Genomic DNA, 135,340 nt, shown 5'->3' with positions numbered 1-135,340 from the left:
CTTTTGAAAACAAACTTATGGAATTAGGCATGACCTGCAGAGTCCATTTTCCTATGAGCTTCTCGAAGTTTCTTAGGATGTGCTTTTCCTATATTATAAACAACATAAAAAGCAAAACTTAACAAAGTCTTTCTGGCGGGTGAAATTGCACGGAAGACAGCGTCTGCAGGAGTTCCTGGAGACACCAAGGAATGTTCTGGAACTGAGTTAAGACTGCAGAGGTTTTTTTTCTTCTTCTTTTCTTTTCTTTCTGTATGGGAATGGAACATGGGTGAGAAAGCCTAAGAATTAAAAAAGGTTCTACCACTGGTTTCAAGTTTCGCTTCTAGAGGGTTGTAGCTTGCAAATCCCTGGGCAGTGGGGCTGGCGATGGTGGCAGGACTGGACCTGCACAGGACCTCACCTGCAGTCCTGCCTCCTTCTTACCTCATGGAGGAGGAAGGGGCCAGAGGTTTTAGGGGGTAAGCCTGGGGTTATTGCCTCTTCAGGCAAGCTAGTGACTTTTCTGGGTCTGCTGACCCTTCACTCTGGGCCGTCTTCCTGCTTAGTTGCTGTTTTAGGAGTTTCCTGAATGGAACCCATCTTCCTTGATCCCACTTGGCAACCTCTGCTATAAATTGGTTTTCCTTCATGCAGCTGTGCTGCGCAGGCCCTGGAGGATAATTAAGAGGGTCGTTTTACGGTACTTGGTACTGGTGTCACTCCTGAGGGTCAGGGTCTGCTATCCAAGCCCTGCTGCTTGCCCACGCTTTCCAACCTCCTACCCAAACCCTGGGGAAGGATGCTGAGTGAGAGATTTCTGCTTATATACCACTGGCAGACAAAGAACAGAGCGTTTTTGTGTCATTTTGTAAGTTTAAAATAGTTTGGCTTCCAAACATATAATTCTTTGGTGTCTTAAATGTGGGATGTTCCTTTTTTGCTTTGTTCTCTAGGTTTGGTCTATTGTTACGGTTCAAGTTTGGCCCGAAGTAGAGTTATTGGCTGCAGGTTTTGCAGATCCCAGGCTAAAATGGTGCACATGTCGTGTAGCTAAGTTAGGGAAGCAATGGCCCCATGATTAGAAAGAGACAGTGGAAGTGCCAGTGCCTCAGCTGTGGAGACAGTGGCCACGTCTGGTCCCTGGTCATGCTCTAAGCAGGCCCGCTCTTGGTGTGGGTGCCACGCTGTGTCTTGGGCCAGCAGCTCCGGTGTCTTGATTCGGTAATAAATCACCTCTCCACCCTGAGAGGGCTGGGGTTTGAAGGACAGTCCTTGAATGTGTTCTGATGGGATCCGGGTGTGCGGTTCAGGTTCTGCCTTCTGATGGTTTGCACAGGAAGCAGCAGGCGTAATCACACCATAAAACCTCTCTCTCGAGGGGGAGTGTGCATTTCAGCCCCAGACAAGCAGATAACAGACGGCTATTCACTCCTCAGCCAGATAAGGGAATGAGTTTGATTCCTCATTAAAAGCTTCATGGTTTAAGCCTTAAAAAAAAAAAAAAGAGCCCTGGTCTTTGCTTATTAAGTTACGTAAACAAGAGAGAGTGCCATGGGGGAGAATGGAAACTCTTGGTGTGACCTATAATTAGAAAATTTCCATACAGATAATCAAAACAGAGGCTGTGGGCCACTTCCTGACACCCTCACCAGGGAGGTGGTGCCCTTGGTGGGCAGATAAGCAAACACCAAGGAAGTGCAACCCGAGCCAAACAGCCTGGGCTCAGGATAATAAGCTATATATATATCCAATATATATATATATGTCCAATATATATATATATCTCACACATATAGATATATTTTAAATTTTATTTCTATTTGAAAGTCAGAACCACCTTTTTCCCAGTCCATAAGCAGGGAGCTGGATTGGAAGTGGAGCAGCTGGGACTTGAACCAGTGCCCGTGTGGGAATGAGGCCAGCTTTATAGCTTTAATATCTGCAAGGTATCTGGAGAAGGTAGGGTGCGGCCTTCGTGAGCTGCCATGAACACAGTTGTTTTCAAAAACCAAGTGAACACACAAAGCAACCCCCATGGCCTTTAGTCTATGTGCTTCAGCCGAAGGCTGGCTTCAGGCCGTTGGTCTGAGAACGAAAAGCAGTAACCCTCCATGTTTCAGCAAGAGCTTATCTATTTATTTGAGAGGCAGAGAGATGGATGAGAGAGAGAATTCTCACTCACTTTCCAAACGCCAACAAGATTCAGGGCTGGGTCAGGCTGAGGCTGGGAGTCAGGACCCCAATCCGGCTCCCCCACACTGACAGCAGAAGCCCAGCGACCAGACTCACCATAGGCAGCCTCCCAGGAGCTGGAGTCAGGAGCTGGCACTGGGCATCCAACTCTGGTACTTTGGGGTGGGATATAGGTGTGTCTATAAACGACATTTTAACTGCTAAGCCAATTGCCCATCTGTGCAGTTCAACTTTTGCACAAACTACACTGCATGTCACCCTGCGTCCAGTCTTCTCTGGGGCTCATCTAGGTGGTGTCTTTCCTACCTCCAAAGTGTCCAGGTTTAGAATAGAAGTGACACTGTCAGCCAGCTGTGAATGACAAGGGAGCCTGGCTCCTTGCCAGTGGTATCCAAGGCCCTGTGGTTGGAAGGGTGGCTCAGCCTCCTGTGTGTTGACTATGGGGCTCTGTGGACCCAGACGAGGTCCAACATAAGTGGAACCATATAGAACCACATCACACAAGGCAAGGTGATGTTGAACTTGGGGGAAATCTGCGTAGAGTCATAACTGACTTTCAATGTTGGCATACCTTTAAGACTCTTCTAAGTGGCACCCGAATGCCATCCCAGGGCTAAGGAGACCCACTGATGGGCCACCTGCCAGATAAATGCCTATCCATGCAACACTGCCAATTATGTGCCAGGATATGGGATTGTATCCACAATATGATAGCTATACCTTTACAATTCTATCTATCTATCTGTCTATCTATCTATCTGTCTATCTATCTACCTATCTATCTATCTATCATCTATTTATCTATCTAATCATCTATCTATCTAAGGTGAGAGTGACACAAAGAGAGAGAGAGAACTTCGGTTTGCTTTCATCTGCTGGTTCACTTCCAAAGGGTTGGGCCAGGTTAAAATCAGGAGCAAAAATCTCCATCCGGTCTCCCACATAGATGAGGGACCAGACTGCCTGAGCCACCCCCTGCTCCCTCCCAGGGTGGGAACTAGCAAGAAGCTGAACTGGAAAGAGAGGTAGGACGCAAATGTTGGCACTCTGATACGGGACACAAGATCTCAAATGACGGCTTAAGTTGTGTCTTCAGCACGCAGCTCCTACAGTGTAGTCTAGTATTTTAAAAATCCTTTGTTGTCAGAAGTATATGTATTCATGTATGTATATTTAGATATATGGATGTTGTATATTAAAAGAAAGTGTCTGGGCATAGAACGGAGAAAAACAGCATTATAAGGAATTATCTCTGGGGAGTAGAACTTGGTGGGGTGTCCTCATGGGGAGGGTGCTTTAACTTTTAATAACACCTGATCGACCTCTGGTTTTGATTCATCATGAAAACCTACTAGGAAAGAATAAATGGAAATGCGTTGCCAAGAGTGAAAGCAAGGAGTGTGTGAGGAGCAGAGTCAGAACCGCCCACGGCACGAGACTGTCCCCTCCAGCGACACCCATGCTGGGGCTGCAGCGCGGCCCGACCTTGCGGTCAGCACAGAAGGGCTTGGCAGGGCCTGGTGAGTGATAGGCAAGCTTTCCGTCTCCCGTGATCCTGCCATGTGGTGAGGCTGTACACGATGATACTTAGAACCCTGTTGAACCAGAGCGAAAGTTAGGAGATTTCTAAACGCTGAGAATTCTGTATCTGAGATGTTTGGGGCCAAGATTACTTTGGATTTCAGACTATTTCAGATTCTGGAATATTCGCTCATTCAGGACGCAGCGTCTTATGAATGGGACTGTGTATGTTTCATAATACACTGAAGATGGTTCTATGCAGTGTGTCCGGGTGCTTGTGTTTGGGAGTTCCCCACGATGTGAACTCAGGGGCAACTTTCTAGAATTCACAGCCTTACTGTCATCTTCCACTCAGGACTGTCTCTGTTTCATGCTGTTGTAATAAGTAGGAGGGCCCTGCATGGTGGCCTGGTGGCTGAGGTCCTTGGCTTGCATGTGCTTACTAGCACCGGTTCTAATCCTGGTGGTTCTGCTTCCCATTCAGCTCCCTGCCTGTGACCTGGGAGGGCAGTGGAGAACGGTTCAAAGCCTTGGGACCCTGCACCTGTGTGGCAGACCCAGAAGAGGCTCCTGGCTACTGGCTTTGGATTGGCTCAACTCTGGCCCTTGTTGTGGCCCTTGGGGAGTGGGCCAGCAGATGGAAGATCTTTCTCTCTGTCCGTCCTTCTCTCTGTGGATCTGACTTTCCGATAAAAAAGAATCTTTCAAAGAGAATGATAGTAGGAGGAGGACAGTAAAACAGCAGAGCATTCCTAACTTGGAAATATGAAATGTTGCAGGATCCAGTCTGTGGAGCACTGACATAACGCCATGATGGCAATTCCACAGGTGACCTCGTGGGTTGGGCCACAGCCCAGTCACAGGTGCACAGCATGTGGTTTGTTCAGCATGACCTTCCCAGCTCCTCCGACTGCTAGTCTTGTTTCATACACACAATTGTTTCAAGTGTTGCAGAGAATGCCCTTCAGCTGGTGTGTATAAGGCACTATGAAACAGAGACACATTGTGTCTGCACTTGGGCCCCACCCCAAGCCTAGATCTCAGCGTCTACATCAGCCCCAAGGCCGCAGCAGTTCCGTGTCCAGGTGGCAGGCAAGCTTAAGCTGAAGGCTCAGCACCGACTTCTTCCAGGAAATCGGGCCTTACAGGTGCATTACCATTTACATTTCACAATGGATGTGACAGACCTTGCTATTTTTTCCTATTTTAGGGATTAGAAAACGGAGGCAAGGAAAGGTAGAGCCATTTGCCTTTGGTAGCGTGGGGAAGCTTTTGGATGCCAACCGCTTAATATGCGTTGGACACAAACTCAGTTATAATAAGCAATGTGCCTTTGGAAAGCAGTTTTGAAAGATGGTTTTTGATGAGTCCGAGCCTGGACAGAGGTGAAGGTGTTGAAGATACACACGTTTCTCTTCTTTGTTCTAACTGGAGTGACTGTTGGCAACTTGACCTTGAATTTTTTTCTATTCCCCTGGCTGAGATTTGGTGGGCCCAGAACCCCCGCCTGCGTGGGTGGGGTGGGAACACGGAGGGCAGGGTGTGGAGGTTGACACCTTCGCAAGGAATGAGAAGGGCAGGAGCAATCCCCTACTGGGGGAGACACAATTGCCTTCTGCCTGAGACAATGGCCTTGAAAGCCAGCTATTGTTCAGGGGTAGGATTTTCTAAATTCCTTGATTTCCCCCTAAATACACAAAGGAAAGGGCCTTGCTTTCCTAACTGGGGCTGAGAAAGCCTGGTAACCAGACTCAGGCCCTGCATGCAACCGGGAGTCGCCGGATATCCCACCCCTCGCAGTCCCAGGGCAGGGGGAAGACCAGGTGGGGTAGGGGAGAAGCGGGTCTCTCTGCCTGGCCACCTCCACGTTGCCACTTCCGCAGGAAAATTTACAAGAGCTCTTCAAAAACTGTGTGGAAAGATGAAATGAAGAGGTGTGACGATTTAGGCGGAAACAATTTTGAAATCCATGCATAGCTTTTTCCTAATACGAATTTGCCATTAACTTATTTTTCAAATTTGTGTACTGTTTAAGGGGCAGACACACATAGACACAGAAAGAGAGAAACCAGAGAGAGAGAGAGAGAGAGAGAGCATGCACTGATTCAGTACACAGATGCCTTCAGTGACTGGTTCTGGGCCTGGGGGAGAGAGAGAGAGAGAGAGAGAGAGAGAGAGAGAGAATGCACTGATTTAGTACATAGATGCCTTCAGTGACTGGTTCTGGGCCTGGCCTGCAGCTGAGAGCTGAGAACGCGAGGCATGCTTCTCCGTGCGTGGCTGGAGCCCACGGGGGCCCTCGCGTGCAGCCTTTCAGGGTCTGTTTTAGCAGCAAGCTGGGATCAGGAGCTGAACAGGGAATGGAACTCTGGCACAATGTGTGGATACAAGGTTCTTAACAGACTTCTTTAGCACCAGGCTAAATGCCCAGCCCTCTGTGGCCTTTCTGAAGACCCTTCGCATGCATGGATTTCCAACTTGATTGTACAAAGTCATCTTTTCATTTACTTCTCTGTGAATTTGGGAAGCAGCCACGAAGGACCAGGGAGTCTTACCTGCCCTCACTGGTACCACCTAGAGACCTAAGGTTAGGGAGTAGAGGGAGGGACGCTCAGCTGGACTCACCCTGAGGGCACCCAGGTGGAGACAGGTGGATCCCCTACAGATTTGCCCTGGACCCCGAGGTTCTTGCCTGCCAACATATGGAGGAAAAGCTGCTGCACTGCTTTCTCTGCACATCCGGGCCTCGTCCAGACCTGCAATAGGATGGTTGGGGAACTGACACCATGCTTTTCCTGGAGCAGCAACAGTCCCATCGAACGCCCTGCAAAGATGCCAACATTCAGGAGATCCCGTGAGGCAGCCGCGCTCGCTCCAGGTCCCTGGTTTTGGCCTGGCTCAGCTGTGGCTACTGCAGGCATTTGGGGAGTGAATCCAGGCAAGGGACATCTCTGTAATGTCTTTTCATTGCCTTTCAAATAACACAAATAAGCAAAAGGCTGAATCAACTTTCAGTGATTTTGCTTCCAAGAATTACCGGGAAGACAGTGGAAATGTTTCTGGGTAAAGAGCAGGGAAAATAAACGTTCATGCTTTCTTCTAAGGAGACAGACAAAGGGAAACCAAATGGGATGGATGTGTAGGGGATTCAAAGTGTTCACTAATTAACATCGGAAGTGAAACAGGTGTGAGAGCTTCCGAGCTGGCGAGAGCGCATCCTGCAGCGACCATGTCATGGAGAGGATTGAACAATATCTTAAAGCAGATGGAACGAAAAGTCATTGTGTCTAACCGAAGGGATGGGTGAAGAAAAACAGGCTAGCTACACATCAAACCAGGTCGGCACCTCTTCTCTGGGTGGCCGGTGGCTGCGAGGGAATCTGTGAGCCCTTGGAGGGAAGGCAACTGAGCATGCGCCACGTTGAAACATGTGGAAAACACAGGTGTGTTACAAGCGAACATTTGCCAACGTCTCTCGTCCCACCATTACCCTTGCGATGTGACAACACTATCGGTTGTGTGTGTCTGTGATTATTTCTAACAGCGGAATGACCACATCCTGCTGTTTACAACTTGCCTTTTCCCCCTCTGAATTCTAGCACAAACCATCCTCAAAGGAAAATCAGAGCAACGGTGAGAAATGTCCCCATGGCAGACGGCTGGTCCGCACCGGTCCAGCCGAAGGCTTCCTGCAGGGAGCGGAACTGAGAGAAGGCAGTGCTCTGGGTGGGTGGGGTCTGGCGTGGGCACCGGCATGGGCACCGGGGTCCCTGGCTTATCTCCACTGCAGATCCAAGAAGTTCAGAGGCCACGGGTCATTTCCTGTTTAGGGAAGCCTCATCTTTCCTCGCCTGTCCTTCCTGTGCCCTGCTTCCTGTCTTTGCCTGTGTGGGCGCCCTGGGTTTCCTGTTCTGGGAGACCCTCCCCCAACCCCCAGCCGCTGCTTTCAGGGCAGGGGGAGGGTGCTGGGGGCTCGCCACCAGCCGGGAGCGGTCTGCACTCAGCTGCTCAGCCGCACACCAGTTACAAAGGCCAGTTTCTGATGTGATGCCTGGCCGTACTTTGGGGGTATTTCTGATAGCCTGTCCCGTTCTCCTGAATGCAAATGATTGCTTGAGAGAAGATTTCCAGCAATTACAAAACAATGACCAGGACCACAGGAGTAGGAAAAAGTCAGTGGAGGCTGATCCCTGCCCTCCCCCGGGGTTGAGTCACAGGCTCCTGTGGGCGCCAGCGTGAATCAGAGGTTACCAGAAGTGTGCCTGTGCAAGGGACTGGGATCCCGGGCACTAGCAGCGGCAGAAGGTCTCCTGGGTGTGGCTTCTGTGATATCCTGCAAAGCAGTTGCTGGCGCGCCCATGTGATGAGCCGTGCCTAAGGCCCGGGATGCGGCCACCATGCCCTCTGCCAGGGAGACCAGGCAAGACTCCCCACTTTGCCATGGACTCCATGCTGACGATGCTATCCAGTTCTGCATAACCTTCCATGGATTTCCTCTTCTCTCTTTTGTGGCTGCTAGAAGATGTTAAGCCCCCACACAAGTGGCTTCCGTTTGTTGCTGGCACTGCATTTCTGTTGCCGGGGCTGGTCCCTGCAGGAGGACGTGTACGTGTGGATGTCATTGTGAGCTGGGCACACAGGTGTGTGCAGGGGCGTATTATAAATGCTGTCTGCATCTTTCTTTCCCCACCTGGCTGTGAGTCTTGGAAATCATTTTGCATCACTCTATAAAAAGATTAAAAGAAGATGCTTGTGTGGGGTTGGCACGGTAAAGTAAGTTCAGCCTCTCTGCCTGTGGTATTGATGACACCTCATACGGCTCCGGCTTGTAGCCCAGCTGCTCCGGCTTCCTGCTTCCTGCCTGAGAAAGCAGCACATGATTGGCTCAAATCTTTGGGCCCCTGCACCCCGTGGGAGACCTGGAAGAGGCTCCTGGCTTTGGGTTGGCTCAGCTTTGGCTTTTGGGACACTTTGAGGGAGTGAATCAGCGGACAGGAGGTCTCTGTCTCTCTGTGCCTCTTTCTCTCTGTAACTCTGTCTACCCTATAAAAAAAATAAACCTTTAAAAAATTATGTCTGTTTTTCTGTTGTAATAAAACTCCATTTAAACAACCAGATCTTTTGGATAAACTTCTAGGCAATTTTCAGCTTTCCCCTTTCCCCCTAATTCTTACAGACCGCGCTGTAATAAAGAACCTTGCAGAGTTCACGTGTTTGCAAGGAGGAAAATAGCCGGGTAAGGAGAACATATTATTTACATGCTTTATTTTGACAAATGTTGTGTAGTCTATCTCACGTACAGGACGTGGGATTTAGCACAAGTGTAAACACTGTGTCAGCAAACACACTTCCCCCAGTCTCCCAGCACCAAGCAGCCCGGTCACGGCCACTGTGCTAACCAGCAGACCACATGGCCATGTCAGACTGCTTGGTCTCAGAATTTCATCCAAGACACAGTACTAACTAGTGATGCTTCAAAGTTCTGGATCGGCTTGAGAGCTAGAGACACAGGGCCAGAGGGAAGAGGCAGAAAGACCTGCGTGCTGGTTCAGTCCACCAGAGTTTGCAACGCTGGAGCTGAGTTGGGCTGAGGCCTGAAGCTGGGAACGACACCCAGGTCTCCTGCTGGAGCCTTCCTTGGAGCTTCTGAGCTGGCATTAATCAAATGCTACAGTTACGAGTGGGAGACAGGTGCTGGGCGCAGGCACCCTGAGGTGACCTGTATTGCTGACCAAATGCCCTCCCCAATAAGAATTCATTTCAAGGACCTGGCACAGTATCCTAGCGGCTAAAGTCCTCATTTTGAATGAGGCGATCCCATATGGGCGCCGGTTCTAATCCCAGCAGCCCTGCTTTACCGTCCAGCTCCCTGCTTGTGGCCTGGGAAAGCAGTCGAGGATGGCCCAAAGCCTTGGGACCCTGCACCCACATGGGAGACCCGGAGGACACTCAGGCTCTTGGCTATGGATCAGCGCAGCACCGGCCATTGTGGCCGCTTGGGGAGTGAATCATTGGATGGAAGATCTTCATCTCTGTCGCTCCTCCTCACTCTATATCTGACTTTGCAATAAAAATAAAAGAAATCTTTAAAAAAAGAATTCATTTTAAACAGTAAATTTCCAAACCATTTCCCCCCAGTTTCTTGTAGAAATCTTACAGCATCCCCTGATGGTAAACGTTTTTACCCAGAAGCAAACCAATGCTGAAGAACAGAAAAGAATCTGTGTGTGGTGGATACATACATGGCTGCTTTTCATTCTCAACGCTGTGGAAGTGGATGCACAGGCTTTAATCCCCATTTTACAGATGAAAACTCTGGTGTTTAGAAGAGTTGAGTGATTCCTCTAAAACCACTCAGCTGGCTCAGAGCAGGCTCAATGGTGCCGCATTTGGGCAAGTATGTTAACTGGGGGTCAGCTGTTTCACTAGGGTGCATGTGGGCAGCTGCGTTAACATGTAATGTGCATGAATTAATAGGTAAAACACAGAGAATTAAAGTGCTACCCCATGGGGATGTGTCAAAGTAATCAGGACAGTGTGTAACTGGTACAATGCTTGGCATAAGGCAAGCCTGCAACGTGTATGATGTGTGTGCACAGTGGAGGTGCATGTGTGTGCGCACGTGGGTGTCAGCAACAGGCGGCCACATCCATGTGTATATGCACCATGCGAGAGTGTGGCGTGCACGAAGCACGCTGTTGGTTTTCCCATCTGCTACTCTGTCAGTCGTTCCCGGATTGAGCAGGGATTCCGCTCGTCTGCCCAGTTCTCACATGTGTGTGGACTGAAGGGAGAGCCAGAGTGTCAAGGGAATCTCCCCGAGCCTGGACTCCCTCAGTGTGGGCAGACACGCACCCTCTCTCCTAGCATCTTTTCCACACATGGGCCATGGCCACAGCGTCATGGTCATGGGCACATCTCTCAGTTTCTGTGAGGTCTTGGAGCAAAGTCAGTCTCAGCTGTGCGGCTGTGAGAGCTACAGACAAGGCAGCACAGAGACCCCGGCCACCGTGCCCGGGATCGGGCACAGGAGCCGGCGTGGTGTGTTAAGGTCTGCCTCTGAAGCTCCAGGCTCCCCGTAAGAAGCCACGGCCGGGAGATGGTGCATTCTCTCCCGTGTGATTGTGGAATGGTTTTTATTCTTTCCCTTTTGGGAAAAATGACAGGAAGTAAGTGATGAGGAAATGGAGTAACAATAGCCTTTTCCTGGAAGAGCGGCTCTGAGGCCATGACTAAGCGCTGAAACGCGCTGGCCAGTGCCCGCAGGAGCCGTGGCGGGAAGACCAAGAGACACGGACAAGGCCGCCGGGGCCTTATTTAATCCTCTGTACCTGGTAAAAATAAAAGCAAGATTCCCGTAAGGTCACCTTGGAGCCCCAAGGCGTTTCTTGGCAAAAGTTGATACCAGACCTTGACACCTTGAAAATGGGTTTGGCATCCGGTAGGAGCGGCCCCGGTAGTGTAATGGTGGTGGAAAAGGGTGGGGTAGGGGGCTCACTTGACTTAAGGAGGGAACTTTCTGGAGTTTTTTTTTTTTTTTTCTTTTATTTATTTTTATTGGAAAGTCAGATATACAGAGAAGATATTTAAAGATCTTCCATCCACTGATTCACTCCCTAAGTGGTCACAACAGCTGGAGCTGAGCCGATCCAAAGCCAGGAGCTTCTTCCAAGTCTCCCACATGGGTGCAGGGTCCCAAGGCTCTGGGCTATCATCATTTGCTTTCCCAGTTTATAAGCAGGGAGCTGCAAGGGAAGTGGAGCAGCTGGTTCATGAGTGGGTACCCATATGGAATTCCGGTGCATGCAAGGTGAGCATTTAGCCATTAGGCTATATAGCTCTGGGCCCTTTCTGGAAGTTTTGTGAGCTTAAAAATGATGGCACCACTGTCAGACAACAGTAGTTTATTAGCTGGTTGGTCCCTATCTTCTAACGCCCTGAACTCTGTTGGTGTGGAAGGCTTCTGTCTGCCACACTGTATTACTGAGCCAGGAGTTGTCTTTCCCCTTACAAAGAATAAACTAGAGGCTCGCATTGTGGTGTAGAGGGTAAAGCCAGGCTTGGGATGCAGCTTTTCATACAGGCACCATGTGAGTCCAGCTACTCCACTTCCGATCCAGTTTCCTGCTAATGTGCCTGGGAAGGCAGTGGAGGATGGCCCTAGGTTTGGCTCTGGACCCACATGGGAGACCTGGAAGAGGCTCTTGACTCCTGACCCTAGCTTGGCCCAGCCCTGGATATCTTGTCCACCCATCTGGGGGGTAAACCAGTGGATGGAAGACCTCTCTCTCTCCCTCTATCTCCTCTCAGTAACTCTGAGTTTCAAAATAAGTATATGCAAACATAAATGATTAGTAGGGAGTTGTGAAAGTGTAGGCACCGTGGGGATGCCTGAGCTGCTGCTGCAGGATAGAGCGTCTATCCCTCTGTCTCCCCCAGCACCGCGGTGGGCCCTGTTCCTGATCCTTCCTGTAACCCTGTTCCCCTCTTTCTCCCGGACTCTGTGCGGTGCTGGAAGCCTCTCCTCAGAGCTGCAAGGAGCCAGGGGCCTCAGCATCTCCCAGCAGGGCTCCGGACGAAGGCAGCCCCTTCCCAGTGGGTACCAGGTCTAAGCGCAGTTGAGGTTGGAGACATACTGAGAGCTCAGTGATTCCCCTACATCCTTCACACCACACTCCAGGGGGCATGGGTGAAAAAAAACAGTCTGTGCTTCTTCCATGTCTTGTCTTAAAAGAGCTATTTGTTTTTATCGGAAAGGCAGAGTTATCTCCTGGTTCACTCCCCAAATAGTCACAATGGCTGGAGCTGAGCCAATCTGGAGCCAGGTGCGTCTTCCAGGTCTCCCACATGGGTGCAGGATTTTAAGATTTTGGGCCATCCTCTGCTGTTTTCTCAGGTCATAAGCAGGGAGCTGGGTGGGAAGTGGAGTCAATGGGACATGAATTGACACCCACATGGAATCTCAGTGCTTGCAGAAGGATTAGCCAATTGAGCCATTGTGTTGGATTCTCTATGTCTTGTCTTAACTGTGCCATGCAATGACATTTATGGCCATTTTCTTAACAAAATGGAATACAATGTGCTGATTTTTTTTTAAGCCTGGCTTTCACCTTAGTACTTAGAGTCCTTTGCTTTTAAATGTTTGCCATGAAATATAAACAACTGTAAAATGGTACAGCCACTTTGGAAAACAACAGCAGCTTACTATGGAGTTAAACCTAAGCTTAACGTATAACATGCTAGAACAGCTTCTGCTGTCCACCCTGGAGGAGGAGAATAGGGTCTTGGGCAGAATTCAGAGCATCTTATTCATGGTAGCCCAAAACAAGGAAGCAGCTCAAGTGTCCTTCATGTCGGTGGAGGCAGAACAAATGACCAAATGTCTGCACTGAGACACACTATTCAGCAATGAAAAAAGAACCAATGAAACACACAGACACACACACACGCACACACCCTGATGCTCAAAAGCCATGTGCTAGAAGAGCAGTCCAACATGGCACCTGCTGCACTTTCATCACGCCACGTTCTAGAAAGGTCAGATCCCTGACAGCCTGACAGAGGACGAGGAGGCATCCCACAAGATGGAGCTTTTCAAGATAATCAGAACATTCTTGATTATGTTGGTGATTATGCCACTGCACATAATTGCCAGAATTCATCAAACTGTACACCAAGAGTTGATGAATATGTAAATGATGCTCCAACAAAATTAAAAATGAAAAAGAATTTAAAATGATTGCAAACCAGTGTCATTGTATGCTACTTATTCTCCCATGGGCTTTGTAAGTGTTAACTCATGTTAGTTTGCACGATGGTTTGTGTGTCACCACCTCCGTCAGCCCCGTTTTGCAGGGTAAGGCACAGAGGCCCTGAGAAACTCAATAAGGTGCTCAGCATCACAACACACTCATTTAAACAAAACTCCAATTCAGATAATTTGGATCCACTGGGGTGAGCATTTTGGTGCAGTGGGTTAAGCTGCATGTTGGAGTGCTGGTTTGAGTCCTGGTTACTCTGTGTTTGGTCCGGCTTCATGCTAATGTGCTCAGCTGAGAAGGCAGCAGAGGATGGGCTCCAGTAGTTGGGTCCCTGCTACCCACGTGGTAGACCGGCATGTAGTTGTTGGCTCCTGGCTTTAGGCTGGTCCGGCCCTGGCTGCTGTGGTTATTTGGAAAGTGAGCCCATGGACAGTGCGCAGTCTGCCTGTCTTCCTCTCGCTGTGCCTTTCACACGACACATCTCTGCCCAAGGTGCCTATGGTGGTGTCCCCCATAGCGAGAGCCACAGTGCCACGGATGGACCACAGTCAGTTACCCTAGTTTCCCTGGTTCCTTTGGTGTTCAGTGCTAAGTGGGTATCTTCACACTTACCTCTTCATTTACCTGAGCCTTTCCTGAGAGTTATTTCCTAGAAGCTGGTCAAAGTCTAAATGAGTGGGGCTGATGCCATGGTGTAACAGGCTAAGCTTCTGCTGTGGCATGGGCATCCCATATGAGCGCCAATTCGAGTCCCGGCTGCTCCACTTCCCACCCAGCTCCCTGCTTATAGGTTGGGAAAGCAGTGGAGGACGACTGAAGGTCCTGGGTCTCTAAATCCATGTGGAAAACCTGGAAGAGGCTCTTGACTTTGGGTTGGCTCAGCTCTAACCTTTGTGGCCATCTGGGGATGAAAGATCTTTCACTCTTTGTCTTTCTCTTTGTAACTCTGCTTTTCAAATGACAATAATTTTTTTGTTTTTAGAGAAGACTAGGTGAGTTTGCATTTTCCAATAAAGTTCACAGTTTTCTGTCCTTTCAAAGATTTATTAAGTTGTCTGAAAAATCATAGTTACAGAGAGAGAGAAGCACAGAGAGAGAGGCAGTGGGGAGGTCTTCCATCACTGGCTCAGGCTCTAAATGGCTACAATGGCTGAAACTGGGCCAGACCAAAGCCAGGAGCTAGGAGTTTCATCTGAGTCTCCTGCATGGGTGGCAGGGATCCAGACACTAGCGGCATCTCTTGCTATTTGCCCAGGGCCTTAGTAGGGAACTAGATCAGAAGTGGAGCAGCTGGGACGTGAACCAGTGCCCATATGGGATGCAGGTGACATGGAGGGTGGCTGTACCTGCTGCACCACAGTACTGGTCCCAGACTTCCTGTTTTCCTCCCCACCCTTGTGATGAACTTGAGGAGTCGTGACCCTCCTCCTGAGCCCAGGTCCTGTGTGGATTCGACTGTCATGTACGCTGTTGGTCATCCCAATGAGCTGTGGCAGGTAGGGCTATGATGAAATCTTGGGAAGCCAAAAGTGAGCCTGGATCATCAGATTGATTCTCTGCCATTGAATCTGCGTCCTCTCTCAGTTAGGAGAGGAACCTGGGCTCCTGGGGTAAGCCATACCTGTCCTGGAGCCCAGCGTGGCCCGAAGGTGTTATTCCTGAGCTGTCTCTGGTAGCTTTACTTCCTCCTCCTGTTTGGCATGTTCCACATAGCAGATACCTTCCAAGCCTTTTCCTGGTGTTGACTGAGTAGATATTCTACAGAGTTGCAAAGCTTTACTTTATATCTGAGTGTTCTGCGTCCTCCGCTGAGTTGTTTGTGTGTGAGCTGCAGGATGAGTGTGTGGGAGCTGGGGTAAGGTTTTGGTGCTGTGTGTTACCTGGGGTTCCTAAAGACCAGTCAGGGAAGCTCAGCAAGAGAAAGGGTTGGTTGATCCCTGGGGTCCTGTTTGATTGTATAGGGAGCTGTGATCAACAAAAATAATTCCTACGTCTCTGGTTTGCTAGAGGACTGGACCCAGAAGCTAATGAACTCGATACTGAAAAAGGATCAGCGGAGAATGAAGGCACGAAGGTTCCGCACTCTGTGCCCCACCCCTACGCGGCGAGGGGAGACTGCTAGTCACCTTCATAGCTTGGCTTTTCTCTACTGGAAGATTCTAGCCCAGGCTTTTGAGAATCCTGGCTCTCCAATGTGGATCTCACACCGAGGATAGAGATGGTGCCGTGCTGAGGCTCTTGTGGGCACACAGATCCCCGCTGTGACAACTCCACATCTCTCCAGCGCTGTTGCTGCTTGTGGGGACAGACCTTTGACCAATCCCAGAACCGTCAGAGAGCTTCTGCTGCACACCTGGCTGGGGGGAGAGATGGCTTCATGTGAAGAGGGCAGAGGTGGACCTAGAACTTCTGGGGGTCCTTTTGCCAATAGAGGAGAAACTTCTGGAGAACTGAGGCATCAGGCATCAGGCATCAGAACTGTGTCTTGTGGCACAGCAGTTGAAGCTACTGCCTGCCATGCCGACATTCCATATTGTGGAGCATTGGATTAAGTCCTGGCTCCTCCGCCTCCAATCCAGCTCTCAGATGATGCATCCGAGCAGGCAGTGAATGCTGGCCCTGGGCCCCTGCCATGCGTGTAGGAGACTCAGGTGGGGTTCCGGGCTCCTGGCCTCAGCCTGGACCAGCACCAGAAGCTTGGGGCGTGAACCAGTGGATGGTTTAAATACATATGCTAATAAATAAAAGACTTAACAAAAAAGGAAGAGTCAGGAGATGGAAATCAATTTCAAATAATGCTACACGAGTGGGGCATCCTGCCATCTGAGCTTGAATGGCTTGGCTATTATGTGAACAAATAAGTTAGTTTTTTTGTTTGTTTGTTTTGCTTTAAGCTGATTTGAGCATTTAAAAAATAGTAATAATAAAAAGCTCTCATAATCTAAAATCTAACTATCCTATACCCGGAAAAGCAGATTCCATCAAAATACAAATTTATAACCTAGAAAAATGCGATGTTACAATATTCTGTGGGGTGTTTTCATAGCGAAGGAGATACACAGCTCTGCCGGTGACTGCCCTGTGTCTCCACTGGCCGTTCTCCAGAGTGTGTCCAGATGACAAATCCCTTGCTTGCTTCTCTTCACTCCCCAGTGTGTTCCTGACAACTCCACAATGTGCCAGTGTAAATCCTCTGCCTGGCCCAGTTTATCAGAAGTACTCGGCTGTGTCTCTGGTTTGCAGACTTCGTCTCCCCACTCCCTCTTCTGTCTGGGACTCAACACACCCCATTCCTTATCTGGGGCTCTGGGCCCCCACGTGGAGACATGAATCACCCTGACGTTGCTGACTGTCCTTACCCGGCCAGCACCCTCCAGGTCCCGGAGGGATGGTGAGTGGAGAGGCATGTAGGGCCGTGTGGGGAGAAATGACATTGCTGAGCACAGGATGGCAGATGCAGGCAACTTCAGCCCCACGTGGGAAGGATCCCTGACCCCATGGGGCGTGCTAGTGCTGCCCGTCCATCACCTTGAGCCAAATTGGGGCCCCTGGATGTGGGCTGGAAGACACACTTGGTCCACTGCCAAGAGGGCCTTGGCGTCAGAGGCCTGGCTCAGCACTGCAGAAGAAGTCTACTCCCTGCTGGAATTTGTTTTTCCAGGTCACGATGAGACCACCCCTAGATTAGACACTGAAGCTCAAATGCCTGCACAGATTGGGCAGCTGGCAGTGAGGTGGTTGTGCTGGGAAGTCTGGGTGGGCCAAGTTGCCCCACCCCAGGTCCCTGCACATGTGGGTGCTGGGCTGCTGGATCGCCAGAGCTTCCCAGAGATGTTGCATACCTGGAAGTCTCGAGGTGGCAGCTTCTGAAACGAGGAAACCCAGGTGAGTGTGGACCGGGCTGTGTTCACTCTTCCTTTAGTTCATGTTGAAGAGAACCCAACACTTGCCTTACAGCCCACACTTTGGTATCAGGCAGACCTTGGATTTGTGGCCTGGCTTTACCACTTCATAATGTCATGACCTTGTCCAATGAACTTGAGGTTTTTGAGTGGCAGTTTCTGCACCTGCCTCAGAGGTGGGACTAGATGGGACAGCCACTGAGGTTAAGTGAGAGCTTTCCACAGTGATCATGAAAAGGTGTAAGCTTTTTTTTTATTAAGATTTTTTTAAAATCAGCTATACAGAGAGGAACATCTTTGTCCATTGATTCACTCCCCAAGTGGCTGCAATGGCTGGATCTGTGCCAATCCAAAGCCAGGAGCCAGGAGCTTCTTCCAGGTCTCCCACAGGATCCCGAGGCTTTGGGCCCTCCTTGACTGCTTTAGCAGGCCAGAAGCAGGGAGCTGGATGGGAAGTGGGGCTGCCCATATGGGATCTGGGTGCATGCAAGGTGAGGACTTTAGCCGTTAGGGTATGTGCCAGGTGCAAGCTTTTTTTAAAAAAAAATTTTTTTGTTAAAGATCTATGTATTTAGTTGAAAATCAGAGTTTTGGAAAGAAAGGGAGAGACACCAAGAGACAGATGTTCCATCTTCTGGTCCCCTCCTGAGGGAGCTGCCACTGCCAGAGCTGGGCTGAAACCAGGAGCCGGGGCTTCAACTGCTTATTCCACTGCTTCTTCCATGCCATTAGCATGGAATAGGAGTCTGAGCAGCTGGAACATAAATTGGTGCCAAACAGAATGCCAGCATTGCAGGCAGTGGCTTTAATTGCTGTGCCAGAACTCTGCCCTGTGAAAGTGCAAGCCTTTAAAATATGCTGGTCATTCTATAAATAGAACTGACAGAGATTCATGGGACATGCAGTTTGGGTTCCCCAGACCCAGAAACACAGTGGGAGAGGGTAGGATTGTAGAGTGCAACAGGGCAGGGACCGGGAGCCTTCTGGTTGTTTAGTCATGAGCCTTTGTGTTGGCTTTCTAATCCATCAAGTGGGGATTTAAGGCTACCTGCCCCAGAGGATCATAAGAAGGGTTAAAGGAGACATTTTGTAATCATGTTTGTATTCTGATAGTATTTACAACAGAATCTGGTATATAGGAACGATCATGGGAATGAAAGGTTATAACACTATTGTTGCCAAAAAAGTGGTAGCAGGTTTTTTGTTGTTTGAACAAAACTGTATGAAGATACTGCAGAACATTCATACAGGATACATAGGATGAACAAACTATTCAAAACTTTTCAGTGTTCTCTATGATCGCACCATAGAGTCTATTGGTTTCTGTTATTCTAACTTCAGTTGACGTGTGTGTGTGTGTGTGTGTGTGTGTGTGTGCACGTTGGGAGAGGAAATGTTTGGCTTAGCTGTTAAGCGGCTGGCTGAGGTTTCCTCATCCCATCCTGAGTGCACCTCGGTTTGAGCTCCAGCTCTGTCCACTCCTGCATCCTGCACCCTGGGAGCAAGCAGGTAATGGCTCAAGTAGGCAGGCTCCTGTCCACCCCTTGCAAGTCCTGCATTGAGCTCCTGATCCTGACTTAGGCCTGGCCCAGCCTAGGCTATTGTGAGTATCTGGGCAGAGTTCACTCCTCAGACCGAAGCTTGCATTGCCTGTCTCTAATCCTCCTTCTCTCTGCTTTTCAATAAAATGAACTTGATGCAATTATTTCTTAGCTTAGAAAGTTGAAAAAAATTGAGCCTATTGTTATAAGGGATGCTTCACATTCACACTGAAAGGTGTAAAAATTATAGAATAAAAAGGAAAAAAAAACATGTGGGGCAGAGATGTGATATGGTGGGCTAAGCCACCATCTGCATTAGTGGTATCCCAGATGGACCCAGTTCAAAAGTAATGACCGGGAGTGGGGAGGGAACGCTGTGGCAGAGTGGGTTAATTGAGGTTTGAGTTTTGGGGGGCCTGCACCCCCTGTCTGAGTACCTGAGCTACTCAGCTTCCAGTTTCGGCTGCTAGCACATGGTGATGAATCAACTACTTGAGCCCTTGCTACTCTGGTGGGAAACCCGGATGAGTTCCTGGCTCATTTCTTTAGCCTGGCCCAATCTTGGCTGTTGGGGACACTTGAGGGAGTGAACCAGCAGCAGCCAGGGCTGGACCATGAACAAGCAGAGACCCTGGCACTGCATCCAGGGCTCCTACGTGTCTGGCGGGGACCCAAGCACTTGGGTAGTCACTGCAGCCTCCTAGGTAAATGTGAAATGAGACCCAGTGAACAAAGTCAGGCAGTAGCCTGACCAGGGTTATGGGCCTTTTCCAGTGGGGGGAGGCTTGGTCTCAGGCTGTCGTGGCTGCTGATGGGAAACTAAAAGTGTCCAGTGTCTGCTCCTTAGGGGATTGAGATTCTGCATTCCACCGTAACCATGGACAAGAGCGTTCAGCCTATGGGGCGGTGTAAGCATAATAGGTACAGTTCTGGGGAGAGAGAGAAAGTGCTCTGCCATCCATTGGTTCATTCCCCAAATGGCCACAGCAGTCAGGGGCTGGGCTGGGCCGGGCTGAAGCCAGAGCCAGGAGTTCCATCTCAGTCTCCCGCATGGTGCCAGGAGCACTTGAGTCACCCTCCCCTGCCTTTCCACTATCAGCAGGAAGCCGAAACCCAAGCGGAGCGATCAGGACTCCAGCTGGCTTTTTGACGAGGGATGCCCATGTCACAGGCAGAATCCGTCGCAGTGTGATGCTGACCCATGGTTTGTTCCTCTTCAAAATGAGGATTACAGTAACCCCTTGGCTACCCTCCAGGAATGTGTTAGGTGCAAATAAGGCCAGTTCTGTGATTGAAAATTCCTGACCATGATCGGGAATGGTAGAGCAGATATTACTATAGGAACTTCAAGTTTATTCTTCCACCTGCTGATTCATCCTGTTATGTAGGGCTGACAGCTGTTCAGAGTGGAGAGTTGAATGAGTGAGTGTGTAGTCTAATTCAGTAAATATGTATTGAGACTTGTGTCATCAGAGGTAGTTGGCAGCATTTCATCAGCGTGGACAGCTGAGCTGCGAGCCATGGGTCTCCTATGTCATTTTATCAATGGCCTTGGGAGTTTTTTAGAAACGCTGGGGTTTCTTCAGTTGTTCATTTTCTACAAGGTTTTCTGTCAACCTTCCTTTTTTTTTTTCTTTCATCTGTGTTACAATGATTTGGCTTTGTTTCCATGTTATTTTCTGTACCTGGCTTATTTTTATTTAGAATTGCAATTAAACGTTATAATTGATTTAATGGGGGTGGTTTGTAGTTGAAGCTAAGATGAACTTAATAGGCAAAAAGATAATTTTATGGAGCCAGTGTGGTCGCCTAGCAGGCAAAGATTCCACCTATGGCCCCGAGATCCCATAGGGCACAGGTTTGAGTCCTAGATACTCTACTTTCAATCCATCTCTCTGTTTATGGCTTGGTAAAGCAGCAGAGGATGTCCCAAGTCTTTGACCCCTGTACTCACATGGAAGACCTGGAAGAAGCTCCTGGCTCCTGGCTGCTGACTGGCCCCAGTGCTGGCTGTTGCAGCCATTTGCGGAGTGAACCAGAGGGTGGAAGATCTGTCTCTCCTTCTACGTAATTCTGACTTTCCAAGTAAAAGAAATAAACCTCTTAAAAATATGCTTTTATTATTTGCTGTATTTGAGGTCAGATTACTTTGTGTAAGTTTTATTCATTTCTTTGAGAGGCAGAGTTGCTGAAAGAGGAAGACACACACACACACGCACACACACACGCGCGCACACACACATGCACACACACACACACACAAAGAGTGATTTTCCACTAGCTGATTAATGTCCCAATGGCTGCAACAGCTAGGTCTGGGCCAGACCAGCGCCAGGAGCCGGGAGCTTCTTCCAGGTCTCCCATGTGGGCACAGAAGCCCAAGCACCTGGGCCATACTCTCCTGCTTTCCCAGGAGCATTCACTGGGAGCTGGATCAGCAGTGGAGCAGCCTGTACTGGAATCAGCGCCAGTACAGGACGCTGGCACAGTAAATGGTGGCTTAACTTGCTATGTCACAATGCCAGCCCCAGATTATCTTCTAAATAGTCGAGGTTAACTATGTTCAGCTTGCACAGAAACATGCAAACTCTATGAGGAGAAAAGCATACCCCTTCCCCCAAATAACAAAAACAGATTGCAAGAAGAAAAAGCCAAAGCTCTATTCTCACACCAGGGTAGTTGATGGAATTGCAGAACTGGCCACTAGCTCGGATCATAATCTCCTTTGAAGTGGGATCCAGGGAACCGGGGTCCCCTGGATGCTAACTGTGCAGGCGGGCTCTGCCTCCAGCCAGGGAACACTGCCCAGGGGCGGGGGTCCTGTGGCTCAGCCTTTGGCCCTCCAGCCAGCTTCTCCTGGAACTGAGTTGAAGCAAGTTCACGATGGACACTTTCGATGACCTGGTTTGGCCGAGGCTCTGTAGGAGGTTCTGTGATGTGGAGGCCTGCCACACCCTCTGCCGTCAAGCTGATAGTCTTGAATATCCGAGCTTCTCAGACGTGGTTCTGGACTGCTAGATTTCTGGAATCGTTGCCACGGAGTTGTCACTTGGGCCTGTTCAGTCTCCTCCAGAGATCTCAGCCTGGCCCTTATGGCCTGTGACTCGGAAGAAGGGAAGCTGCACAAACGTTTGGCAATCATGCCCTGCCAACCTAGCCACTTCCACTCACTCTGGTTTGTTTGACTGGGAGCCCCCATCCCTCCTCGGCAAAGGAGCCATCTTGCTGATATGGAGCCTCGGATCGCGCAGGGCGGCAGGAGCAAAGGCAGAATACTGCTTCTTTAATCACCGTTCACTTTGGTAACATCAAAGGATGAAGGGAAACGTGTTTGCCTGGGCCTCTCACCTACTTCTTTTGCCCCCTTGCTCTTCCCGCTCCATAAAGCTTATCTTGGAAGCAGGCACCATTTGCCGTGTCACCGCTTTAGGTGTGTGTAATGTGGGCTCTGATAGGCTTGCAAGTTTATAGCGTGAACGCATGGCCCTGTCACAGAGGTGGAACTGCTGGCCATCAGGAGGAGCGACCTGCAGGGTGTTCCCAGGGCTGGCCTGTGGATGTGTAATCTCCTTCCCCACACTTCTCTTGCCTGTGATATCGATGCCTTTGTTTATAAAGATCTACCCCACCCCAAGCCCCCGTTTGGGTTGCTGTTGTCACTCATTCTCTTTGCTCATCCCAGCATCCTGCGGTCAAACTTGGGTTTCACACTGAGCAACAGCTCTGGAGATGTCGGTGGGGAGAGGGAAAAAAACAAAACGGATGGAACAGGCGGAAAGCTGCCCTGATAACCCGGGGGGGTTGTAAGACCCCTTTGTTAGAAGAATCCTTTTATGTTTGAAATATTTATTGGGCTCCTTCCTGGTCACGATCGGGAGGGAAGCCTGGAATTGGTGCCCTCTTGAGCTGCTTGGGCCAACAGAAAGAGCATGTTTACAAGGCAAGATGGGCTTGAGCTGGAAACGACAGGAAATGAGCTTGCAACTCCAGATAAACTATTTTATCCTAGAAAGTGCATGTGCCCAGCAGAGTCTGGAGTAAACACCACGCGAATCCTATGCTGTGCCCCTTGGGGAGAGTCCTGAGGGGGTGCAGGGAGGTTCACACCTCTGCAGACGAAGGACAACCTGGCATAAGAGGGAGTGAGTCTTCTCACAGGTGCAAGCTTTTAGATCTCCACCATGGAGCAGGGCATAGCAAATTGGTAGGACCTGCTGGAGTGAAGGGATGAGGCAGTGAATGGGATAGCCAGCGTTGCTAGCCCGAGCTCCCGGAAATCACATCCTCAGTCCAAAAGCTGGGAGTGGTTCTGAGTGGGTCCTGTGCCGTCCTCCTCCATTCTAGTTCTGTCCTACTTTGATGCTGGCTGCCTTGGAGGGGGCAGAGCTGCCATTTCCCTTCCGTCTCTCTGTGCTGAGCGATGTTTGGAGTATGCCAAGTTTGCAGAGAGAGATAGGGCGGGGTTAGGATTCCTTAAAAATTTATGTAGATGAATGCTATGAGCAAAAATTTAAGTTTGTGGAAGAATAGAATTAAAAGAAGTTTATTTTCGGGCAAAAATATTTGGAACTCCTTTCCCACCCTTTCCTGTGATATATATTCCTCATGAACTTCACAACACCTCTTTATGCACGACTTTACTTTTTTTTTTTAATCTTAATATCAACCGATCTCTTAATTAATAAGACCTTTAATTCTACTGTCCTGCCGGCCAGGTGCTGTTCTAAGAACTCTTCATGTGTTGATCCCCCCCGGCCCTAATCCTGGAAAAAGCTAGTATCACTTGGACTTGCAGAAGACAGAAAGGAAACCCAGGGAGGTGCAGTCGCTGGTCCCAGTCACACGGCCAGGGAGTGACAGCATCCAGCAAACCCTAGCTTATTTGCTCTCACCTGAAATTCCAGCTGAAGTTTGGAAGAACCTACATGTCTAGAAGAATGCCTTTATGAAATAATCAGAGGGTAATTTCAAGGAACAGTTACACAATCTTGAAATTTTAGAGACTTAAACAAGCTAGAAATTCCAGAAGAAAACCACCAGCCCACTGGCATTGAGTCCAAGTTCTCTGCTAACCGGAAACTGTCAAAATCAAAAGCACAATGGTTAATTTAGAAGAATTGCATTTGCAACCCTTTGGATAGAACAACTTAGCCCTGTAATCTACAACGAATGCTTATAAAGTGACATTGAAGAGCCCAGTTGAAAATAGAGAAAGACTTGAGCTGACGATTTGCAGCAAAAGCACCTTGCCAAGAAATATGCCACAAGGGCAGTGGTTCCATGCTAAGGGTTTCCTCTAAGTGTTTTTCTTCTCTCCCTCCTCCTCGTTCTCCCTCCTCTATCCCAGCTCTCTCTGCCACCTCCTCCCGTCTATTAACCTCCTCCCACCACCTCTACCTTCTCCTATATAAAATTCCTTGTCCTCTCTCCACAGGGCTCTTACAAATGCTCAGGACACATGGGTGGGGTTGTTAGCAGGGGAGGGACATCCTTCAGAATCTCAGTTGCTTGCTGATCTGTTTCCCAGCCCCTTGTAGGAAGGCAATTTTGCCTCCCCCGTTGTGGTGTACTCAGTCCACTGCTTGCTCAGTCCTCGCTCAGAGCGGCTTTCCTGCCCCCCAGTTTCCAGCACTTCCACCTTCCAGCTGTTGTCCTTGGGAGAGGAAGAGTATGAATTAAAAGCTGACTTGAGCTTGAGATTTGTTTGAGTCATTGCAGAATGGGGACAGCGTAGGATGACAAGAAGTGCTATTGGTGTCTTGGCCATGGACAACACACGGATGGACATTGTGGCATCTTACCCTGCTGCAGGTCAAAACTTCTATGTTTTTAGTGCTCAGGAAATGCACACAACTAAAACAACTGCCCCTGCCATTCGTCGGGCAGAAGCTGAAAACGTGAATAACACCTGATGCGGGCAAGGGTTGGGAGGGGCGTGGAGCGTTGAGGACAGATCCCCTAGACAGTGCTGTTGGGAATGGGGTGCTTGAAACTTTCCAGAAAGTGTTAATGCCCACTTAACAATTAAAATTGTTAAATAAAACTCTTAATTCATATATCGGGAACAAATCTCGGGAAATGGAAGTCAGTTGCTCTTTCACATTAAGCCAGGCATTCTCAGTGTCCCACGTTGTGGTGCAGTAGATTAGGCTGTTGCTGGCGTGGCTGGTCTGTCATAGCACAGTCTGGCGTCATCACTTCTGATCCAGCTTCCTGTCCATGTGCCTGGGAAGGTAGCTGAAGAAGGACCTGGTTCTGGGGCTCCTGCCACCCACACTGGAAACACAGCTGGAGTTGCCACAGGGAAAATGCCTGTCAAAGTTGATGAATTGAAAAGTAAAGTCCACAGTGTGGGGCTTCTAGTATGTTCCCATAGAATATGTGTTAGTACTTTTTCATTTCCCTCCAAAGCAACACTGCAGACTGAGCCGTCACCTTCTCCCCCGGCCTCCCGTCTCTGCCCTGCCTCACTCCAGCTCTAGCCACTGAGCCATCACCTTCTCTCCCGGCCTCCCGTCTCTGCCCTGCCTCACCCCAGCTCTAGCCACAGATTTGTCTACTCTGGACATTACACAGGAATGCAATCCTACACTGTGGTCCCCTGCGGCTGGCTTCTTCCACTTAGCATGACTCCTTCTTGGTTTCCTGTAGCAACAGTCAGTACTCCACTCCTTGCTGCTACGAAATGCTTTGTCATATGGATGAGTCAGCTTGTACTGATCCACTGCCCGTAGCTGGGATGGTGCCACATGTTGGTGTCGTGGGTAACGTGGGCAAGAACACATTGTTGTGCAGATAAATGTTGGCAGTCCTCTGGGCTGTCTTCCGGGCAGTGGAATGATGGTATCTGGGAACTTGACCCTTCCCTGTGAAGCTGCTGCTGGACTGTCCACCCGAGCAGCAGCAGGCAGACTTTTGGATCTGTGTTGGAATGTTGGAACCTGGATGCTGTCAGGCATGTTTAATCCAGTGAGAAGCAGCTCATGAGTGGGAGATGAGAACATTGATGTCGATCTTTTGGATGTATTGTGTCATATCCACTTTGTTTCCTTAACTTTTTGTCTTCAACATTTTATATTTTCTATATGCATACACACACCCATGTCCACTGGACATATACTATTTTTAGCATATACATTTTTACATTTTTCTTTCCTTTTTTTGTGCTTTTTTTTTTTCTTATTCACCACATTTCCTTCATCTCCCTGCAGGGGACTAGGAAGCTAATTAACATCCTCCCATTGTTTCTGTACAAAATACCCCATGCCCAGTCTGCCCTGGCTTTGGGATTTTCAGGGCCTGCACAGCTTTCTGCAGCACTTGCATTATGCTTGACTGAGCCTCCTGGTAGAGCAATACACGTTTCTGATGGTTCGTGTCGTGGGTTCTGGAAGCACACTGCAGTGACCATGCCAGATGCGCTCTGCTGGGGTTACTGCCATTCCCACCCCACCTGCCAAGTTAGATAAGAGACTCCCACGCAGACGGAGTCCTGGCACACTAGCCTGTGTGAGATCTTGGATGGCGAGCTGTCTTTGCTGCAGCTGGATCCCACCGAGTGACCCGAGCAGACAATGACATTCACAGACGGCCGCCTCCCAGGACTGTGGCCCCGGGGTTTCTCTGGGCAGGCAGGAGCCCTTCACCTCAGCCCCACCAGCAGCGAGCATTCCCATGGTGAGCTTTGAGGAAGCTCACGGTGTGCAGGGCAGTCAGTTCTGTCTGATTTCTGTGTAACTGAGCACATCTTTCAGGAGACAGCATTGTGACGGAGTTCCAACGGCAGGTTTTCAGTTCCTATCAGATGACTGACAGACTAGCTGTTGTGGGGTGTGAGAAAGATCATTCAGGCAAATCTAGAAAGTATTAAGGAGCCTTTATTAACCAAGCTTGGTGATAACAGGACCCACTTGAAATTAGCAAATGACTAGCCCATATAGCAATCCAGTCGATCGTGGCCCTGAGAGGAACAAATGGTCACTACCATGAAATCCGTCCATGAAGTTGAAGGCCTATGTTGCTGCTTCCCTAGTAATTTAATTATCCTCAGACATGTAATGAACACCTGGGCACACAAAGCTGCAGACATTCACCTTTCCCTGGCTTCTCTGCCCACATTCCATCACTGCTAGGCCTCACCCCTCCTGGAACTGCTGATAGTACACACATTAGAAATACAAAGCATCTTAGCATTGCTGTCTTCACTGTCCCGCCCAAGCAGTGAACAGAGGGTGAGGAATACAGACAGGGGCCATGCTCAGGGGACACCTGTCCTCAGTCTGTCCACGGGAAGCCAGAGAGCAAGCAGGTCCTGGGAAGGCCAAGAGTCAGAGTGCCAGAGTGCCACAGGAATGTGACCAAGAGAGAGAGTGTGTCCTTCCTTTCTGGGCCTTTTGGGAGTTGTGTGTGTGTGTGTGTGGGGGGGGGTGGTTGCACAACAATGCAGTACTGCCCCCTCTCAGGTTCCAGGTGAGGACAGGTGAGCATCCGAGGCGGGCAGAAAGGATTAGCAGATGGGGAAGGCATGGCTTCCAAGCTGGCGACCCTGAACTAGCTGCATAAGGCCACAGCACCACAAAGAAACAAAGAGGAGGAACATGGGGCCGCTGACTGGAGAACGTCCCTGCTCTGCTGCAGCCTTCTCAGCAGTGACACGCGCACAGGAGTCCCCAGAGAGGGGTGAATTTATCAGTCTTGCTCTTAAGTTTGACAAGTTTCAGGGCAGTGTCTTGGGGAGGAGGGGTAAAGCATAGTGAAAATACACATAAAACCTTCCATCTCCAAAGTGGTCGAGACCTATAAATGAAATGAAATTTCATAGGACCGGTAGACGTCTAAATACTAGCACTGTACAGAAGAGCATGCTGAGGTAGCTGCTGGAGGTACAAACGGGCAGTGTGTTGCTCGGGCCCGGTGCGGCTGGATGAGGGCGCCTCAGGAAATTTGTGGTCAATGTTTATTACTTAAAAGCTATGAATGCATTTCAAAAAAAAAAAAACTTCTATCAAAATAGCCTTTTAATTAATCGTTTTCTCTACATTTTGAACAGCATATCTATCATCTATTTATGTATTTATCTATTTATGTATTTATCTATTTATGTATGTATCTATCTCAATGCATATTGTATGATCCAGCAAGATAGGAATCCATTTACAGAAACAAACACATATGAGGAAATGATGTTTGAAGATGCCCATTGACAAATTGGAAATCACTGAAGTGTTAGTATCTATCAAGAGAGACTTTTTTTTTTTTCAGAGAGAGAGAGAGAAAACAAGCTTGTATGTATACTTCCCTTCCCAAATGGCCATGATGGTCCGAGCTGGGCTGTTGGAAGCCAGAAGTCTGAGCTTCTTCCAGATCCTGTCCGTGAGTGCAGGGACCCGAGCACTTCGACCGTCCACGGCTACGTCCACAGCACGTTAGCAGGCAGCTAGAGTTAGGTGGGACAGTTGGAACTTGAACCAGCGTCCATTGGTAGGCCACAGTACCGATCCCCAAAGGGACATTCAGTGGTATTTGGATGATATCTACACAACCCACTGTCAAGCAAAAACCAAAATCATAAAAGATCACCTCAGAACGAAATATTTAAACTTAATGTGTGGATACCTCAAAAAGCACTCACTTGCATTTCTTGTGCCATACTGAAGTTCTCAGGACTCTAAGGAAAAAGTGAGCCAGAATTCCGTTTATGGCATTGAGATGCGAAGTGGCTTCTGCAAAGCCTGAGGTTTTCAGGGAGCACACTGCAGTGTGATTGCTTTGGGCTTTTTCCTGAGGGACGTGGGGAGGTTTGCCTCCTTCCAGGATACTTGGCAGTGGTGATTCTCAATCTTCAGCTGGAGCAGAAAATTCCGCCGTGGGTACCAGGTGTCTGACACTTGCCAGTCACCCACAGTCGCAGAGGGTCTCCCAGCAGCAAGAAGACCACAGCTGGCCTGAGGAACAGCAGGCTCCAGAGCATGGCAGGAGCAGTAGGTATTACAGTGAAGCCACGTGCTGTTCACTGTCTCATGATTTGGAGTGTGTCATTTATGACACACATTTGCTTCCTGTTGAATGTCATCAGACAGAGGGACATGGAGTGTTGACCCCTTCCTGTCTGCGGGGTTCCCCACATTTGCACATCTTCGTCCAGCCGGGAAGAAAGACTCAGCAGCCAGCACTGAGCTCGTATTCCATCATCAACTGCAACGCGCTGGCCACTCATTATATCCGCTGTAACTGCAATCAGGGAAGAAAATTATGGAGGCCAAATATGTTTCCCAAGAATTAGGTGGAACCGTGGGAATTTGCAAGCTGACCTTCAACTGCTGCATTTCAAAAGTCTATCCCTGCTAGGCAGGAGCCTGCAGCCTGGCAGCCGGGGGCCCCCAGACGAAGGCTCAACACGAACTGACTTGTCTCCACAATTCTGGGCAGACCCTCAAAGTGCCCCAGTGGTGGGTCCAGGTCGTGGAGGAAGGCAGGATGCTGCTGTCAGCTCAGCTTAGGAGCAGGTGACTGCCGCTGGACAGACAAAAGGGGTCCAGGGTCAGGTAACACGTGGGCCCCGCGGAGGGCAGGGCAAGCCCCGAATGGAACCCCCTTTTCCTGATGTTGTTGGAGCCAAGCGGAAAGCAGAGGGCTGTGTCAACGAACTCAGCCTGAACTGGCACATCAGCAGAACGGGCTGAGCCGCGCCCACTTATCTGCAGGTCCCAAACACAGAGTTCATGGCCGGCCAGCAGCTCTGTTCCCAGGCCGGCAGGCAAAGAAGAAGACGGCCACTTCCACATCCGGCCGCTCAGAACGCCAAGGTCTTGCTCTGGGCCGGGAAGCAACTGGCAGGCACTTCTGTCTTCTGCCAGCAGCCTCCCGCTGTGTCTCCCATCAGTGAGTCAGGTTTGCAGCTTAAGGTCCTCACACTCCGAGCTATCTGTTAGCATCAAAAAGTCAAAATATTCATCCATCTATGGTTCAACAAAAATTCAGTTTTCTGTTAGGAAATGATCAGCCCTCTTAGGTACCAAAAAGAAAAAATGAATCAGTGTGTAGTGTCACTCCTTTATGCTTACTGGTTGATTTTGTGAGCTTTTGGTGGCTTTATTTGGAGTCTCTGGTTCATGCTTTGGTAGGAGAGCAGAAAGAAAAAAAATATGATGACGCCAGTGTAGTGGTGTAGCAAGCTAATCTTCCACCCGTGGTGCCAGTATCCCATATGGGCACTGCTTCAAGTCCCAGATACTCCACTTCTGATCCGGCTCCCTGCTTATGGCCCGGAGAGCAGGGGGAGTGGGCCCAAAGCCTTGGACATCAACCCCAAGATGAGAGACCAGGCAGAAGCTCCTAGTCCCTGGCTTCTGATTGGCTTGGCTGCAGCAGTCACAGCCATTTGGGGAAAGAACTAGCGAGTAGGAAGTCTGTCTCTCTGTAAATCTGCCATTTAAAAAAATAAACAAGTCTTTAAAAAAAAAAAGAGGGACATATGCACACAGATGTGTGCTTAGTAAGATGTTTGGAAGATTACAGATGGGGTCCGAGTACGCACTGCAGAATCTCCACGCACAGCACATCATGACACCGACGCTGAGTGTGCATCCCACGGGCAGCAGGGTTGTGGAGGACTTCCCACTTGCTTCCTGGAACTGCTCTGTGCCCGAGGTCCACGCATGTGACACAGTTGGGGAGGGGGCATCGAATCAATGGGACCATAGAAAATTGTTTTGCTTTGCAGCCTGCTTTTTATAATTAGCAGTCTATTAGATTGGCAAGCATTCAGTTGATAGATATTACGGTTGTTTTCATTTTTTGAAATCTTTTAGTCATCGGGTTGTGCAGGGATGTGCTTGTTACAGGCTGTTTTGTAAACTTCCCATCAGGGCATTCTGGCACTGTTCGCAAGCTCCAAGCAGCCTTTTGAAAGAAAGCATGCCATTTGTGGCAAGATTGGTTATGTTTTTCTTTTCCAAGTCTTACCTGCTCTCAGGTTTTCCTCCCACCCAGCCTGCGGTTGCTCCTTCTACGTTCCTCCTATAATACTTTGTGCTTGTCTTGTAAGCTTGACACAGGGCATAGTCAGCCTCACATATTTATTTTCCAGGCCTCTCTAGGGCAGTTTATGCCACTGCAACCCCGCTGCCCCTCTCTCCTGTAGCAATGTGCGATGTTTTGGAAGCCAGAGTGAATCATTAATCTCTTTATGGGTCGATTCTCTTCCCTCTACAGCCCTACCTTATTTTCTAGTTAACACTAACAGACGCATGAAGGAAACATGCTCTCCCCACGCCCCCTTTCAAAAGTAGTCCAATGCCTGGCACCCCCGCTGAGTTTCCCAATCTGTGTTCCCGGTGTCTGGGTGGACCGCAACATGCCGTTTCAGTTGACAATAGCCATGAACCTCCATTTGTTTCCTTTCATAGTTCAGGTGGCCTTAGCTGGCACACAAGTAGAAACAGATGTGAAGAATGGCAGAGGTACGTGGTGCCCGGGTCTCTGTTCTGGGAAAAGGAAACACTTCAGAGAGAATGGGTGCCACCTGTGGAGGGGTGCTGGCTGCCAAGTGAAACCAGTTTGGCTAAAGGTAGCTAAAAATAATCCCCCAGGGGCAGAGGGCAATGCTTGTTTACCCATGATTTTGAATGATGGTGTGTGTGTGTGTGTGTGTGTGTGTGTGTGCATTTCTGCCCTATTCATGCACCCAGAATCAACTTAATAGTCAAATCCATCTGGTGAGAAGAACAGACCTGATTAAACAAGATTTTAACAGGCTCAGAAACAAACACAGCCACACTTACACTGTCCTTCTGTTCAGCGAGCACACTGGATATTTGCTAAGTTCCTAAGCCAGAACCAGGGGTCCTTGAGATCTGTGCTGCATGGTGACCCGTGACTGGTTCTACTCACCTCTCCCTCTCACGCAAGTTAGCTACCTTTGTAAGCATCATTACATGCAAATCCTTCCAGTGCTTTGGGCGAGGAATGAAGTGTTGTAGGCTCCTAATACTCATGTTTAAAATGGATCTCATCATGGAACAGCATTAAAAAAAGATTATTATTATTATTGTTTTTTACTTGAAAGAGTTACAGAGAGAGAGAGAGGGAGAGAGAGAGAGTGAATCTTCCACCGGTTGGTTTACTCCCCAGGTGCCCTCAATGACTGGAGCTGAGCTGATATGAAGTTGGGAGCCAGGAGCTTCTTCCAGGTCTCACAGGGGCCCAGGGACTTGGATCATCTTCCTAGGCTTTCCTAAGTCACAAGCAGGAAGTTGGATTGGAAGTGGGGGCATCCAGGATATGAACCAGGACCCAAATGAGATGCCAATGCCAGAGGCAGAAGCTTAGCATACTATGCCACTGTGCTGGCCCAACACAGCATTTGAGGAGTTACTGAGCAGAGCACATGCTCTAAGAAAATCCTGGGATACAGCAAGTCCTTTATTCCTGTGGCAGGCTCTTGAATAGTTTAGTCATGAAAGACCATGGGTACTGGTAAAATCCTGCCCAATTATGGCAACCCATGGTTTCTCTTGATGCTGGGGCTTCAGCTGTGAGGCACGATGATGCCGGGAAGGCACTTTGTTGGGAGTTCTGTGATTCAGACTTGGTTAACACTCCATGACTGGTTGAGTGGCCTGGGAAAGGCTATCTAGTTTTCCTGGACGCTTCTTTCCTAGGAGACAAATCAGGTGACATTTGGGAGGTACTGGATTCTGTTATGCATCAGCACGCCCACTCAAGAGCATGCCCACATTCCCTCTTGAGTGTGGATCTTGGCTTTGCTTCTAAATCTTTGAGTTTGTTTATATGTCAAAGACAAGAACCTGAACCCCTGACCCCTCCCTGACATCTGTGGCAAGTCAGCTAGAAGGGGGAAAACCCATGGACACCAACACCCCCAGCATCACCCTGCCTGCTCTTGTGAGCCAACTGAAGATACAAGTTTATCTTCAAAAGACCTAAAGATAAGTAAAACTTGCATTAATGTGGCATTTCCCTACTGGCATCCTCCTCCTATCTTTCTCAGGAAACTGTCATTGGCAAGGAAACTCTGGTAAACATTTGCACCATTTGTTTCATAGCAAAAGGAGAAAAGTCTCCCCACATATCACAAAGTCACTTAGAAAAAACTGTCTACTGCTTTGCGAAACTTATCCCAGGCCACTGGACTGATGGATGATCAGATTACAAGATTCTTGAGGTTTCTTAGCTAATGTGGTTTTAGGTTGTTGCCTGGAAAGGAGTTCAGCCCTGACCTAGGTCATCCACTGGCAGGACTGGGTGGTGCATGTGTAGTGCTGAATAAAACATGCCACTCTCATGCTAACAAGGGTGAGCTGGTGGAGGAAGACACAGAAAGGAGCTGTGGTCAGGCCAAGCATTCCCACAGCTTCGGTGGTGGACAGCGCCAAGCTTCCATCAACTGGGAAGCAGTTACAGGGCTCCTCATTGGCTGGCAGGCCGTTCTCCCTCTTTGTTGGTTCAAGTATACATATCCTAATTATCCAATCTGACTCTGCTGAAGTCCAGCACTTTCAGTTACAGGTAAGGGTTATTCAGGGGTTTCAGTTGTTAACAACAGCCAAAGTCAAGCTCTGGCTCCTCCCGTGGAACTTCTAGATCAAGCACAAGGGATTTCCATTCCTTGGCTAGACAGAAATGTTGACCTGACAGCACAAAGAAGTTACAGAAAATGGACCCTACTTTGACCTTCTAAAGATTTAAAGGGTGAACATCTCTGAAGGAGAGAAAGATGCTGGAGATACCAAGATAGTTAGGGAGCAGAGAAAGAACCGGAGGAAATAGGTTAGCCTATACTCCCGTCAGGGTTAGCTTCAAAGCCTCCCATGGTTGACTACTCCAAATCAGCGTTACAGCAAAGCTGCTGCCCAGAACCAACCACAGCTGAGAAGACCCAGCATTGGCTGCTGACCACATCCTTGTCTATCATGATATCTTTAGGATAAAAGCACCATAGCTGATATTCCCGCTTCCACCTTAAGCTTTGCTAATAGGGGGCTGGCATTATGCCAGAGCATGTAAAACCACTGCGTGTGACAGTGCCATCCCATAGGGTGCTGGTCTGGGCCCCAGCTGCTGTACTTCCAATGAGCCATCTGCTAATGGGTTGGGGGAAGCAGGGGAAGAGCCCAGGTCCTTGCACCCAGGCTACTCATATGGGAGACCCAGTTAAAGCACTCAGCTCCTGGTTTTGGCCTGGCTCCATGCTGGCCTGTTGTGGCCACCTGGGCAGTGACTCAGAGATGGAAGATTACTCTGTGTGTCAATAACTCTGATTAATCTTTTAAAAATAAAATCCATTTTTAATAAAAAGGATTTGCAAATAGTCCAACCTTAACAAAAAAAGCCTTGTATTTTTATATAATAAAAGGAACAATTAAAAAATGAAATTTTGGGCATGATGACTCAACTGGCTAATCTTCCATGTGCAAGTGGTTGCATCCCATATGAGAGCTGATTCTTGTCCTGGCTGCTCCACTTCCCATCCATCATCTTTCTATGGACTGGGAAAGCAATGGAGGATGCCCCCGGCCTGGGACTTTGCATCTGCACAGGGGACCTAGAAGAAGTTCCTGGTGTTCGGCTTCAGATTGGCTTGGCTCCAGCCATTGTGTCCATTTGGGGAGTGAATTAGCAGATGGAAGATCTTTCTCTCTGTTTCTCCTTCTTTACAAATCTACATTTCCAATAAAAACAAACAAATCTTTAAAAAAGAAATTAATCTTAACTGTAAAGCCATTTACAGTGGCATCAGAGAACATGAGATTCTTTGGAATAAACCTATCAGAACATAGTCAAGATTTGGATAATGGAAACCATGAAACACTGATGATGGAAACTTTTATCAACTCCAAGATGACCTTCGCTAACCTCTGCTTCCTGCTATTCAAGCTCTGTTGTTATTGCTCTACTGCACTGATTAGGGCTTGTGAACAGCAGGATACCTGGCAGTGCTTGCCATGGCATTCACCTTGCTCTCTTTGGACATATGTCATGAGGACATTAAATTCACTTATAAGAATAGCCAACTACCCAACGGAATTCCCAACAGTGAGTAAGGATCTGTGTCATTATGCCATCAGTGTGAGAATGACACACACCAGCAATGGACTCCTCAGGCCAAGCTCTCACATGACTGCATCCTTGGTGCGAGTCTTGGTTGCAAACTGATGGGAGACCCCAATTGGCACAGCCAGTGAATCTGCTCCAACATTGCTGTCCCACAGAGATGCTAAGATAAGACCTTCCACCGGGCTTGAGCAGCCTTAGTGATGCAGGAATCATGGAAAGCTAGCCAGATTTTGACACCTGAAAATGTAACATTGCCAGAACAGATCTTTAAAAATGTAGGACTTTGCAAAGGGTGAAGAGAACCCTCCAAAATATGGTAGAGATTAGTTGTACTAGCCTGATTGCTTTTGACAAGTTCCTAGTGAGGGCTTGGAAAAAAGTGGAGATAGTGTTATTGGCCACTGGGGGCTGGACAGTTTAGCATTGTTTCAGGAGATTATTCAGGTAAACAGTAGAGCTTCTAAGAGACTTCTTTCCTTTGTATCCCAGCAGTGTTGGTGGAACCCCAAGGCCGGGAAACAGATCACCAGGGGTCTGTGATTGTGGGTTTTGATGAAGGAGACTCTCAAAAAGAGTTTGAGGAGACCCAGAGAATTTTTAAAAGAACCACATTGGCAGAGACACCACTGACTTGGAGACTGGTTACCATTAGCATCTGCTGATGGCTTCACAATTTAGGACACTGGCTCTGAAGCCAGCTCCAGATCTGGTAAAAGGAGACAATGAGATCATGTGTACTGACTTGGGACAGTGTACATCAGGCATTTGTATGCATTAGGGTTGGTTCTTAGGGCTCCTTGAAGGCCATGATTTGGTACCTGCTGTAAAGCACATGAGGAAGCTGGCAGTATCAGGGGAGAGTGAGGCTGTGCCCTCTGAGCAGAAGAAATGTGAGCTCTCTGTCCACCTTCTGGGAGGGCAAAGATGTTAACCAGATCATCTCCAAGAGAGAGAATGAGATGTCCTTCAATGGCTTTTTAAACGCTCAAATGTTAACGCATTAATTTGTTATTTAAGTTTTGTCATATTTTAGGAAGTATTTATTTATTTGAAAGGCGGACCAATACAAAGAAAGGGAGAGCACGTGAGAGAGGGTAAAAGCAAGGCAGAAGAAACGGACACAGAGAGACGGGTGGCGTGGGGAGGAAATAACAGGCATTTACCAACTCATCCCGATTCACTCCCCAAACGCTTGTAACAGCCAAGCCTGGGTCAGGCCAAAGGCGAGAACCAGGAGCTCCATCTCAGTCTCCACACGGGTGGCAAGGATCCAACCCTTTTGGGCCACCACCCACTGTCCTCCCAGTGCACAAGCGGGAAGCTCGATTAGAAGTGGGGTAGCCAGCACTTGAACTAGAGTTCTGTTACAGGGTGGCTTAGGTCTCTGTGTATATCATCAGCCACGAAACTATGTTTTAAAATTCTAAACTGTCAATGTTTTGAAATAGTAAATACATAAGAAAATGTGGAGTAACAAATGGAATTCCTCTTATCTTCCCACCTCTCTACCAGGTCCTTGGAGTACGATGTTCAAGCTACATGTGCCCCTACAAGACCTTTTGTCTGTGCACGTGTGCATGCAAAGCATTATGTGATCCTCAAAGAAAACGTAAGTCACTTCCTGATTGGTGACTGAGAGTAATCACTGTTTAACTGCTGATAACCAAGCACATGTACACAGATGCTTATAGGTCTTGAAACTCAAGCTCGTAAGACATTTGAATAGTGCTTGTCCTCATGTTGGAACTTAAATTCTTTTTAACTCAATGTAAGGACGGGCTCCACATCTTAGTGTAATTGGAATTTGGCTCCTGACTTGAGAAACTGGGGGTGGTGACGGCTGATGTCACACACTGCACAGTCTCCAGCAACGGTTCTGGACCAGAGAAGTGGATTTAGTGGACTTATCTTTCTTGGAACTCAGCTTCAGTGTCTTCCTCCCACCCCATCTTCCCCAGGCAGTTCTGCTGTCATTTGTGGTCGTATGTTAGCAAGGCGTAACTCAGGAAGAGCAGTGTTAGCTGTCTTCAGGTCTGCATACAAGACACTTATCTTCTGTTAGAGCTAAACACGCGAAGTTTAATTCTTTCCTTCAGAATGAACTGTTATTTCCAGACTTTTGCTTCAAACACTTCTACTTCCTTGGAATTCTCTTCACTGGTAGACAGAAGCATTTCATGCTGTCAAATGTTGTATCCCGATTTGAAGCCCTCAAGGATCCTGGAAATGTTGTTATACGGGTTGGGTCGTGACATAGTGCTTTGGGCAACATCCCCGCTACCACCTGCGATGCCATCATCTTACGTTGGAGTCTTGGTTGCTCTGCTTTCATTGTAACTCCATTAGGGAATTTCTGGGAAAGCAGCAGAAGACTCCAGTGCTTCAGCCCTTGCCACATGTGTGGGAGACCTGGATGGAGTTCCAGGTTCCAGACTCTGGTTTGACGCAGTACTGGCCATTGTGGCTATTTGGGGAGAAAGCCAGTGGATGGACTCTTGCTCTTTCTCTTGCAACTCTTTTGCTCCCACTCTTTGTCACTCTTGCAAAGTGAATACATTTTTAAAAAGACATCAGCTATTGATGATTGAGATCATGTCTGAAAGAGGAGTACAGAAGCTGAGAGAATAACGTGGAATGAAGATTATAAGACCTTGGTTCTCAAGTAGATTATTTTAGAATTCTAGCCTGGAGATGATCAAATTTTAGATAACCAACTTACATAAGAAGAGATAAAAAAAGAACAATTATGTCAGGGAACAAGAATTGGCAAGATTAAGTGATATAGGGGCTGGCAATTTTGGGTAAAGTTTCTACCTGTGACACAGGCATCTCCTCTGGGGATAAGTTTTGAGTCCTGGCTATACCGCTTCTTATCCAGCTCCCTGCTAATGAGCCTGAGAAAGCAGAGGAAGATGGCCCAAGTACTTGGGTCTCTGTACCCACTTGGGAGACCTGGAAGAAGGCCTACTACTGGCTGTTGTGGCTATTCGAGAGATGAACTAACAGATGGAAGATCTCTCTCTCTCTCTTTGTCTCTCTTCCTATTTCTTCTTTCTATAATTCTGCCGTTCAACTAACTAACTAACAAGTATTGTATTAAGATTGAGTGAAACAGCACAAGAGAAGGCAGAAAGACAAGCAAAGCTTTTCAGGGATGGTTTCAGCAGATGTATTTTATGGAGAAAAGCGATATCTACAAGCCAGTGTAAATTGCTTGGGTGTAGACTTTGGATTCACACTGCTTGGCTCCTACCCTGGCCCTGCCACGTGCAAAGTGCTTGCAACAGAGCCTGCCATATGGGAGCTTGATGCATGCTAATTATTGCATGATGACACCACTGGGGGAAAGGCGGAAGATGTTTTTGTATTCAATGATTTGTAAGCTTAATGAAGCGTCCAAGCTGTGCTGTTGTGTCCTCTACCTCAAAAGGCAGCAAGGAAGACAAGTGCATGTATTCCAATCATCTCATCTAAGGCATTTTCTACTAAAGCCTCAGACCTTCTCTCCAACCAACAGTCCCTTCTCCATTTTGTCATCCATTTTAGTGTTGACTTCATCTCAAAGGTGGACTCTGGTGGACCTGAGCCTATCAGATCCTTCATGGCCTTAGTAGTTGGTTTAGACATACGGAAACGGAATGCACAATGTTTAGCTAGGGCAAAATGCTTCCGTTTTTTTCAAGATGTTTTCTGTTGTTGTGGACGGTATGGAATGAGGATGTGAAGTCTGTTTTGCTGTTGTTTGAACTGAGGGCAGTAGTGACAAGCCATGGAGACACATTGCTAACACAGTGAGAGTGGGTCAAATCGAGTCAGAAGCCATTTCATGATGACGTCAACACAGCCTCTATGTTTAAGTCAGCGTGAGTTGGTTTTCCTATGGTTTCTAACCTAGGGAATACTGACTTAACACTGCAGTAGTAAGTCAGATGCGGGCATGGGAAGGGCTGTGGAGATCTCTTGGGGCCTGATTTTGAAGAAAAAAAGGACAGTCCAGATAGGTCGATCCTGGCAGAAAGCACTAAGCAGAGAAGACACACTGGCAAGAGACGAGAGAGCATGAAGCGTCTTCTGCAAGATGCAATGGCTCCTTCGTGGTGCAAGTGTAGAGGAAGTTTATGGTATTACAGGAAGCTGCATTGGTAAGCAGGAAGCAGGAAAGAATGAAGTCCTTTGACACCAAGCTGAAGACTGTTTTTCTGTATGTACAATGAACAATTATCAAATGTGAAGGGCAAATGAGCCCAGTGTTTTAGGAAGATTGTGTGAATAGCAGCGAGATGGCTGAACTGAAAGAGCCCAGGGAAAGGTAAGGGAGTTATGAATCAGGGTCGTCTGATGGACAGAAATAAGATGACAGGACAGATGCACAGTTATGGAGGAGGTTGGGTTCGGGTGGTGAGAAAAGATGAGGAAATAATGTGGTCTTGTAATATGGAACCCAAGCATCTGGAAAGGTCTAGATGAGCAGGCTGAAGCAGACAGTGAATGGATGAAGACGCAGAGTCCAGCTCTGGACACTGTGAGGCTAAGGAACAGGTGCAATGTGTCCACAAGATGTCCGAGGGCTGGAGGCTGCAGCCTAATGCTAAGGTGGGAAGTCAGAGTGGGAGAGTGCTGGTTAGTAAGTTGTCTCCCTAATAAAGACAGCTGAATGAGGAAGCCACGGAGGAGCACACGTGGTGGGGAGAATCCTGGAGGAGCACACGTGGTGGGGGGAATCCCTGTGCTCAGGGTCAAGCCGAAGGGGCTAAGCCAGGGGCAAGCATTGACAGCGTCAATGTCGGTGTCAAGTGTCAGGTGAGGGTCAGGCCTTGGGGTGGGGTTCGTGGAGGGACTGGGCAGGGTCACGACTGAGAAGAAGTGTCCATCCCACGTTTGGACTCTGCTGTTTCAAGAACTTTCCTGAAGGAAGAGTAAAAGCATGAGAGAGCAGCTTAGCTTTAGGGAGAAGCAAGGTTGAGGTTTCTGAGCATTGGGAAGCATCAGTGCTGCAGCTGCAGGTCCACACACAGCGTGAGTGTGTCCTGTCCTTGTCAGGGTGCCTGGTGACAGCACATCTGGAGCTGGGGCCTGCCTTACGGCGTCAGACATGTGAGCCCACTCGTCAACGGCCTGTCACCGGCCCACACCAGCCTGGCCAACTTTCAGAGGCTTATTAATCAGATCAGAAGTCAGACTTTCATTTCATTTTAAAATTCCCCTCTCTGTGAGGTGTTGCTTGCTGAGTGGTTTTATTTTATTATGTGCACCCAGGCATGGTAGTTTGGAATAAAAGGTCAGAAACATTGCTTTCAGAGAGAATTTTTATTTGTGCCTCTAGGGGCTATTCACAATGTTTTGGAAACTTTGGATTCCTGAATTTATGTACAAAGAACATGTAACTTCTCTGCTGTCATTGACTAGTTCTCAGTGTTGGGGAAGGATGCCATTGGGAAACATTGTCTTTACCATGCAAAACCAGGTTAAATCCTGCGAGCTTGGAGAGGATTTAACCTGGAAGTGGGTATGCACTTCCTGCGGGGGGCTAGGGATTTGTAACTCTTCTCTGGGAAATGGAAAGAGTTTCCTTCTCTCTCTCTCTGCATCATTCAGTTCAAGAGAGAGAAGATCAATCTTCTATCGTGGGTTCACTCCTCAAATGGTCCCCAAAGCTACTGCTGGGCCAGGCTCAAGCCAGGAGCCTGGAGTTTCATTCACATCTCCCACGAGGCTGGACGGGCCCAAACACTTGGGCTGTCTTTGGTTGCTTTCTTAGGCGTGTTAGCAGGGAGCTGGATTGGGAAGGGAACAGGTGGGACACAGACAGGTGTCCATGTGACATGCTGGCATTTCAGGCTGTGCCACAATTCCGGTACATGCAGTTCTACTTAATACACAAACTTGCTGTTCACAAGGAGAGTTATGACAGAGCTCTAGGGGCCAGAGATTCAGGAGAGAAAAACCGAAAAAGAAACAACTACCAAGAAGTGAAAATGACAGTGAGAATCTGTTATCTTCACAGAGCTGAGCGGTGATTACGCACAAACGCTATTTTAAGCATTGGGATACCAATGAGATTCACCTAATCCCCACTTTGCAGGGAGAAACATTCTCAGTAAGTATGGCTTCTTATTGTATGCCATGGAAATTCTGTGAATATTTAGGAAAAGGAAAGTAATTTCCTAGTTCCGGGAATACTAGAACAGTCCATGTTATGTTGTTTACAATGAAGTTTCAATTCAGTGGAAGTTTGGGCTTATTACATGTGTGACTACTATATTTAAACGTGGCTTGGTAGAGAGAGCCTGGTCATATGATTTCAAGCCTGTAAGCATCTTGACAGTAGCTCTATCACGAGTATAGAAAGTTGATTTTATGAGAGAAGCGTCAACATCACCCCCTGAACAATCTTTACGACACTCTTTTAACCATCCTCTACACTTAACTACTTGTCTTTATTTCTCAGCTGAAGAAGACAGCTGGATGAAAACCAAAGCATCATGTTGGCAGGGCATTTGATCTGGGCATAGAAGAATGTCCAGGAAGACAGAGGTTAAAAAAAGTCCAGAAAAGAAACTTCCTATGAGTAACAATTGCATGGAAGCAATTGCTTTTTTTGGAAGGGAAGACCCAGTATGGCTGGGCAGTCTGCTGCATGCTTCTCGTTCTCCCTTGGTCAACCCCCGCAGGTGCCTCTCCTGAGTAATCCACAGCTTCCCATCTCCCTGGAAACTAGGAGTGAGCAGACCAAGCCAGGGGCATCAGCTTCCCCAGGCTTCAATAAGAGACTGTGTATTCGCAAGGCTCTCACAGAAACTTAACCCCACTGCCCTGCGAATTCCACCCCTTTCATGCTGTGGCATGATGGGCACATTACTTAAAAGCTCCTGAACATCCCCTGGCTCTTATGGTATACGGGAATACTTAAAGCGTCTCTATTGGGTAATTATGAGAATTAACTAAGACAACCCAAGAAGTCCCAGCCGTCTAGCCGTCTGTCCCTTCTTCATTGTCCTCATTTGAAAAACTGGGACCTGTGTTCACTTTTAGCACACTGTTAAATAATGGTGGAAAATGACATTGATTTTTGTGTTTTTTTGCAAATGTACAGCAACTTTTTTTTTTTAAAGAAAGACTTTTATGAAGACAAAGGGGGGGGAAAAAGCCCTATTTACTTAAGAATAACCGTTTTCCCTTGTCCCTCTCCTTTCCTGAGCACACTAACCATGACTGCAGCTCTCATGGTGTAAAAGCAGCGACACAGGAAAGCAGGGGCCACCCCACAAGTGCTGGCTTTCCAGCATCCTTCCAGGGCAGAGGGGTGGATTTTCAGTTATTTAATTTTTCTATATCATCTATTTATTTTGCAATTATTTATCTTTATACAACACATTTCAGGAAACTATGAGGGAGAGTTTGAGGAGGGAACATATGCAGACATGTTTATAGAAATTAAGATTTTTTTTTCCTTTGTAAATAGCAAGATACAAAGTTTGGCTTAACCTCGAACTTTTAATCATAAAACAAGGGGAAATTTATTTTCGGTTTTTTACAACCTAAGACTTCATGAACAAAACTGGACATGGATAAAAAATAATCCAAGAATTATTGGATTACTGACTTTGCGGTAACACAATACTTTTCCCCTTACATTAAAATATATTTTAGGTGAGAAACATAATTAAACAATATGCAATTGATCTCCCAAGGCACAACAGTGATGAGCAGAGATGGGCTGTGGAGTTTAATCCTCATCAGACCAGGCTTGTGTGAAAGAAAACAAACAAATGTGGGAATCCAACTAAAGGACGCCAACAAGAGAAACATCATATGGATATGTGATCAAAAAATACTTGGACAAACTCCTAGAATAGCCACTATACGGGAGAATAGCTTCTGATTTCTATTTCTTTTTTAACTTATAAAAGTAAGGCTTCTTGTATGAAAAAAAAAAATCACAGATATTGGTGAAGGCCAGGATGTAGATTTCCACCCACTGTCTTTCTGCTGCAACCAAAAGCACACACTTGCTTGGTGTGCATTCCAGATGTTTTCTGTAGAATTTCCCCATGTGAGTCTGCATCTCTCTGTGTATGCATTCCACTATCGGTATTCCAAAGGAAGAGAGGAGATACTGTCGTCTTCACGTCCGACGCAGTCCTCAGGGGAGAAGAGTGGGAGACATGGACCTTAGCCACTCGCATGGGCAACCCTGGGAAAGAACCTGTGCTGTGACCTTCACCGTGGCCGAGACACTTCCAAGGCATGGTCTCATTTGAGTCTCACAGCAGTTCTGCCTGCTGGCCTGGTCAAGAACGATTATTCTCATTTACGAAACGAATGCCTACAGTTGCAGAAAGGCACACCCAAGGTCACACGCATCCTGCTTCTCACTGTGTCAAGTCACTGACATATAGGGGACATCTCATAAAGGCGCTGGTTCTAATTCTGGTGGCCCTGCTTCCCCTCCAGCCCCCTGCTTGTGACCTGGGAAAGCAGTTGAGAATGGCCCAAAGCCTTGGATTTCTGCACCCGCGTGGGAGACCCAGAAGAGGCTCCAGGCTCCTGGCTATGCATTGGCACAGTTACGGCCATTGCAGCTCCTTGGGGAGTGAATCATCAGATAGAAGATCTTCTTCTCTGTCTCTCCTCCTCTCTGTATATCTGCCTTTCCAATAAAAATAAACAAATCTTCCAAAGAAAAGTAGGTAGAACAGTAATGTGAACGCTTATGCAACTCCCACATTTAACCTTCCTTCTCCATATTTACTTGTTAACATGTGAAGCCCAACAAACTGGTGGTGATGTAACCAACTTTGGGGCGTGTAGAGCATAATTCATGTAGCCTGCTCCAAATCAGAGCAATGTATATTCTGTGTGCAGACATCTCAAGGAGTAGCTGGAGACAGAGAGTACTCTGTGACTAAGTTAAATTTGCCAGGGTGAGGTTGCGGTGGTGACCGCCCTTTGGTGCTCCTAACGCCGTGGTTTTCTACATACGAGCTCCAGTTTCTGGTACAGTGCCTCGTGCATTCTGGCTTCTTAAAAGTTGATGCCCAATGAGTGAGTCTCATTTGCACCAGCAAGCGGGAGTCAATGGGTTGTAGCAGGCAGTCTTTGCAAAATGCTGAAGGTGCACCTGCTTACCTGTGCTGGATCCTAATCCAGGGACCTTCCGTGCAGTCACTCATTGAACTCTTGCAAAAACTGTGCTATGATCTGAAGTTGGTCCAGACCACACTATAGAACTGATGGACTCGGGAGTCCAACTCGTGCAGGGTTTCTGTGAAGAATCCGTGCACTTAGCCGTCACTGCCGCTTCTTCAGGGGCGGCGGGCGAGCACCATCCGCCGAACCTCGGACACATTTTGCTATGGAGTGACCATATCTACCCGCTTTGCAGGGCCAGGCAATGGCAATGCACTCAGAACAGACCTTTAAAAAAATAGGCTTTGCTATTTCTGCATGAACGGACTAAGTGCTGCGTGGGAGGGAATGGGAATAGACTGATTTCATTGAGACTCTGCCAAAATCTGGTCTCGTGTTCATCAAAGACGCAGCGTTTCCTCTAAGACTTCTGAAGGGGGCTATTACCGCGAGGGTCTGCAGGTTCTGGTTTGCGTTTGGAGGAGACGCTATCTTAAGGGAGCCGTGTGTCATGAATTGTAAATAAGGCTGAGGGAGAGGCGGAGGTTGGGGGGAGGGACTGCCCGCTTCCAACCCTGTTTCACCTCCTTTCCCTTTAACCAGGTCTGCTGGCGCCCACATCAGGAAGAGACAAAAGTCTCCCAAACACCTTTAAGATAGATACGAGTACATCCCGTGCAGTGAGAAGAGGTGTCACTGTGGAAGAGATGGGAGCTTGAGGTAAGCTGTGCTGTGGTATGCTCTCCAAGGTACATTTCAAAGTGGAGGGAAAAAAAAAAAAAAAGCAAAAGCTTGAACCTGCGCTTATATCAAACACCATGTGTGGAACGGGCAGGAAAAAACTACATCCACGCGTGCGCAGAATTGACCAGGAGATAAGGAAACTTTAACCTATTTGTTTCTGCAGAAGGAAAGAGCTTTTTCTAAAGAATTTTAAGTTTTTGTCTCCATTAGGACTTCAGTGTTAAAATATTCCAAGAGTCAACCAGGAAGCTTGGAAGCACACAGTAGATGTTGCCATAGCGAGGCAGAAAAGTCATATTTGCCGCCCAAAGAAACGAGTTTGCGACGCAGGAAATAGTAATCTTACGTCTTCATTTCAGAGCACCTGGACGCAACCGGGACCAGAGACACGATGCGGAAGGCGCACGTTCTCCAGGGGAGAAATGGAGGGACGCAAGAAGCAAGGGTGGCGATCAGAGCACTCAGACCCGCAAGCCGCCCAAGGGAGGCCCACGCGCGCGTGAGGCTTGGCCCCTTCGGGCGCGCCCGGGTGAAGTCCGCCGCAATCTGGCTTCCCTCCAGGGGTGCCTGAGGCCGACGGGGCTGTAGGCGCTGCCCGGATAGGCTTGGAGCTCTTAGTCCGGCAAGCGCCGTCTCTTGGAGGGGCGAGCCGTGGGTAGCTCCCGCTCCCGGATTCCTGTGGTCGGGTTCTGGCCAGAGGCAGGCAGGGAAACGCCTTCCGGGGTGCGCAGGATAAATCCACGCAATCCGAGGTCGCCCGGACGCCGCGAAATGCGCGTAGGCAACTACCGCCGCGGGCGCTAACCCAGGCAGAACTGCCAACCGATAGAAAACCCCAAATCATGGTCGAATCCGCTGCCAAGGTGAGCCAGCAGCCCTATTCAGGATCCCCGCTGGAGCGGGGCCCCGCGCTCCGACGCGCCTGGCGAGGGCGCAGTGTCCCTCGCTGCGCTCTGAGTGATGCTTCCCCAAACTAGGGCACCAGCAACCGCCCGAACCTCGCGCTGGCTCGGAGCCCGGCGCGAACTGTTTACATCCAGCGAGCTGCTTCGCCTGGTGTCTCTCTTCCAAGTGGGGTACTGTGCAGGGTTGGGCAGGTGGGAGAAGGGGCGCTGGAGCAGGCGTGGGGAACCCGGGATCTCAGCCCAGTCCGTGGCAAAGGGCGGAGCCAGCTGCTCAGGGAGCCCCGCCTAGACCCGGTCCCGCCCTCGGTCCCGCCCCGCGCTCTAAGTTTTGGGCCCTGCTCCCACCCGGACAACACTGAGTGTCCGGACCCCGGGAGCGCAGGTTGAGTGCGGACTCTTGTGCCCACGCGGGGCATCCCTGGGGCACGCTCCACAAGAAACCCCCAGAGCTCGTCCTGCAACCGGGATAGACTTTCCTGCAGCCGCCTCTCCGGGGCAGGGTACCCTTTGCCCTCCTGGGTCCTGCACCAAGGCTCTTGAGTCAGACAGGGGGAGTCAGCGTTGGCGCCTGAGTGGTGGGCACTGCGCCTCGCGCGAGGTGCGGGATGGCGAGCAAGGCGCTGCTAGCCGTCGCTCTGTGGCTCTGCGTGGAGACCCGGGCCGCCACTGTGGGTAAGGAGACCCCTTTCCAGGAGCCCAGGTGGATAGTCGGGGTGGGGGTGGCAGCGGTGGAGAGAAGGGGGATGCCCGGAGGACTGGGAGACTCGAATCAACTCGGAGTCACTGGGAGTTGGAGAGTTGGAAGGGGCTCAGCATCTTGTATTCTTTCATTTCTTAATGGGGAAACTGAGGCTCCAGCGAGCCCTCGCCCAGGTCTGTTCCCACTTTGTTGCTCTCCGACCGGGGCCTCTGCTGGAGCGTGTCCTGTACACACCTTCTGACGCTGGGGGACGCAGGAATGGACCTGTGCCGCCGGGCGAGAGCTGGTGGCCAGACGCGGTCCAACTGCGGGGATCACCCTGTCCCAAGGTGCACGGTGCACTCGGGCTTCCCCTCTGGCAGAGTGGAACCGGCCTGAGTCCACTGTCCACCTCCGGCTCCAACGCAGGTGCACGCCCATTCATTGTAGGCGCTGAGGTCCGACGTGGAGGAAAGTTCAGTTTTTTCTTTGGTGCAGGTCCGCCTGTCTCCTAGCAGCGAGGTGGGAGAGAAATTGGGGCTGATGTCTCCGTTGTGACAGCTTCCCCAAGTCTCTTAGCAACAGCGTCCTGCATGAAACAATTTGACTTCAGATTGTTCAGTGTTTGGGATTAGAGCATGGACAGAAGTTGAAGTGCCGGCTCCACTCACCACTCTTGCCATCTAAGTTCCAGCTTCCGAAAGATGGGAAGCACACCAGTTTTGATGTGATGGCTGTCCGTCGGAACTCCTCTCACCCCACAACTCCTCTCTCTCTTCCTCCTCATCACCCTCCTCCCTCCCTCCTCCCCTCACAGTTTGCTGATTTCCATGTTTCTGCTCTTTGGAGGACAAGAAAGGGAAGGGACATCAGAAAAAGCAAAAACCCAACCCAAACCAAACCAAACAAACCAAAACAAAAAAACCAAAAACGAGCCATCCCAGGAAAAAGTTTCTAAACTTGGATGGGAAGAAACGGCTCCAATGTCTTCCAAGATACTCATCATACACAGCGCCAAGATCATCTGTCAGCAGTTACTGAATTTTCTTAATAATGCTTTGGTTCATCAGGGTCGACTCCAGCAAGGACACAGGTTTCTCTCTCTCTCTCTCTTTCTCTCTCTTCCCCTTTCGCTCCCTCCCTCTCCCTCTTTTCTGGGAGGAAAAGCACAGGGGCATCTCCGTACTCTACATCCCACAAAGAAGCGAGTCGCCTGGGAGGGCTGAGTATTTCTTAGCACTGCCAAGTGGGATGAGGGGTTGCCCTTTGGGAGTGAGTGACTCACCTGATTGGACTGGGCTGTCATCAGTGCCACCAATATTTGCAGACAGGGGCACTGTTGTTTTCCTCCCTGGCTTTGAGCCGGAAGGTACAGTGCAAAAATGGAATTCATGTTGGCGCTGGGGCTGGCCCATTAGCGGGCTTCTTAATGAGTGGTGGTGTATGTTGCTCTTCAAGTTATTTCCTTAGAAGTTGCTCCAGAAGAGAACTAAGATTTGCAGGTGAAAATGAAGGAGGATTAGTGGGAAAAAAAATTGAGTGTTGGCTGTGCATAGGCCATTGGAGAGGTGGTGGCCTTGTGGAAAGCGTTCTCCTTATGGGATGTGTCTGGAATGCTCTGGTGTTTTCCTGGCTTCCCGTGAATAGAGGACATTGCTTCATTTTTATTTTTGCATAGCTAATGTGTCTAGAGTGTGAGATAAGCTGTACTATTGATTTATGGGAGACTTTCAAGGGTTCCCCTCTTGGTGTTGGGGTGTGTATATAGCCCACTCCTGCAACTCGCACAGCAGCATGCTTAAAGAAAAAATCCTTCTTGCACAGACTGTGAGTCGCAGTAAATTATTGTTTTCAGCATGTCCCTCGACCTAGAGTTTCTCAGTTGGATTAGAAATCTGTGTCCATTCACTGGAATTGTTGCCATTTTTTCCCTTGTCTACAGCAAAGGGAAGGCTTTTCTTTCATGTTTTTGTTGCTGTTGTTTTCTGCTTTGGAGACAGTCACTTTCTTCATAATCGAAAGTGGTATGCTAATTAATTAAGTGTGATTGGCTGCCAAGACCCAGAGCCGTGTGTGCGCGTGTGTGAGCTTTCTCTGATAGTTCCCGGGAACTCCTGTGAGAGTGTGAATGTGTGGACCTGGGGTGGGGGTGGAGGATAAGGCTCAAGACCCGCTACTCTGAGAACAGCCAGTCAGTACCAGTGTCAACTGGTTTCTGAGATTTCTTGATGTCATTTCAACTTCCAAGTGATTTTTTAGAGTGATTTGACCAATCAACGAATCTCCGGTTACGGCAGCTGATTTTGCACATCTGTGGGTGTGCGAGCCACGTGCAGTCAGTTGTCGCTGTGCGTGCTGGGGTGCAGGGACTCATTACCCTGGGCATTCGCACTGGATAGTTGCTTGCAGTCCCTTTATTCATACTGGCTCAGATTTGCTCATACCCTCTTATTGGCACATCAAGGTCAATGCTAGTTTAGACCTCAGGAGTCATTTGTTCTTAGATGGTGCGAGTTGGAAAGCTTGGGTGATTACTTAAAATTTCTTTACTGTTTATATATTTGAGATAAGAGGGATAGGGACAGAGATGGAGATGGAAACGTAGAACCAACCCTAGCTGCTCATTCATGCCGCAAACGCTTGTGATAATCAGGTCTTGGCCAGCGCTGAAGCTGGGAACTAGGAACTTAATCCAGGTTTGCTTCATGAATGGCAGGAATCTAATGGCATGAGCCTCTTTTTTTTTGTCTGCTACCATCTGTGTTAGCTGAAAGCTGCAGGCATTAAATCTCTAACATGGGATGTGGAGTTTTTTTTTTCTCAAGACTTATTTATTTGAAGTCAAGGTTACAGAGATGGAGAAATAAAGACCTTTCATCCATGGGTGCTTACTCCAGAAAGCTGTGATGATTATGTCTAGGTGAGATGGAAACCAGAAGCAGCAGCTTCTTCCAGGTCTCCCACAAGGATAGCAGGGGCTCAGACCCTTGGACCATCTTCTACTGCTTTCCCCGGCCAGTAGCAGAAAGTGGGATGGGAAGTGGATTCAGCTGGGCATGAAGCAGCATTAATATGGGATGCCAGCATTGCAGCTGGTGATTGAGGTTGCTGTGCCACAACCATACTTCCAAAGTGTTGCTCTCAATCTGTCTCTTGGCCATTCCAGATGTCTACCTCACTGTTTAAGCTATTACCTTGCGGATCTTGATGTCTGTTAAGAACTCTATTTTGATGGATAGGTTTTCTTTCTTGGATGTGTTTTTAACACGTGGTAGTCCAGGACAAATGATGAAGAGTCTGTCCCGTGACGTTTTCCTGTTTCTTTAAGAGTTTAGGTGAAGAACCAGCTTCTTCTTCCAAGCCAGCTGTCAGGTTAGGCTCTGAGCTTTGATAAGTAAGTTGAGAGCTCCCAATGGTCATTCATCAGCATCGTATTTTAGCCCTGCTGAGAAAAAGTATGTTAATACACATGCTTGCATGTATGAACCTGGAAGATGCCTCCTCTTCCTCAACCCCTCTCTCCAGTTTCAAGACACGGTCTTTAGGTGCTGTTATTTCTGCCTTGACACAGCGGTTAGAGAGCAAGTGTGCCAGAAAATCAGGGAAGAAACAGGAGACAAGGCATACACCCCTCCCCCAGCTTCAGGACCAGTGGAGCGATCTCCCTGGGCAGTATGCATTAATCAGCAATTTAAGCAAATGTGGACATCCTATGCTTTATAAGAAGTGTCAGTGGGTCCTTTCCCAGGGAGTGAGATCATCAGCTGAAGGTTCATTTGGTTTCAATGTCCCATATCCTCTTGTAAGACCTTGAAGTTGGCAGTGCAGGAAAACAGGAACTCCACCCCAGCTCCATGAATTGCAGAACTGTTGTGTTCATTAATGACCATCTGCCCATTCTTCCTGTTATGACACAGCTTGTGAACTTTTACTGGGAATGGTGAAAAGCAAATTCGCATTTTTATACAATGCGTGGTGCAGAGGCCTTTTCAACCCGAGCGTGCATTGTCTCTGGAAGGTGTTTCCTAACAGGTCCAACTCAGTGGGCATGACATTCATTTCTTTGTCTCCAGGTTTTCCCAGTGTCTCACCCGAATCACCCACTCTTAGCATACAGAAAGACATACTTACAATTATGGCTAATTCAACTCTCCGAATTACTTGCAGGTAAGGATTCATTGTAGATGGATATTTTCTGTGTGTGAAATAGTTCCTTGCTTTTAGAGGGAAAATCATTTTCATGACAACAGAATCTAATGAAGTTGTAGCCATTGTTCCCAGCGAGGGGGGTGTCTAAGAACTGATGTCATCATGAGAAAAATGAGAAAAGTTTCCTCTCAAACATTCTCTACTATTGGTGGGTATCTTTTTGAGTTACTCTGCACACACACACACACACACACACACACACACAGGTGCAAATATGTACACACACATGCGTGCTTCTAAACCAATAGAGTACTTAGTATGTGATAATCACTCAATAAATAAATCAAGTTGAAGACATGTACCATTATGGTTTTATATATATATAACCTGTAACAACATACTGTATGATAAAATTTTTACTGTACTTGTAGCAGTTGACTAGGTAGCCAGCCATTTGACAGAATATTCTACCCAAGGGCAGAATGACATGGGTTGCATGTGTCTTCGTATGTCAGTTACAAGTCATCTTCATGGTTTTGATGAGTGGGAAGACGTGTCTTGGATGAGAACTAGGGGTCTTTAGTTTTTATCTTCCCAACTCTGCGCAACCAGGAAGACTTTGGTGTGTAATTCAGGAAGACTCTTGGCTTCCTGGGGGCAGAGACTGTGATGAGAAGAGGTCATGCCCTTCAAGAAGAGTGGTGGGGGCAAGCATCAACCAAGGACAGCTGACTGCTCTGGCGTCACACTTGCTAAATACCTAACGCTCAGCAGAATGACGCAGATCTACTGCCAGTTGCAGAGTGCACAAGGTTACTCTCTGACCCTTGTCAAGGGCCAGTTGCCCATCCCTAGCCCTTGAGAAAGGATTCTGTGCAGGTGCTATTTCCATAGTGTGGCTAATTCAAGGCACACTCTAGGAGACATCCTCTTTGTTACCTTTGCAAACAATTGTTATCAAAGATCCCCAGTGGTTCTTCTATGTGCTGTTCTGCGTAGACCTTCCCTATGTTCTGAAGAAGCCATGAAATGCGTTCACATAGTTGCCACTTCACTCTTGACAAGAAGGTCTGGTTGGTACTGACTGCTCCCTGGGACCTACGGGTGTAATGGTGGGTGGAAGTTGTCTGTATCTGAAGGGATCCTTGCAAGATCCTGTAAGGCTTGTGGTCCCCACTTCTTTTCTTCCCGACTGTACCTCTTACTCTGCCGTGATCTCCCTCTCAGCTGCTTCCCCTGGCTTCCTTGCTAGTCCTAATCCCCCCAGGTGTGCTCCTGTGCAAAGGCTTTTGTGTATGCTGTTCCCCTGTAGGAGTCCTGTGACCCCAAGGCTCACATAGCCACCTTCATCAAGCCCCTTCCTCCAGATCGCTTTGCTCTTTGCATCTTCTCTGTTTTGCTCCACAGTCCTAATGACCACCTGGAGTACTTTTTGATTGTCTGTCCTCCAACTGGATTAAGATCCCCTAAAGGCACTGGTTTTTGTTTGACTTGTCTACTGCTGTATCCCCAAGTCCTTAAAAATGCTTGGCACACAGCAGGTGCTTGGTCAGGCAATGAATGTGTGGATTAATGAGTATGTTTAGAAACTCTCTAAGTGGTGAAGTGGTTTCTGACATGGAAAATGTGTGATTTATCTGTGTATTTATTTATTTTTGTTCATGATCTAAGCTGCCAGCATGCGTTGAAGGCCTGATGGCTTTGACTTTGAGGAGTTGGAGATTCAAACTCTGTTTTCTTAGAGACAGCCTCATAGTGCAGCGCTTCCCACTAACAGCTGCCTGGCTGATTGTTTCAGAGGACAGAGGGAGCTGGACTGGGTCTGGCCCAACAACCAGAGCGCCTCTGAGGGACGGGTGGAGGTGATGGAGTGCAGTGACGGCTTGTTCTGTAAGACACTCACAATTCCCAGAGTGATTGGAAACGACACCGGAGCTTACCAGTGCTTCTACCAGGACACCAAAGTGGCCTCCACTGTCTACGTCTACGTCCAGGGTAAGTGGGGAACCAGTGTGCATTTCCCACATGGGTTTTTGGGTGAGAAACCACAAAAGGTGTGGAGCAGAATTGAAGCCAACGGAAGTCTGGCACGGAGGCTGTTGGTCAGGCGGAGTTTACAAAACTCATCCTCTCCGTGGCTTCCCCCGAGAAGTGACTCATGGGTGAGCTGTGGAGCACGGGTCACGTTGCTTCACTTTCGTCCGACTTGTTTGATTCTGATCTTGGTTGCTGGGGGAAAGCTGCATTCACCTTTGGCTGCAGAGGCCTGTAAGGAGCCTTCTGGTATTTGCAATGAGCTGGAGATCTTTGAGCTCAAGGCAGATTTGGAGGTGAATTATGGGGAGGTTTCTGTGGCAAGATAGGTTATCTACAACCCAGAAGATGTTCCCAGGAATGCAGAGGGAAAGTGCCGCGGGGCCTGGAGTTCTGCTCTGTGTAGGAATTCTTCTTTTCCTACTCTGGTTGTGTGGAAGCGACCATCCCTGTCGTGTGTAGCTAGATTCAGACTGCTTCCAAGGTCCATTGGTGACATCGTGTCCTTCCTTCCTTTACATGGTCTAACTGAGTTTGAACGTTGGGCATGATACCAAGGAGGACACCTTCATCATCCTTGTAGCACAACAGTGCTGTGCACATTTGGGGTTCATGGATGCTTATGCTATCTCAGCTTTCCTAGGAGAACCCAGCTTAATTGAGATGCCAACAATACCGTATCGTATGAGGGCATGCAAGCTTTGCATCTTATTTGCCTTGGAGATGGACTTATAAAAGACGTGGCATTTATGTTTCTTTGTGTCCCAGAGGATTTGAAGCAAATGAAGAGGATTTGGAGGGTTTCCTGGTCAGGAGCATTTTATTTTTTGCAGGACAAGCGCATCATCAGCTTCGAGCAACATCCTTGCGTGTCCCCACTAAGTGCACCTGATGGGCAGGGCCAGGCAGCAGAATAGTGGCGAGCACGTCGGAACAGCCTCTCTCACTACTGTCTTGCACAGTGCTGGGGACCGGGTTTTAGGTTTTGCCTTGGGTAAAAACAGTCTCACAGAACCTTCGGTGCCTCCCCACTCCGCTGCAGGATTCTAGAGAGGCGAGGCTGGAATCTTGCAGTATTTCTTGCTCCTTTTGATCTAGCAGCCCCGGGGATGAGGCTGTCTTGGAAGCTTGCAAGGATTTCCGGCTTGCAGCCTGTCTGGAAATGCAACAGGCTCAGCCTCTCCCACCCTATCCCCGTATTTCCTTCTCCCCAACTCAGGAAACCTGGAGACAAGCAAAAATCCATTCCACAAGTTACAATAAATATTTGATTTTGAGAGGATGGGTGGTTGTTGTTTTTATTATTTGCTTTTTTTCAGGGGGGAAGGAGTACTGAAATAGAATTTGGTTTATGGAATAGCTTTAGTATTATGTCAAAGAATTAATTCAGCATCCTGGGGCTTGCCCTGTAAACAAGTTATGTCATATTTCATACCACAAGGGTGAGCGGTAGGCAGAGTTAAGTAGTGGCATCCTCCAGTACTGTTTGTGTAGTACCTGTCATTGGCATACCGTAAAGTCCTGCTTCTTGTGTAAGCCTAGTGTTCTAGGAGGAGAGCTCTCCGAGATTTTGGCCACCAAGGCTAACAGTGGGAACGCAAACACTGCAGTGTTCCCCCCGGATAAGCCTTTCATGTCCCTTCCGCTCCCCACCTTATTTCCTCCGTCTTCTGACTCCATTCCCTCCAGCCGTGGCTGGAGCCAGGAAGTGAGTGCTGGCCTCCCAAGATAATGGCTGAGGCATGTGGGGAACTTGATTGACTGTGTTTCTGAGTTTTCCAGCTGGGAAGGAAGGAAGACTAGGGCTGCTGCAAGGGTGTTAGGCGTCTCTGTCCCCTTGGCTTGAATTAACTCTTTCTCTGGCACAGACATCACCCAGTGCTCTGAAAACGCTGGCTTGGGCAGGCGTGCTGAGATTTCCAGTGCATCTCCGCCCATGTCATCTCCATCTAGGGAAGAAGGGACGCCCTGGCCACTCCCCAACACGTGAATAGCATTGGAACAACTGTGGCATCCCTTCAGTTTTCTTCTCAGCTTTTTGCATGGTGGCATTCCAAATGTTGTTCGAGGTCTTATTGACTGTTGAGCCTTAGACTAGATGCAGTGGCTATGTCAGGAACATCACTTGTTTTGGGGAGCATCTTCCAGGAGTCCTCAGAATTCTCCAACCATCCACTCGGTAGTCTCTTGTATAACTAGGTCAAACCTAAACGTTGAATTGTTTTCTGTTCAAGATCTTTGGTGGTCATTCACTTATTTTATAATATTTATGCTATTCATCTGAAGATTGAAAATTAGCTTTGTAATGTTAGCAGAAGTTGCGGGTCAAGTCTACAGATTTAATTTGAAATTTGAAAGGAAATGCATTTTATTTTCAAAAAGAGTTTTACAGACTGTTAAAATGTGATGTCAATAAAATGCGTTTTATTTGATGAAGGGTCTAACAAAAGGAATTCGCCTCATTCTGGAAGTTGTCTTTCTCATTTTATACACACACAGTGTCAGATGGCTACCGGAAGATGAACCTGGGACCGCCTTGTCTGGATGAGGTGTAATTTCTAATCACTTCTTTAGCAAGAACTTATGCACCTGAAAGCTGACCAGTTTTTCTAGAAACAATATCGATTTACTGATGGGATTAATTTTCCTTGTAGATTACAGATCTCCGTTTATTGCTTCTGTTGGTGACCAACACGGAGTTGTGTACATTACTGAGAACAAGACTGTGGTGGTTCCATGCCTGGGATCCGTTTCAAACCTGAACGTGTCACTTTGTGCTGTAAGTTCCATGTTCAATCACCTTTAGGTTTTACATTTTTTGAAAAAAGATTTGTTTTGTTTATCTTAAAGGCACGGTTACAGAAAGGCCAAGAGAGAGAGAGAGAGAGAGATTCTCCTTTCCAGATAGTCATAATGGCTGGAGCTGGGCCAGGTGTCAGGTGCTTTTTCTGGGTCTTCCACGTGGGTGGTAGAGAGCTGGCACTTGGCCCATCTTCCATTGCCTTCCCAGGTACATTAGCAACAAGCTGGATCTGAAATGGAGCAGCTGGGACTCAAACTGGTGCCCAGATGGGATGCCAGCACTGTAGATGGTGGCTTTACCTGTTGCATCACAATGCTAGCCCTATGTTTTATAATTGTGAGGTAATCTTAAGATGAACAGTCTATTTATAATGTAATATCCACAGTGAGTTTTAAAAGAATCTCTAGAAAGGGTTAAAACGACTATGAATAAAACCAGTTGCTAGTAAGATGAGTTCTTCAGTGATTATCAGACATAGGTTCCCTTGTGGACAGTCCTGTATTACATATTTTCTACTTTTGTTTTTAATTTCCCAGAGGTATCCAGAAAAGAGGTTTGTTCCTGATGGCAACAGAATTTCCTGGGACAGCAGGACGGGTTTCACCATCCCCAGCCACATGATCAGCTACGCTGGCATGGTCTTCTGTGAGGCCAAAATTCACGACGAGACTTACCAGTCAATCATGTACATAGTTGTGGTTGTAGGTAAGACGACCTCGCCTTGGCATATTGCGAACACTGGACAGTTCAGTGCGAAATCCTGTGCTAAGATGCTGGCTATGAAGACAGAGGGTCAGGGACACGGAATATTAAAACAGAAGTATGAACTCAGGACATGCTTTTTGGGCAAGCCATTACACAAATTCATCTCTTCATTTGCTCCTGAGGTTTTCTCCTTCCTTGCTAAGGGCAAGGTGGAAAAAGCAATGTTCTCACTTGAGTGTGTGAGCAGTTCAGTGGCATGACCACGGCTTGGCATCAGTGTCTCTCATTCGGATCTGTTCTGTGGAAAGTTCCAGTCTCCTGACCACTCAGAGCTTCCTTCTTTGCCAGTGCACTGGGACCTTGGAAGCACTGCTTTGTAAATCTATAGGGCCCTTTCCCAGAGGCTCCCAAATATTTATGAAACCTTTGGAGGGAAAATGGAGTGGAAATTTAAAAAGCTGCATTATTAAAAAATAACTGTGCCAAGCTATAGGCTTGCATTGCCTCTCACTGTGTGTCCCCCCACCCAACTCTGCTTTAGGGTACAGGATATATGATGTGGTGATGAGCCCCGCTCACGAAGTGGAGCTATCTGTGGGGCAGAAGCTTGTCTTAAATTGTACAGCGAGAACCGAGCTCAACGTGGGACTGGACTTCAACTGGGAATACCCTTCTCCGAAGGTAACACTGGCATTTCAAAACAGATCCCTGTCGGCTTTGATAATAAGCTCAACCAAGTTTTCTGGAGTGAGGGGTTCTCTGGCCAGATGAAATGTAAGGACCTCATCACACACATACTCATATATGCACTCGCTTAAAAAGAATTGCATTCAATGTTAATCAGCAAGAAGATCTGCCCGTCACTGCTCCAAGCAGCCCATGAGTGTTGGTTTTCTGTTACAATTGCATCTTTCCATGTTGAGCTGTTTGCCCTCTGAAGATTTTTCACCCTAATCTTATTTATTTGAAAAGCAGTGTTACAGAGAAAGTAAAAAAGTGAGTGAGCGAGCAAGCGAGAGAGAGATCTTCCATATACTGATTCACTTTCCAAATGGTTACAATGGTTGGGACTGGGCCAGGGTTAAACCAGGCACTTGGACTTCGATCTGGGCCCCCCCAAGGGGTTTTAAGGGTCCAAGCATTTGGGCTATTTCCCTCTGCTTTCCAAGGTACGTTAGCAGGGATTTGGACTGAAAGTGGAGCAGGCAGTATTTGAATCTGCACTCATGGGATGCTGACATCATAGGAGGTGGCATAACCCATTGTCCTCCAAAGTATTTGGTCCATTTCCCCTTTAAGAGAACTTCTTAAGATCTGACATGACACAGCTCCTTTTAAATCAAGGTCATATCTGCTTGTCCTTCTGCTGTTTACATCCATCTCATTCCTGCTCCTTAAGGTTTATGAAATGGTTGGTTCCATTGGAGTCTCCTGAAGCCAAATCTATTTGTAGTTTAATGCTGAAAGTCCCTGATTAGTGTTTGCTGATGGTGAAGACTTGGTCTTCTGGGTCTCGAGAAGCTACCAGGTCCTGTTATGCTGGACTTTGGCAATTTGGCAATTGTATCAACTCCTCCCCGCCCTTTTTTTGGCATCAGCATAAGAAACCTGTAAACCGGGACCTAAAAACGCAGTCTGGGAATGAGATGAAGAAGTTTTTGAGTGTGCTGACGATTGAGAGTGTAACGCGGAGTGACCAAGGCTGGTATACCTGTGCAGCGTCCAGTGGGCTGATGACCAAGAGGAATCGCACTTTCGTCAGGGTCCATGGTAAGGCACAGTCCCCTTGGGGATATGGCTCTGCTGGGAGAATTTAAGTAAGTTAGAGTTGACTAGTGAGAGAGAATGTATGGGTTCTCATTTGCGACAGCCAGGGCTGAGCCAGGCTAAAGCAAGAGCCAGGTGTCCTATGTGGGTGGCAGGGCACAGCTAATGGAGCCTTCACCTGCTGCTTCCTAGCGAGTACTGGAGCAGGAAGCTAGGTCTGGGAGTGGAGCCAGGATACAACCCCAAATACTCTGGTACGAGTGTGGGCCAAATGTCCTCTCATCCTGCTCCTGTTTGGGTCATTCAGAAGAGATGTTTGAGCTTTTAGCAGAGAGGCCACAGGGTGTGGAGGTCAGGAGCATAGCCATGGAGTCAGGGACTTGGTTTCAGAGGCACACTTTAGACACAAGATAAGTTAACCTAGTAAATGCACCCTAAATATTGTCACACTTGTCGCTGCTGTTAGCATTATTACCATGGTAATCCAAGGCATTTGTACTAATTTCCCACAAGCCTGAGAGGTATGCTTGAGTAATCGTAAGCTCTGCAAATTGGAGAAAGTAGAATTCCACTACTCTTTGTGGCATCTTGAGTGACTTCGTTATTCATTCATTCTTTTCCATTCAAGGTCATTTCTCAATGCTCATGGTGTTTTATATGGCAACCTACTTAGAAGCTTTGGTTATGATTCTGGATTTTATAAAAGGGCATGAATGAACAAGAGAGAGAGGTGTCCTAGCTTGGTTTTTATAGGTTGCTCTGCTGTAGGGACTGCTTCAGGCAGGTAAGGGCACACCTAGGCCAGGAGCCAGGAGGCTAATGGCAATGACTGAACTGCAAGGTACAGAGGGGGCAGAGGTGCAGCTAGTGACAAGTGATATTTTCTGAATGAATTTAGAAGAACATGCCCCCAAGACCTGCTGGATGGTTCATTGGCTGCAGGTACAAAAGGAAAATAGGGAAAATAGAGGCAGACGACTCTGAGCTTGGTGGTAGGATTGACTGGGAGAGGGAAGATTGGTGGGACGGGGGGAGAGGAGAGTGGGATTTGGGGAGGCCATCTTGGGTGATTTCCTGACTAGACACACAAGTGGGGCTTCAGTGTGTAAACCTAGAACCTAGAGAAATCAGGCAGGAGCTAGAGAATCAGGAGATACACAAATGGTCATCTAGCTCTGAGGTTGGAGGATGGTTAGAGAGTCCTGAGGGTGGTCTTGTGGCGCATCAACAAGTGGTATGAGGAGGGTGGTGTGTAGGGAGTGTCAAGGGAGCAAGGTAGATGGGGTACCACAGGAGGACTTAAAGGTATCGAGAGGAGAAAGTGCTAGAACTGAGTTCCAAGCAACCAGCAGGCTTGCAGGGGTGTGCACTGGGACAGGATAAAAGGGTATACCAAGACAGGGGACGTGGATGGAGTTACTGGCATGTGACCTCGGCAAGGAGAAGGTGGGGAATCCCACAATCTTACCTACTCTCTACCCTTAATCACCACAGCAGGCACTCCTCCCCATATGCTGACAGTCTTGACAATGATGACTTCTGTTTTCTTCCAGAAAAGCCTTTTGTTGCTTTTGGGAGTGGCATGGAATCTCTGGTGGAAGTCACGGTGGGAGAGCGAGTACGGATTCCTGTGAAATACATCAGCTACCCATCTCCTGAGATCAAATGGTCAGTGTGGGAAAGAGATGAAAAGGGTTGTTTCTCATGAAAAAAATCCTTCTGTCCACACTAAATGCTGTTTTTTTTTTTTTATCACAGGTATAAAAATGGAAGACTCCTGGAGTCCAACCATACAATTAAGGTGGGACATGTGCTGACCATCATGGAAGCGAGCGAAAAAGACACTGGGAATTACACCATCATCCTCACCAACCCCATCACGGGGGAGAGGCAGAGCCACGTGGTGTCTTTGGTTGTGAACGGTGAGTCAACTCAGTTCTCTCTGTCCATGTTTGGCTCCACCTGGTTTTGTCCTTCCACACCCACTAAGCCACTCCTTCATGCCCTGCTGCATCACCCACACAAATGTGTATAGAAATGAACGGGGCGATGGATTTGAAATGAGATGTGGGACAGCATGTTCTCCAGAGCCGTACTTTTGCTCCAGCTGCCATGCCCATGAACTGTGTGGTGGCTAAGTACAAGATGAAAACAGCTGCTTCACTCGATGGCCAAATGCTGTGAAAACCAGAATGCCTCCAGGGACAGTGGTCAGCCCAGGGCCACAGGAGCTGTGCTCCCGTCTCGTGGAGCTGCACGCCTGGCCCACAGATGTGTGGGGCTTGTCTCCTTGAAGTTCAAAGCTGTGGTTGATGCTTCAGTAAGGCATGGGGCAGGTTCCAACTCAGAGGGTTTTCGGGCTTGCTTGGAAACTTTCTCATTTAGGAGTCCAGCGATTGACTCTGAGCTGGAGGGAAGATAGTAGGTTTTTGATATAAGGGTGATTGGTTTTCCCAAATGGAAAGGCATATAAAAGAGGTTGATATAGGGGAAAGAATGGTGCAATGATCCAGTGCATGTGGCACATGCTTGTGGGGATGTGCAATACATTTCCTTATTGCAAAACTTCTTGGAAGCTTTGTACAGATGCTAACGTACATTGCCGGTCAGCAGGCATGCAGAACACAGGATTTAACAAGCCTCATCTTGCCAGAGCACTTTCTCCCTCGGAGCAAATCCAGGGATGTCTCGCTCTGAACATAGTTTAATGCTTCTGCGCTGCCTCAGTCAAACGTCTGGATATTCTCTTGCAACACTGACACCCAGGGCCTTGTAGCCCCTACTCCTTGACATTTCGTGAAACTTGGCACCCCTCCTTCCCCCTGCCCCCTGTGCTGAGTTTTATTATCATGTGTTCTGAACAGATGCTTAGGTGCAGCGAGGGTGCAGGGGTTGAAGAAGAGAAAGACACCGGGACATTGAGGAATAAGGAAGGAAATGTGGGCAGGAAATTAGCCCTCATTTCATTCATTTGTGAAGTCCCCACACATCTGATTCACCTAGCATTGACCCTGCTCTAGGAAAGACGCAGAGAACAGGAGTCGGGTTATGAAAGTGCAACCTGGGACATGCGGTGGGCAGGGACAGGAAAGAAGAAAGATTGGAAAAGGGAAGGAAGGAAGGAGGAGAAGAGGGAAAGAGCAAGGGAGGGGGGCAGAGTCGTGGCTTGACCATAGCCATAGTGTTCTAGGGATTTGAGGGCTTGGGTTCTCATGTCTGTCCCATGGCTTGCTACTTGTTATCTGGTATCTATCTTTTGGTACCAGGCAGGCCCTGTGGCGTTTCTGTTTTCATGTTTCTCACTCGTACGAAGGGGACGGTAACTGGTTGCGAGGATTAAGTGAATGAATAGATGTAAAGCGTTTGGCATCTCTCTGGCTGGACTCCCCCGTACACGCAGCAGCGTGCTGGTCCAGCCGTGTCCTTGCCGTAGATTTGCAGCCATCTTGCCTGGAACAGCAGGGAGAAGCACATCTGCAAGGTAGAAACACCGAGGCAAGGTGGCACGACTCGAGGAGTCCCATCTTAGCCATGGCTTGCTGCTGTCTTTTTGTGTCCCTTCGTCTCAGAGTTCCTGTTCTAGAAAGCAGACACAAAATTCTAGAAGATGTTAAGTGCCGAAGCTCCCCAGCACAGCGGGGGGACTAGAGTTCACAAAACTCTATCCTGCCATCTACATGTCTTAAAATGTCACACTGGTTCCTATAAAGAAAAGGACACAAATACATTGCAGGCTGAGTAAAACGTGAGAAAGTTAAAAACCAAAACTTGAGTGCTTAGAGAAGGCTGCTTGAGTCGCCAAGCCCTCCCTCCACTGTCGTCATTCAGGAGTTGTGTTTCCCATCTGCAGTGCCGCCGCAGATTGGGGAGAAGTCTCTGATCTCGCCCGTGGACTCCTACCAGTATGGCACCTCGCAGACACTCACCTGCACCATCTATGCCCTCCCTCCGCCGCACCACATCCGCTGGTACTGGCAGCTGGAGGAGGAGTGCTCCGACCTGGCCAGGTACGTGGCCACGTGCTGTTTCCTGCTGCTGAGCAGGTGCTGTGATGCAGCCTGGTAGGACTCTGTTGGACGCCAGGAAGGCCACCCTTGTGGTGCCCCTGACACTTCCTCTCTCTCACTCGTGTCTTGTTCAGAGCTGTTTTTGGTGGTCTGGGGCTGCCCCACTTTGGTCCGGGGCTGTACCCACCTTTGGTGGGTAGCTAGCTGTGTTTTTGGGGGTAGTCCTGTGTACACTTCTCCAAAAGCAACTGATTTTCTCCATTTGATGATTTTTGGTTTTTGTGAAGATTTATTTTAGGTATTTGAAAGGCAGAGCTGAGGGAGAGACGGAGGTCTTCCGTCTGCTGGTGCATCCCCCAAATGTCTGTAACAACTGCAGTTAGGGTTAGGTCAGGTCAAAGCCAGAGCATGGCTCTTCATTCCAAACGCTTGGACCACTTCCGCTGCTTTCCCAGGAGCATCAGCGGGGAGCTGGATTAGAAGCGGAGCAGCTGGGACTCGAACCAGCACCGTGATGATTTTTAATCTTTGCTTTTTCTTCACTGAAGTGTTCGCTATTGCAGTGCTCTTCCTGGTCAGTGAGTAGGGCTGCTTCTCCGAGGAAATCCCATGGAAGGGCTCCGGGTGTGGCTAGAGCCCAGCCCTTGGAGCCTCAGGCAGTTTATCAAGCTCTCTCATAAGTGCAGACATCCTCGTGGGACACAACAGGACAACAAACTGTCCACCAACCCCGCCAGCAGTCCACTTCCTGTTGTTGTTTTTGCAATGGCCACAACGAGCTTCTTCCTCAGGTGCTGGCCATTTCCTACACAAAGGCCACAGTCCTGAGAAATTACTTGGAGGCGCCCGATGACTTCTAAGCTTCCTTGCCTTGCTTGCCTTTGAATGAACACGAGTCTGCCTGTCTCCTGGTGATTTTGAATGGAGGCTGTTCCCAAAATAGCCGCTTCCCTCTTGTATCCTGAGTCTGCCTTGAGCCTTCCCTGCTCTGCCCAGGCCTATTTTTAATTGGCGCCACATCTTGTGACGTGGCTGGCTGCCCTCGAAGCTGTTTCTAAGAACACAGTCGCCCAGGTCTGTGTTGTGTCTGTATGGTTGACTCTAGTATTGAATCCTCCCGTGGACATGACAACGCTTCCTTTTTGCCCCCAAATATGATCATCCTCATGAATCCTTATTTTGTGCTATAATCTCTTTGTTTTTAAGAAAAAAAAGTATGGTATCTATGTGTAAGAATGGGGTATGTATGTATGATGTGAATGTGGTGAAATGTTAGCAAAACTGTTTGATATGAAAGCTATTAAATAGTACATCAGAAAATCCAAACGCTAACATGCTGCTCTCCCTTGCTCCTTTTCAGCCCCTCTTCCTTAGCGACAAACCCGCACACCTGCAGAGAGTGGCGGCATGTGGAGGATTTCCAGGGAGGAAATAGAATTGAAGTCAACAAAAATCAGTTTGCCCTAATTGAAGGGAAAAATAAAGTGAGTTGGAAGTTCTTTAACTCGAAAAATCTCTCTCGGCATCTTTCTCTTTGATGGGAGAATGGGACAGTGGTAGAAGAGATCTTCCAGAAGTTCCAGGAAATGAATTATATGCATATTTAAAAAAAACTGGGCATGGAGTTAAAAAACATTTTGGTGCTAAAATAAATGTATTTTTAAATTGTGTTTTCCACAAACTTCTTGAAGTTCCCTTGTCTGGGAAGTATGTTGGGAATGTGACTGGGAGATAAGACTCAAGTTGGTTTCAACAGAACTGTTAACTTGTGGATGGTTCAGCAGACACGTGCAGCCCTGCCACGCTGCAGCTGTGCATCTGCTGTAAGGGTTCTGATTTTGCAAGCCCGAGAATGAGAAGTGTGTGTCGTGTTAGATTAAAACACATCATCGCTGTCATGGCTAGAGAAATGCTCTGTTGAGTGTCATATGAGCTACATGCCAGTATCATCGCAGTTCCAAGGATCTGTCTGTGGCCGGTGGGGTGGTGGGATTGCAGGAGGTGACCTGGGGGGCCCTAGAACACGCCCAGCCTGCACTGCTTGTGACCTGGGGGGCCCTGGAGCACGCCCAGCCTGCACTGCTTGTGACCTGGGGGCCCTGGAGCACGCCCAGCCTGCACTCCTTGTGACCTGGGGGCCCTGGAGCACGCCCAGCCTGCACTGCTTGTGACCTGGGCCCTGGAGCACGCCCAGCCTGCACTGCTTGTGACCTGGGGGGTCCTGGAGCACATCCAGCCTGCACTGCTTGTGACCTGGGGGGCCCTGGAGCACATCCAGCCTGCACTGCTTGTGACCTGGGGGGCCCTGGAGCACGCCCAGCCTGCACTGCTTGTGACCTGGGGGCCCTGGAGCACACCCAGCCTGCACTGCTTGTGACCTGGGGGGCCCTGGAGCACATCCAGCCTGCACTGCTTGTGACCTGGGGGCCCTGGAGCACACCCAGCCTGCACTGCTCGTGACCTGGGGGGCCCTGGAGCACGCCCAGCCTGCACTGCTTGTGACCTGGGGGGCCCTGGAGCACACCCAGCCTGCACTGCTTGTGACCTGGGGGCCCTGGAGCACGCCCAGCCTGCACTGCTTGTGACCTGGGCTTGTTTCTCTTGCAGACCGTGAGCACCCTCATCATCCAAGCGGCAAACGTGTCAGCGTTGTACAAATGTGAAGCCATCAACAAAGCTGGGCGAGGGGAGAGGGTCATCCCCTTCCACGTGACACGTAAGTACCACTTTCTCACCAGCTGGGTGGGATCCCTCCCAGGGTGGTCTCTCAGCTCCTGTTGTAAGTGGAATGGCATCATGGTAGAAGGATTGAATTGTTGCTGATGCATTTATGCAACCGTCCAAATGCTGCTACCACCGCCTCCCCTGGGGTGAGAGTGTGTTAAGCTGCAACCTGTGTCATGCTTGTGTTTGCGCCTTGGTCGGGAGGATCTGGCATGCTGTGTGGCTAACTGAGAATGGGTAAAGCTTGGTGCCCTTGGCTGTACAACAGCAGGCCAGTTTAATTTTCTGGAAGCAAACAGATGATACAGGAGAACTCTCTCCTTCCACTGTTAATTTTGCAAACCAGCAAACCTTAGTTGCAGGTTCCTCTTGTTTTATGGCTAAACCTCAGCTAGCTGTATTGGATGGAATACTTAGTTTGTGCTAATCGGTGGTGTAGCTTCCATGCCATTGAATGTTATGCACTAACAGGGAACTGAGTTTTCAAATTCTACATTATGATTAGCTCCTTGACTTACACTGGGGTTCCATCCAGATGTCGTCATCTTAAGTTTAGAGCGTCATAAATTGAAAATACATTGTAATAACACTACCCATTAGAACACCACAGCTTGTCCCAGCCGGCCTTGGATATGCCCCAAACACTTGCACCAGCCTACAGTCAGGCAGAATTACCTAAGTCATAGCCGATTTCAGAATAAGATGTTGACTAGCTCATGTGATGGATTGGACCTTGTACTGAAGGTGAGGAACCGTGTTTGCCCAGGTACTCTTTCATACCACCATGAAGTTAAAGACCCCCAAGAGGCTTCATAGTAAGTCAGGAGTCATCTGAATCTGCCATGGGGTATTTTATTTAGTCCATTGTTCTCCATCTAGTTAAAAGCTAGAGACACTGATACTCTCCCCCCGCCCTCCCCTGCCCAACGCCCATGCACACTTACAGAGAGGGAGAGTCTTCCCCTCGCTGCCTCACTGCTCACATGCTCCCACCAGCCTGGGAGGCATGCACCCAAGCACCTGAGTCATCCTCTGCTGCCTGCCATGATTCAGTAGCAGGAAGCTGGATGGGAAGAGGCGAGGCCAGGATTTGAACTGGCGCTTTGAGAGGGCATGTGGGTGTAGCAAGCAGCAGCTTAGCTTGTTGCATCATAACTCCCTCTTCCAACCCCCGTCCACTTTCTTTCTTTTAATCTTAAAACCTGCATTTCTGGGCCTGGTAGGATGACTCAGTTGGCTAAACCTCTCCCTGTAAGTGTCAGGAACCTATATGGATGCTGGTTTGTGGTCCAGCTATCCCACTTTTTCATCCAGCTCCCTGACTGTGGCCTGGGAAATCAGTAGAAGACAGCCCAAAGCCTTGGGAGCCTGTACCTGCATAGGAGACCCAGAAGAAGCTCCTGGCTCCTGGTTTCAGATTGGCGCAGTTCTGGCCATTGTAACCATTTGGGGGAGTGAACCAGCAGATGGAAAATCTTTCTTTCTGTCTCTCCTTCGCTGTAATTCTGATCTGCTTTACCAATGATGATGATGATAATAATAATAATAATTCCGGAAACTTTTTTTTAAAGTTCAACATAGAGATGCAATGAGTACCTGGGGCAGCTCATCTACCATTTGGCTTTCTGTCACAGGCGGTCCTGAGATCACTGTACACCCGAGCCCACAGCCAACTGAGCAGGAGAGTGTGTCTCTGTGGTGCTCCACAGACCGCAGCACATTCGAGAACTTCACCTGGTACAGGCTCAGCCCCCAGGCTCTGCCCATCCACACCGTGGAGCTGCCCTCGCCCATCTGCAAGCACGTGGACACCTTTGTGAAGCTCAACACGACCGTGTTCTCCAATGGCACGAGTGATATTGCCATCACCGAGCTGCAGAACGTGTCCCTGCAGGACCAAGGCCACTACGTCTGCTTTGCTCAAGACAGGAAGACCAAGAAGAGGCGATGTGTGGTCAGGCAACTTCTAGTCTTAGGTATGATTGCAGTTCATGTCTGTCGTAATGCTTTAAATGTAACGATATTAGGTGCTGGGTGAAGCTTATTGTCTTAAAAAGCTTGCGAAGCAGATCGGTACACCCTTCTCTTATGCACTTAAAATCTTCCAGGCTTATATATAAAAAAGCTAATAATGATGAAATGATGTATTAAAAAGCACTGAGAAGCAGAATGTTTCCAATGTTTGTGACAGTGTAACTTTTTTTTTTGCTTTATTCTTGGGCATTTGCTGACTCAAGGTGACACCTGCTTGTGAAATGCATGCTGTGAGCTGGAGGAGTGCCAAAAATTTGCAGGGTTGGACGAGATGGACAGGGTGAGATAAGAGGTGACTGCCAGTAGTTACAGTGTAGTGTGGGCTTTGTGGCCATGAGAAGGGAGCTCATTGTCTACTTCGCTCTCTGCTAGAGCACAAGCCACAGGACAAAGTGGTGCAGACTAGATGCTAGGAGACGTTGCTGTGTGAGGGGTGTGACGATGGATCTGGAAGAGTCCTCCACTGGCCTTCTGAGTCCTGTCTCAAGTGGCCCAAGCCTTGGGATGCTTTTCCAATGTGAAGGCAATTTACAAATTCCCTACTGAGCTTTTGTACCTGAGATACTTGCACGTGCCTAGTACACGAACTGGGCAGCCAGGTCTGTTTCTGTTGGAAACCAAGTAGATCTGGGAATCATTCTTTGTCCCATTTTCCACTTCTTTCCTTATCTTTCTGGTGGTACTCCCAGGATGCATCTCTCTTCTGTGCTTTATTGTACAGAAAGGGAACTGCCTGGGGAACCTTGTTTTTACCAAATGTTTTCAAGCAATAGCATCTTGCCCCAAGGCATAGGCCTGCTTCCATGGCTGTTCCCACACAGGCGCTATGCAACGTTGCTGGTTGTGACAGCCAGCTGCTGAGTGAAGGGCTGCTCCTGGGTCATGTCCTTCCCAGGGCTTTCCGGTCACGCTGCGTCTATGACCACATAATCTCTGTTGACTTTGGTGACTGGGCTGATGCCAGAGTCACAGAGAGTTCAAAAGACAGGCAAAGAAGCTCCTGTGTTGCTGTGCCCAGCGAGGGCATGCTCACCGTGAGCTGGCTTGCTTCCCCGAGGACTCCGTGGTTGTTTTCCTAAATTCTGTTCTTAGGACATTTACTTCAGTCCCTCATGCAGTGCCCTGGGAAGGTCATCTGTTGCTAATGGCTGCGATGACTCCTGTAGTGTCAGGATCTTTAGTTGCTTTGCACAAGATGTTTCCATGGCTTTTCAACCGCACACATAAGTTATCCAAAAACTCTCTAGTGTTGCAACAAATGCCCCCCAAATCCTGGGCCAATCCTGGATGGTTGTTGTTTTGTTTGTTTGTGTTTTATTAGAGACAGCACCTGGGAACTGGTCTTTTCAGCTCACTAGATTCTATTATTAGTGCCCCTGCTGACTTAGTTACTGGTGCTTGGGCAAGCTGTTTAACTGCCAGAAACTGCAGCTATTTCATTTGTGAAATAAGACTAACAGCCCTATTCTGTGTGTCTTATAACTTGAGTAGTGAGCACGCATAGAAATAGACGAGTTTTGTCAAAAGTTGCCAAGTTAATTAGGAGGCATTCTTGGTTTTGGGAATTTTAACCAAGTTTGATCCTTTTCCAAAAGGAGCAGGGTAAGGTTCTAGAATGTTCACAGAAGGCAGATTTCCCCTAGGAAGCCTTGTCTGGTTATAGGAAAAAGATCTGTTGAGGTGACCTCCTGGCTTTGTGGTGTGATTTTTGCTGGACTCACTGGTGTCTTTGGTGAGAGACACCGAGAACTCCGAATGGTCCTCTCACTTCATCGTATTCTGCTCCGAGGCCGGTGGTATGTACCATGGCCGGTGTCTGTTGTGTTCCAAACGCTGCAGCTAACTGCGTGTCCTGTGGCTCTTTCCTCGTGTGCAGAGCGGATGGCACCCGTGATCACCGGGAATCTAGAGAATCAGACCACAAGCATTGGCGAGACCATTGAAGTTTCCTGCACAGCATCTGGGAATCCTCCTCCACAGTTCACGTGGTTCAAAGATAACGAGACACTTGTGGAAGACTCAGGTGTGTGCACTTTGCTGTTCTCTGCAGGCTTTTCCCAGGGAGGTTTCCAAATGCCAAATGGTTTCTTGATTTGATTGAAGGTGGGGGACCAAAGCAGATTTAGGATAACCCAGTGTGCCGCATGGCATAGCTTCGGGGCCAGATCCTGAAGGTGCTGGCTGAATTTGTATGGAGGTTGAGTCAGCATTGGCTTTCAGAATCAGAAAGGCAGCATGTGCACTTTTGAGATTTTTTTCCTGGAGAAGATCACAGACCACGTCATCTTATGTCAGGATACTTCCTTTCTTCCTGTGGTAGGCATCGTGTTGAAAGATGGGAACCGGAATCTCACCATCCGCAGAGTGAGGAAGGAGGACGAAGGCCTCTACACCTGCCAGGCGTGCAGCATCCTTGGATGTGTGAAAGCAGAGGTGTTCTTCATCGTTGAAGGTCTGTGGCAGTTCATGGGCGCAGCGGCTTCTGTCTTACACAGCCTCACACACTTGGGGTGTTTTGGGTGTTCTTTCATTGGGAGATTGAGGATCCCTTCTCCAAAATTCTTGGGGTCAGACACATTTCAGATTTGAGATGTTTTAAAATTTTGAGATACTTGCACGTGCCTACTAGATGCCTTGGAGCTGGGCCCAAGTCTGCGTTTATATGTCTGATACACTTTGTACATATAACCTAAAGTAATTATATGCACTGTTTTTAGCACACTTGCATTTTCTTTTGAAAACAGTTTGTTTTGTTTGCTTGGGATAGAGAAGAAAAGAGGGAGAGTGAGACAGAGAGATAGAGAGAATGAACAATATTCCATCTGCTGGTTTACTCTCCATATGGACACGACAACCTGGTCTGAACCAGGCTGAAATCATGAGCCAGGCATTCCATCCTGGTCTCCCATATGAGTGATAGGGGGACCAAGTACCTTCCCCAAGTGATTGTCAGAAATCTGGATTGGAAATGGAGCAGCCAGGCCTTGAACCAGTGCCCCGATATAGGATGCTTGTGCAACAAACAGAGGTTTGAGCCACTGTACCACAAAGCCAGCTCCTGCACTTGCGTTCTGCAGTGGGCTGTCGTGTCCACACTCAAACAATTTCTGTTTTTATAGCAGTTGGGATTTAGATTAGGGTTATTCATTCTTCATGTTGTAAGTTTTCTTTAATACTATTTATTCTTTTAACCAAAAAACTTAACATTGTCTCAATTTTGCTTGCATTATATTTCCTACCCCTGAAATTCTTGCTGTGAGAAAATTCTTAGCCAGGCCAGGCCCTCTTCTCCCTGATTCTGTCTTGGTTTGAATGCCCCAATTATTTTATAGAAAGGACACCTCTATATTTATTTGAAAACCAGTGGCCTCATCATGAAGGTCAGAGCTATGCAGATCTTCTCAAAGCTTTGCAGTTCTCATGGGACTGAAGATAATTAAGATTCGTTCATGAACAATAGGCCCTTGCTTTTCTGAAATGGGCAATGTTGGGTTGTGACATCAATCTGAAAGAAAACTGGTGTGTATATGCAGGAGTGATGGGAAAGCAGACACTTTCTCAGATAGCAACAGGGGACAGAATATTTTATCCCAAGAAGTGGATTTCTGTGTCATTTTGTAGAACCCACCAGTTGGGTTGTGAGGCTGAAGTTGGGATGGAAGGGTGGTTGGGAGTTGTCTGAACTCAGCCTCCCTTGTCACTTCAAGTCTAGATGTTGGCCCCTGTCAGCTGCTGAATCTGCATTACCATGCGCTGCCCTGGAAACACTGACATGTCTCTCCACCTGTGGCCACATTACTGTTTCCTTAGCTGCACCTGCAAAGAGACATTTCCAAAGACATGGTGGTTTGATCGCTTCCAAAGTGAGTTGTGCTTTTGGGCGAATGTTAGGGAGACACCAAGCTTCTCTCCGGTGTGCTGCTTATCTCTGGAAACTGTTGGCTGTTGCTGCGGGTGCCCAGCTTTGGAGCCCTGGCACCGAGCTCACAGAGACTTGCTCTTTGGGGAAGATTCCAAGAACAGGAGAAGCAACTATTTAGCACTCCAGCTAGATTCCCAGGTATTCTTCTGGAAATATTAACGCACAACCTAGATGGGCCAAGGAATCTTTGAACATTCTACTTTCTGTTGAAGTTCTGAGTAGAAGAGGACTTCCCAAGGCTCGCAAGACACAGAATCTACACTTCCACATGTAACTTGCTCTTGTCTCTCAGCAGTGAAGTGGTAGTTTGTAGCTAGCTTGCTTTTGTCTGCTGCCAGATTGTGGCCTGGTTCAACTCTTGTTGTGTGCTCCTCTGATGGGAGTCGGTAGCAGCCACTGCTCCCTTCTCACCGCCTTGTCAATCATGCTCCTTCCTGGAATTCCCCTTCTCAGAGGCGGTCCTCTGGCTCCCCGAACACCTCTCCTCCCCAGCATCTTCTCTATCCTCACTCCAGTGGTTTTAGACACCCCTAGCCAGGCCAGCGCTGCGGGGGTCAGCTTAGCTCCTTGCCTTGCTCAGGATGCTGCACTGTGGCAGTGGCTACGGTGGTTCATGTGGGACAGACCTTGAACTCTTGACCAGACCGCTGTCTGGTCTTACCCATGATCAAGTAGCTAGATTTCTCTGGCTTTCTCTTTGTTCATTTGAAGTTGTCGAGAAGAATAAGTAAGATGGGGCGTTTTAAGAGATGAGTATATGGTAGCTTCATGGTCATGAGAACTTCTGCACTTGAAGGATTTCTTGTTCTATTTGATATCTTTTTATAGATTTTTCTTTCATTTGAAAGGCAGTGAGAGACTCTCCCATTTTCTGGTTCACTCTCTATTTCCATAATATTCAGTTTGGGCCAAAGACAAGAGTCAGACATTTCATCCGGGTCTCCCACATGAGTGGGTGATCTTTCATTACCTTCCCCAGGAACATCAGCAGGGAGCTGGATTGAAAGTGGAACCGCTGGGACTTGAGCTGACACTCTGAACTGGGATGCTGGTATTGCAAGCCAACTCTGGCCCAGCTACTTGATTTCTTTAATGGTTGCTTTTCAGATGCTACACAGATTAGAATGTAATAGTCAGGAAAAAAGGTGGACTTTCATTCTCTTCAAGTAATAAACTCTTTTTAGATGTGGGTATTTTCTTTCCATCTAAGTCTGCTTTTCTTTCTTTTAGCAACTTTCTGTGTTTGTGTTTTAAGACAGTGGTGTTTCTTTTTCCTCCAAAGATTTACATATTTATTTGAAAGGCAGAGTTAGACAGAGAGAGAGAGAGTCTTGCATTTTCACTTGCAGATTCACTCTCAGATAACCACAATAGTCAGGGATAGACCAGGCCTAGACCAGACCTATCTGGGAGCCAGTAGCTTCACCCAGTCTTGCACTTGGCTGCAAGGAGCCTAAACACTTGGGTCATCTTCTACTGTTTTTCCCAGGCCACTAACAGGGAGCTGGATTGGAACTAGAGCACGAGGGACATGAACTGGCACCCGTATGAGATTCCAATATTGCAGGATGTGGCTTTATCTGCTGTGCCGCGATGCTGTCCTCTCCTCTCGTCAATAACAATGTTCTCCCCTCATTTACCTCTGGATTCTCTTGTTGAAGGTGTTTATGAGCAATGCTTCACACGCTCCTCACTTTCCCATGAAAATTCTGCAGTCTCCACCTGAGTTAGGGCTCTGTGGGTATTGTGCTCTGGGCCTTTTCCAAGCTGGTAAATTTCAACACTTGGGTTAGCATTGAGCTTTGTCATTTTAGGTCAAATGCGGTGCATTTCCAACACTTGATGCCCATTCGATTGTGTTTCCCAGGTGCCCAGGAAAAGACCAACTTGGAAGTCATTATTCTCGTTGGCACGGCGGTGATTGCCATGTTCTTCTGGCTGCTCCTTGTCATCGTCCTGCGGACCGTGAAGCGGGTACAGAATCCCTGCCCTTCTGTCCATTGCATGCTGCCTCTCCTGATTAATGCAAGTTGACTGGGGTTCTTTGAATTGTTTCTTCCCATTGTTGTTGACTCAATGGGCACATTTTGATTACAATACAATAACATTCTTGCCCACTTTTCTTTGGCTCCACCACTGGGCTTTAATTGATAGGAGCTGTTAAAGGGGAGGAAACCGCTTGGAATGTCCAGTATAATTAAGATTTTAAAAGCTTAATTCTGAGTCTATTGGAGGCAGGGTGGAGGAACCCTGGAAACAAGACCATAATAGGACGACACTTTGAGGCCATGTGTTTTGTTGGGAAGTAAGACCTCAGGAACGAGGCTCCCATAAACAATAATAATAGGCCTGCAAAACAACAGCCCAACAACGAGGCATGTGTGATTGGGAGCTGAATTGCTTTCCAGGCCAATGGAGGGGAACTGAAGACGGGCTACTTGTCCATCGTCATGGATCCAGATGAACTGCCCTTGGACGAGCACTGTGAGCGCCTGCCTTACGATGCCAGCAAATGGGAATTTCCCAGGGACCGGCTGAAGTTAGGTACGTTCACCATGGTGGTTAATGTGAGTTTCCAGAGTCAGTCTTCCTCCCTTGGGATGATGACAGTCGTAGGCTCTTCAGCTGTTGAATTTTGGGTTAGAAATCTCAATGTCATTTCTTACAGTCGAGTAATCAGCTGTGTAGACACACTCAGAAGTAGAGTTCTTACATAGTCATCCAAGGAGATATTTTTCAAAGTGAAAGTGGGTTGTTCAGTAACTAAGCCAGGTCAAGGGAGTGACTGTTTATGATAAACTTGGATGTATAAGGATGTAGTTGAGATCCCGGCAGGTGATGTGGGTGCTGAAGCGACCTTCGTCCATGATGGTGTTGCTCTTATTTTCGACTCTAGGGAAGCCTCTTGGCCGTGGTGCCTTTGGCCAGGTGATGGAAGCCGATGCTTTTGGAATTGACAAGACAGCAACCTGCAAGACGGTGGCCGTCAAAATGTTGAAAGGTAAAAGCAGAATTATGTAGTGATGCATCTCTGTCAGTGGCTTGGTGGTTTGCTGGGGGTACCAGCTGGACGTGCATGCAATCTGAGCAGTGCCTTCATGCGAGATGCACAGAGGAACCCCCGTTCTGGCCTCAGGCCTGGATGTGTAGCCTGGCGGGCCACACTGGAGACAGAGCTCACCACCTGCCTGGGAGCCCTGGTGTAGGCCTCTGCTTGTATAGTTGTGGTCTTGGTCATGGCATGGGGCATGGTGTGGAGAGGGGAAAGGGAGTATCTTTTTTATATTAAAATTGTTTATTAAAATATTATGGTGTGAGATAATTTGAAACTATCTAGAAGTAAGGAAAATAATTTGCTGTAAGTAAACACAAAACTCAGAAACATCATATTCTCTGACATTTCAAATTGTCAAAGGCTTGTATGCATAAGAGAGACTTTGCAACGCAAGTTTTATTGTGCTGGAAAAGAGAGGATGATGAATGATCTTTAAAAAAATTAAAAATTATTAGGGCTGATGGTGTGGCTCAGTGGGTTATGCTACCACTTGCGACCTCAACATCTCATATCAGAGTTGCCAGTTTGAATCCTGGCAGCTCTGCTTCTAACTCAGCTTCCTGCTCATGCTCCTGGGAAAGATGTGGAAAAGGGCCCAACATTGGAGTCATCTTGGAGACCAGGAGAGATTTCCTGACTTCTGATTTTAGCCTGTCCCGGGCTTGGCTGTTGTGGCTATTTAGGCAGTGGACCAGTAGATGGAAAATCTTTCTCTCTGACTTTCAAATAAAATCAATAGATCTTGAAAAATTGAAAGTGGCTTCTGCTCCTGACAGCAGAATGGTGGTCTTGCTGTCTGTAAGGTGCACGGGAGGTTTTTGCCCCACATGTGGCATTCCTCCACTGGTGGAGAGGATGCTGCTGACCCTTTGCCAAGAGGTCTGCTGTGTTCGAGAGCTCTCTCCTTTTTCTTTGTCTCTGTTGTCTCCATTCTGCTGTTTGAAGTGGCTCATCAGCCTGTTTGCCCTCATGCCTGGTAAACCTGGGGAAAACAGCGCAATTTCTGCAGGTGTGTGAGGTTAGCCCCCTCGGCCTCAGGTGTCACCCAGCCTTGCCAGAGGACCTTGTTAAATTATCTGCTTGGCCCAGATGTGCCAGAATGTTAGTATTACTTCTGGCACACAAGGATATTTAATCCAGGGTGTTGCTTCCTTAGGGGTAAGCTCCGACATGATCGGCCCTAACCAGCATGACACACCTGAAGCATAAAAGTCCAGTTTGGCAAAAGCAGGGAATCTGGTGTGATTCCAGTACAGATGTGTTCACTAAGTGGCAAAAGGCTTCACACTGAACCCCTTTACATGGCAACCACTCTGGGACCACTTAAAGGAAGATTGTGATGTCTAATTGCAACATGGAACTTATGCTTGACTTTTAAGGAAATTCCCCTAGTCTGTAACTCAGGTTGCAAGGCAGGTTGCACAGCTGCTTGCAATAGAGAGGGATCCAGCCTTCTTAGGTCATGCCCGTATGTGTAATTCCCCTCTTTGTCCTGTATTTGTAGAAGGAGCAACACACACTGAACACCGAGCCCTCATGTCTGAACTCAAGATCCTCATTCACATTGGCCACCATCTCAATGTGGTTAACCTGCTGGGTGCCTGCACCAAGCCAGGAGGTGAGTGACTGGCTGACTTTGACCCATGCTTCCTGGCTGCTCTTGAGGGAGACTGCCCAACGCCCATGGCCTTGGAGTCCTGCACTCAGAATGCCCTGAAGATTCATAGATGCACTGTTAATCCACTTCATGGAGAGGCAGTAGGCACCGTGACTAAATTACACCAAAACTGCAGCTTCAGGAAGAAATGCACATAGCTTGATTGTGTCTGTCAGATGCTCGTGAGGAACGAAGGCTCCCCCCAAACTTGACAGTGAAGCACCTTAAGAGTAACCTTTCCTTCCACCCCATCCCTCTTGGGAAGTCTCAGGCAATTGCACTTGAAGCAAGAGGATGGACTTCCATTTGAGCTCTTGATTAACCTTATTGTGGAGTTGCCTTTGGGAAAAAGGAAGAGGGGGTTGGGACGGCTCAATGTCGCTGATCCTGTCCCAGTGAAATACATTGATGCTCAGAAGGCATTTTTATTTATTTATTTATTTTTTTGGCGGGGGCAGGAGGGGAGGGAAGTCGGTTGATGTCTTACATATACCTTCAGTGAGAAACATGAGTAAAACATATTTTCCTTTCTCGGCATGCCGTGCCTTTTGCAGGGCCACTCATGGTGATTGTGGAATTCTGCAAGTATGGAAACCTATCAACTTACTTACGGGGCAAGAGAAATGAATTTGTCCCCTACAAGGTACGGCCTGTGTGGTAGAGGCACTCCGGTGGGACGGGTTCATCTTTTGCAGCTGTGATTCTGGAAGGGACCTCACCTTGCCCCTCAGCCGTCATAACTCTTAGACTTTTGAGATGGGATGGGGTGTGCTTGATTTTCAGGACTTGAACCATGATGGGTGGTGCTGGAGTGAGGGAGGAGGTTGATGCGACAGAGGGAAGAATGCACTGGGTTGTTCCATCTCCCCCAGCTGTATTTGGCCCCCAGACTCCTCCATAAAGCACACCCTAACACTGGAAGGGTGCCTGAGTGTACCCTGAAAAGGGGGTGTTTATCTCTAGATGAACATGGGAGTTTCACAGAAGACATTTGCTCAAGTGTCGAACCCATAGACTGCATGGCGCTGTAGCTGGTGCTTTGTTGTTCAATTCCTCTTCGCTGTCTCTCTCCATGGCTGACCACATCCTCGGGCTCACCTGTGTGGTCCAGGAGTCTGTTGATGTGCTTGCTTCTTTGTAGACCAAAAGTGCACGATTCCGGCACGGGAAGGACTATGTTGGGGAGAGCCCAGTGGATCTGAAACGCCGCTTGGACAGCGTCACCAGCAGCCAGAGCTCAGCCAGCTCAGGCTTCGTGGAGGAGAAGTCCCTGAGTGACATGGAGGAAGACGAAGGTAGCTGTTGGGGCTTCTTCCGGCAAAGTCAGCACAGGGGGTCCCTCAAGGAACTGATCCATGGAAACAGCCTAGGGGAGCTGAGTTCCAAACTGCTTTCATTTGGTCTGCCCAGGGTGGGAGAGGAAGCTGCAGCTAAGCAGCAGGCTGGGTAGGAGGGCCAGTCAGGGCTAGCCTGGGATGGTATCCATGCTGCCCAAGTGTGCTAAGCAGCTGGCAATACCCAGGCCAATGCTTTCAAAACATGGACTGAGTATTTCTTAGCAGAAAAGCAGAGTGCTATTTTCTGGTTGCAGAGTGGGTGCTCTGTCCAGGATGGTTGGTGCCACATTGCATTCCTTCTGGGCACAGCAGCCGCCTTTCCATTCATTACTGCTGACCTTTCCCGATCATCCTTGGAGCCATCTGTTGTTTCACCCCCGGCCCCAAGTGGCTTGGCCAGGCTTGTAGCCTCAGAGAGCATCTCGGTCTGTATTCAGTTATGATTCTGGTGCTGGTTTTGTGTCTCGGCATGGATCCTGGTGTCCAGAACTCACCCAGCTCCAGAGTATCCCTTGGAGGGAGCAGAGGCAGCCCAGACCGGTAGACCTGAGACTCCTGATTTTGGGCTCTTCCTGAAGCCCGAGCTGCAAAGCATGTGCTCATGGAGTTCAGCAGTCTACCAGCCCCTCTCCCCCCAGGCCCCCGAGGCTGCAGGTGTGAGCTTGGCTCTGGCTTTTTTCCTGGAGCGATGAGCAGGAGCAGGGGCCTGGGACATGTTCTCGGAGAGCATGAGTGGGCTTTCCGGGCTCTTGGGCCTGACTGGAGTGGACTTGACACCACCCACTCCTTCTCCATTGCAAAACAGTGGCAGGGAGACAGAAAGCCTAAGGTGCTGACCAAGGTGGCATGTTGGAATAGAATGGGCATTGGCCTGGAGTTTTGCCTCCATTTCTTCATTTAGGGTGATGGTGGGACTTTGCCAGCTGTTCTGCTATCAGCATAATAATTCATTGAGAAAAGACCTTGCCACCCTTTCAGTATCCATCAGGTTGTTATGGTAACAGTGGTCAGCTCTGAGATTTGTCCCCAGGCAAGGAGCTGGGTTTGTCTTGGCCAGTAGGGTTGGGGTTTCTTTCTGCAACACCCATTCATGTCTTTGGGATTTGCTTGTGCTGGTGGCACTGAGCTCAATCATACTGGTGCACGGAGCCTCCTCTTGCAGCCCGGGTTCTGGTATCTCTTATCCACATCTTTAATGGAAAGGCACTGTAGCAGGCCAGGGCTGTTGTATTCACAGCACTTTTAAGTCTGAGAGTGACAGAAGCATATCTGTATATTTAGTTATTCACTGTAGATTACACTTGGACCTTTGCTCTCTGTCCCAGGACAGAACCTGGAGGGAAAGGATCCCCTGACCCTGAATGTTGTCTTTTGTTTCTGGACTTCGTGATATGAACCCGTTTTTGGTCCCACTGGCTACATGATAAAAATAAAACAAAACAGGAACAACAATTCAAGCCCCCAGTTTGAAAAAGTTATCCCTGTTAATTTTCTCCTTCATTCTACCTGTTGTATTTTACTGGCTCAACTTTGGCTAAAATATAAAGAAAACCAATGTTTTCTCTAGGGACTGGGATGAGGGTTGATTCTACCGGAATTGAGCAGATTACAAATGACTGGGGCATTTTTCAACTGCTTCTGCTTTCTGAAAGTTAGCTCCCAGCTTGTGACTGTCACTGTAGACCAGGCTGTTCTAACCCGGGAACGCTCATCCTCACCTTCTGGCCTCTTCTCGCAGCTTCTGAAAGTCTGTACAAGGACTCCCTCACCTTGGAGCACCTCATCTGCTACAGCTTCCAAGTGGCCCGTGGCATGGAGTTCCTGGCATCTCGCAAGGTAAGCCAGGTCAGGGGCAAGGAGGCATCCCAGGCAGGGGAAGAAGGTGCTTGGTGCCTGCCAGTGCTGGGTGCTTGGAATGGTCACTCAGTCACCATTTCTGAGCTCTTGAAGGAGCATTCCTGGGAAGGCAATGTTTCTGCTCCTGGAGGGTATTACGTGATTGGTGTGGGAGCCAGCTCTTTGTGACTGTAAGAGAAAGTCCAAGGCAGTCTGACTTTGTTAAGGAAAGATGTCCACTTCGGTTCATGGTGCTAGAGGATCACAGTGCAAGACTGGGAGGTCCCATTTGTTTGACCTTTGGTGGTTCATGACATCACACATCTGTCTGTGTCTGTCACTCAAAGCCATCAGCATTCAGTCATGGGGGCTGTTGCCCTTATATTCTAATCCAGTTATGCAGTTGGATTAAGTTTCTATCTCAGTATGATTTAGTGTAAGTCACAGGAGTTTAATCTCCTGTATGTGATTGGGGCTGGGAGGATAAAATATGTTAAAATCAAACTGTAGCAGGTGTAGAGGGTTTTGTGAATGTAGTTCTTGTAATAGATACTGCCAATGTGGGACAGTCTTCAGAGCATGAGGAGGCTGGGGAAAAGAGACAAAGCTCTCCCCAGGGTGGGGTTCGTGTTCTCATTCGGTGTAACCAGCAAGCTGCGTTAGGTTGGAGCAGGGACTGTGGGCTGTGTGGGGGAATGAAGTAGGACCGGACACCCAGCAGCCAGTTCGTACGTGTGTGTGTGTGTGTGTGTGTGTGTGTGTGTGTGTGTGTGTGTGTTCACGTGCCTCAGTTTCCCACATGGTAGGTGAGGAAGCTTTTCCTACAAATGTGACATTTGGGCTGAGAAGAGAAGAGAGAGCCTCTGGGATTCGCGCACCTCTTGGTGTACGAAAGTCTATTTTTAATGTCTTCTCCATTCATCACCTTCCATCAAAAGTATTTGTGAGGAGTATAATTAGAAACCAGGAAGGACAGGCTTCAGATGAGGGCTAAAATTAGAAAATAGGCCAAACAAAGGCAGAGGTGGGGACGTGACAAGTTACAAATATTCCAAAGATTGTAAACACCGCTGAGGTTGGGGGTGGGTGGGTGGAAGTCTCCCCCTGGGAAGGGCAAAATACAGAATTTCAAGTTCAACAATGAGCCCTGGCATTTGAGGAATATCCAGTGTGGATTCCAGCCCTGGAGGAGGGCTTGCAAGCCTGGCTCCCATATACCAAGAGGACTACTGCGCTGTGTCTCTCATTCATTTGGAACTTGCCTGAGACCGTGGTGCTGGAGCTGCCTTAGCTGGCCTTGCGCGTTAGATAGGGACGTAGAGCAAGAAAGGAGAGAGGCTAAAAAACTAAAAGGAGAAAGTTGAGGACGAAGAGAACTGAAGCAGCGCCAAGGCAAGCTCTGCTGGACTAGCGTGCTGCAGGCTCTGTGTGACTCTTGGCGGCCTGAGCTTGCCTTAGGAAGCATTCCTGACGGCCCCTCACTTTGCACACCGGGGGAGCGCCCTGGGAATTGTTGTCAGGGCCAGCCCTGCCTCTGATCCACATGGAATGGGGACAGAACAACAGAGGGGCCCCCACCTGTGAGAACCCTGCTTTCTGGAGTCTGTGTGTTCATTCAAAATAAATCCCTTTGTGAAGCCTCCTGTTTGCCATATATGGCACCAGGCAGAAAGGGATGTGTGGATGTGACCAGAAACACATTTTAATTGTGGTCCTAGAGGAGTCTATTTATGACTCTGTCATCATACTCTAACTCAATTATTTAATTGCAAAGACCAGGACTGTTTATGGAATAAACAGATGTGTCTCAATCAAGTGCAGAGGCTTTTTTGTTTTGTTTTGTTTTGTTTTCCCCTGAAGTGCTGATAAAAGATTCCAGCCCAGTGCTTGTCCATTAGTTTGTTTTCTGATGTGGGACTTTTTTTTCCCCAAACGTGAGATCACGACAGATGTGGAAGGGCTCAGCTGTGCAGGACACCGACACATACACGCTTCTCTTTGCAGTGCATCCACAGGGACCTGGCAGCACGGAATATCCTCTTGTCAGAGAAGAACGTGGTGAAAATCTGTGACTTTGGCTTGGCCCGGGATATCTATAAAGACCCCGATTATGTCAGAAAAGGAGATGTAAGTTTCAGAGATGAACGCTGTGTACCGATCAGTTTGTGGAACCCAAGCCCTCATCGCAATCGGTGCTGCGTGAGCCTGTCATTTTTCCTTCTGTTATTCGCTAACTGGGTCCCCTTCTTTGCCTTGTCCCGTGCCAGGCTCGCCTGCCTCTGAAGTGGATGGCCCCGGAAACCATTTTTGACAGAGTCTACACAATCCAGAGTGATGTGTGGTCCTTCGGTGTGCTGCTCTGGGAAATATTTTCCTTGGGTAAGTGACCTTCCTTGTCTCTCTGCTGAGTCCAAGGAGGTTGGTAAACTTTGGTAGCCTCTGTCTGCCTCCTTTCACCTCTACCAGGTGGAATTTGGAGACTTTGGATTGAAAAGCTAAAAGAAAGAAAAAAATGATGAGGATGGGCCAGAATCAGCCTCAGAACTTTCTGGAAGAGAAAAACCAAATCATGCTCCCTTCCTGTCTGGATTCTAGGTGCTTCACCCTATCCTGGGGTAAAGATTGATGAGGATTTCTGTAGGCGGTTGAAAGAAGGAACCAGAATGAGAGCTCCTGACTACACCACCCCGGAAATGTAAGACTTGGTGTGCTGTCTGCTTTCCTCGTTCACCTACTTTTCTCACCTCTGGAGTTTCCAATGGGGAGAAAGCTGCAGGGCTCGGATCCTTCTTTTCTGTTGAGCCTTTCTTGGCTGCTCTCAATCACACAGAGTGGTTCAAACAGGGTGCATCATGATGGCACACCTCCTGTCTGACTGTGTTAGATGCTGAGTTGTAATGTCTGCTTTCCTGTGTGTCCCTGGCTTAAGTCAAGGATGTTCTCCTGTAGCTTCCTCACCTTCAGCTTCTGATCGGGGAGGAAGGTGACTCATGACACAGCCGTTTTGCATCCATAGGTATCAGACCATGCTTGACTGCTGGCACGGGGAACCCAATCAGAGGCCCACGTTTTCCGAGCTGGTGGAGCATCTGGGGAACCTGCTACAGGCGAATGCTCAGCAGGTTTGTAAGCCTTCACCTGAGAAGCTTCTGCACACACGGGCGTGTCCAGGACACTGCTTCTGCTGGCCCCTGCTCTTGGCCATCGCGCTGGCCCCTGAGCCACAGGCTGAGGAGCAGCATGCCTCCGGATCTGAACAGTGGTGCTCCCCTGAAAGCTCCAAGTCCCTTTAGAGAGATGACATCTTCAATTGTGGCCTGGGAGCCAGTGGCACCTACTCCTGCCTACTTACAGGGAGAACCTCAGAATGTTCCCAGATGAATTAAATTAAACATATGTTTATTTTGGTACAAAAAATCTTTGAAATCCATGCATCATTTTTTCATAACATGTATTTTTTTATGAAACTTTGAGGATCTCTCCCTCCTTCCCTCTTTCCTTCCTTCCTTCCTTTCCTCTTCGTTTCTTTCCTTTCTTCTTTCTTTCCAGAAAACTCCAATCCCTGTTCCTTCCATTAGGGAATTTAGTGTGTACACTTTGCCTTTACTGGTTTTTACTGTTTTTTAGATTTACTATTTTTATTGGAAATTCAGGGTTATGGGGGCAGGGGGGAAAGAGACAGAGAGAGAGAGAAAGAGAGAGAGAGAGATCTTCCATCTACTGATTCACTGTCCAAATGGCTGCAATGGCTAGATTTGAGCCAATCTGAAGTTGGGAGCCAGGAGCATCTTCCAGGTCTTCCAAAAGGAAGCAGGGGCCCAAGCACTTGGGTCATCCTTTGCTGCTTTCCTAGGCTAAAAGCAAGGAACTGGATCATAAGTGGAGCAGCTGGTACTTGAACTGGTACCCATATGGGATGCTGGTGCTGCAGGTGGAGGCTTAGCATGCAGTGCTACCATGCTGGTTCCTAAAGTCATTTTATCATTCATTTATGTCTTGTCCTACAATGACAACCAATTTCCTCTTCCTCTTGAATGGCTGGAGGATAGTTGGTAACATCTGTTTTTCTCCACCACCTTGCAAACATTTGAAGCCAATTGCCCTGTATTTCTTTCTCTTAAGGAACAGTATTAAATTGTGCATCGTCTTCTTGGAAGACCCATTTTCCAGCCCACCTACTGCTTTTCTTGAACCTGTTGTCTGTTTTTCTAGTGCTTGAAAGGTAGAGGCTAAAAGCGGATATGCTTTGTGGGGGCTGCCCTGGTTGACCAGGGCTGTGTGTGAAGAGACAGGTCTGGGCTCTGCGTATCCTCTGCCTGTTTGCTGGTTCCGTCTAGGCTGTCTGGGCCCACATCTGCCCAGCCTGCTTGGGGTCCACAGTTCTCTCGTGAGCCCCTTCCCCTCCATGTATGTAGTGCCCTCTGCACACCTGAGCTTGCTTCTGAGGGCCCCTTGTTGGGTTAGGATAGGACGGACAGCAGTGCATCCACAGCCAGGGAGCCTCAGGTCTTTGTTTCCCTGTGGAAAGGCTCTTGAGGGACCAAAGCCATAACAATAGGCTTCTGTTTATGGTTGCAGGACGGCAAGGATTACATTGTTCTCCCAATGTCAGAGACTCTGAGCATGGAGGAGGATTCCGGGCTCTCTCTGCCTACCTCACCTGTTTCCTGTATGGAAGAAGAGGAAGTGTGTGACCCCAAATTCCATTATGACAACACAGCAGGAATCAGGTACCGTGGATGGCCGACTTCCCCTGGGGGTGGAGAGAGGGGAGTTTTACAGCCCCATGGGGAGGGGCAGTGGGAAGAAGACAGCTCCTGCATCCCACTTCACCTTAACCTTGGCCCCGAGACTCTGTGTATGGGCAAATGGGGGCAGTGAGTCTGCTTGGAGAGGCCCTGGGCACTGGGGCTGTCCTCTAGTCCACATTGCTATGGCCGCTGTCCTTTGAGAATCCCTAGCCCGGCAGCTGCACAGAGCCACAATGCTTCGGGTTTGCTAACCTGCAGAAAAAGAGGCTGGTCTCACACAGACTTCTGTGTTGCAGTCTTCCCCACATGTGCCTTTGGCCTTGTATGTTAATGGCTTGAGAGAGATGTAGGCAGGTGCATGTCTGGACACATGTGAGGTGCTCTGGTCAGGGAGCAGATGGTCATGGACCCGTGGCTTGAAATCGAGTGGATGCTGCGTCTCGGGCTCCTCCTCCCATTTTGTTTGCCCCATGGATCATCTGGGCTTCTTTGTAGCAGGTACACAATAGTCCTTTCCTGAAGCAGCTTGCTTGTCTTCTCTATCCCAGCACCTACCATGCGGGTTTCCACCACACGATGCTGGAATGGCCTTTCCCAAGTGCAGGGGCTGCCTCCCCTTAGTTTCTATCCAAGGGCTCGTGGTTGTTTCCCTCCTTTGGCTGCATCTCCCAGCAGCGTGTGTCCAGCCTGCCCCTCTGGTGTGCTGCAGTGGCAGGAGGAACTGCAGCTCTCTTGGGCGCATGTGGCAGATGGCTACACCTAGGGCACACAGAGGAGGGGTCTGTGGCCAGTGAGCCCCATGAAGGGCAGTGAGCCCCATGAAGGGCAGTGAGCCCCATGGAGGGCAGTGGGATCGTGGCTGTCCAAAGCTGACCTCTGAGAAGACTGAGATGCTAGCAGGCTGTTGGGGGTGTGATGTGTTTTTATGACATTTCCATACACAGCCCTTCTCAGCATTTGCTCATTTGGTGTTTATCAGCAGGTGACATTAACCTGCTTTTGGATGTAGATATTGAATACTGGAGCCAGCTTTCTTCCCTGTGGCAGCTTAAGGCTGGGGTTCAATATCCAGGAGTTGGGGTCAGGTAGGGATAGGTGGGGCATTACAATCTGCCTGTGGGTAACTACTGTGACTGGGGCTTGTCAACCAACCTGCCCCTCAATTCCCTTCTGTGCGCTGTGGGACGTGGCCACGGTGCTGTATGCATGTGGCTGAGTGAGAATTGCATAGTAGGGCACTTTGTGGGGTGCCTGGAGTGGAGAGCTCCTAGGGAAGGTGGGCGCCCTCGGTAACCAGGTGGGCTGCTCAGGGTCACATCTCTGACATGAATCCAGGTCCTAGGACCCTCGGCCCAGCGCTCTTTCCTCCTGTCCCGAGAAGTCCTCGGAGAGCATGTCATGAAGTGATACCTCAGTTCCTCTCCCACACTGGCCGATGCCTAGCTTCAGTGTGGCTGGGCTTCAAGTGTGAGTCACACTGCAGCACCTTCCTTCTTTCGGAGAGTCATTCCTGCCCTCCTGTGTTTCCTGTGACCTGGTATGGAGCGAGTGTGCGAAGCAGGCTGCCTCTTAGCTGGTGTGTGTGTGGGGGGGGCAAGCAGGAGCTACAGTCACGTGTGTATTGTGGATGTGCTAGAGACAGCACTGTGTCTGAGAAACGACTGCTCACATTTATCCCTCGATGCACAGAGCGGTGACGCCATACTCCCCCCACAGGCCTGGCTGCTGTTTCCCAACTGAGATTTTTGAATTGATCTCTCTGGCCTGGTTTCTCTTTTATCCATCTCCAGCCATCATCTGAAAAATAAAGTGGGAATTGCAATCTTTGGTCTGTGGACCCTCCCAGTTCTCCCACTCCGTTCCCCATTCTCCCTTTTTATAAAAATACGACTCACAGCCACCTTGTCGTGGTTAGCACACTGGAGACATGAATGCACTTGGTTTTGCTGCTGCCTTGTGGTTCAGCTTCCCTGAGGGGAGCAGGGGTCCCCTTGGGGGACTTGTTCTGTTCCCCTTCATGTCTCCAACCAAGGAGATCCAGCACTTGCCTCTTCCATCTCATTATAAATAGAGCTGGACCGGGGCGTCACTGTAAGAGGTAGCTGCGTGCTTTCTTGTCCCTCTCTAAACAGTTGTAAAAATATTTGCGCAGTGTGGATTGAGAGAGGAGGCAAGTGTGCGGGGGAAGGATCTCCTCCTGTCTCGACTTAGCCTGGTCTCTAATTTCCCTCCCGCGGATCAGCTCTGACCCCAAGTTTGCATGCTTCCTGTGAGAAAGCACGTATTCTTGGGACTCATCTTTCTTGGGGGGGCGGCTTGGGGACCGGGTAGGGTTTATGACCTCCCACGCCAAGCAGCTTTGCAGCTCTCCCACAGAGAAGGGGCTTGGTTCACATCGGTGTCTTCCTTGGGGAAGATGGTAGGGTTGATGATGGTGCCTGTGAGATGCAGCCAGCTGGCTGCTCCGGGGTTTAGCTTGGAGACTATCTACTTGAACGGGGGCTGATGTTTATTCAACTCCTGTCTGTTTCACACCACCCACTTCAAGATCCGCGCACACGGGACACGCACGTCCGAGGTGCTTAATAAAGACTTGAACAATTGAGTCTGCTGCTCTGTGCTTCCTCTTCCTTCCTGATGCTCTTCCAAGGGAGTCCATGGAGAGGAAAGGACAACAACAACGACAGATTTCCCCGGCGGGGGCTTGGAGTCCCAGGCCAGCCTCTGTTGGCAATGCTCGCCTCCCTGGGCCTTGGCTTCCTTATTTCCAAGGGGAGAAATCTACGGTCAGACCTGTTTCCGGAACGTGTGTGGGGCGGAGGCCGCATGTCTGCGAAAGTGCGCTGTGAACTCTGAAGGACCGTGGTGCTGGGCTCAGATTCCAAGGAGCTTCCTGTGGCAACTGCATTGTTGCTGGAGCTCACCACCTGAGCAGCTTCCACATCCCAGTTGTCTCTTGAATGAGCCTGCTTCACCAGTTGGACCTTGCCTGCGTTCCACAGGCTAACCTGTCTTCCTGGATCAGGTCCACATCCTTCCTGTTCATGTCTGACACCCAAAGTCAACTTTCTGAGGGCATGTCTGCCCTACATGCTTACAATCTTCCAGGGATTCTTCATCGGCTTAAGAATACTAATCCAGACATTCTGGTGATGTGTTTTTACACCAGCTCCTTAACCTGTTCGTGCCTCAGTTCTGCAAAGCTGGGATGGCAGTACCCGCTCCTGGAGCAGTACCGTGGTCAGGGTGCTGTATTGGTGCTGGGAGAGTAATTGGCATTTCCTGGCAGCTGGGAGACTCTGAACAAGGGTTCCCTGATGAGTAAGAGTGAATGATTGACCCCGCGGTACACTGACAGTTGCCCTTTGGCCTAGGGAGAGGCAGGCTTTGCTTCTGCTGGAGGTCATGCCCTATTTTTCACACATTGGGCTTTGTGTGTGGAAGTTACCTGTGAAACTCGTGTCCCCATTCCTTGAAGAGGATCAGCCAGCCTCTTCACATAAAGAAAAGAGACTCAGTTTCCCTTCTCCTTTGCTGTAAGGTAGGTCAGTATGAGAGATGAGTTGGGGTAGGAGTGAAGAAGGTTTGTTGCCCTGTGGGGACTTTTCTGCTCACTGGGGCTGTATGTGATTTTGATAGGATTGTGCGGGTCCACTCACAGCCACGTGTCAGGTAGAGGGCAGTCCCCAGGGAAGAGGTGATGTGGTTTCTTCTTCAGACTCTTGATGGAAACGGGCTTTCCTTTGGCCTTTAAAGGAGAAAAGCAAGCTCTGGTTGGTGGCATATTCATCTTCCTAAGGATGCCAAGGTCAACCTTGGCCATCTCATTCATCTTCCCAGCATCTGTGGGAGGTGGGGAAGCTGTGCCTCATGCCTGTCCATCATAGTACAGTGCCTTGGAAGCTCACGTGGTGTCTCAAGTTTGGGTAAGCAATGGTGGACTGAACAGAAAGACAAAAGACCACTCTCAAAACCCTGTGCTTTCCTAGACAGGCAACACGGCGGGCTGAATGTGGGGGTTCCTGAGCCTCAGTTCAACGCCAAGCTTCCATTACCCACAGAAGGAAGTTGTCTTCAGCCCCTTACTGGGTTAGCTGGAGCTCAGAGAAGCCTCCAGGTGTCTCCTCAGCCCAGGTCCTTGCTCTGTTTGAGTGTTACCTAGAAGATGTGAGAGCCCCACAGTGTGGCCACAGGCACTCAGGCGGACCAAGCAGAGGGCAGCGACTCCCTTAGCCCGTGTTGCTCTTGTCCTGAGGCCAGTGCTGGACTTCAGAAGTAAGATGCCAAGGATCCGGGCTCATCCAGGCTCCCAAGTCATATTATACTTTTAAATGGAGTCTTACAGGAAATTAAGCCTTCAACGTGTGCTAGCAGAGAGATTGTGTTTTATTTTTCTTTTTTTCCAAGGGATGTTTTGAAGGTTGCTATTAAACTGGTGGTTGCAAGATAATGAACATAGGTATCACTTGTGGTATCTGCAGCCAGTTATGCCCACTGCTCAAATATAAATATTTGTTCTTTTGCAGTCAGTATCTGCAGAATAGTAAGCGAAAGAGCCGGCCTGTGAGTGTAAAAACATTTGAAGATATTCCACTGGAAGAACCAGAAGTAAAAGTAATCCCAGATGTAAGTACATCTTTTAAAAATAGGCTCAGAAATAATACAAATGCTGAAACCCTAGCTACATAAATATTAGCCTTAGCATTTGTGTCTTGGAGCCTCCCGGTAAGGCTGTCCTTGGTGGTATGTGCCACGGGGTCATTATGGAGAGGGAACTTGGGTTTTTCCATGAATAATCTCCCTCAAGTCCAAGGTTCAAAATGAACGGACTTCATGCCCGCTTTTCCTAAAGTGCAGAGGCTGTTGTCGTAAGAGAGGGATGGGCAGACACTCTCAGCTGCTCCATTTATTTTCTCTGCTCCCAGACCAGGGTGGTCTGAATCTGCCTGTAGCACCCACTTGCTTCCTCTCACAGCTTGTGCCATTTCTAGCTGTGGTACCCAACCCCTCCATTGCAGGACATTGGAACACAGTATCTGCTAGCTGAGCTGGAAAGTCAGTTGACCCACACAGCAGTCCAGTGTCCACACTTGAGCCAGCTGAGCCATCTCCTTTTTCCTTTCATAGGACAACCAGACCGACAGTGGCATGGTTCTCGCGTCAGAAGAACTGAAGACTTTGGAAGACAGGAGCAAATTAGTTCCATCTTTCAGGTAAGACTAAGCCAAAAGAAACACATCCTGGCAGGAACTGTTGAAAGGTGTGAGTGCAGTTTTGCCTCTTCGTGTCTTGGTTGGTTGGAGAAGTTAGCTAGCATCCTTAATGAGCAAGAACCGAAACCGAGCAAGCCGTGAAGTGACAAGTCTAAAAAGCAGTCGGAAGGGAACTGGAGGACTTGGCTGATTTTTAGTAGAATTTCTGAGTGCTAGGAAATTTCTGAGCCTATTTACCATGGCTGGTAGTCTAAATGGAATTGGCCAAGCAACAAGGAGAGCGTTGGCTCTGATCCTTACAGATATCAATAGATGAAAATCTTTGTGGACTTGGAAGAATATCCAGACCAGTGCATAAATGAATGATTTTAGAAAGTGTGCTTTGTGAGCAGCCAGTGTCTATTTATTTAAGACATTTAAATATCGCCTGAATTATTAAATACTTAATGGTGGACAAAGTATTATATTTGGTTGTCGGTATAATCTCTTCCATGTGACTCAATGGCAATGTGCAGCTGCTTGGAACAGGTATAATTACTTATAACATAACAAACACATGAAAATCTGTATTAATAAGAATAATAAGATACGGGTGAATAGAAAACATTTTGATCTGCTTGGAATCTGACATTCCTAAAATGGGGTTTTGAGTGAAAGGCATGCAACACCCCCAGACACTCTCACCCCAAAAAGCTCATTAAAATGTGCCATTGTCCAAATTAATCATCTGTAAGACACAAAGTGAGAAATCATGAGAATCAATCATAAGTTTCATATAAAGATTCAAAAAACATTTGTTTGGCACCTACTGTGTACCAGGCACCCTGCCTTGGAGGTCCTTGAATTACTTTTATTAGGGTTGGACTAAAAAAGGCATTCCACTTTCAGTCTTTGGAATAACGTTCAAGATATTTCTCAGCAGAGTTAGCAAACCATTTTCTTTTTTTGGAGTTTTTAACTTGGGGAGTTTGGGTACAACACTGACGAAAGATATGCCCCTGAGAAGGCCTTGAGAAAGCAGCAGGCATCGTGGCTTTGATCTACTTGGTCCACAATGCCAAATTCTGACACGGACACGGTGAGGATGCCAGGCCATGGAACACGTGCCCGGGGTGCCGCTGAGTGACTGGGTCCCCAGGCCTTCCAAGGAATGTGCATCTGATGAGTAAAAAGCAGTTTTGGACCTGTCTGGCTTGCTTGCACACGTCTCAAGGGATGAAAGTTTCAGGTTGCTCGGGGCCTTTGGTCTCACCCTCCGTGTGCCTTGCCATAACTGACCAAGAGCACAAATGGAGGAGGCCTCCTGGTGCCTCTCATTGTAGCTAGACTTGTCCGTCAGCAAGGCACAAAAACTGTTCCACGGTCTGGCATCTTTGCCCTGCTCAGAACAGTCTTTCATCTTGGGCAGGGCTTCAAAGACTTGACCTTGCATGAGGAGACTTATCTTCAGACGCTTTGTTCATGCTAGAACCTGAAAATAGATGTTGTCCCAGAAAACCTGATAGGCTGCTTAGCCAGCGGGGGGAAGGAAAAGGAGGTCTCCAGCCCACGGATCAGGGGGGCTGAGACTTGGGTCTGGGGTGCCATGCCAAAGCACCACCTTCTCTCTGCCAATTCACGGGCTTGCTGTTTCTTCTGCAGTGGGCTGCTACCCAGCAAAAGTCGGGAGTCTGTGGCATCAGAAGGCTCCAACCAGACCAGCGGCTACCAGTCAGGGTACCACTCTGATGACACAGACACCGCAGTGTCCTCTGGCGAGGAGGCAGAACTTTTAAAGCGAGTGGAGGCTGGTGTGCCTGCTGGTGGCTCAGCCTTGGGGCTCCAGCCTGGCTCTGGGACCAGGCTGAGCTCCCCTCCTGTTTAAACGGAGTTACTGCCTGCCCCAGCTCCTGGGACTCACAGGAGAGGCAGGACTCAGCTGACCAGCATTAAGAACAGCCACCTGTGACTACATTTCCCTAAAAATCCACACCAAAAGGACCTCACTCGGACTGCAGGGAGGCGCTTTCTGAGCGGACGCTTGCGACCCAAGAATGTGTTGGCATCTTCTTCCAGTGTCGATTTTCTTCACTTTTGGCTATTTCCAAAGTGATTCTCAGGCGTGCACTTGTGGTCCTCAGATGGAGAAGGGACTGCCTGTCTGGAAGAAGTGGCTGTGAAGCGGGAAGATGAAGCAGCTGCGTCAGTGCTGCCAGTGGTGAAGACAGTGATGAGTGGCAGGACCGGATTCATTTGCGGGGCTGGGTTTGGATGCAGGACTGAAGCCATGCTCAGCTCTGGCATTGGGACCCCTGACTGGAGAGGAGGACGTGTCCTGCCTTGTGAGCCTTGGCAGAACCTGCAGGCGCCTGGCGGAGGTGGCTGTGCGGTCTCTCGGGAGCAGTGCAGGCTTAGTACCAGGATCTGGTCGGAGGACGTGGCGTGCTCTTTGCAGTTGGACCCAAGGAGAGTTCCTGGTTGTATTTCCGACCCCTAATGAGAGTTCCTTCCGGACCTTGATGTGGCTCCTGGCCGAGCCCCAGGAAGGAAGGAAGTGAGACAGGCCTGGCTCCTTGTCTCCCAGGCTGACCCGCCATTCACAGCACCACAGAGAGAAATGACATTCAGCTGATGCTCCCTGTGTCGGCCGAAAGTGTGACTCCACAAACTAACTTCTAGATGCTCTGGATGGGTGGATGCATCCAGGGATGTCTGGGCCTGACAGCGGCAGGTGCAGTGTTGATGGGATGTGCAGGTGGGATGTTGAAGTTTCCGGAAGGCTTTTACCTTCCTGTCCCAACCCCTTGCTCCCATCTGGACCCCCACTTTGGTTCTTTGGAGCCCTGAACACTCCAGTAAACCCAACTTGACTTGTTTGTTCTCTGTTAGCGACTTCTCAGCGTTACTTCATAGCTAAAGCCATAACAACACCTATTGTATTATTTAGGCGTTTAACAAATGTCGCTACTTCTAGGCTTTACCCTTGTTCTTTCTGTCCTTTTTTTTCTTCCCTAAAGGATCTGTTTTTCCATTGGTATCACAGCTTGAGATGCTGGGAACAATGACTCTAGAACATGCTATGGCACACATATTTATAGTCTGTTTATGTAGAGACAAATGTAATATATGAGAACCGTATAATATATATAATGAACTTTGTACTATTCACACTGTAGCAGTATTATGTAGCATAACCGTGTTCATGATGCTTTCAGCAATTTATGTCATTTTATTAAAAAAGTGAAGAGCTTGAAGGACCGTCTCTGTAAGGTTGCATAGCCACACCTGTAACTTTCTTGGCGTCTAAAAAGGAGGAGGGGGATTCAACGGGGTGTGATTGTTTTGGCATTTTTGTCTGTTCTCTTCATCTCATAAAGGGGTTTTTCATGAGATATTTTTCTACTTTGCAAACCAATAAAGGCATTCATAGTTAAAAAAAAAATACAAAGGCATTCTCACCACCCTTTTGAGAACAAAACTTCCGTCTTGAGTTTTAACTGTTCCCTCACTGCACAAATAATTCACACACACACACACACACACACACACACACACACATATGTAAAGCGTAGACCAGGAATACCTGTCTCCATGGTCTCTTAGAACAGTTGTTGGCACAAATCTCCCTGCATTGTTGTAATTTCGTCCTATAAGTCTTTGAAATATTTCTTCAAATACACCTTTTGTTGATTGCTTTGCGATTCTTTATGTTATTGAGGAAGATCTCTCCAATTCTAAATTGTCTTCATTTATTGCATTTTTATTTTTTTACTATCTTTTAAAGATCTATTTATTTTTGTTGGAAAGGTAGATATACCCCGCGGAGAGACAAAAAGAAAGATCTTCCATCTGCTGGTTCACTCGTCAAATGGCTGAAGCTGAGCCAATCCAAAGCCAGGAGCCAGGAACTTCTCCCAGGTCTCCCATGTGGTGCAGGGTCCCAAGGCTTTGGGCTGTTCTCTACTGCTTTCCCAGGCCACATGCAGGGAGCAAGGTCTGGAATGGAGCAGCTGGAATATGAGCTGGTTCCCACATGGGGTGCCACCTGAAGGTTTAGGCAGATGAACTTCCACCCCGCCCCCATCCCCTTATTGCATCTTTCATCATTTTGGGCTTATTCTCACATATGAAGTGTATCTCAAGGCAGCACCATGATCTGAATACGCCCCTTTTCCCGGTGGCTGTGGCCGTGCCTCCTGCATCATTGCCTAAAGCCCACCATCCTGCACAGCTGGGTGGTAAGGAAGAAGCTGGCTGGGCATGTGGCTGCTGTGGTCTGGGGACAGTGCTGGACAGCTCGGGCCATGGGTCAGGGGGCTCCCTCTAGAACTTGTTCAGCCAGGGGTCAGGCTGGTCCTGAAGAGAAGCCCTCGGCGCTCCCTGTTCTCCCAGCCTCCCTCCACCAATGAAGGGAAGAAGAATCCAAGCCCATCTGGATGGATGGGACCTCAGGTCAAATGCAGCAGCTTTTGTTCTGGGAGAAACCTAAGAGGCTCCCGATGCTGGTCCCTCTGGCAGGAGCCTGGAGGCAGCAGGGACTTCACAGTGGGCAGACAAGTATGGTGCTGCATGTGGCAGAATGAGGGGATGGGGTTGCCCTCTGCCTTCCTCCCTCTTCTTTCTCCCCTCTCAGACTTAGCCCTTCTCTCTTGCTTGCCCAGGTTTTGAAGACAGATTTGTGGTCATTCTAAGGGGCTTCCTGTGTGTTCTGATTTTCAAGCTGTTTACAGGCCGGCTTGGGTGTGATTCCAGCAAGGGGGCTCCCCTTTCCCACTCGTTTCCTGAGTTCTTTCTCTCCCATGCTGCCCGTTCCTCCACCCTCACCATCTCCTCGCTCCCATGATGTCTTCAACCGCCTCTGTCATAGCCTTTCTCCTCTGGAGATGGGCATTGTAGGCAGGGTATGTCCACTGCCCACCTGGACTGTTTTCCTAACAACACACAGATTCTGGGCCCCTTCATGCAAGGACAGAAAAACTAAAAGTCCATACGGCATGTCCACGGCCTTGCAGATGCTGATGTAATCCGATTTCCCCATTTTGCTCTGTGTGTCTCTCTATTCCTGACTCAGATACTGAGCTCCAGGTCATGGGATGTGTGCAAAACCAGAATGCCGCATGTCTTGTGGGAATAGCTCTCCATACTGGCATGTCCTTTTGCCAGTGGGCATGTCTGCCTGTTAGAGCAGCCCCAGGAGCCGCTGGTGACATGGGCTAACAGCCGAGGGTGCTGACACCATGCCAGTGACAAAGAGAAGGTGACACATGCCCCTTCCCTGGGCAGGTTAATCCTCCCCCGGCACCACCTGCATCCCATATGGGCACCAGTTTGTGTCTCTGCTGCTCCACTTCTGACCCAGCTTCCTGCTGTGGCCTGGGAAAGCAGAGGAGGACAACCCAAAGCACTGGGACCCTGCATTCACGTGAGAGATCCAGAAGAAGCTTCTGGCTCCTGGCTTTGGATCAGCTAAGCTCCGGCCATTGTGGCCATTTGAGAAATGAACCAGCAGATGGAAACTATTTCTGTCTCTCTCTAACTCTGCTTTTCAAATAAAAATGAATAAATTGTTTAAAAATTGTATTTTCCATCTTTGCATCCCAAAGTATGATAGCTATATAACTTTTCACAATCTTTAACATGATATTAAATTTAATAGTTCATTATACATTTTTATTTTAAAAATAGGAGAATGAAGAGAAAATATATGGCTTATTTTTTTAGTCTTAGTTTAGCTACTGCCATTGGGAGTTTCAAAACGTGTCATCAGTCAGCTCTCCATGTCCAATCTAAACCCTCAGATTTAGTCCACCTCAGTGAAGTATATTTTTAAGCATCTCACCTGTGCTGAGTACTTTTTTCCTGTTGTTACTCCCTAAGCAATCTAATCCAACAGCGATTTCTTAGTATTTATCTATATTAGGAGTCATAAGTCACCTCAAAATGACTCAGTGATTTAAGTGGATGTGTATAGTTCTATGAAAATGCTATACCATTTCAGGAAAGCACCCACAAATTTGGTGGGCATTGCCAGAGGTTCTGGAACATTCTGTTAGAGTTGCCAAAGGATGTGTGACTTTGTGAACCCCAAACTGCTGACAGCCTAGCCCCAGGCACTCCCTTCACTGTAGGAACATGGAGAGAGGAACAGGTGCGCAGCCCAGCAGTCAGATGCCTGCATCCTGCACCGGCTGCCTTGAGCTTCCTGCCAGTGCAGGCCCTGGGAGGCAGCCGTGCTGGCTCAGGGATGCAGTTCCTGCCCCCTTAGCCAGGAGACAGGCTCGGGGCTCCTGACCTCTGCTTCTGGGCCCAGCTGCTGTAGGCGCATGGGGAAATGAGCCAGAGTGTGGGCACGCTCTGTCTGCCTCCCCTGTTTCTCCAATAAAAACTTTATTTTTTTAAAAAAAGAAGCAGGAAACAAAAAGATTGGAGGCTGCTTTAGTTTGGTTCCGTTTGTTCTTTGGGAGTTAGCAGGGGGTAGATGCATTCAGGTGTGTTCTTCAGTTAGAGTCTGGCTCACACAGCCTGACTCGGGGACCAGGAGCAGCCGAGGTAGGGAGCAGCAGGAGTCCTTGCCCCTCGTGCTGCCAGGCGAGCTTGGGTGGGATCCTGGTGCCCTCGCAGGTGGTCTCGTTCAGCCCAAGTGATGGATCCCGACCAAGGGGATGGAAAACATTCCATTCACGGTCCCAGAGAGAACAGTCCTGGGATGAAAATTCAGAGAGGAGGCAGAGAATTCAGGCTGCATGTCAGGTGAGCAGTCTTCTCCACTGCAAAGGCTCAGAGAGAACGCAGCTTACAGCAGAACACGCCCCCCAGAAGTCAAGCTCCCAAGATGCAGCCCTTGATACTGAACTTCAAATGCCAGCATTTTGTCTGTTTAGATTGGGCTGCATGTACCACGTGCTAAGTTTATTTATGTTAACTCATTTAAGTAACAGGGATCCTGCAGGAAGCCAGAGGCAGGCATCCTCCCAGGGACTGGGCATACGGATTTCCTTACCTGCATGGGTGAAGGTTGTCGACAGAAAATTCCAAGGAAGGAGCTCCATTTCTGTCCCCGAGCTTTCCCTCTGTCCCTGTGGCTTCAGCTTAGGCAACGGGGCTCGGTTCTCACCAGGAGCTTGGTGATCCTTGGCTTGGTTGCTCTTGAATAAAGATCTGGGTTCGAGAACCATACAGGGCAGCATAGATTCCCATGGAAGCACCTGACTGACCGTGTCTGAGGACCAGGAAGCCCATGGGAGAAGTCTGATCAGAACCTTGGCTGTCAGGCTGAGGAAAACAGGGTGGCTTCTGTCCGTTTCACTTCATGTTGCCAAATGTGCATTTGATGAGAGAAGCTGGCAGAGCTCTGGGAGACTTTCACACGTGCAGGCTGGGTGGGCATCACTCAAGGACTCCGGGGAACTGTCAGGAGCAGCGCTGTGCTTCCCCCCATGCTCCTGCTCCGTGTCTTACACCTGTCCAGTGTGTGAGCATCCACCATCCAGGAAGGATCAGGTTTGCTAAGACTTAATAGGGAATGCTTCATGGAATGATTTTTATCCCTTTGGGCATTTACAAATACTGCTGGCAGGAGCCACATGGCGTTATGCAAACACATCCCATTTCACAAAGCCAAGCACTGTCCTGTGGGGATCACCTTGAAACCTTGAAGCCACCTGTCCTCAAAGGCAGGAGAAAGGACTTGGCTTTCACTTCCATCAGTGGGGACAGACAGACCACAGGCCATTGCTGGGCCCTACTTGCCTGCCGCGTCCTCCCTGCATAACAGATTCCCTTGAAGATCTGTCATGAAGAAGCAATGAAAGGACCTCTGCTCTCCGGCCCTCGCCTTGCTCATCCGTGAAGTCTAGAATCCTGCCGAGTTTTTGTCTCTGCAGCATTCTGTACGGGAGGGGGAAGATGGTAACATGCCAGAAAGTGCCTCTACATTAATCACAAGATTAGTTTATAATGCTCTCTCAAGAAAACAAGTGCCACACTAATTTTGGATGACATAGATATCAGAGCAACTGTAATGATGATGTAATAGAACTTGTTAACCAGTTATAGATTTCACTTCATAGGGATGGCCATGTGACCAGCTTCGTGGTCATTCAGGCCTGAGCGGCCTCAAGAGTAGAGCTAACACAGCTCATCTACCTACTCCACACCCCGAGCCTGGAAGGCCGTCCTGGGACATGTTGGCTGCATGCCCTGGTGTCAGGTGCCCTTGTTACCATGTGACAAGCGAAGATCAGCCAATGAGGGTTAACAGCTCCACACACAAGGCCACAGGGAGACAAAGCCCTGTCTACTGAAGACCTTGGGCACATGTTCTCATCTGGGATAAGAACCAGGATGATGAATCTGTTCTTTGTGGGAGGCAGTGAGCTGACTCATCCTGGACTAAAGCAAACTGCCACATGAAAGGTACAGGATAAGGTGACCTGGCACCAATAGGTGTCTCCATATGGGTTTGACACGCTACTAGGCAGTGCTTCACCATGAGTGCTCAGAGCTGCAATGAGCACTAAGCTTCCAGAGGAAAAGAAGTGTGTTACTGTGTCGCTGACCAGATGAGGCACACTCTGGAGGGTCCGGGAAAAGCCAGAACCGCAACCGGACCTCTCACTGCCAAAAGCGGCCACGTATAAACCCTTTTCTCCACTGCCCCTTTCCCCACTGGCCTCAGCTTTCCTCTGCCGCTTCTCCAGCCCTCTCTCTACCACCCTTCTTCATTCTTGTCCCCATTTTCTGCTGCATTTCTCTGTTCTTGTCCCTGAACTTAGGTCTTACTGCTTCTATACCACTTTTGTATCCCTCTGCCCGCTTTTGTCCATTCTTGTACACCTTAGCTTTTCCACCTGAAGATCTTAACCCTTCTTCCCCTCTCTGCTGCCCCATTCTTCCCGTTCTGTCTGTCGTCACCTCCAAGTCTTTCTCCTCCTCATCATTGTCTGTTCGTCTGTCTGTCCCCTGTCCTCGTCGTTGCCTAGCTTTTACCGGCTACTTTTATATCATTCTCCACCAATCACTTCTCCCCGTGGGCCCACTTGGCGCTACGTGATAGACCAGTAATTGTAGCAAGGGCATCAGCCTATCCCTGTGACTTCCTGTTTACCTGCTGGAGAGACCAACTCCGCCTCCTGGCCCTGGCCAGCCGCCATCTTGTGATGGCCCCTCTCAGTCCCCGAGCTGCTTCAGCAGCCCGCTCCCCACATTACTGCAGGGCCTTGGGCAACTGACTGTCTCCCTTTGAGCTTCACGATTTTGAGCTGTGTGAGTGTTAGATGAGGTGTGTAAAGCAGGTGGTACAGTGAGAGTCATCAGGTCATTGTTATTATATTCTTAGAAGATTTCTAGTGTTGGTAAAATCAGGTGGGTCTATACTTCGTTCAGTGATGGCTCTTTCTCTCTCTTTTAAAGATTTATTTTTGTTATTTTTTTTTGTTTTTTTTTTAAGATTTATTTTTATTATTTTTTATTGGAAAGGCGGATATACAGAGAGGAGATACAGAGAGGAAGATCTTCCGTCCGATGATTCACTCCCCAAGTGAGCCGCACCGGCCGATACTATGCCCAGCCGAAGCCAGGAGCCTCTTCCGGGTCTCCCACGCGGGTGCAGGTTCCCAAAGCTTTGGGCCGTCCTCGACTGCTTTCCCGGGCCACAGGCAGGGAGCTGGAAGGGAAGCGGGGCTGCCGGGATTAGAACCAGCGCCCATATGGGATCCCGGGCGTGCAAGGCGAGGACTGAACCGCTTGCGCCACCGTGCCGGGCCCTGTTATTTTTTTTTTGAAAGTCAAATATACAGAGAGGAGGAGAGACAGAAAGATCTTTTGACCCAAGTGGCTGCAATGGCCAGAGCTGCGCCAATTTGAAGCTAGGAGCCCAGAACCTCTTCAAGGTTTTCCACATGGATGCAGAGTCCCAAGGCCTTGGGCCATCTTCAGCTGCTTTTCCAGGACACAAGCAAGGAGCTGAATGGGAAATGGGGCTGGGATTAGAACTGGTGTCCACATGGGATCCTGGCATGAACAAGGTGAGGACTTTAGCTGCTGGGCTACTGTGCCAGGTCCCAATGAGAGTTCTCAGTTTTGATTGGCTTGCTTGTCACTTTCCAACCAGGTAAAGGTCTCTAGTGGGACACACTGCTCTCTCTGGTCCATGCAGCCTAAACAACTTGTGAGAGGATCTTCTTAGTCTGAAGAACAAACTGCTAGATGGTGGCTGCAGAGACAGACACACAGAGTGCGAACAGGGCTCAAAGACTCAAAGCAAAGAAATTCCTTTTTCAAAAACTACAGTCTTTGGGGTGAGGCAAGAGGTTTTGCGATAACTTTGAGATGGTTTACTGCATGGCATCTCATGTGAGTGAGGGTTCAAATCCAAGCTGTATCACTTGGAGAAGCAGCAGACAGTGGCCCAAGTGCATGGGCCCTTGTCTTCCACATGGGAGACCTGGGTGGGTTGCAGACTTCTGGCCTTGGCTGGTTCTGGCTGTGCACTGGGCATAGTGGCTGTTTGGGGACTTGATTTTTCAAATAAATAAACCTTGAAAAAAACAAAATTGCGTTTTAACAAATATAATTTTGCAAGAAAAATTAGCCAGTGGTCAACTTATTTAAACTCAGGTTGTCAAATGATCAATTTGTCCAATGATTATTATATTAAATTTATCAATAATCTGAAATCCTGGAGTGTTACTTACAAAGTTTGCAGCAATTTCTACTAAAAGTTTCCTTGCAGTCTACTAAAAAGTAGGCAAGTTTTCCTCTGTCTTCATAGCAGGATCTGATGGGAGCTTCAAGTTTAGGAAAGTTGAAGGCACAGAATTAGTTATCCCATGAGTGTATTTAATTACTTTTGGTTATTAACTCAAATGTATCAGTTTCAGCACAAGATTAAGTTATATATTTTCCATGCATGCAAATCTTTTATGGATGCATCCAAATCAAATCACATATATGAAATACAGCAGCAGTTTTCTTACCAATTGCTAGAAATGCAAATTGAAGGCTTGCATGATAGTTGAGGCCTCAGGGGAAGAGCAGCGGAAGGAAAGACTCGAATGTTACAAATCTGCAATGGCGTTCACCAGAAATCCACAGAGCGTCTCAAAAGTGGCTGGCGCAGCTCCATTGCACTGTAATGCTTTCGCTTGCTTCACTCACCACTTCATCTTTAGCATCTAAAACAGTGCCTGAAAATAGCAGGCACCAATAAACGCTGTAACTATCACTTCGCTGAATGATAGCATGCAAATGACGTCGTACTCTGCTGCTCATGCTGCCTAACACAGACATGGAGGGAGGAAGAGAGGGCCTGTGTGTTGGCTGGAAGTGTGTTCAGAGGCCAGAAAGTCCCCACCCACCTGTACGCTCAGCTGTGCCTGTTGATATCTACACCGTAGTTCAATTAGGTGTTTTTAAAAGGAAAGGAAAGAAAGATTTTCTGACTTCAGATTAAAAGATAGTTGTGGCAGACAGAACAGCTATGGAACACGGCGATAACTCAGTCATTCAGTGACTCTAATTTAACCCTCTCAGCAAGTCGTTCAGCAGCACTTTGACCTTGCTCTGAGCACCAGCAAGAGCAGAGATCTTGGGGCACTTGCCGGGGATGCCTGTCAGGGGACGCTGGATTTCCGTAAGAGGTTGCGTAGGCTTAGGAAGCTGTGAAGGAATGCACTCCGGGAGACCAGAGGGACTCCTGCTGTCTGCAAGCTGCCTAGATCCGCTTGGTTTCTGAAATTCAAGGCGAAGGCAAGGAACAGACTTGGATTAGCGGATAGCAACCAGACACGGGGCACCTCTGGGTGAGCAGCTACCCAAGTGCGTGCCTTCCCTTTGTGCTTTGTGGACACGTGCCTCCCTGAAACACAGTGAGATGGCAGCAGGCATGGCTGTGGGAGAGGAATGAGGTGTTGTCGTGAGTGGAGGGGTTAGAGTGACACGGAGCGAAGCTACCTCCAAGCCATGACTTGGCTGAGCGCATCCGAGACTCCAAGGCTGCGTTCTTTCATTGAGTGGATCCTGAACCCACTGTTTACCCTGCCAATTATTGAGCCTTTCTGTCAGGCTCGGCGAAATGGAGATAACAAGGAGTTGTAAGTGTTGAATAACTCCATAGAGTTATCCAACAGCTCTTCCTATAGCGCCTGACTCCTAAAAATCTTCTCCACAAATGCCTTCCCTGTTAAGCATGAGGAACAGATAACCAGACTGCAGCCTGAAAACATTGAACAAGAGCACTGCTCAGAACTCACCGGGTTCTTTAGAGGGCAGGGAAGTTTTTTGTTTTGTTTTGTTTTCTATTAAAATAGCTGCTTCCACGGATGACGCCCAAATGTACACACAGCACTTCAGCTCTGGCCATGGGCTCCAGACTTATGCTTTGTTCAGGGGTCGGGGCAGGATGGAGACAGGAAGGGGAGCTGACACGCAGTGGCCAGGAGAGGCCGGGCTAAGCCTGACGGGGAAATGACTCCATGAGTCACAGCAGCAAAGCTCCCACAGCCCAGGGTTCCTGGGCTGTCCACACAGGGAAGCATCCAGGAGTTTTCTGCACCCCACTTCTCCACATGCTCCTGGAGGTGTTTAAGATGAGGGCTCTACATGGTGATGGGTGTCTGTAAGACTAAGGCTCTCCCGCCTGTGTGTGTGAGGCCACCTGGCTCCTCCAGAGTTCTCCCTGGCCACCACGGAGAGAAGCCGTGGCATTGGTTTATTTCCTCTGGAGTAGTGGACAGACTTTGCTTGCTCCATTTGAAGCTGAAAACCTGTCCTTTGCTGCCCCAGGCCTCCCACAGCATCCCCTGGACAGAGCCAGGCTTTGCTTTGACCCAGTTAGCACAGCCCACAACTCCAGCGGCTTGCGCACTCCAGCTCCAGGTACGTGAAGGTCAACACAGGAAGCTCTGGCTGCGCTGGGTGGCCATCTCCACACAGTTCCTCTGCTTCTGACAGGTTTATAGTGGACAGAAGACAGGAAGGACCCCCCCCCTTGGCTTTGGCCTCCCAGGCCCCTAGCCCTGGCTGTAGACTGATTAGGGCCCCAGGAGGCTTTCCTGGGGTCACTTGGAAATGGCCCAGGACCTGGAGCATATGGCACTGATAAGGATCTCCCTAGCTGAGATAAAGAGCTGAGTAAGGGACTTAGAGGCAGCCTGGAGTTTGTTTCTATAGAACTGGACAATGTAAAGGGCAGATGCAACGAGCTGTTAAGCCTAACAGGTCAGTGGGCAAGGGGTAAGCCCCACATGGCTCATAAATTGCTGCCAGCCAGCTTTGCCCAGGGTTCCTGCCAAAGGCAGGGATTGGGGTGCTGTTGGCTGGCTGGAATAGCAGCTAGAGGTGGAACAGGAGCAGAGCTTGTGGGCATTCCTGCAACCATTGGGCTCCTACTGATGCCGATGGGGCAGTCCCAGCCACAAATGACCAAAGAAGTCACAATACAGCTCAATGTGGTGGTGGCTAAAGTAGATTTTCTGCTAACTTCAGGGTTTGGCACTGGGACACTAGTTTCCTGGGGGGATTTGGTGAGACCCTTTTGGGGATGTCCAAATGGGCATGACAGTAAGGCTTGTAGGTTTGGGTGTGGCTAACAGATTGTCAGATACTCTTAGGTCTCGTTGCGATTGAATGGCTTCATGCTGTGTGCCTATGCCGACTCTTTGTCATGTCCATGGGTTGATTACAAACAATAATCATGAGTTATCAGATGCTTAGATGTCTCAATTACCTGTTTTTTCCCAGCAGTGCAATGAGCAAGCTACTGCCTATGTCACTGGCTAGCAGATGAGAAGACCAAAGTTTAGATAGGTTGTCATGTTCATGCTAATAGAAGCCCTCAGAATGTATAGGCAGAGCCTGGAGCCGTATGCTCCTCTCTGCCCTTCCGCTCCTGGCCTGATTCTCCCCCACACTTTTGCAATTCACTTGAGGCTTTTCTGTCACTGTCCACCTATTGTTGACCTGGGAACTTGCTAAGATGGGGACAAGGACAGAATGAAAAGCCCTTGGGTTTGTTCAGTTTGATGTGGATGGAGCTTTTGAAGTAAACTGCCAAATATTTGGATGCTGGAGAGAAATGGTTGCCAGTTAACATTGGGAATATTATGCAGAATCTCAAAACAGGCTTTTGTTGTTAGAAAGGCTGTGTTATGAAGGTGGTTAGAGAGGACACAGACACGTGTCAGGCATCTCGCCTGCATTCCCACGAGTTGGCATGTTTCTTTTCTGGTCTCCTCCATAATGAGAAATGCCTTGAATGATTGACCTGGGTCAGACCATTTTGTGCCTCACCCAACCATCTTGGGACCTGGATTTCCTCTCCCCTGCCCCTTAAGATACAGCTCAGACTTCTTTCTCTTATTATCATACCATACCTTCACAAGAATTTTAGATCTGTATCCAATGAGGTTGGGTGTTTCTTAAAAAGGCAACTTTCAGTAAGCCCTAATCATTGTACCTGCTTACCTGTTCTGTGTTGATGAGATAGAAGAACTTCCTGCACTTCTGTGAGCTGCTGCCCTTTTGCTGCAGTGGGGTATCCTTGCTGGATGGTCTGAGCTGCCCACAAGAAACTTCTTGTATGTTTTCCAGTGTGTGGTGTGGTTTTGTGGCCCAAATTGCTAGCATTGGTGCCATGACTCTGATAAACTCTCCCACTGGCCTCCTCTCCCAACTTGGAGATATTTGAACTTCTCTGGGAGCCTGTTGTGTCTAGCCAAATCCCCTTTCCCATCCCTCACTGTGGATTGCCTTTCATCTCACCGAGCACCTTACCCTTCATCCACCAGCAGTCGTTTGATAAGTTTCCCCTCAGAACAAGCCCCAGGTATCTGGGGTGTGAAGGTCTGGCCAAACCCTGATGGGAAATTCCTCTTATGAAGGTTTGGTCTCCTGCTTAATGCCTATGAAAGCGCTGATGTTGGGCACTGAACTCCCATGGACCTCTAGGTCCAGGCCCCCATGCTGAGGTAGTGACAGTTCTCTGCATGGACTGAACTCTCCACCCGGTCAATGGCAACAGGGGATGTCTCTGCTACCCTCATCTGGTTTCCATTCTCTGCCAGATTTCCTTATCATGGTGGCATGAGGTGGGGCACTGCCTTGAGCATGCCTCTAGACACTCCTCTGGGTTGTTCCCCAGAAAATTTATGTCCCTTTTAACTCACTGCTGACTTGAAACTTCAGCAACTCATTCATTTATGCGTTTATGCAGTACAATCTACCCCAATATTCCCTAAATAATTCCTCTGAATGGCCAACAAATGATACCTTGGCTCTCACTATGCTATGGGATCTACTCAGCTTCTGTGCATGCTCAGGGAAACGGAGAGAGCCCCTATGTCCAGGCTTTCTTTTATCTCTATCCAAGCCTGCCCTTTGTTCCACCTGCTCACCAGCCCAACTGTTTCTCACCCTCAAGAATCTATCATCTCCCTTCTGTGTTTCCTTTTTGTCACTCATGTATTGATTACTCAGTGGAGCAATTTTTTTTAATGGTGCTGTAATTTGTTGTTGATGTTGTTGTGACTGTTCTAATTCATACCAGTTGTTGACCTTGTTTCATGGCTTCTCACTTATGGTAATGTATAGTTATGGAGTACTGGGGTCTATCATATACAGACGTGGGGGTATAATGGAATATACATCCCTGCATCCAGACAAAAGATGGAATCCCAATGAAATTGTTGGACATGTGTAGACAATGGGATGCTGGACTGTCTGATATTGTCTGTACCAACAATGTCGGGGTACACTTAAATAAGAGACTGATAGAATTATGATTCCTAATGAAGTACTACACTATTGTAACAGAATGGGAAAAATCTGATGGGGGAGAGAGTTTGGGGTGGAATCCCAGCCTACACAAAATTGTGCCACACAATTCAAAATTCAAAATAAAAATATATTTTAAAAAAAATCTATCATCTCCAAAATCAGATCCTAAATGTACTCCCAGGCTCTCATCCCCACCCTATACCTCCAACTCTGACTTAGACTCTGCCAATGAACCCACTCCCTATGGCTCACCTGAGCTGCCGTCTGTACTCCTGTCTGTCTTACCCAACTTTAGCCCTTCCTCCTCACACTCCCAAATTGCCTAACTCACCCCTGTGTTTTCTGTATGAGAGGTAGTGGATGCAGAGGGCTTTGTCTGGGTCCATATCCCTTTTTCCTTTGGGGATATCTGCCAAGTTCAGTAGACCCTGTTTGAGCCTGGTGCATCACTCTAACCTCAGGCTATGACCTGGAGGGGATGACAGAATTGTGGCAAGTCCCCTGAGATAGTGAAATCACTGTTGCACCAATGAGGGACACAAGCCAATATTGCCTACCAAATAAAGGCCAAAGAGACACCTGCTTCGGCTGCTGTATCAAGAGGGGTCTAAAACTCCCTTGCATGTCTCTCCTGGATTTCTTACCTCTGTAGCTCCCTATTTCATCTCTGCCTTTCCTTTGCATGGGGAAGTAAAGTGTGTGACTGTGGTTGCCCAGAATAAAGGCCATCTAAATTATTTTCTGTATGTGGCTGATGTGTTCCTTCCCTGGTGGCTGGCAAATCTAACATTAAGTACATAAAGGAATTCTAGTTCCTAATCCAATCCTACAACCTAACTTACCATGATGTGCATACCCTACTCATCACATCCTTGTCTCCAGATGAGCAAGACTAAGTGTGAGACTAGGCCTGAGCCTAGGCTGACCAGATTCATCAGCTGACCCTCAACCATCCCTTGGGGGTGGATACAGTCCCCTAATGTGAGCTTAATTGTGATTTATAGTGGGGGCGGATTCTCAGCAGGAGTAATTTGTCAATTGTGTTCTGGATGCTTAAAGAGGTTTGCCCAGAAGGTCATTAGCTATGACAAACTCCAACAAGTAATTCAGGACAGTTGCCTCTTCCTGTACACCAATTTGGACCCCTAAACACAGCATTGGGCAACAGCTCCTCATAACTTATTTTTTCTCTTTTCAAATTGAGGAGACTGGAGAGGGGACCCCTAACTCTTCAGGCTAATGTCCTAAGTGTGGCTTTTAAAGTCTACAATGGAAGGGATGAGAAGGCCTTCCCTGATGCTGGGTCCTTTTCCCCTGGGGCCAAGGTAGATTTCCCCCAGGCTGTGCTTCAAGTGTTGTTAGATAGGACATTGGTCCAGAGAGTGCCCTAATCCCCCGAAGCCTCCCAGGCCCTGCCCCAAGTGTCAACAAACAGGACACTGAGGGATTGACTGGCCATATGACTCACCATTCATCCCACAATGACCTACTGGATCTGGAGGCAGAGGACTGCTGAGCCCAGGGATCACTGGTCACTACCATCACATTCACAGAGCACCAGGTTGCCATGTTGGTGGTAGAAAGGTCCATCACCTTCCTAGTGGACACAGAGGCCACCTACTTGGTCATGAGAGAGTTCTGGGGGCACGCCTCCATTTCTCAAGCTTCCACAGAAGGAGTGGATGGAATTCCCCAGAGACCTTTGCAAAGCCCTCCCCTCCCATGCATTTTCTAATCATTATCTTCTCACACTTTCCTGATAATCCCCCACTGCTCAATTCCTCTTCTAGGGAGGGAATTCCCCAGCCACCTTTAAAATCTCCTCCCCTCCCATGCATTTTCTAATCATTATCTCTTCTCACACTTTCCTGATAATCCCCCACTGCTCAATTCCCCTTCTAGCCAGGGAGCTCCTAGCTAGACTGGAGGCATCCATTTCTTTCACCCCTCATATCTGCATTTCCTCTGACTTGCCTTTGCTTCGTCTCATATTAACCCTCTGAGAATCACCTCCTGATCCACCTTAATGGTAAACTCCCCTCAACCACTGTAGTCCAAGGTGGACCCCATGGTGTAGGATATCCAAAACCTCTCAGTGGCTTCCCTGTTCTCACCTAACGCAAAGACCATGCTCGCTTTCCTATTCAATCCCAGGACTCCTTCCCCTTACAGAATCTCAAAGGACTCAAGCCTATCATCACCAACCTCCTCTGAAAGGGTTTTCTGTACCCTACTAGCCTCCACCCCGCCCCCCCAACAACACTCCCATACTGGAAGTAAAAGAAAACAAAAAACCTAATGGAATTGATCAACTGGTTCAGACCTAAGAATTACCAGTTCAGCGATTATCCCCTTACTTCCAGTAATACCCAACCCACACACCTTCCTCTCCACCATTCCTTCTGACACTACCAGTTTCTCAGTACTCGGCCTCAAGGATGCTTTCGTCACTATCCCACTATATCCCCCTTGTAGCCAAGACCTCTTTGCATGTACATGGACAGACCCAGATTCTCATGCCTCTGCCCAGTTCACCTGGACACTCTTACCCTGGGGATGCAGAAATAGTACCCACCTTTTTGGTCAGGCTTTTGCTCGAGTCTTGTCCTCTCTCCTTCTCCCTTATTCAACACTAATCCAATATGAAGATGATCTCCATGACTGCCACATTGATACTGACTCCTTGTTAAACTTCCTAGCTCACTGCAGGTATTGTGTCTCTCAGTCTAAGGTCCAACTGTCTGCACTCCAAGTCACATGCTTGGGACTTTCCTTACCTCAACATGCAAGACCTTAGACAGAAGACAACTAATTTCTCCCTCTATTCACCACTAAGGAGGAATTCCTCTCCTTTTGGGGAATGGCAGGTTTTCTCCATCCCTGCATCCCCAACTCCTCTCTCCTAGCTTGTCCACTGTATGATGCTGCACAAAGTCCTCTCTTTCAACTTCTATTACTAGGCATTTTCAAACGACTCCAATAAACCATTCTCAGAACTCCTGCACTCCACTTGCCAGATCTTACCCGACTCAGCCTCCTGTATATCACTGAGGAACATACTTTTGCCCTAGAAACCCTGGAACACCAACTAGGCCCAAACTTTGCCCCAGTTGCCTATTTGTTAACCTATGGTCCTGGGTTGGCCCCCTTCCCTGCGAGTCCTGATCCCCATTGCACGCCTAATTCAGGAGTCCAGAAAAGTCACTTTTGAGTCACCCATGATTGTTCTCTCTTCTCACCATCTCTCTGAACTACTCACTTACAAGGGACTCCAAACTTTTCCACAATCTTGAATCCTGCTTATTCAAGTTGCTTTAATAGACAATCCTATGTTAACTTTCCAAACCTGCTCTCCCATTAATCTATCAACTCTACTCCCTTTCCCATCCCCTGACACCAATTCTCCCTCTTCTTCTCACTCATGCCAAGAGACCCTAGAAGATCTCTTGTCTCATCCTTTCCACATTCATGAGGGAACCCTCTCAAAGGCATCCATATTCATGAGGGACCCTCTCAAAGGTATCCATATTCATGAGGGACCCCTCTCAAAAGCATCCTATACTTCATTCAAAGATGGAAGCTCTCTTGTGCATAAAGCTGTTCATAGTGGGTATGCCATCACTGCTAGTGATACTGTAACCAAGGCCATGCCTTGTATTTTAAATACCACTGATCAGCAGGTTGAACTCATTACATGTGGCCTTCATCAGAGACAGATCCTTGTCTATACTAACTCTCAACATGTCTTTCACATTCTACTGGTGATCTAGAAAAAGAGGGGCTGCCTCAACACCAAGGGCTCTTTAATCACCAATGCAACAGGTATCTCTACTCTTTTCCATGTCTCTCACCGTCCCAAGACAATTGGTGTGATCCACCACCGGGCCCACCAAACAATGTCTCCCTTGTCTGCAAGGGTAATAAGCCAACTCACCTGGAGGCTAGAGGAGCAGCCCTAGAAATTGCTACTCTCTCTGCAGTCTCCACTGTCTTAGTGCTGTCTTCTCCCCAGCTTCCTGTGACTGATGCCTCCAATGAACCAAACGTATCAACTATTCAACAAATCCTTACCTACAGGCACAACCTTTTTCATCCCCACAATACTGCCTTGTATCATTATGATAGGTCCTTCCTCCCTCCCATCTCAAATTTCTTAGGTCTCTTTGTCATTCTGTGACATCTGTCAGAAAACTAACCCCACCTGCCTTTGCTCATTTCCCACTCATCAGGCCCATGGACATCTCATGGCTGGTGGTTGACTTTATCTACATGCCCATGGCCAAGAGGTTCAAGCATTCACTGACACCTTGTAGGATGAGTAGAGGCCTTCTCTGCCGCCAAGAAAGAGGGCCCAGACAGTGGCTAATCTCCTACTAAACGTGATTATTCTTTTGTTTGGTCTTCCATCTTTGATATAATCCTATAATAGTCCCAAATTCACCTTCCAGGTAACTCAGCTGGTCTCACAAGCCCTCAATATTCCATGGTATTTCCACATACTATACCATCCTAAATCCTCAGGAAAGGTGGAGTGCACCAACCGAACCCTCAAATCACGCCTCACCAAACCAACCCTTGGACTCCACCTAGACTGGGTCATGCTTCTTCCTCTTGCCTTAATGTATCTCTGAGCAGATCCAAAGAAACCTCTATATCTATCCGCAATGAGCTCCGTGTGCAAGTGTCCCATTCTTCCCCATCTCTTGGCCTCACAGCCTCCTTCCCTCACTCCATCTTTCCTAAGACCACTCCTACATCACATCTGCAAGTTCTCTGGCAATATACTAACAAACTTCTTGCTTCTTCCCAGTTGCTCTGCTCACCCTTAAGCCATGGTAATATAGTCCTTATTCACCCTATATACCCACTTCACCCTTATAGCCTAAGTGACAGGGCCTGATTAAGATAATCTCAACCACCCTGATAGTGGTTGAATTCATAACTTACATTTAAAATTGTTACCTCCTACTTTAGAAATTGCTACTCCTATAGATCCTCTGTCTCGCCAGCTCTCATGAGCTGAGCCATCTCAGAGGTGGGTGGCATTCCTGTCTGTCCCAGAGGAAAAGCCACCTAATCTCTCTGAAGGAGGAGCTCCTGTATTATAGGATGAGTAACTCATTGCCTTACCAACTCTCCCGCTCCTCTGCTTCCTCCCTCTGGCCCTCTCCTCAGGATATTGGACATTTTAGATCTGTGCATACACTTTCTTACTACCCCACTTCCTCAACCAGCCTGCATGCCCCACCTAGGTGTACCATGATGACCCATATTTCAATGCTTATGCTTCTACTACTGAGTGGGGATGGGGCTCCCACAGGGATCTTCAGTGAGGACATATGCCACTAATCACAAATACATATATATATGTATATATATATATATGCTTCAAACACAGAGAGGAGACTATGATAATCCTCAGGAGGGATACGGTCCATTCTGGAGTTGTCCTGATTCCCATTTGGTATCCCTTACCTCCAACCTAGAGCTCCTATGTCCCAGCAAGAGTCAATTGCCCTCTGGGAGAATGTAATACAATCAAATATACTATAAAGGACCCCCAAAACTCACTTTGGAACAACCCAGTAATAGCCAATGCCCCCACTGATGGGATTGGCTGAAATCCCTATGGAATTGTAGCCATTAAAAATGTATGGGTGTCCCCACAAATCATGTCCTCCGTATGCCTCCACAGTACTCATAAGCAATATGGCTCCTGTTCTTTCAAATCCACCAACAGCAACCCACAGATGCTCTCCCACAAGTCCCTTAATTTCCCATCAATATAATCCACTCATCCTACCAGATATTAGATATTACTTAGCCGATGCTGGCTTTGTATGCCAGCCAGACAAGGATTACAGATAATGACCACTCCCCTATTTATACTCAATTCCACCTCCACCCACTCATTCCTTATTCAGACACCCACCTCCAAGGGACAAATTGCCCCTTGATTCTTAGAAGTCACACTTATGAGAGTTGCTGTTAGTATTCACTGCTCAAGGGGCAATGTCTCAGTAGGGGCCTTACAGGTTGCCAACTGCCAATTCCACTATCCCTTCTGATGAAGTGTCCTCAATAAAACATGACTTGCCCAAGTGCAGCAACTTGTTCCCTCCTTTGCAGTTCTGTTATATACCACCGCCTGTCTGGTGGCGTGGGATTGGCACAATCTTCTTACTATTCTTCACCCTCAGTGTACTCCAGGGAGAAGGAGGTACCTGTGCCACGGAGGGGTCAGTCCGCTGCCTAAGACTACAGGGCCACTCCCTTCAGGCCCTTACTAACTGCAACAGGAGTGACCGCAGGAGTAATCCCTTACTGCCTTGACCTGTCTTTTCAATTTCCAAGCGACCTACAGGAGGTGGTCCAGACTACCCTCACTCCCCAGACCAACTCAATTCCTTGACTGCTGTCGTCCTGCAGGACCACCAAGGACTGGACCTCCTGTTAGCTGAAAAAGGCGGCTCCTGTCTATTTCACCAGGATGAATGTTGCTTTTACATTAGCATTGCACAAGGTAAGGTAAAACGACTTCAATGTACGACGTTCTCACGCCTCTTCCTGGATTCCAGGAGGTCCTCCAAAAGGGGCCTGCCTTTTCTAGTACCTTCGCTCATAACTCCTCCTCATTCTCATGTGCGCCCCATGTGTCCTCTCGTGCTACAATGGGTAACTCAGGAACAACTCAAGAAAATTTCTAAGCAAACTTTTAACCAATTCTTATTACAGGAATGTCCTTACCAACTTCTTAAAAATCAGTCAAAGAATCGTTGTCCGACCCTTGAACAGCCAGCAATCAGTCCCTGAAGAGTCTCCCATCAGATTCCCACGCCACTACCTTAGCAAGAAGCAGCTACAGAAGACCGATCTCATTCCTTCTCTTGGCCTCCTTTAACCAAACAGAAGGGGAGGAATAATGGAACATGCCTCGAGTGATTGACCCGGGTCAGATCATTTTGTACCTTGCCCGCCATCTTGGGACCTGAGTTTCCTTCCCCTTGCAATACAGCTCAGGCTGCATTTGTTTTTTAAAATCACACCCTAACTCCACAAGAATTTGACCCAATGAGGTCAAGTCTTTGCAAAAAAGGGCAACCTTCAGTAAACCCCATTGTTGTACCACTTGCCGGTTCTGCGTTTGTGAGATGAAACGGCTTCCTGTGCTTCTGTGAGCTGCTGCCATCTTTGTTGCCCAGGGGTAGCCCTGCTGGATGGTCTGAGGCACTGACCATAAATGTTCTGTTTCCTGGTGTGTGGTGTGATGTTGTGGCCCAAATCACTAACACTCCAGGTGCCTCCCCACAAGAGCCATGTGAACACTCCAAATGTCGGTTATTTGGATTTACGTTCACTGCAGAGGGAAATTGTGCCATCTTTGCTGAATTTAAGATGCTAGCTGGGCCTTCAATTGATGGACACGTAATGGAAAATTCCTGGAAACTCAATCACTCTAAGTGGCAGTTTTAGTGATTGCTCTTCAATGACAAGCAGGTCTCCTGCCAGGCACTGCATAAGAAGACAGTGAGGCAATTCATTGCCAGCTTCTACAGCTTGTTGGGTTCTTTGTGGATGCAAGCTGTCCCTGAGTCCCTCTGAGGTCACACAGGACTGTCCTGAACATGTTGCACCCCCAGCAGTGAAGTTTGCACAATGCATGGAGGATGGTAAGAGAGACGTGACTCTGAGGTCAATAAGGGCCAGGTAGGAAAGAGGGACAGGAAGTGCCCAGGCAGCCAGACTGTGCTTTCTCCGTATCTTATCAATTGCTATTTTGTGTGATTTAAGGCAGTGCAGTATTAAATGTTTCAAGTGTGTTGGGATTGGGGGTGGGACAGAGCAGGCATGGATGGAAATCTGAAAGACTTGGGCTCATTTCCAGAGCCTTCAGGAGATAAGTCCCACCAGGAGCTGTGTAGGGGCACTTAAGGCTAGCTCGGCTCTAAAGTACAATAATAATCACGAAGCCATCTTTGTGTTTTCTGATAAAGCTTTCCCCAGTGCTTCCTGGAGAGGCTGACGGCCATTACGGCGGTAGGAAGCATGGGAAGCAGCGGGCAGCATTAAGCTAAGCCACCACGCTCAGGAACTTGCTTGCTGCTGCATGACACAAAGCAGTCAGGAGAGTGGCAGGCCTCCCTGGGCTCCCACAGGGGTCTTACTGGGTTTCATTAGCAGTCCACGGCTTGTGCTAATTGTACAGCTGGGACTAGAAAGGCTGGTGTCTCCAAAGTGACAAGGGTGCTTCCGGAGACTGGATGGGGACAGCAGTGGGTCAGTTTACAAGTTGTTCTTCTTGTTTGGGACTCCTAGATTTTTTTTTAACCTCAAGATTTACTCGAAGAGATAGCTGTGCTATGCTGTGCCCCCCGGTGGCTGCTCAGATGTGCTGGATTCCAGGATCTGCCTACAGCATTATAGCAGTGCCCACAATAACAGAGCTTATTAACCCCTTTGGAAAGTAGCCACCCCATGGCATGGCAGCTTGAAAAACGTCTTCGCACCCAAAAAACTTCTCCAAAGCTTGTTGGCCATTGAGGAGATTAAATGCATGAAGATTTCAAAGGCTTTTGCAATTTCCCAAACAACACACAGTGTCTAAGGATGGTACATCACTGCTAGAATGAAACTCAAGCTTGGCATTTGCCTCATTGTGTGAGGATACTCAAAAAGTTCATGGAAAAAATGGAATGAAAAGATCAGTTAATTTTTGTGTTAAATATATTCTTTATAATGTTTTGTATCAGTATGAAATATTAAAATTATGTCATTCTTACAAATTTTAAATCATCGGATATCACGATATTGGAAAATCTTCAACACCGTATTTGCTTTAATGGGCAATGCCTACATGACACAGTATTTTTAAAGTAGGAAAACAAAAAATGCTTTTTATATAAAAGGTGTGCTTATATACAATATGAGAAAATCTGCCTGTTCAGAACAAAATGAAAATTAAATATTTTAGCATTCTTCTAAAGAGCACAGTAATTTAGGATGCAATAATTTTAAGCTATCACTCTCAATCTTCCATGATAATCAGCATTTAAATTCTCTGAAGTCAGTGTTCTTCTGACACACAACTCAGATGGCAGACAAGTAAGATGCTCCAGTGTGTCTCTCCTTGAGGTACCAGTCTGGGGAGCTATTCATGTACCACACCGAGCCCCCTTCACAGGGGTTTAGGAAGCCAGGAGAGAGAGATAATCAGGAGGAAAGATGCCCTGAGCAAGGCAAGGGGGTCACCGGTGTCACCCCTCCCCTAACACTAACAGTACAACATGGAGAGGGATGCAAAGGAACCAAGTCTGGACAGTAGCTAAACACCCAGTACCAGGCCTGCCACAGTGAAGCCAGGGCCAGATAGGCCAGTACCTGCCGACACAGACTCTAGGCCCTTCCTAGGCATAGCTAGGGAACTGCCATGCAGCCTTGAAAAGACAGCAGGTCTCCAGTCCTGAGGGTAACATGGACTCCCATTCAGGCCTGCACAACTGCCGGCTGTCTGTGGGCCTGGAGTACACTCCCTAGACTGCAGGATCCTGCTGCCGTGACCCTGTGCAGCATGGGCAGCCAGAGAACTGCTTCCGGCACCCACCTTCCAATAATGGATACACAGCATGGAGCAAGACAGCATCTTCAGGAATAGGGCAGCAAATTCAGTGCAGGGTTGCGTCTTTGTTCTCAGGATTGGCTAGGAGATCTTAACGCTGAGCAAGCTTAATAGTCACTGGCCCCAGACTGGTACCTGAGGATGGAGTCTGTCCGTGCTTGGATGCCTGATGGCTCCTACTGATCAACCTTAGCCCCTTGTTGGCTGCTGTTGGTTGCAGTAGTCTGAAGACATGGGTCTGCCTATGCAGCAGGCTGCATACAGCAGTGTGGACCTTGGTCTTGCCCCGGTGCTATGCTGCTCTCAGTGGGCTGCATTTTCCAGGACTGGGGTAATGGAGGCTACAGGACTGCCTCTTGTCCTCAAACAGAGGGAGTCATTGTCGACTCAGGAGTAAAGTGGACACCCTGCCATTGCACAGGCACTTGAGGCTCATTTCTCACAGTGTTTGACCATAGGCTAGAAGCTGTGGGCAGAGCATCTGGGTACACCCCAACTTCAGAGAGAAGCTTACAAGGATGGATGATTCTATTGAGCGACTCCCCCTGAGCTTCCTCTGAGCCATCAGCCAATTGCAAATTGAGGTCAAACCTGGGCTTGAAACAGCAACAGCACATGAATGGTGAACTGATAGCAGCATGGCCCTGGGTCACCATGGGGTTCAGCAACGGCAGGACTCTGCACAGAATCTGAGACAAGGAACAGATGTCAGAATACCTAGATACACAGGTGTAAGTAAAGCTAGAAGCTCTGAAATAAGTATCCAGCCCTTCAATGCATGGGCAATGGCATACGTCAGTAAGCACCAAGACCTCACCTAGAAATCAGCCCTGCAGGAGCAGAATTTAAAATACCTGTTTAAAGAAGACTCAGTGAGGTTCAAGAAATCAATGAGAAGACATTTGATATTCCATAAGAACTTTATTGGGAATTGAAAGTGATTTTTACATAATCAAGGAAAAGGTCCTAAAAGTGAATTAAAAAATGTGATAGAGTTCAGTATGTCAATTATATTAAAATAGGGGAGACGGTGGGACAGGAACCACAGCGACAAGCTATGTTATACAGAAAGATCGAACTTCTCAGAATTCAAAACAAAGCCCTGAGTATTCAATCTGCTACTTTCTCTTCCATGATATTTGTAGAAAGCCCTCCTGTGGCTGAACGTATTTTTATTACAATTTGAGCTTGTAATAAGATGATAAAAAGGACATTTATGAGTTACCAGGCATTCTTAGAAAATTCAAAATACCACACATATGTGCACAGTGGACTGCCATGACAAAGGTTAGCATATCAATATTTGTTAACATGTTTAATGTATTTTAATAATTATAATAATTAATGCTATTCCCACCATTTTAAACTTAAATGGCATTTTATTATTTCATGTGAAAATAAGATTTCCTACTTTTGGGGTACAACTTGTACCATATTTAATAATTTTCTTATTACCATTTTATTTTGAAAATGTTTGGATATTTATGCTGCTGAGGAATGTCCAATCTTGAAAGGCAAGTTTATACACAATGTATATATACAGGGAAATACCACATGGTACTCTACTTTTAATGGTTGCTCAAACTTTTAATTAAACCTTTTATTAAAGAAAATGTTATAAACAATGCTTTTTCAGTTTTACTAACTGCACTGACTGATAAAAATGTGATAAAGGGTGTTGATAGCAAAATGAATCAAACAAAAGGTAGGCAATTAAAAAAACACACAATTGGAGGACAAAAAAGAAGCAAGAGGAATAAAGAAAGCTGTTAAAAATGTTAAAACAATTAAAGGAACAAATATCCAGCTTTTGGGGAGTCAAAAGGTGTGCAGGAAGAACAATGTGGCAGCAAGCTGTTGGCATAACCCTGATGGCAGCTGCAAAACAAACCCGTGTACTACGTTACCAAGAGCTGATCAACTGAAAATCAAAATTCCATTTAGAGAAAAGTCATTGAGTAGCAATGGAAGATGGCAAGAGAGGGAGAAAAAAATATATACTCCAGTAAAACTAGAAAACAATTGTTAAAGTGACAGCAGTGAGACCTGGCTTAGCAGTAACCACCTTAAATGTAAATGGATTAAATTATCCAATTAAAAGACATTGTGGGGCCCCGATGTGATGGTCCAGTGGCTAAATCCTCCCCTTGCGATTGCTAGAATCCCATATGGGTGACAGTTCGTGTCCTGAGTGCAACTGAGACTGGAATTGGCACCCATATGCTATTTTGAAGAATAAAAACTAAGTTACAGGAATCACAGTTCCAGATTTCAAGATATATTACAGGGCAGTGGCAACCAAGTCAGTCTGATACTGGTACAGAAACAGAGAAGAAGATCAGTGGAACAGAACAGAAACTCCAGAAGGGAGCCCACACATGCACAGCCAGTTAACCTTGACAAGAAAACTGAAAATAACCCAGGGAAAAAGGTTGGTTTCCTCCACAAACGCTGTTGGGAATATTAGATACTGGCGTGCAGAAGTAAGAAACAAACCCCCCAACTTTTCTCCTAAAAGAAAAATGAGCTCCAAATTGATCAAGGACCAAAATCTGCTTCCAGAAATCATCAGACTACTACAGAAAACACAGGAAGCACACTACAAAGCACAGGCATTGGTAAGACTTCTTAGAAAAGTCCCCCAAGGGCCTGGCATGATAGTCTAGTGACTGAAGTCCTCGCCTTGCATCTGCCGGAATCCCATATGGGCACTGGTTCATGTCCCAGCTGTTTCACTTCCCATCCACTTCCCTGCTTGTGGTCTGGGAAAGCGGGAGAGGATGGCCCAAAGTCTTGGGACACTGTGCCTGTGTGGGAGACCCTGAAGAAGCTCTTGGCTTTGGATCTGTTCAGCTTTGACTGTTGTAGCCACTTGGGGAGTAAACCAGCAAAGGCATGAACTTTCTCTGTCTCTCCTTCTCTCTGTAAATCTTCCTTCCCAATAAAAATAAACCTTTAAAAAAGTAACAACAAAAACCTCCAACTACCTTCTGCATACAAGAATTCATGTCACCTCTAAGACATATAGACTGAAAGTGAAGTGATGGGATAAAACAGCCCATACCAACAGAATTCTACTGAAAAGGATGAGTGTGGCTGTGCTGTGCTGTGGCAGGTTTAGACCTCCTCCTGTGGTACCAGCATCCCATGTGGGCTCTGGTTTGAGTCCCAGCTGCTCTACTTCCTATCCAGCTCCCTGGTAACCTGCCTGAAAAAGCAGTAGAAGATGGGCCAAGTGCTTGGGCACTTGGGCACCCATGTAGGAAACTTAATGGAAGCTCCAGGCTCCCGGTTTCAGCCTGGGCCAGCTTGGACCATTGTGACCATTTGGGAAGTGACCCAGGGATGGAAGATCTCTTCATCTCTCTTTATCTCTCTGTAAATAAAAATAAATAAATCTTAAAAGAAAGAGGAGTAGCCATATATATTTGATAATTATAGACTTTGCATTCTGTGCAAGTCAATAAAAAAATACTCCATCTCAAGAGAATAGTGGATAAAGCCACATGATGGTCTCCATGGATGCAGAAGAAGCATTTGATAAGCAGCAATATGCCTTTGTGACAAAAATGCCGAGCAAATTAGGTACCTCAACAGAGTAAAGCTGATCACAGCAAGCCAGCATTAAGATGAGACTGAATGGGGGCTAACGGAAGTTCCAGAAAAGAGAAGGAATCTTTTACCATTGTAATTCAAGATAGTCTTAGAAGACTTAGCCAGAAATGCATTTAAGAGACTGAAATAGCATCCAAAAAACAAAACAGAAACAAAACAAAAACAAACAATGGGAAGTCAGCGTTTGCTAATGACATGATCAGCTCTAGAAAACCCCAAAGATTCACCTCCCCCAAAGTGTTGAAGCTAACCACCAGATTCCAAAAGAATGGACCTGTTGTTTTCCGGGATCAGACGAGTCAACATTGCTAAAATGTCCATACTATCCAAAACAACCACTGATTTATGCAATCTTTATCAACATGCCAATGACATTCTTCACAGAATTAAATGAAGCAAAAAAAATCCTAAAATTCATATAACTAGTATAAAAATATCCCCCAATACTCAAAACAATCTTAAACAAAAGGACGAAGCTGGAGGTATTACAGTACCTGAATTCAAGGTCCACAATAAAAGTGAAGTAGTTTAAACAGTATTGCATTTGTATAAAAACAGATCTATAGGTGCCAGCGATGTGGAGGTGCACAGCAGGCTGAACCACTGCCTCTAATGCTGACATACCCTTGTGAATGCAACCTTGAGTCCTGGCTGCTTCATTTCCCATCCAGTCCCCGACTAATGTGCTTGAGAAGCCAGTGGAAGATTGCTCACGTATTAGACCCCTGACACTCATAACCTGGATGCAGCTCCAGGCTCCTGACTGTGATGTAGCCCAGCCCCCTCCATTGTGGTATCTTGGGGAGTAAGCCAGTGGACAAGATTTCTGTGTCTCTCAACCTCTTTCTCCTTTTCTCTCTCTTGCTTTTCACCTGTTATGCTACCTTTCAAATAAATAAAGTAAACCTTAAAAACCACGTGTTTCCAGGAGAGGAGCCCTGGTTAATAACATTGGACTATGGGACTACCTGACAAGGAGTCTTACGGGAGTCTGCCTATAAAAGCTCGGCATTTTGACTCTTGCCCAGTAATCCATTGACCTATCGCAGGCCCAGGTACCATACGCATTTGTATCTTGACATGGCTCTACCTTGGGATTCCACGTCGAGGAGACGCCCCATGGGATGGGTGGGTTGCACCTGACAGGACTGAGAGCTTTGTCATAGTGAGCAGGATTGAGCTCTTGTCCCCATGGGGGCTGCTGCTGTTGTAAAGGGATCGTGGTGTGCTTGTTCAGGGCCCCCCTGGGGACGGGAACAGGTCTCTGCATCCCCTGAGAACAGGTATTCTATAAGCAGCATGGAGAATGCGAATGCTGGGGTCACGGCTTCTCCCAGAGGTGAAAGCTTCCTGGTTCACATGGGTTTGTATGGACAGGGGGTGAGGAAGGGAGAGGTTAAAGGCCTGGGGAGGATGTACTTCCTTCCTTCTTTTAATTGTTTCTGCAGTCCCCCCACACCCCACCGTAGAGTGGCTGCTTGCCAGAGGATCTCCATATATGCCTGGAGGAAGCGGCAACCTTGCAAAGTCTGTATTGATCCATGTGCAGCAGAGCACACAAATCGAACATTGTGCTGGATGCTCATAGAAAGGCCGTATCACCACCAGATGCTTGGGGTCTTTCAAGCTGCGTGTCTGCCTTGATGACTTGTACTCCTCCCTCAGCCCTAGTTTTCTCAGCTCATTCTTGCTTTTCAGGATTGTTGCAAGAACGGACACCAAGGCAAGAAGTCTGATGTGGTTCTTAGTGTTGTAGTGCCTGCTCTGGTGGTAGCAGTAGTAATTGTCATTTGAGTTGTCCTTGTATTTGGAAGACATATTAACCACGTTGACAAAGACAATTCTGTAATCAAGGACTTCCTGGGAAGTCGCTTCTATTTTTTGCAAAGCAGAGAGAACAGCTGGAATGTGCGCTTCGTTTGTTCTGAAAGGCATTCCAAGATTTGTGATGGGGGAATTCGTCACTCCTTCACTCTTTCTGTCGACACTGGCCTTTGCTTCGTGCTAGTTGCCGCATTCTGCAGATACAGTGTACAGCCACACAGGTCTGTGTTTGTTTTCACACAGTTTAGTACTGAGTTACAGTACCCCTGCAGATCCTTTGAGAGGTTCAGGAAACACTGTCTTTGGAGAACCCACTTGCAGACCTCCAGGTAACGCACCCACCTCTACCGGCCTCTTCTGCAGGTGCTTGATTGTGGCTGCCCCTAGTTCAATGTCAAACAGGCCAACAGTAAAGGACAGGCTGGTGAAGCCAAGCAAGGAAATCTCCTACAGCTTCAGGAACCTGGGCATTTCCGACACGTTTGGGAAGGATTTTCAAGTCACTTAATATAGATATCCTGTAAAATTCCACTCGGCTGGCAACTTTGCTCAGATTCTGGAGGATTCTTTTCTTCTTTCTGTAAAGTGGGAGTCACACCAAAGAACAAGGAGCAACTTCCCACCACTCACTGCCCGGCCACCCCACTCCCTTTCCCAGATAGTGTTGGGCTGCCTTTAACAACAGCTTTTGCATTTTACTATAAAACAAATAAGCTACACTGTGGTTGAAGGAATTTTCCAGTGACCATCTGCACACTCCGCTGGGATGTCCAGTAACACTTATCTATCTTTATCATTGGTTTATTTTATCATTACTCTGTTCATCCCTCTATTGATGTGTTAATAGATTTTCCTTATTGCAAAGCCAATTACAGACTTAAATATGCTTCCCTGTAAATATTTCAGCTTGCTTAGCAATCAAGTAGAGTTTAATGTCAGTTGTGTTTCCCCACCCCCACCCTCGCTTTTCAAATATTTATTTATTGGGAAGACAAAGTAGCACAGACAGGAAGAGGCCTTATATTACTGCATCACTAACCAACAGTCGGACGTGGGCCAGGCCAAAACCAAGGTCCAAAACTGGGCTCTAACCGGGTCTCCCACCCGGATGGCCGGAAGGCAAGCGACACTTTTGCATTCCCAGAAGCATCAGCAGGGAGCTGGATCAGAAGCTAAGGGATGCAGATGCACTGACAGAACCACAGCGCTGGCCCCTTTGGTTTATTCTCTCCTCATACAATTTACCGAAAGAAAGACAGGAGTATGCGTAAATCCTAGGTGGATATTTACTGTTTGAGCAATCCATGCACCAGGATAACCTACTCAGACAGGGTCCTAGCACAGCAGCAGCAAGCCAGGCAAGCTGCTTTACGGCCTGATCCCAATGAAGCAATCACAGCCCTGGTTGCTCTCCCGCTGTTGATTAGCCTTCCTGGTTCTAGAACTTTGTGAGACCGGAATCACGTGCCATATGCTCTCTGCGTGAAACTTTAAATCTCAGCTTCATTCTTTCAGGATTCATCTGTGATGTTGTGTGTGCTTCAGTAGTTCATTTTCATTATTGGTTTTATTATTGATTCTATTATTTTGCACGGATAATATGGCACAGTTTATTTCTGTTTTCCTATTGAGGCATCCCTGGAAGACTTGATTTTTTACTTTCATAAATAAAACTGCTGTGAACAGTCTTAAGTCCTTGAAGAAAAAGACTAAGAAACAGAACTGCATGTTTCTATTTGTAAGTTGTAGGCAAGCTGTCTTCCCACGAGGATGCACTGTTTTACAGTCCTACAATAAACACAGGGGAGTTGCAGTCGCTCTGCACTGCAGGCTGACCAGCATTTCCTGTTCTGCTCCAAAGAGTAGACCCTCCGGCCTTTGTAAGCTGTTGTGTGTTGACTGTTTCAATTGTTCAAGTTTCTGATGAACAAATTTTGGCTGTGCTGATGTCCTTTGTCATGTATGAATTTCTATACATGTCCTTATTTTTTTTTTTACCTGTTTTGAATTTAATTTGCTTGTCTTCATTTAGCTCCTTATTTTAGGTTGCTTTTTTTTTTCTAACTTTTTAACTTATTCTAAATGATAAACTTTTCCTAAGCACCGTTTCGTAGATTTTGATGTGCTGATACTTGTACAAGCTCACTTGGGCAGAATATCTTTAGTTCTCTAATGTGATTTATTTTCTGCCTCAGTGTTAGAAACATGTTTCTTAACTTCCAAATATTTGGGAAATTTTTCTAGATTTTTAAAATATATTGATGATTAACTTTTATTGTAGCTAGGTAACATAAATTGTTAGAAATGTCAGCTAGCTTACGTTAATTGACAATATTAATCAGAGATATTCCTGATTTTTACCCACTTGTTCTATCAATTGCAAAGGAATGGTTTTTAACTCTCTGCCCATTTTTGTAGTGTTATTTATTTCTTTTAATTTATATATTTTTGCTTTTTAATTTGCACAATTTCATACATTTATATAGGCTTCATGTTCCATACAAACTTTTAGCTTTCTTTTCTTTTGATGAATAAACCTTTTTATCTGTATCAAATATATTCTTTGTCTCTACTTTGCCTGATGTTAATCTAGCCACATCAACTTTATCAGCATTAATGTAGATACAGTTTTCTTTGCCATTCTTTACATTTACTCTTCCTGTTTCGTTTTATGCAAGAATGACTCTTGTAAACAGTATATGCGTAGTTGGGTGCTCGGCTTGAATCCCTGTGGCCATCTTTATTTGAAGTGCTTATAGATTTTTATCCAGTATGATTCCGAATGCTACTGTTGATATGGTTAGTGTGCAGCTGTCTGTGGGCTCACGACAAACCACTACAAAACCAGAACGGTATGAAACGACAATGGTTAGTGATGCTCATTGGTTCTGGGTCAGGAAGCAAGGGAAAGGAGCATGCTCACTCCCAGCTTCCTGTTGTCCATGCGTCAGCGGGGCCACTGTGGCTGCAGGACAGGCTCAGCTGGGTTGCTGACCGAAGCTCCAGACAGTGTCTCCTCCAGGATGGAACTCAAGGTGGCTGCAGTTACTGCTGGCTTCACAGCTCGAGAATCAGCATTCCAGCAAAAGAAGAGTTCGCATGGCTATGCAGCTTTATATGATTCAGCCTTTGACACTGGTCAAAGCTTTCATTGTTTTCAAAACACATGAAGAGGGAAAAATCCTCCTGGACAATTACCCATTCTTTAAAAGTTAACAAGCAATTTTTAAAAGTTGTAAATGCACAACAAAATGGAGGGGAAAGGATAGAGCCTTCCCATGTATTCTATCCCAACATTTGTGCTGCCTTTCTCATCCCACAACACAACTGTCCATTTGCAGCAGTCCACGAATTGAAACTGACACTCTGACCTTGCCAAGTCCCTGGCTTAGCTTGGGGTCCACTCCCTTTGATGGACTTTCTGGGAGTTTTGACTATGGCGCGTATCACTGTTGCCAGCCATATCTGTATGTACTAGCCACATGCCGTACCCAAAATGGCGCCGGCCAGAGAAGCCACATCTTGGTGTTTGGTGCAGAGTCACGTAGCCTTCGCAGTACTGCGCAGGCGCCTAGCGCATGCGCAGTGAGCTGCGGCGCGGCAGGCACGTAAACACTGCGACTGACGAATCCAGTCGCCCAGAACCCTGTGTAATCATGACGCCGACCTATCATCGGCGGAGGCGGGGCCAGACAGCACATAAGAGCAGACAGACTGCTGGGATCCGAGCCTCTTTCCGCTTCATGTTGCTGTGCACAATAAATTTTACCGCAGAAGGCTTCGCTCGCGTCTGCGTCTTATTGCTGGGCGGTAAGACACGTGGGCGTGACAACTGGTGCCCGAAGCCCGGGACCTGGAGGGGGCCTCCCGTTTCGAACGGGAGGAAGTCAGAACTGCGGCCATAAGACAGGTAAGGAGCTCTGAGAGGGAGAACTTTCGGGTGACTAGGAGCATAAATCGGAGGTATAGGAACCACCGCTTCTGGTTATAGACATGGGCGCACGGTTCTCTCTGGTGAAATTTTTGCAGATGGTTTATGCCCCCCATAAGGGAGCGGTCAGAGAGAGTGACAAAGCCCTTCAGTCTGCCCAGGATAGTCTCTCAGAAACAGAGCGGGAGAGGAGAACCGATTTGAAGCAAAAAATAAAGGTGAAACTGAAAGCGGGATCTTCCTCATCAAGTTCGGAGACTTCCGACGCTGAGGAAGGGTACAAGTGGGATAGGCGCTTAGAACGTAAACCTGCAGGAAACAGACGAAAATTAGAAAAGGAGAAGAAAGATAATGGCGGTGCTACTGCGCCGGCCACGCGCGGCCCATGGCCTCAGGACTCTGGAGCCATTTCATCAATGGCTCCTCCTCCTGTGACGCCATCTGCCCCACCCATGAGTTATGGTGCCGGCTCTTCCTTCATCGATGCAGCCGCGCGCCGGGAACTTCAAAATATGTTCCCCGTCTTAGAAGAAGAAAGGGAAAGAGTTTACAGACAGGTAGATGCATCATTAGTGCGAGAATTGGCCATGTCTGTAAAGCAATACGGTCTTCACGCCAATTATACTTTGTCCCTGTTAGAACGTATGGGGAGAATGAATATGACTCCCTCTGATTGGCAATTTGTGGTGAAGGCTGTTCTCCCTAATATGGGATCATACCTAAATTGGAAGGGCCTATGGCAAGAGCTTTTGGCTGAGACCACCCGGGCAAACCAACAGCGCGGCGGTGATGCTTTGACCTGGACTTATAATATGCTTTCCGGACAAGGCCAATACTCTGATGATCAGAATAGATATCCATGGCCAGTGTATACCCAGATCTCTACTGCAGCTATAAAGGCATGGAAGGCCCTTTCACTTAAAGGGCAAGAGAAACTGGGCATTACACAGGTTAAGCAGGAGCCAGATGAGCCCTTTGGTGATTTTGTGGCACGTGTAATGCAGAAAATGAGTGTCAAATTAGTGACTGGCATCCCTTATAATCCACAAGGTCAGGGGATAATCGAACGTGCTCACCGCTCTATTAAGGAATTGTTGCAAAAGCAAAAAACCACCTGGGAATCACTTGGTCTCGCCAGTCAGAGCCCTCGGGCCACTCTAGCCCTGGCTCTCTTCACTATCAATTTTTTACAGCTGGATGAGCAAGGCCTCAGTGCTGCAGATCGTCATTCCCTTAACACGGCGCAAGAGCAATCTTGGGTCAAGTGGAAGGATGTTCTGGAGTCCAAATGGAAGGGCCCAGACCCAGTTATTAGGCAGGCTCGAGGAGCCATTTGTGTGTTTCCACAGGACGCCCCAGTTCCGGTTTGGGTTCCAGCTCGATTGACTCGTTCCTGTCCATCACCGCCTTCTGACGTTTCTGCAACCGCTGGAGCGCTTGCACGAGGATCTAACTTGGGGAAGATTCATACAACCCCGCAATCAGAAACTCCTCCTACAATCCCACAGGACAATGGTGCCCCGCCCAGTGCAAACACGGCTGATGGTGCAACTAATGGTCTGTATGGCGCTTGTGAGGACCGTGATTGCTGAGCCACGATGAGGAGTTTTGAGTGTTTTTCCACGACCCTTACTGGTCGCCCACTCAGCCCGAGTGTTTCCTTGATTTTTTCTTCTTTGGATTTGCCTTTTCTCCCTTATGATGATATTAAGGAGAATGTGAGTAATTTTTTTATTCCCCCTACAGGACACACTTTATATTCAAGCATTTCCTGAGAATTTTAGTGTCAAGGTTTATGTGTTACTTCTATTCCTTTTCAAAATGTTACAATGGCTGCTAATCTTTCTTGCCAGCTTTCTTCCTATCTTTTAGGAAATTGGACGAGAGAATTTGATACTTTACAGTCAGAGTTGAGAATTGCCATTGTCCAGATTAATTCTACATGGGTGGATCCTGTTGTTGCTGAAACCCTGGCCACTTGGATTTGGAACATCACTCCCCATATTAAGGAATGGGTGGGAGTGGTTGTGCTGATTCTGCTCTTGTGTGCAGGCTGTGCCTTATGCCTTTTTTGCCTGTGTCGTCTGAGACACCGCGCTCAGCGAGATCATGTGGCAATACATCAAGCCCTACTAGCCATGCAGTATGGTGACTCCCCCATGGTATGGTTGAGCATGCTTCAACAGGCTTAGTTAAGAGCATGGACATCATGGCTCCTGCACCTCAGGTCATTATGGCATTGCACTGAGTTCGAGCATGATGCATAATGCACCTGACTAGCCCTTGCACCTCGCAGGACTTATCCATTGCACGCGAGAGGGTAGTCAATCTTATAACTAACTTGTCGAGACATTGCTCTTTACAACCACCGCGGTTGTAGCCCATGACGGGTAAGATAGACCCAGACAATTATCGGTCTAAGACAGGGACTACGTCAAGCCACGCAGCCTCCCTATGACGGATCGTGCGCCTTGAGTCTACAACCTAAGACAGGCCCATACCAACTTATTTTTCTATTGTATAAGAAAGAGGGAGATGTTGCCAGCCATATCTGTATGTACTAGCCACATGCCGTACCCAAAATGGCGCCGGCCAGAGAAGCCACATCTTGGTGTTTGGTGCAGAGTCACGTAGCCTTCGCAGTACTGCGCAGGCGCCTAGCGCATGCGCAGTGAGCTGCGGCGCGGCAGGCACGTAAACACTGCGACTGACGAATCCAGTCGCCCAGAACCCTGTGTAATCATGACGCCGACCTATCATCGGCGGAGGCGGGGCCAGACAGCACATAAGAGCAGACAGACTGCCGGGATCCGAGCCTCTTTCCGCTTCATGTTGCTGTGCACAATAAATTTTACCGCAGAAGGCTTCGCTCGCGTCTGCGTCTTATTGCTGGGCGGTAAGACACGTGGGCGCGACATATCACTGCTTGGAGTGTCACACAGAATGCTTTCCCTTCCCTAAGAAACCCTCTATTCCCTCCCCATCTTCTTCCCCCTCTCTCTTCTAGACCCTGGAAATGGCTGATCCTTCTCTGTTTTCCTTGGTTTTGCCTTGCCTGGAGTACTGCGTGGTTACAACCACGCCATCTCAGAGCCTTCACAGCAGGCCTTCCTTCACTTACAGAGATGCATGTAGGTTTCGCAGTGGTCTGGAAGCAGTTTGGGTTGGTCTGCCTTGCATCAGTGGTGGGAGACAGTGGGGTACAGATGGAGTTGACTAGTCACGGTGAGTGCTGCTTCCTGCAGGAGATGAAACGCTTCTTATAAGGGGCTTGCTCTAGCACAGCAAGCCTGGCCGCTCCCTGACTTCTCGCTGGCTTCCTGTCTGGTTGTGCGGTCTCTTCCTTTTGTGTACACTCTGCCCGCAGTGTGCCACAACGAGCCCTTGCAGGAGCCAAGCGGTGTCTGCCCCATGCCCTTGAACTTCCTGACTTGGGAGCCCCACACACCTCTTTGCTTTGGATATTCTCCAGCTTCAGGCATTTTGTCATGGCTATGGGAGAATGCCCAGATATAAACTTCATCCACAGTTTTTGTGGCTTGAAAACTCATTCCATGTCCACATTACCATAGCTTACTTCTATATGTTCACCTGTTGAAGGGAAGTATAGTTGCTTCTAAGTTTTGGTAGTTACTGATAAAAAAAAACAACAACCTTCCATCAACATTTCTGGGCCAGTTTTTCAAAAATATAAATATTAATTTGGGTAAATTTAAAAAAAAATGCACAAATACTGACTTGTATGGCAGGAGTGTGATTAGCTTTGCAGGAAATGACCCAGTGCCAACCACAGTGGCTGGGCCACCTTGCTTCCCAGCAGCAGCACAGGCATCTCCGAGGTTGCACATCCTCTTCCTCTCCCTGTGCTGTTGATGGATGCGGCCACTGCAATAGGCCTGTGGCTGCATCTCACTGCTGTTTTAATCTGCAATTGCATGGCATGTCAAATTGAACATCCTTTTATATGAATTCTTGTCGGCCGCATATATTATTCTCAGGTGAGGTACTCAGATCTAAAGAAATTGGGCTCATTTTCTTACACGTTGAATTTTAAGAATCCTTTGTATGTTTTATATTCTAAACCTGTTTTGATATGAATTTTGCAAACTTTTTCTTTCAGTCTGTGGTTTGTTTTTTCTCCTAATTGTGTCTTCTAAAAGAGAAGTAGGACTTCTCCAAGTCATCTCATGGACCGTGTCTTGCGGTTCTAGCGTTCATTGCTGCACCTAGAGGCGGATGCATATTCTCCTACGTTGTCCTTCAGCAGTGGTATAGTTTTGTATTTCACGTGCAGGTATGTGAGCCATTTTATGAACAGAATTATCGGTGCTCCATTGTGTTGCATTTGCTCCTTTGTGAAATATCAAGTTGCATGTATGCACACCCGTCTACAGGCAGTCCATTTTGATCCTCCTCTCTGTGCATTCCTTCACCAATACCACATTGGCTTGATTGTTGCAGCTCTGCAGTAAATCTTCATGTTGGGAAGTATCAATAACTCAGCTTTGGATTGGCTATTCTGGGCTTGGCCTCTCATAAACTTTATCATTTACTAATGTTCATAGAACAACTTGCCGGTATTTGCTGGGAATTGCTTTGCCTCTGTTGATCAAGTTGGAAAGAACTGACATTTTAAAAACTGAGTCTTCCTCTCCTTGGAAACAGAAAACATCTGTACTTGTTTAGTTCCCTCACATAGAGCTTGTACACATTTTGTATTTATGTATTTCATTTCAGTGAAGTAGTTAAGTGAGATAATGTAAGTGATGAAGTGTTTTTGATTTCACCTGCTCCTTGCAGATATATAGCAAAGCGATTGGCTCTTGCGTCCTGTGAACCTGCTGTAACTGCTTATTTGTCCCAAAAATTAGCTTATCCTTTCAAATTTTCTAGTCACATCATTTGTGAATAAAGACAGTTTTATTTCTTCCTTTCCAATAGTAAATGTATTCTCTTTTTTGTCTTACTGAATCACCTTGTGTTGTCAATGAAAATTTGAAGCGAATGGAGAGAGGAGACAACTTGTTTCCATTCTTAGTGGAAACACCATTAAGTACGATGTTACCTACAAGCTTAGTTTTAATTACTCCACTCGTTGTGACGGAGAGCTCTACTGTAAATGGTTGTTAGATTTTCCAAGTGTTTCTTTTCTGCATCTGGACATGATCGAGTGATGTGTCTTTAACTTGTTGATGTGATGGCCTACATGAACTAATTTTTGAATGCTGAAGCCTTTCTAATCTGTATAAATTCCACATCTTTTTTGCCACAAAAATTAATTAATTTATTGAAAAAATCAGAGTTACAAAGAAGGAGGAGTGGAAAGAGGGAGAGAGAGATCTTCCACCCACTGGTTCACCCACCAGGTGGTCACAATGGCTGGGAGCGGGTAGCCTGGAACCAGGAGTTTCTTCCAAGTCTTTCACACGGTTGGCAGCACTCCAAGCACTTGAGACATCTTCCTCTGCGTTCCAGGCTGCTAGTAGGGAGCTAGATCAAAAGTGGAACAAACGAGACTGGAATTGGCACCCATATGCTATTTTGAAGAATAAAAACTAAGTTACAGGAATCACAGTTCCAGATTTCAAGATACATTACAGGGCAGTGGCAACCAAGTCAGTCTGATACTGGTACAGAAACAGAGAAGAAGATCAGTGGAACAGAACAGAAACTCCAGAAGGGAGCCCACACATGCACAGCCAGTTAACCTTGACAAGAAAACTGAAAATAACCCAGGGAAAAAGGTTGGTTTCCTCCACAAACGCTGTTGGGAATATTAGATACTGGCGTGCAGAAGTAAGAAACAAACCCCCCAACCTTTCTCCTTAAAGAAAAATGAGCTCCAAATTGATCGAGGACCAAAATCTGCTTCCAGAAATCATCAGACTACTACAGAAAACGCAGGAAGCACACTACAAAGCACAGGCATTGGTAAGACTTCTTAGAAAAGTCCCCCAAGGGCCTGGCATGATAGTCTAGTGACTGAAGTCCTCTCCTTGCATCTGCCGGAATCCCATATGGGCACTGGTTCATGTCCCAGCTGTTTCACTTCCCATCCACTTCCCTGCTTGTGGTCTGGGAAAGCGGGAGAGGATGGCCCAAAGTCTTGGGACACTGTGCCTGTGTGGGAGACCCTGAAGAAGCTTCTGGCTTTGGATCTGTTCAGCTTTGGCTGTTGTAGCCACTTGGGGAGTAAACCAGCAAAGGGATGATCTTTCTCTGTCTCTCCTTCTCTCTGTAAATCTTCCTTCCCAATAAAAATAAGTCTTTAAAAAATTACACAAAAAAACAGGCAGTCAAAGCCAAAATAAACAAATGGGCCTACCTCAAGCTTAGACATTTCTGTAAAGCAAAGAAAATGATCAACAAAATGAAGATGAAACTACCAGAAAAGGAGAAAATCTTTGCGCATTACCAAACAGGTGGGGACTGATGTGTAGCACTTAGAGAAAGCTTCAGAAACTCAGCCACAGCAAAACAAACAACTCAGTTAAGAAATGGGTTAAGGATATGAGCAGGCATTAAAAAACCAAATGGCTAATAGACATAGGAAAAGAATGCCCAGGCTCCCTAGCAATTAAGGAAACATCTTAAATGAGTTAGAAATCCATTGTTTGTTCTAACTCGTTCTGAAAGAGGTGGAGAGTACAATTTTAATTTTTTTTTTGGACGCTTGGTTGATATCATTACTGAACTCAACTATTCTGATGATTTCTGTCTTAAATCTTATTATCAATTTCTAATAGCTATAAGCCTGTTCAGATTCTCAATGTCTCCCGTGAGTTTTGGCAGGTTGTGTGTTTTTTTTAATAAATTGGTACATTTAATCTATATTATCAAATTTCTGGTTATCAAGTTTTTCAAAGAATGCCTTTATCCTCTGTTTGGTGCTTTTGAGATCTCTAGTGATGTTTCCAGATTCGTTTCTGAGATTAGTAACTTTTACCCTCACTCACCTGTTTTTGCCTAGCAATAGACTCAATGTTTCCCCCCTGTTGGTCAATCTTTTTTTTTTTTTTCCCAGAGCCTGGCTCTTCCCTGACCTGGCTCACATGAAGCCCACAGGTGTTGAAGCCCACAGGTGTTGTAGCCCTGCCCGGTCTGGTCTGCCCCCATCCTAACTCACGCTCTCCAGTGGGAGTATTGTTCCAGCAGGGGGCTCTCCACATTCTCCCTACTAGTTTTACCCCTTCCCTCCTTGGTTCTCACATGTGCTGGTTGGGTGCTGCAGCCCTTTCTGGCATGGCCCTCCTCGCCTTGGCATTTGCCGGTGGGTGTTGTAGCCTGGCCCGTCCCAGCTCACCCCCAATTCCAACTGACACTGGTGGGGGTTACAGCCTAGCCCAGCCCAGCAGGCACCCAATCCCAGCTGTAATGTGTACTGGTACGTGTTACGACCAAACTTGGCCCAACCCACACTATTCCAGTACTCAGATTCACCCGCGGGTAATGTGAACTGGTTCAGCCTGGTCCACTCCCAACCTGTGCCAAATGTATGCCAGTGGGACCTTTCCCTGGCCTTGTGTGGGCTGCTCCTTATCATGGTTCTTGCATTCACCTGCAGAGACTGTGTCCTGCCAGAGGAGTTGCTCAGGCTCCTCCATCAGAACCTCTCCCTATGCCAGATTTTGTGCATACCGGTGGGTCCATGAGTCAGCCCTATTCAGTCCGTCTCCTGTCCTGGAAGGAACAGTGGCCTCTCCTGACTGGGCTTCAACCCATTCTGGTTCTTACTGTTGGATGTTTCAGCCCAACCAAAGCTCATCCATACCCAGACACTGCTCACACATGGCTCAGTAGGGACATGAGCCTAGTCTGTCCCACATCTACCCTGGTCCTCCAGAGCACCAGATAGTGCTGGAGTCTAGCCCAGCTTGGTGCATCCAGTCCCAGTTCACAGTTGTGCCAAGGGATACTGCAGTCATATCCGTACCAGAACGCAGCCCCCACTCTGGCCCTGCACTCACCAGTGAGAACCCCTTCCCAGGCAGGGTGTCTTCTTAGCTCCCCAACCAGTCCTATTCCCAGTCATAGCCTAGCATCCCTGGCTCATGCAGACCAGTAGGTGTAAGTGCCTGGCTCAGCTTGACCTATGCTCCATTGTGATTTCTGTTCCTGCTGGTGAGCTAAGGTTTGCTTGGCCTTGCCCAGTTCACCCTTTTCCATAACCAACCCCACACAGCCACTGGAGCTACTTGCCCAGCTTGTCTGACCCCCAGGCCTGGACCATGTGATCATCAGTGAGAGTTGTAACCCACTAGGGGAGTTTCCCAAGTTCCCCTACTTGACCCATTCCCAGACCCAGTTCTCATACACGCCAGTGGGTGTTAGGCCTGACATAGTCTGGCCTTCAATCTTGGCCTTGTATAAGCTGGTGAATGTTGCAGCCCAGCCCAGCCCAGCCCACAGCCTGTTTTAGAATGCAAATTCAGGTACTGCTGCCTTGACCAGCCTAGACTGTTGTCGGTTTCTTTACCCGTGAGTGGTGGCAGGTTCCATAGTCACACCTAGCTCAGTCTATCACCACCCCAACTCCCGAGCTAACCAGTAGGACTAGTATTTCCACAGGATTTGGCTCATACATGCCCTAAAGAATCTACCCCGGAAATGGTTCTCTCACATGCTGGTTAGTGTCATGGCCCTGCCTAATGTGTCCTGTCCCCTGATCCAACATTCTTTCAGGTACTAGGATCTAGCCCTGCTAGAAAAGCCCCCAGCCTTAGCTTTTGCACGGACTGGTGTGTGGTGATATATCAATCTGACCCATACAGATCATCCAGTCTCTCTCCTCCAAACCACCAGGTCTCAGTACCCTCATTTACCTTCAAGGAGAAGTTACTCTCTTGTTGGGAGTCCTTCAGGATTGATTTGCAACCCACAAGAACAATGGGCTCAATATGGACTTACCTAGGCAGCGATTCCATATGCCCAAGCTTCCAGAGCTCACCACTGGGTGGCCAGCAGGCAGAGCACAGCACCAAATAGTGCACTGGTCACTCAGGCTCAGTTCACCACATGGTCGCAATGGCTGGAGCCAGGGCCCCAAGCATGGAATCCGACCCATTCCAGCCCATTCCAGTAGTCAATAGGCTGCTGGAAGTTCTCTTACCCAGACCCCAAGGTCACACCCTCCTGGTCCCACCCGTTGCACGATGTTGGTGGCAGGTGGAGATTGGGTCTGCCTTGTTCCCAAGCATTCCCCTTTCAGCATACTCACCGGGAAGGGAAAAGCCTCTTGGGCCCACGATCATGATGACTGGAGCCAGGGCCACAAGCATGGAGTCTGACCTGGCCCGGGACCTCCCAGCAGCCAAAAGGCTGCTGTTTTTATTTTGAACAAACTATTTTCTTAGATTGACTAAGAATCAGAAAATATAAGTTTTCAATTTATTTGAAATTTATTCCCATTTTGATGTCTTTCTTTATGTAGATTTGCATTTCAGACCCAAATAATTATTCCTTTCTTTGAGGAGTTTCTTTTAATATTTCTTACAAGGCAGGTCTATTGGCAACATTTTTTTTTTTTGTCTGAGAAAACTTTTCCGCTTCACTCTTGAAGGACAACTTACCAAAGCAGACACCTACGTTGGCATTTGTTTCAGTGCTGTGTGCCATTCCACATTCTTCCTTTCATAGCTGCTGCTATGTTCTTTCAAGAATCTCTGTTACTTCTGGAAGTTTGAATATGTGTCCAGGAATTTTTTCCCCTGAGATTTACCTTCCTCTGTGTCCTCCAGCCCTCCTGGCTCTGGGATTTGAGGTCTGATGTTACTTGGGGACCTTCTTAATGATCACTCTTCCAAGTATTGCTTGTCTTCTTATTTCCTTCCTTTCCACACCACGTTTTGTAGAAGTTACACCTTTTGTTGTTACCCCACAGTTCCTAAACATTCTATTCTGTTTCCCAATCTTTTTATCCTCAGCGCTGCCTGGCTTTGGCCACATTGTCAAGCACAGAGTTGCCATCTTAGCCCGGCTCATCCACTAAAGAGTCATCAGATGCATTCTTCATTTCTATTACTGTGTTTTTTATCTTTAGCATGTCTTCTAGGTTCTTTCCCAAGATTTCTATCTCTCTGCTTACATCACACATCTGCCATCTACTTTTCCTCTAAAGCTCAAAATATTTGAATCATAACTTCGAAAAGATTTGGTTTGGTCATTCCAACATGCCTGCCCTCTCTGACCTAGTTTGGCACTTGTTCAGCCTCTTCGCTGAGGTACCTAGGCCTTTACTGCTGCGGTCCAGGGAGGGAGAAAACTCTGCAGTCTCCTGGGAGCCGGTTTCTCGAGTGCTTCTCCACTAGTGAGTCTCCGGCAGGGCGGACCTGAGGCTGCCCATCCCACTTCCCCCAGTTTGACTCCAGAGCTGGACTGGACAGTGCTCTCCCTGCAGGTCCGTTAGGACCTAATGCACCAAGTTACAATCTGATGAAATAATTTCTCCCAAGGGAGACTTGATTAGGAATAATGTATTGCTCTCATATGTTTCCAAACAGTTCCTTTTCTCTTTGCCAGAAATGCAGGGAAGTTTTTCTCCAAGACTCATTTGGGAGGGCCTGGTAGGACTTGCCGTCATGGAGAAGTCCACCCGTGATGAGTCCCTCAAGGGTTTTCGTCCCAGAATGGCTTGTACTCAGTCTTTAATCCTGCAGGAATTACATTTTAGAGGTTCCTACTCCAGCTGCGTCTGAGTTTCTGTCCTAGTGTGAAGCAATTCTCAATTCTCGGTTCTCTTGTGACTCTCACTCCAAATTTGCACCAGTAACTTCCTGTTATCGCACTTCCCTGATAGACAGAGGAAGAGAGGTTGAGTTTCGTTTGTCCAGCTCTTTGCTCATTGCTGGGACAGAATGGTGACTATTGGGAACCCATTCCACTTTCTTCCCACATGCCCAAGTTGCTACCTAGTATAACTCTGCTCTTGTCTAACGAATGCTTATGACATTTATTGCAGTCAGGTTCTACTGGTGGGCAACCTTTATAATCTTTCATCTGAACGTGTCTTTTCCTTCCCTTTTACTTTTGAAAAATGTTGAAAGACACAGAATCTCACTGCAACTGTTTAATTTCACTTAAAGATACAGTTCCATGGTCTTCTGGTGTGTTATCTTTTATAGTTTCTGATGAGAAATCAGCTCTCATTCAGACCCTTGTTCATGGTCACAGTCTCTTTATATCTGACTGCATTCAGATGTTCTCAATTTGACTATCATGACTGGGAGCTGTTTCCTTTGCTTTGTTTGGGGAGTATGGAATATTTTGAATCCATAAGTTGATGTTTCCATAAAATTTGGAAAATTTTAGTCAATATTTCTTCAAGCACTTTTTTTCTGTCTGGTTCTTTGTCCTCTCTGAGAATCCAATTATACATGTGTTTGAAATGACGTTGTTCTGAGTCTGGTGCAATGGCTCCCCATACGTGTGGGCATCCCTTATGGGCACTGGTTCATGTCCCAGCTGTTCCTCTTCCCATGCTGCTCCCTGTTTGTGGTCATGAAAGCAGTGGAGATGGCCCAAAGTCATGGGACTCTGCACCTATGTGAGAGACCTGGAAAAAGCTCCTGGATCCTGGCTTTGGATTTGCTCAGCTTTGACCATTGCAGCCACTTAGGGAGTGAAGCAGCAGACAGAAAAACTTTTTCTGTCTCTCCTTCTCTCTGTAAATCTGCCTTTCCAATAAAAAAAAAATAAATATTTAAAAAGAAAAATACCAATTCTCCTAGAAGATAATCTTTTCTCTGGTTAAAAAAAAAATCTCCAAGATGATCTGAAAAGTTGGGAAAGTCTCCTTCCTGGGCCAGAGCTTACTTAGCAGGTAGAAGAAGGCAGGGCCCTTTGCGAAGGACCAGAGATGCCTAAAGTGTTTGGTGTGTCTGGACAGATCATTTACTTGAATGAGAGAAAGTGAGAGAGGCAGAGATCTTTCACTTACTTGCTCATTTCACAAAGATCTCCAACAGCTTCAGCTGGACCACGACAAAGCCAGGAGTCCAGAACTCGGTCCAATTATCCTGCATGGCAGTTAGGACTCAAGGACTCGAACTCAAGGCTGTTGTCCTCCAGGATTCTGATGAACAGGAAGCAGAGCTGAGGTTCAGACTCAGGCATTTGTTTTTTTTTGTTTGTTTGTTTGTTTTAATTTTTTTATTGATTACATTGCATTATGTGAC

General features: G+C 47.8%; 1 protein-coding gene across 2 annotated transcripts; it reads left to right on the top strand.

Annotated features, from left to right (window-relative positions):
- The first annotated feature begins 46,194 nt into the window (after window positions 1–46,194).
- KDR (kinase insert domain receptor) lies at window positions 46,195–91,661 on the top strand. Of its 2 annotated transcripts, none has more exons than XM_040966747.1 (30): window positions 46,195–46,427; window positions 50,508–50,601; window positions 52,382–52,578; window positions 55,272–55,396; window positions 55,957–56,125; window positions 56,667–56,805; window positions 57,717–57,895; window positions 59,446–59,560; window positions 59,651–59,814; window positions 61,743–61,899; window positions 63,260–63,383; window positions 64,507–64,615; window positions 66,258–66,599; window positions 68,534–68,680; window positions 68,978–69,109; window positions 72,447–72,553; window positions 72,988–73,123; window positions 73,476–73,580; window positions 75,139–75,252; window positions 75,846–75,934; window positions 76,433–76,586; window positions 78,367–78,464; window positions 80,469–80,591; window positions 80,732–80,843; window positions 81,060–81,159; window positions 81,481–81,586; window positions 83,043–83,194; window positions 87,742–87,841; window positions 88,343–88,428; window positions 90,070–91,661. In XM_040966747.1, exons 1-30 carry the CDS (start codon window positions 46,361–46,363, stop codon window positions 90,290–90,292), a joined length of 4,065 nt encoding a protein of 1,354 aa, XP_040822681.1. In that variant the 5' UTR covers window positions 46,195–46,360; the 3' UTR covers window positions 90,293–91,661. The 2 variants fall into 2 exon arrangements, with proteins under 2 accessions (XP_040822681.1, XP_040822680.1); XM_040966746.1 differs by having other exon boundaries at window positions 56,667–56,806; window positions 57,724–57,895; window positions 61,743–61,913; window positions 63,274–63,383.
- The last annotated feature ends 43,679 nt before the right edge of the window (window positions 91,662–135,340 follow it).

Source organism: Ochotona curzoniae, unplaced genomic scaffold, assembly GCF_017591425.1.
Source record: "Ochotona curzoniae isolate NIBS_2020 unplaced genomic scaffold, NIBS_Ocur_1.0 scaffold_4506, whole genome shotgun sequence".
Lineage (NCBI taxonomy): Eukaryota > Metazoa > Chordata > Mammalia > Lagomorpha > Ochotonidae > Ochotona > Ochotona curzoniae.
Note: the sequence above shows the minus strand (reverse complement) of the source record. Positions and strands in the feature narration are given on the sequence as shown.

What these genes read in the sequence shown, in the direction of transcription:
- KDR (XM_040966747.1), top strand. Translation starts at nt 46,361, where the DNA reads ATGGCGAGCAAGGCGCTGCTAGCCGTCGCTCTGTGGCTCTGCGTGGAG. An exon ending in CAGGGACCGGCTGAAGTTAG is followed by an intron (nt 73,124 to 73,475) that starts GTACGTTCACCA and finishes TTTCGACTCTAG; the next exon opens with GGAAGCCTCTTGGCCGTGGT. An exon ending in GACAACACAGCAGGAATCAG is followed by an intron (nt 83,195 to 87,741) that starts GTACCGTGGATG and finishes GTTCTTTTGCAG; the next exon opens with TCAGTATCTGCAGAATAGTA.